The sequence below is a fragment of the Phodopus roborovskii genome, unplaced genomic scaffold (assembly GCF_943737965.1).
Source record: "Phodopus roborovskii unplaced genomic scaffold, PHOROB, whole genome shotgun sequence".
Lineage (NCBI taxonomy): Eukaryota > Metazoa > Chordata > Mammalia > Rodentia > Cricetidae > Phodopus > Phodopus roborovskii.
In genome coordinates, this window is record NW_026126540.1 from 28,140,161 (window position 1) to 28,247,393 (window position 107,233).

At 44.4% G+C, this 107,233-nt stretch overlaps 3 protein-coding genes and 1 non-coding gene across 6 annotated transcripts; 1 reads left to right on the top strand and 3 right to left on the bottom strand.

The window, feature by feature from the left end:
* Window positions 1-16,284: 16,284 nt before the first annotated feature.
* Pdzk1 (PDZ domain containing 1) lies at window positions 16,285-31,826 on the top strand. Of its 2 annotated transcripts, XM_051199504.1 has the most exons (8): window positions 16,285-16,497; window positions 17,566-17,815; window positions 24,746-24,882; window positions 25,838-26,033; window positions 26,464-26,660; window positions 29,699-29,923; window positions 30,305-30,595; window positions 31,479-31,826. In XM_051199504.1, exons 1-8 carry the CDS (start codon window positions 16,288-16,290, stop codon window positions 31,530-31,532), a joined length of 1,560 nt encoding a protein of 519 aa, XP_051055461.1. In that variant the 5' UTR covers window positions 16,285-16,287; the 3' UTR covers window positions 31,533-31,826. The 2 variants fall into 2 exon arrangements, with proteins under 2 accessions (XP_051055461.1, XP_051055460.1); XM_051199503.1 differs by lacking the exon at window positions 31,479-31,826 and having other exon boundaries at window positions 30,305-30,700.
* A 585-nt stretch (window positions 31,827-32,411) lies between these two features.
* LOC127233098 (Golgi pH regulator) lies at window positions 32,412-75,228 on the bottom strand. 2 transcript variants are annotated; one of them, XM_051199506.1, is made up of 15 exons: window positions 75,055-75,196; window positions 68,755-68,838; window positions 64,617-64,676; window positions 63,283-63,386; window positions 58,635-58,741; window positions 57,980-58,081; window positions 55,870-55,990; window positions 54,601-54,681; window positions 48,023-48,132; window positions 46,026-46,114; window positions 45,162-45,254; window positions 38,625-38,720; window positions 36,533-36,622; window positions 33,834-33,899; window positions 32,412-32,935 (listed from the first exon to the last, which is right to left on the bottom strand). In XM_051199506.1, the coding sequence occupies exons 3-15, from the start codon at window positions 64,641-64,643 to the stop codon at window positions 32,729-32,731; spliced, it is 1,293 nt and encodes a 430-aa protein (XP_051055463.1). In that variant the 5' UTR covers window positions 64,644-64,676; window positions 68,755-68,838; window positions 75,055-75,196; the 3' UTR covers window positions 32,412-32,728. The 2 variants fall into 2 exon arrangements, with proteins under 2 accessions (XP_051055463.1, XP_051055462.1); XM_051199505.1 differs by lacking the exon at window positions 68,755-68,838 and having other exon boundaries at window positions 75,055-75,228.
* Window positions 49,700-49,804, bottom strand: LOC127233157 (U6 spliceosomal RNA). Its single transcript, XR_007835458.1, has one exon. It is a non-coding gene; the product is annotated as a U6 spliceosomal RNA (small nuclear RNA).
* A 13,935-nt stretch (window positions 75,229-89,163) lies between the features above and the next one.
* Window positions 89,164-90,575, bottom strand: Gja8 (gap junction protein alpha 8). Its single transcript, XM_051199018.1, has one exon. It carries the CDS (start codon window positions 90,484-90,486, stop codon window positions 89,164-89,166), a length of 1,323 nt encoding a protein of 440 aa, XP_051054975.1. The 5' UTR covers window positions 90,487-90,575.
* Window positions 90,576-107,233: the final 16,658 nt, after the last annotated feature.

Sequence of the window (107,233 nt, forward strand, 5' to 3'; positions counted from 1 at the left end):
GAAGGAGCCAGGAAATGTCTCTTAACCAAGGGGACATTATTTCAGCTTCTCCAACTAAGAAGACAGGGGCGGAGTTCAAGGTGCTTCTATCCCCCTGGTCAGGTGATTCTGGGCAGGGTTATTAATCAGATGAATCTAAGCTTTCTTATCTAGAAGATGACTATCTTGTCACATGATGAGGGTTGGAGAGTAATGAATGCAAGGCCTTGCAGGGATATAAGAGATAAACCTCCTAGATCTATGTAATCAATGAAGGACTTACATGGTTCTTGCATTAATCATGTCAGACTCACTTATAGGTATGATATTAACATTTTATGATTGTTATCGTGTGTGTGTGAGATTCTATGTTCCACCCAAAACACTGGAAGAAAGATAATTCACCCAGATCAAACATCTGGGAATTGGAAAAGTCAGGTGTTCTGATCCTAAATCTACAGCGCCCTAGCCTACCCTAATGCTTTGAAAGTCACATTAAAGGTGAAGAGAATACAGTCTAAAGATGGAAGGCAGTCAGATATGTCTTTCTGTTTAAACCTCTTCGCCACTGGCTTAGGTCACAAGTGGGTTGAGGGCAAAACCAAGACCCAGGGAAGATGAATGGCTAGCTCTTCTTGAGTGGAGGAAAGATGAGGCCACCCAGTCCACACCCTGGAGCTTGCCTCACCTCACCGCTGTGAGCACTCTCCTGCCCTGGATTAGAGGTGTGGGCTGAGAATCCAGGTGAGGATGGTTTGTGTGGGTGCGGTTGATAAGCGATCAGCTGATGTCCTGGCTGAGGCTAGCGGTCTGTTGAGCAGCACCGGCCCACAGGGGAACTTGTGAAAATACCATCCATTGCCCAGCCGCCTTCCTGAGACACTGAAGAGTGTGAAGAGGAAGACGGGTATCAGTAGCTGGAGAACAGAGATCAGCTTTCGGGAGAAAGGAGGGAGCATTAAAAAAGCTGAGCTTTGCTGCTGACCTCAGAAAGCAGGCAAGTGCGAGCTCCCAGGGCATTGGAAGGAGGACGGGCTTTGCCGTCACGGGTTGCTTTTTTTTTTTTTTTTTTTTTTTTTTTGGCCTGTTGGTAGATTTCTGGGTAGGAGTTGCATTAGCCTACTCTCAAGATGACCTGAGTATGGAAGGTGGCTGGTGATGAGCCCCCACTCTGACCCTGGGCTAGGGACAGTGGGTCTTACTGGGATTGGGGATTGGTTGGGTGTGACCCAGTCCTCTGTTCATTGGCTAGAACTGGAAAGGCAGAGGTACCTCCTCCTCAGCTGCCCTTCCCACCTCTCCTCTCCAGCTTTGTTGTCCCTAGGGAACACAGACAAGAAGCCCTCCTACTTCCTACATTGTTAGCCTGGGTGGGGGCAGGGCTTCTTTTGGCTGTGAGGGATCTTGAGGGTTTCCAGCTGGCAGGGAGCAGGACAGAGGTCACTTGAACCCAGACCACACGTCTCTGTTAAATACATCAGCTTTTAAATCAATCTTTGTCCAAAGTCCAGTGAGTTCCAAGACTAGTAGTGTTCACAGCAGAGAGAATCCTAGTGGCCGGGTGGCTCCTTCTCCCTAGGTAAGAATCGGCTTCTGTAACTTCCCACCTGGTCTGGAGATGCTCATTTCTTTTTCTTTTTTTTTTTTTTTTCCTAGCAAGTGGCTGTGGGGAGGGGTTGGGGCCTTTGCTGGAGGCAGGAGGGCAGGTTAAAGGGGAACAGACTGTGCCGGCGAATGTGAGGGTCAGGCTTTACTTCATAAAGACACTGGGGAGCTGCTCACTTCCCTCGGCTTCTATGATTCTATGAGATGGGGGGGGGGTGTTGTATGGAAATTTGATGCATAGCTGAGAGGAAAGAAAAGGAGAGAGAGGGGAGAGGGGGAGACAAGGGAGAGTCAGAGAGAGAGAGAGAGAGAGAGAGAGAGAGAGAGAGAGAGAGAGAGAGAGACCTTATAGGCCACTGAGAAGTTTCTCCTGGGACTTTGCTACCTAAGCATTTTGGGTATACGGGAAGACTTCCAAAGGCAGGCAGCCCACCCTAACCCAGCTTTCTATTTGCTAGTCAAATAGAAAGCTGCCTCTTTACCTCCTAGGCCATTGATTAGCCATGAGGAAAGCCATGGGTTCCTGGGCTGGCTGAGTGGAAATTCAGGTCCCTCTGTCTCCCTCTGGGAGTATCTCTTAATCTCTATGTCTTATGTGAACCTGAAATGTTTGTTACTCTGAAGTTCCCCCAGATGATTCTGTGTGTGTAGACATGTCTGGGAGGAACTCTGTTTCCTCAGGGCCTTTACCTAGGGGCCTGCTAGTTCTGAAGACTGCTGATCTGCATGGTTTAGTTATGAAGACTCTCAGGGTGCGTTTGGGGTAGAAAACTTCATCCTGCATCCATAAGTCACAGGCTCTGACTGCCTCAGGCTGCGGGGGTCTAGACATAGAGTCAAGTATTCTTTCATGTACAAACAACTCGGGGACTTTGAATTTGTGTGTTATGGCAGAGCAAATTGTTCCCATCTTCGACTCTTGCGTGCTTTCTGTCATATGAACTTGTTGATGCTGTTGTATGTTTCTAGACCACTTAGAATACAGCTGCTGCTCACCCAAGGGAGAGAGCACAGGTCTGGGGTTGCTTAAGGTCTTAAACCACTTTTGACAAGTCATTAGAAACATTCCTTACCTCCATTTTGTTATTTGTTGAAGGAAAGTTGGACATCATTTCCCAAGGGTTGTTTTGAAAATAAAATTGTAAACATGAATGTGTTTGAGGGAATTGAAAAAGTTCAAATCCAAGACACCTGCTCTTCAGATGAGTCTATCCAACAGTGCCATGGAAAGGAGCATCCATAAAGTTTACTGGAGACCTTGTCTGAGTCTTTCAGTGCCTTTGAGCCTCTATATTCCCCACCACCACCACCACTAAAAAGAGTTGACACTGATGTTTTCCCGAGGCCCTTTCATATATAAGGGGAAGCTGTGCTCTGAAGGTGACCACCTTGTGATTTAAGGATGAATTTAAATGTTACCTTCCAAGAAGGACTTCCTAAACCAAGCCCTCTCCATCTCATCACTATCTCCCATTACTCCATAACATCAAAAATCACTGTTTACTTAGTCAGACGTTAACCTTCCAGAGAGAGGTACCTCTACCTTTGCTGCATGTTGTGGCCCCAGATCTTAGGACAGTTCTTGCCTCAGAATAGATGCTCACACGTTTGGGTGGATGGGAGTTGGCACAGAGGGAAGGGAGCTGGGCCATGGTTGTTTTCATCAATTACTCCCTGGGAGAGGAGGCCAAGGAACTTGGATACACTGTCAGGCTGACTGAATGTGGAAATGGACTTCTCCACTTACATTTTGGTTAAATGACTCAGTTTTACATAAAGATGGGTAAGAGTAGCAAGATGGAGATACACAGGTTTCCCTCAAGCTCTCAATAATTGCTTCCCTTGGTTCTTCAGGAGAGACCACCCAGCTCTCCTTAATCTTCTTGCCTGGTTGGCATCCTAGACAAGTGGTTAAGAGCATGGCTAGCTGCTGGTGGTGCACACCTTTAATCACAGCATGTGGAAGGCAGAGGCAGGCAGGCCTTTGAGTTCAAGGACAGCCTGGTCTACAGAGTAAGTGCCAGGATAGTCAGGGCTGCACAGAGAAACCCTTCGTGTGTGTGTGTGTGTGTGTGTGTGTGTGTGTGTGTGTGTTGAGCACAGCCACTGGGACTGAAGCCTGTGCTCCAGGTTTGATGTGTACACTGCTCTCCGAGCCTCTTTTTTTTTTTTTTTTTTCTCACATGGGTGTGGTGGGATCCACTTCTTACTGCTGGGAAAGTTAAATGTTCATGCATCTTACATGCCACACCATGATGGTCTTTAGTTCCTTTGTGATGTGTGTGATTCCAGAGAACACAGGGCATCTGGCAGTGATAAGAGGCGGGAAGGATGGCATCTTACCTACTTGATAGCTGCTGTAAGATTTGCTCTAGGTTTGAAACAGCCACCATCTGATCCTGGCCAGAAATAGGTAACTGTATTCAGGAAGCTGGGTGGCACCATGGACAAAAGTTAAAAATGAACACAACAGCCCCCAACCCAAACAGGAATAGCTCATGGGAATCCTACCAGCTTGTACAGAATACTTCTGGAGCATGAAAATACCACAAGGAGCTCTGCCTCCTCCACACTAAGTTTACCTTGATGGGGACACTGATGGAGCAACTGAAATGTCATCTGTAATCTTCAGGCCTGGGCCCAATGTGCTTCACTGTCTAGCCTGACCCATTTCCCATCTTTCATTCTGTGTATATACATTGAGGGGATTCTGAATTATCCACTGTTCCATGAAGGAGATGTCTGGCTCCTCCCACTCTGTCTACATGATCCCACAGCACAGCGTACCCCTTGAGGCTGGGAAGTAGAAGGGACCCAGACCTCGCATTGGAGTCCAGGCTCTGTGCATCCAACTGGGTGAAACCAACTTCGCCATCTAGATAGAGTCTTTTTACCCCCATGTGAAATGACTCATTAGGTTTCAATCAGTACTTGAAAACAGTACGTAGCCTAGAAAGGATTCAATACATGTTTAGTAAACAATAGCCCATATTCACTATCCTAGCAGCTGTATTCATGTTAGTAGGTGTGTTTTGTAACACTCTCCACTGGATTCTGGGCTCTCTGGAGGTGGGACAGTGTCTTGCCTAATCTAGGTTGAGCCTGACACCTGCCTCATTGTATGAGCTACATGTACCTTGATGAACATAAAAGAATGCTTAAAGAGGATCGGTAACCTACAGAGCATGCTAGTCATGCAAGGACTTGAACATTGACTTGGACCTGGGAAGGTCTTGTATTCATTCACATGGAAAAAATGTTTACTTAGCATCTCCTATGAATGAATACTCAGCACTGAGGAAGGTAACCCAGGCAGAGCATGTTGCATGAGCAAAGGGCAGACTGGGTGTGGGTGGGCATGCAGAGCCCAGCTTTGTATTTCTGGAGGAGCAATAGAGGGTAATGTGGTAAATAGAAGTTGGGTCCTCTGAAAGAGCAATGCGTGCTTGGTGCATGAGCCGGAGTCTAGCCTTTTGTTTTTTGGTTGATGTTTTTAGAGGCTTACCGGTGAGCACTGATCAGAAAGTTTATCTAGAGGCGAAAGGACTCTGCTAATAGGCCAGGCATATGGAAATTTTAAGTGGGTAGAAATGCAAGTTCAGGGATTGGGTAGTATGCCAGTATACCAACCCAGCATACACACGCCCCAGGGCCTGGTCCCCAGCCCCACATAAACCAAGTGTGGTGGTATACACCTATGATTGCTACTCAGGTAGAAGCAAGAGAATCTGAAGTGGAAGGTAAATTTTAAGTCGGGGCTGTGTGAGATCCTGCACCAAGAAGACAAAACAAGTGCTGTGCTGCTTTGGGGGGAAACCCTCGTTACAGATGACCTCCAGCAGGCTTCAGCTATTTTGGGTACCAGTTCCATTTTTTTAGTTTTCTCATACAACTTTGACTCCATCTCTCCTAGCTCCTGAAACTCTCAGGAAAGCAATCAAAGTATAGCAGGCATTGAACTCCCAGACTGGAGTCCTGCCATCCATATAGTACAAATAGTATGGAGCCTGGGGTAGGGAAGATGCTAGGTACCAGCACATCAAATATCAAATGACCTTTGATATAAGAAATTTTATTCTTTATCATAAAAGAGAAATGAAATTACTCACTGGGTCTTGTTATCACTTTTCTCTAGGTAATTCTCAGTGGAATGCCTCCATGAATCCCCTGCATTTTAGATCTATCCCCAGCTAAGTCCAGACAGCAGCTGTCACAATGGGGAGGTACAGCTAGCAAATCGGTATTTTAGGGCCTTGCTTTTCCTTCTCTTTTGGTATAAATCATGTAAATATACTTGACTGGTTGAATTTCCACAGGTGTAGCTTTTCAAAGCCGAAGCTCTGGTGGCCTAAGATCTGCCACCTGCATCAAAATTGTAAGATGTGCTGGAGCGAATCATTTTTTTGAAGGATGAAATTGAAGTGCTTTTGGGTCTTGCCTGCCAGACACTGTTGTCAGTATCAGCTGAGCTACAGTATGGTTTCTTTGTTTCTTTTCTTTTCTTTCAAGTTTATTTATGTTGTGTGTATGAGTGTTTTCCCTGAATGCATGTACATGCACTGCATATGTGCCCAGTGCCCAGCGGGCTCAGAAGACCTTAGTTCAATCACAGAAGGTTAGGAGCCATCATGTGGCTGCTGGGACTGAACTCTGGCCCTCTGCAAAGGCAGCAAGTGCTGAGCCATCTCTCCAGCTCCACAACACGATTTCTTTAATGCTGTTTGCAGAAGCGGCTTGTGCTGGGCTCTGACAGAGATGAATGTGGTTGTCTGGGCGGGAAGCCCTTTGCCAGGGTTGCTAAAGAGGGAATTCACGGCCTGTCTGCAATTTTGGACTTAGCCCCACATTCTCCACCAACTATATATTTTTTCTAACAGAAGTCTGGCAACTTCTGTTCTTCGGGGTCACAGAGGTATGTGCGGATGCAGGAGTGACCACCTTCTCAGGTACATGTGGGCTGATACACCTGGCTAAACCTCCTGGGATTTCGCTGAAGTGCTCAGGTTTTATAACAAGCGTGGAGGTCAGCCAAGGTGAATCAGGTCTAGATTGAAAGTTGCCAGATAGACCCTGCTCCCCTACCCCCTTCTGCCTTAGTGAAGCAGGCAGTTTGTTCACTCATGGTTCTGTCCTGGGTTATATAATCGAGGACCCTTCTGCAGGCTCATTGACTAGGTTAAATATTATTCACTAGCTGGCTTGTGAGCTTTTACCTTTCAGAAAAACTGCCTCCCGGAGCAGGTGTTTATATAGGTGCCCGCAGGGAGAGGCTTTGCTATCTCTGTAATTCTGATCACACAATTGATTTCTAATTACTGTTAGATAAGATGAATGTGAGCCTAGGTACTTATGACTAATGGTAGCAGATACCATGCTCATTTAAAAGTCCTGCTACACCCAGACTATTACATAGGTGAAGAAGGCAGCCCTTGGGCTGTCTTTCCTGAAACCACTGAGGACCACAGCCCACATTTTCCCACCTATAGGCAGAGTCCATGCTTATCCTACTTCCTTGATCAAATCTTCCGGAAATTTGATGATGCTCTCAAGTTGAGCAGCCCTGTTCCCTAAGTACTCCTTGGTGACCACAGTCCACATACGGGCCAGATATCAGTGTATAAAGTAGTTCTCTGTTCTCTCCAGCTTCTCCATTCTTATGCTCTTCAGGTCCCAGGTTGCTGGCTTCCATTTAGAGCCCACGCGTTCTGGTAGGGACTATGTTGAGAACTCCAGCTCAGCCTTGAAGCTCAGCTATTCTTTTGATACTCAGACAGACATGATACTCCCTGGTCAGACTGTGTCTCAGCATTATCTGAGTGGTTCACTGGGAACCAAGGCACCCATTGTGCCCATGGGCTAAGGTTAGCTTTGCAGAGACTATCAGGAGTAAGTGGATGGAGGTCCCCTGGCCTTGTCTGATAATAGTGGTGTCTGAGTATTCTCCAGTCCTAGCTTTCCTCCAGCAAAGAAAAAAAAAATCCATAGCAAGGCTCTGGAAGAACGCCATTGTGTTGGGTTTCCCACTGGCGGGCAGGGCTAATGGCTTTTGTGGAGTGGACATCCATGCTCCAGACTCTGTGTTCTGGAGATTTCACATCCATTTGGTATGTCACTTGTCTCCATCAAGGGTACTGCCATCTTCACCTATATCCTCCCATAGCAAGGGGTTCCCTGGGATTTAAAGCTAGGTAGATCTAGGTTTAACGCTGGTCCTTCCTAATGTAATTTATCCAGAGTAGAATGCCATGGGGAAGTGGATAGAAAACCATACATTGTTAGCTCCACACAGCTATGGTTATTATAGGCTCCTGTTATAGGAACCACTCTGTTTTAAGTGACTTTCATAACTTCTTAACCTCTCCTACTCTGGTTTTGGTACCCAAGTTTGGGCATTTCTAGCTTGTTCCTTAGTTTCCCCAACTGGGTACAAATTAAGGTTCCCTGTTGAAGCTGGGTGTTGTGGTACATGTCTTTAAGCCCAGCAGCTGGGAAGCAGGAACATACAGGTGGATCCTGAAGTCCAAGGTCGGCCTATACTACGCAGTGAGGCCCCTCAAAAAAGGTTCCTTGTTGAGTTGAGCATACATTCAATCCTTTCCTCCTACTAATCACTGGCAAAAAGAAAAATCGTTGAATTGCTTTAAATAAGCAACCACAGGTTGATTCCTTGGAATAGACACTGGGATGTAGGGAGCATTCATTTCCTGGCTGCCACACACTTCTTCCCTGGTCCTTGTTTGTTCTCACATGGCACACTCCGGCCATCTGCAGGGCCTGTCTGCTCCTCTACAAGGGCTGGTTTTTATAGCTCCCCTTGAATTTCTTACCCTACCTAGTTTACTCTAATCAGCTCTGATGTTTGCTTCCACCTTCCCTTTCTAGTACCGCTGACGTCCCTTTTAAAAGATGGGGTACGCTCACACTGGAGGAAAAAAAGGTCATTTGAGGACACAATGGAGAAGGAAGCCACCATGGAAGCCAAGGACAGAGGCCTGAGAGGGCCCAACCCTAACAATATCTTTATCTTGTTCTTCTGGCCTCTAGACCTTTAAGAAAATGACACTCTTTAGAATTCTATTACAGCAGCTCTATCACCTTCATGAGGTGGGACTCAAAGGACACCAGTATGACACAGCTTTCCACAGGTGTGGTGACACACACTTGTAATCCCCACACATGGGTGGCTTTTCAGGAAGAGCACAACTCTGCAATCCCTTGAGAACTAGAGTGCATTATATGTTAGTATGGGTGAACATGGAATAAGCATGAGTTGGATGAGGGATAATACGTCCTTTTGATGTTCAGTGGAAAACGGAAGGAGTCATGTTCCTAGTTCTGAACAGACCTCCCCTGCTGAGCATGCTGGCTGATTTCTCAGGCAGACTTGAGTGCAGCTGGGTGAGGGAGGAGGAGATCCATTAGCTCCCCTCCTCTCTAGTTTCTGAGGATGTATCCCTGAGTGGTGTGGGATGCCCTATATAGAACAGAACAGATGGCCTCCAGCTCAGAGTTCTGCCTGCCTCTGCTTCCTGAGTGCTGGGATTAAAGATGTCTGGCTGACTTTTAAGGTTGTTAGGTTTGGGGCCAGCATCAGAGTTCTCTCAGAATTCACAGGTTAAAAGTTGTTTTCATCTGCTCGATTCTGGGTCTGCCTGGCACAGAACTGCTCGGAACTATCAAGTGGGGGGAGATAACAGGCATGGCCCGTAGGTTGCGTATACTCCTGTCCCAGGCGCTGTGATCAGGCACTCACGATAGACAGAACTGGGTCTTGAGGACGGCTCAGGGTGACCAAAGGCCTCCCCCAACCACACTGTAACCAGGGGTTCTTGAGGGAATAAAGGCGAGCTCTGGGTGACTGTTAATAGTTCATCCAGCCATGACATTCTTCTGTGACCCCGAGGGGACAGGAGTCAAGTAATGTGGGGGTGATGTCAAGGGATATTTCTTTTATATATGCCTAAAATCTGTGCCAAAACATGAGAGGTGGGGACTAAGAGTATGTTTTATGACTCTGTGCAGGTGATTCTGAGGGACAGCTGGGATTGAGACCCAGTTTTTGAGTGACCATGAGCATTGCGATGGTCACTGAATCCCTTATTTTAATGCTATGTATATGACTACTTTCCATGCACATATGTATGTGTGTGTATATGTATGTATGTGTGTATGTATATATGTATGTGTGTATGTATGTATGTATGTGTGTGTATGTATGTATGTGTGTGTATGTGTGTATGTGTATGTATGTGTGTGTGTATGTATGTATGTGTGTGTGTATGTATGTATGTGTGTGTGTATGTATGTGTGTGTATGTATGTATGTATGTATGTGTGTGTATGTGTGTATGTGTGTGTATGTATGTGTGTGTATGTATGTGTGTATGTGTGTGTATGTATGTGTGTATGTATATATGTATATGTGTGTATGTATGTATGTATGTGTGTGTATGTATGTATGTGTGTGTGTATGTGTGTATGTGTATGTATGTGTGTATGTATGTATGTATGTATGTATGTGTGTATGTGTATCACATGCATGGCTGATATTCGTGGAGATCAGAAGAGGGCAACAGATCCCCTGGAACTGGAATTACAGATGTTGCGAGCTGCCATGTGGGTGCTGGGAACTGAACCCTGGTCTTCTGGAAGAGCAGCCATGCTCTTCACCGTGGATACAGCTCTCCAGCCCGGCACTGGGGTTTCACTGGCATGATTTATTACTGTTAGTGGCACCTGATGGTCATTGGATTTATATAATTTTGATTGGTCTGTCTCTCACATGGATGAAGACAGCTTGATAACTCTCAGGGACGAGGAACAGATGCTATGATTCCTGACCTTATTTCTCTTGGGTTTGCTATTTATGTTCCTTCCTTGGAAGAAGGATTTTCCTGCAACAAATGCCAGTGGTAGAGCATGGGCCTAGGTTTGAACCTCAGCACCACAAAACAACAAATTCCAAACAAAACCAACATAAGATCACAAGTGGCGGTGCACGCCTTTGATCCTAGCACTCAGGAGCCAGAGGCAGGTGGGTCTGTGAGTTCAAGGCCAAGTGAGTTCCAGGACAGCCAGGACTATGTAGAGAAATCTTGTCTCAAAATTTACATAACACAAAATATATAATATACATATATGTTATAAAATGTATATAACATATTCAGAATAAATATTAATAATACATATTACTAATTACTACTAATTACACACACACACACACATATGACAAAACCCAGGTTGTTTTGGCATTTAAGTGCATGCGTCTGTGCAGGTGCCTATGGATGGGTGTGTGCATGTGGAGATGTGGTCAACCCTCAGTGATTTTTTTTTTTTTTTTTTTTTTTTTTTTTGAGACGGGGCCTTTCTCTGGCCTGGAGCAGGCTGGCTGGCTGAACTCTAAGGATTCTGCCTGTCTCCACCTTCCCAGCTCTGGGGTTACAAGTGTGTACTACCTTACCAATGGTTCTCTGGTGTCTTAGATAGGTGAAGAGACACCGTGACCTCTGCAACTCTTATAAAAGGAAAACATTTAGTGGGGCTGGCTTATAGTCTGTTTTTATCATTACGGAGGGAAGCATGGCGGCACGCAGGCAGACACGGTGCTGGAGAGGGAGCTGAGAGTCCTACGTCTGGATTGGCAGGTAGAGATAGTGTGCCACTGAACCTGGGCTTGAGCTTCTGGCCTCAAAACTCACCCCCTAGTGACATGCTTCCTTCAACAAAGCCACGTCGGCTCCAACAAAGCACTCCCTATGGGCCAAGCATTCAAACTCATGAGTCTATGGAGGCCATTCCTATTCAAACCATACCAGAGATCAAACTCGGATCCAAGGCAAGAGCCAACACCCATCTCTGAGCCCTTATGTGACCTGGCTTCTGCCCTGTAGACCAGGCTGGCCTTGAACTGATCAACCTGCCTTTGCCTCCCAAGTGCTAGGATCAAAAGTGTGTCTACCACATCGGACTCCTGTGTTTTGAGCATAACATGTTTCTGGGAATCCCATGTTCATATCTCTGGAGCACAGTTTTCTTGTCGGGTTCCCACTGAAGCTGAGATTCCCAAATCCTTTCAAGAGATCATGAAGCTGATGTTTAATGGCATTATACCCACCCCCAGCCCCCACCCCCGCCTGTCTGGGTTGGCTTATGAGTGGCATTTCTTAGTAGGACATTTCCACCTACATGGAACATTACCTTCGAACGGAGGCTTCGGATGGAGTTTTGCATGGAGCAGTCTGACAGGACAGGCAGGTCTTCCCACAAGCCCTTCTCATGGAGGAAGCAATAAAAATAGTGTCCTACCTTCCTCCACACAGCTGTGTGTGGAAAGCCCTGCAGCTTCCAACCCCAACACACAACCTGAGGCCAAAGCAAGACTTCCTTTTAGCCTTTGCCAACTAAGCTGGACCGGCTGGCTGTTTGGGTCTCAGTGGCCCTGACCTCTTCAGGCACAGCTTCCAGCTCTGGCTTCCAGCTGGCCTGTATGGAGCAGTCAGTGAAGAGTGTTGGACTGTGGTGAGGATGGTGAGCTGAGAAGCCCTGCCTGCCTGGGTGTAGCAGCCACCTTCTGGTCCTGTTAGTTATTTCTTTTCTGTACAGGGAAAAAAGCCTAGTCACTTGAATCCTCTCTACTCTGATCCCTGGCAGAGGAGCATCCTAATGCTCCTGTGTCCAATTTCTTGCCTTCCTAATTTGCACAATGCTTAGAGCTTCTGGAGCTAGGAAGATTATTCTTTCTTGATAGGAAGACTCCAATTGCTTTGGAAGAAAGTGGAGTCTAAAGGTGAGAGTAACATTATCAAAAAGTGATGACAGATATTCTAAGCCTTTGCTATCTGTCTGTCTGCACAGGGCCTTGGTTCTTTCCTATCTACCCGCACAGGGAATTTATTATTTCCCCCATACCAGTAACGTTGTTGCCAATAATTGGCTTTTGCATATTGGTTCAGACAGGGGTCACAGCTTCCCTTCATCTCCAGTGTTTTGATAATTGGGAGTAGAGGCACTTTGAGATATTCTAGAAATCAGCAAGTCTTCCACTAATTACCTACACACCCACCGTCAAGGCCTGGCCCTCAGATTTCCTCACCAAGAAGTAGACTGGGGGGAGGAGGCTGCCAAAACAGGAAACATCCTGAAGCACGATGTCCTCCTAGTTAGGCCTAAGCTCAGGGTCCAGACATCTCCTCAGGCAGGGGTGGCACAGATGTGCTAAAGTGACCGGCCCTGCCTGATGTAGGAGCCACATAAAACTGGGATGCAGACTAGACAAAATCAGGAGTGGAATGGATCAGGGCCCCTTAGAACCAAAGTGAATTGTCTTCCTATAACACTAAGGGAAAGAGGCTTGTGCCTTTGGTTGGACCAGCATTAGTCCCTCAGTGGTTGGATCACTGTAATGCAGGTGTGGCAGGAACCGAACAGAGCTGGAAGCACTAACATCTCCCCGAGGCATGATGCCATTTCAGAATTGCTGTTGCTGTGGACTGGTGCTAACCCTGATTCAACCACAGCTGTGGGTAGAAATGATGACCTTGTGTACCTGAGTCCCTTCGAGCCTCGGGTACAGGTCTCGCTGTTCTCAGTCTAGTGTTTAGAAACTGAACAGCCATCCCAACAAGACGCAGCTTGAGATTGTGCCAAGAAAGAGTAAACCCACGTCTCTTCAGCATGTCGGGCATTTGGGTCTCCAGTGAGATGGGAAAACATCCCCCAGGACAGTCTCCTCTAGGAGGGAGGGATTTCACTTTCCATCTTTGGCCTGCAGAGGAGGAGAAGGAGGGATCCTGTGGTGGTCACCCCAGGATGGGAGACAGCTGAGTTGGATGCCTTAAAAAGGAACATTCATCTGTCGACTCCAAACACAGCCACCTCTTCTGATGAGCGCACAGAACCCAGCACCCTTTATTCTGGTTGTAAAGGCACATTCTGAATCCGAAGCATTTGGAGGAGGCTGCCCAGTGCTTACGTGAAGGAATGTGGTCCCTTCAAGGTTCTCAGCCCGGTGGTGTTGAGAACTGACCAGGGTCTTGAGAGGAGGCCGCGTGTGCGGGGAAACTGAAATGATGCGTACAGACTGAGCAGAAAGAGCAGAGTTACCAAGTCAAAGTCGAACAGATTGGAAGCAGATGTCTGCAAGTGAGGAGTCCTGGCTGCTGGCGTCTGCACTTAGCCCCTTCCTCCCCAAAGGGCCCTTTTCCGGGTTGTGCCTTTTGATGTGGGAGAGCAGCTATTCTCTCGCAAGGTGTGGGAGATGGCCCCTGGTGCACACGGCTTCGCTTTTCTCTCCTCTTGGTGCCTGATGGGGCCTTTTCTTGGGTTTCTTTGACCACAGACATTTTCGCTCAGCTTTACAGGAGAGAGAGAGAGCGAGCATGAGAGAGAGAGAGAGAGGAGAGCATGAAAGAGCCACAGGTAGTGGAGATTTTCCTGCCAGCTCTGCTGCCTGCCCCTGTGGGAACCAAGGTCAAATGGCATCTCGAATTGCCACAGCAAGCATCTAGGGAGCCTGCAGCCTGATGTTGCCTGCTTTTCTTTCTCCTCCTCCATGTCTTCTATAGTCACCTCTTCCTGTCCCCTGTCCTTCTGGAGCAAAGGGATGAGGGGAACACAGAGCTTGCCCTGAAGACAACTGAAGGAGCTGGCAGCAGCCATCCTGGCCCTTGGCTTCTCGTGAGCCCTTGCTGGGCTGGCCCCACCCGTCTGCCTTGAAAGCACAGGGCTGCGCTGGGAGGCCTGGAGCACTAGCAGTGTCCTCCCCCCCCCCCCCCAGCAACAAGGGCACAACTGCTGTTCACAGTTCCTCTCCTCTGGTTCCCAGCCGTCTTCCTGTAGTGGCTCATCAGGAGGGGCCGGATGGGAGGAGACAGAGGTGGCCTTGGGAGGGGCAGCCCTTAACCTGCCACTGGAGTCTTTTCTTGGGCATCCTTACTTTGACTAGAAACTTCTGGATCACCTACAGCCAGCTCCCTTCTTCCCCACATTGATGACTTCACAGTTTCACATGTATATGCCACATATTTTGATCATATCTCCAGGTTACCCCCCTGTCCTCTTCTCCCGAACCCCTACTTCCCAAGGCCCCTTTTCATGAAATTTTTTTGTGTGCCCACTGCATTTAGTTAGTTTGCACAAGCCAGGGGTGCATCCATCTTTTCTATTGCATTACCAACACATTAGCTAGCTCCGAGGCCTGGCCTTCCTTTCTTCCCTCCGTCCCCCTCTGTCCCCCCTCCCTCCCTCCCTCCCTCCCTCCCTCCCTCCCTCCCTCCCTCCCTCCCCTCCCTCTCCCCCCTCCTTCCTCTTTTTAGTTGTTTGAAGCCTGCCTTGCCCTGTCCTGCTTCACCTGACTCCCACTAGCTCTGCACTCTTGGAAAGTCGTTTCTCCAGGGAGCTAGTCTTATTTCTCCCCAGCCCATCCCTTCTTTCCAAAGACCTTCATTGTGTCACCCTGTATCTCTCAGTTCTTCCACAGCAGGCCATACACCACATTTTGTTTTAAAAGTATAATTATGAAAAAAATATTTTCCCAAGTTTGAAAGGCAGGGTTTAGTTCCTCTTTTTTGGGGGGATGGGGTGTTGAGACAGGGTTTCTCTGTATTGCTTTGGAGCCTGTCCTGGAACGAGCTCTGTAGATAAGGCTGGCCTCCAACTCACAGAGATCCGTCTATCTCTGCCTCCTGAGTGCTGGGATTAAAGGCATGCGCCACCAACTAGTTCCTCTTATTCACAGGTTTATCCTCAACACCCAGAACCTGAAAGACTCACCAGATATTTGAGTGAAAGTGTGCTTTGTGGAGGTGGGCACAGCCAGAACACATGTGTGAGAATGTCCTAATGACATTTCTGGGGGCCGGGAAGACAGATTGCTTCATTACAATGCTTACTGTGCAAGCTGGAGGACGGGAATTTGGATCCCCATAAACCCTGTAAAAGGCTGGACGTGGTGGCCTGTGTCTGCAGTCCTCATGCTGGAGAGGCAAAGATGGAGGACTTCCGATCTGCTGGCCAGCTGCTATAGTCAGATCTGTGAACTTGAGGTCCATTGAGAGAATCTGTCTCAATAAGGTGGAGAGGATTGAGAAAGACACCTGATACTACTTCTGATTTCTACACACATGCACACACACACATATGCACACATATACATACACACATGCACTTACATACACACACATACACATATACATGCACACACACACATACACACACAGGCACACACACACACACATACACACACAGGCACACATACATGCACACATACACACACACATGCACTACCACCACCACCACCACCAAAAACCCAGCACATGCACAAATGAAGCCTATTATTTTGCATGATAATTAAAAGAAGGTAGATTTGGCTTCTTAAACTTTCTGGACCATGCTTTTAGATGTCACCTTTTCGGGCAAGGGACAAGGATGAGTTTGGTTGGAGCTACTGAAGCTAAAGCTTCTGTGTTAAGTACTCAGTGGAACACGTGGGTCTCAAACAAGTAAAAAGGCCATTCTTGGGGAGCAGATTTGGAAATCGTGCATGTGATCTGCACAAAGCTTCCCTGGAGCCCCAGTGTTGTTATGCAGCGCACAGTAGAATGCAGCTGGACAGCAGAGGCATAGGTTATGTATGGAGACTCAGGGTTTCATGATTCAGCAAGATTTCCTTGCCTGTGGATTTATCTATTTGTTTTTCATTACAGAAATGGCCTCCACCTTCAACCCCAGAGAGTGCAAATTGTCCAAACAAGAGGGGCAGAACTATGGCTTCTTCCTGCGCATTGAGAAAGACACTGATGGCCACCTGGTCCGAGTGATTGAGAAGGGGAGCCCAGCAGAGAAGGCAGGGCTCCTGGATGGGGACAGAGTTCTCAGGATCAATGGTATCTTTGTGGACAAGGACGAGCACGCACAGGTGAATAGACACGTGGGTTCTTCTAACACCTCTTCAGCCTCCACATCCCTGCCCACTGTGATTTTGGGAATCAGGGGAGCTTGGTTCTCTTCTGCCTACCACTGGCAAGGATCTATCATATTTTATGGTGGCCAGTCTAATTGCTTATGATTAACTGAGGACTGTAAAAAGTATTATGTGACTCAGTGGGCAAAGGTGCTTGTTACCAAGGCTGATAACCTGAGTTCAATCCCTGGGACCTTCCTTCATGGTGGAAGGAGAGAAACTGATTTCCACAAGTGTCCATGTTCATGGGCCATGGCCGATGCCCTATTCTAAAAACCAATCAGTTAAACAATGTTATACTGTGATAGTGTCAGGTCAGACATTCATTGTCCATTTGCCACGTGCTAGACAATTTTATCTGAATAAGTTGTAGCCCTCAGCACAAGCCTGTGAGGCATAAATGGCTGCAAAGATGAGGCAGCCATGTGTAGGTGACTTAGCTGTTAACATTCATGTAGCGACTGCACGGGAAAGGTAACCCTTTTCCCACACAGCATCATTCCCCTTTCACTACACCACGCCATCCCTCTCAACCTCCCTAAAGCCGCCACTTTATTACAGTCCCTCATGGCTGTGAGGTAAGTGACCCCTACCATAAAATTACTTTTGTTGCTACTTCATAACTATAATTTTGCTACTGCTAAGATTTATGAATATTTGATATGCAGGGTATCTGTGAAAGGGTTGGGTCATTCAATCCACCAAGGGGGTCGTTCCCCACAGGTTGAGAACCACTGTTCTAGAGCATTAATCTCTGGAAAAGGCCAGTTCTGGGAAAGACCAATCCTTGTAAGGGCTTCCTGGATTCCCACAGTGCCAGGGGCCCAGTCTAAACCTCCCCTATACATTGGGAGTATTAGGGTGAAGGTGTCTGGTCCCCCTCCGCTTAGGGTATGAGTGTTGGGTCAGCGGCCAGACCTTTGGGGACACACAACAAACATCTTCCTCCTGCAGTTGACGGGGTGGGGTGGGGTGGAAGATTAACAGGCAAGGTATCCTTTTAACACTCCCCTTTCTTCAAAGGTGGTGGATCTGGTGAGAAAGAGTGGGAACTCAGTGACTCTGCTGGTTCTGGATGGAAAATCCTACGAGAAGGCTGTAAAAAAACAGGTAGACTTGAAAGAACTGGATCAAAGCCAGAAGGAACCGGCTTCAAATGATAAGAAACCCAGCCCTTTGACGAATGGAGCCCTGGAGACATGTGCCCAGCCCCGGCTCTGCTACCTGGTGAAGGAGGGCAACAGCTTCGGCTTCTCTCTGCAAACCACCCAAGGTGAGCTTAGGATGGGCTGAGCGCTAGCCTTCCAGAAGCCCGGTGTTGGTAACAACAGTCTCTGCAACTGCTATTGTCTACAGCAATGTCACGCCCCTCCTTGTCTCCAGCACCAATCCTTTCTCTGCAGTTACACAAAGAGGGATCCGACTTTGGGCAGCCGTGAGGGCTGAGTGGGGGACTCTTTCCCTAGTGTTTATCAGGCTTCCCGTTTGAGGCCAGTGGTTCAAGGACTGACTGATACCTCTTCACTGTTTGGTTTACTTTGTTTTTTCTTTTTTAAAATTTGTTAATTTATTTTTTTTACATTCCAATCCCAGTTTCCCCTCCCTCCTCTCCTTCTGCTCCACCCACTTCCCCCTACCCAACCTCCCATCTGCTCCTCAGAGAAGGGTAAGGCCTCCCCTGGGAAGTCTACTAAGTCTGTCCCATCATCTTGTTGAGGGAAGACCCAGGCACCTGCCCGCCCCCCACTCCTGTGTCTAGGTAATCTCTCCATATAGAATGGGCTCCACTAAGTCAGTTTGTGCATTAGGCCCAACCTCACCATTGCCACCTATATTAAGGGAGTCTAGTTCGGTCTTATGCAGATTCCCCCTTTGTCAGACCTGAGTCAGTGATCTCTCACTTGCTCGGGTCAGCTGATTCTGTGGGTTTCCCCATCATGGTCCTGACTCCTTTGTTCATATTATCATTCCTCCCTCACTTCAATTGTACCCCAGGAGCTTGGCCCATTGGTTAGTTGTGGATTTCTGCATTTGCTTGCATCTGTTTCTAGAAGAGGTTTCTAGCTTCTCTGGGGATTGTGGATTGTAGGCTGGGTATCTTTTGCTTTGTGTCTGGTATCCACTTATGAGTGAGTACATACTATATTTGTCTTTCTGGGTCTGATTTACCTTACTCAGGATGTTTTTGGTTTTTTTTTTTTTTTTTTTTTTTTTTTTTTTTTCTAGTTCTGTCTATTTGTCTGCAACGTTTAGGATGTCACTGTTTCTTACCACTGAGTAGTACTCCATTGTGTAAATGTACCACATTTTCTTTATTCATTCTTTGGTTGAGGGGCATCTAGGTTGCTTCCAAGTTCTGGCTATTATGAATAATATTGCTATGAACATAGTTGAGTAAATGCCCTTGTGGTGTGAATGTGCCTCCTTTGGATATATGCCCAACAGTGGTATTGCAGGGTCTTGAGGTAGGTTGATTCCTATTTTTCTGAGATATCACCATACTGATTTCCACAGAGGCTATACAAGTTTGGACTCCAACTAGCAACGGAGGAATGTTCCCTTTTTCCACATCCTTTCCAGCATAAGCTGTCATTGGTGTTTTTGATTTTAGCCATTCTGATTGGTGTAAGATGAAATCTCAGAGTTGTTTTGATTTGTATTTCCCTGATGACTAAGAATATTGAGCATTTCCTTAAGTGTCTCCCTACCATTTGAGATTGTTCTGTTAAGAATTCTCTGTTTAGATCTGTACCCATTTTTTAAAATTGGATTATTTAGTAGTTTGATGTCTAGTTTATTGAGTTATTTGTATATTTTGGAGATCAACCCTCTGTCAGATATGGGGCTAGTGAAGATCTTTTTCTACTCTGTAGGGAGCCGTTTTGTCTTGTTGATTGTTTTATTTGCTTTACAGAAGCATCTCAGGTTCAGGAGGTCCCATTTATTAATTGTTGCGCTCAGAGTCTGCGCTACTGGTGTTCTATTTAGGAAGTGGTCTCCTGTGCCTATGTGTTCAAGTATATTTCTCACTTTCTCTTCTGTGAGGTTCAGTGTGGATGGATTTCTATTGAGGTCTTTGATCCATTTGGGCTTAAGTTTTGTGCATGGTGATAGATATGGTTCTACCTGCAGTCTTCTACATGTTTACAGCATCATTTTTAAAATATGCTTTCTTGTTTTCATTGTATATTTTTAGCTTTTTTGTCAAAAATTAGGTGTTCATAGGTGTGTGGATTGATATTGGGGTCTTAGATTTGATTCCATTGGTCCACTAAGCTGTTTTCATTACTCTAGCTCTATATTAGAGCTTGAAGTCAGGGATGGTGATTCCTCCAGAAGTTTCTTTATTATACAGGGTTGTTTTAGCTATATTGTGTTTTTTGTTTTTCCAAATGAAGTATTTTCCTTTCCAGGTCTATCTGTAAAGAATTGTGCTGGGATTTTGATGGGGATTGAATTGAATCTGTAGATTGCTTTTTGTAGGATTGCCATTTTTACTATGTTGATCCTACCTATCCAAGAGCATGGGAAATCTTTCCATTTTCTGATATCTTCTTTAATTTCTTTCTTTAAAGGCTTAAAGTTCTTGCCATACAGGTCTTTCACTTGTTTGGTTAGGGTTACCCCAAGATACTTTATGTTATTTATGGCTATTGTAAAGGGTGACATTTCTCTGATTTATCATCTGTGTATATAGGAGGTCTACTGATTTTTTTTTTTTAGTTAATCTTGTATCCTGCTATATTCCTGAAGGTGTTTATTAATTGTAGGAGTTCCCTGGTAGAATTTTTGGAGTCACTCGTGTAAACTATCATCAGCAAATAGCCAGAGTTTGACACCTTCCTTTCCAATTTGTATCCTCTTGATCATCTTTTGTTGCCTTACTGCTATAGTTATAACTTTGAGTACAATATTAAAGGGATATGGACAGAGTGGACAGCCTTGTCTTGTTCCTGATTTCAGTGGAATTGCTTTGAATTTCTTTTCATTTAGTTTGATGTTGGCTGTTGGGTTACTGTATATTGCCTTTATTATGTTTAGGTATGTTCCTTGTATCCCTATCCACTCAAAGACCTTTAACATGAAGGGGTGCTGAATTTTGTGAAAGGCTTTTTCAGCATCTAGTGAGATGACCATGTGATTTTTTTTTCTTTCAGTGTGTTTGTATGGTGGATTACATTTGCAGATTTTCATATGTCGAACCATCTCTTCATCTCTGGGATAAAAGCTACTTGGTCATGGTGTGTGATTTTTCTGATGTGTTCTTGGATTCTGTTTACCAGTATTTTATTGAGTATTTTTGGACCTATGTCTGTAATTCTCTTTCCTAGTTGTGCTTTGTGTGGTTTTGGTACCAGAGTAACTGTAGCCTTGTAAAAAAAAGAGTTTGGCAATGTTCCTTCTATTTCTATTATGTGGAATAATTTGAGGAGTATTGGTATTAGTTCTTCTTTGAACATCTGGTAGAATTCTGCACTGAAACCATCTAGGCCTGGGCTTTTTGGTTGGGAGACTATTGATAACTATTTCTATTTCCTTAGGGGTTACAGATGTATTTAAGTTGTTTATCTGTTCTCGATTTGATTTTGGTATGTGGTACTTATCTAGAAAGTTGTCCAATTTTCTGGAGTACAGGCTTTTGAAGTATGACCTGATGGTTCTCTGGATTTCCTCGGTGTCTGTTGTCATGTCCTCCTTTTTGTTTCTGATTTTGTTAATTTGGATAGTCTCTCTGTCTTTTGGTTAGTTTGGGTAAAGGTTTGTCTATTTTGTTGAATTTCTCAAAGAACCAACTCTTTGTCTCATTGATTCGTTGCGTCATTTTCTTTGTTTCTATTTTATTGATTTCAGGCCTCAATTTGACTATTTCTTGCTGCTGCCTACTCCTGGGTGAGTTTGCTTCTTTTTGTTCTAGCGCTTTCAGTTGTTCTGGTAATTCACTAGTGTGGGATTTTCCAGCATCTTCATGTAGGCTTTAGTGCTGGGAACTTTCCTGTCAGCACTGCTTTCATCGTGTCCCGTGTCCCATAAGTTTGGGTATTTTGTGCAGTCATTTTCATTACATTTTAGAAAGTCTTTAATTTCTTTATTTCTTCCTTGACCCAGTGGTGGTTCAGTTGATCACTGTTCAATTTCCATGTATTTGTGGGATTTCTGAAATTAATGTTGCTGTTGAATTCTAACTTTAAGCTGTGATCCAATAATAGGATACAAGGGGTTATTACTTTTTTTTTTTTTTTTTTTTTTTTTTTTTTTTTTGGTGTCTGTTGAGGTTTGCTTTGTTATCGAGTATGTGTTCTATTTTTTGAGAAGGTTCCACGAGGTGCTGAAAAGAAAGTATATTCTTTTGTGTTTGGGTAGAATGTTCTATAGCTATCTGTTAAGTCCATTTGAGTAATAACATCTGTTAGTTCCCTTATTTCTCTGTTAAGTTTCTGTCTGGCAGACCTTTCCAGTGATGAGAGTGGGGTGTTGAAGTCTCCCACTATTAGTGTGTGGGGCTTGATTTGTGATTTAAGCTTGAGTAATGTTTCTTTTACAAATGCAGGAGCCCTTGTGTTTGGGGCATAGATGTTCAGAATTGAATTTTCCTGTGGTGAGTATGAAATGCCCTTCTTTATCTTCTTTTGATTTATTTTAGTTTGAAGTCTATTTTGTTAGATATTAGGATAGCTACACCAGTTTGTTTCTTAGGTCCATTTGATTGGAAACTTTTTTCCAACCCTTTACTCTGAGGTAGCATCTGTGAGGTTGAGGTGTGTTTCTTGTATGCAGTAGAATGATGGTCACTCCCTATTCCTGGGCCTGAGGCTCTGGCCTCCCTCTGCCATTGCTTCTAGGATGGTGATTTGGGCCTCCACAGACGCTGCTCCAGGTCTGAGGCTTGGGCCTTCTACCTTTTTTTCAAGACAGGGTTTCTCTGTGTAGCCCTGGGTGTCCTGGAACTTACTCTATAGACCAGGCTGGCCTAGAACTCACAGAGATCCACTTGCCTCTGCCTCTCAAGTGCAGGAATTAAAGGTGTGCACTGTTACTGCCTGGCTTCATTGTTCTTTTCTAGCTCCCTAAGGCTGAAGATGCAGGGGAGGCAGCTTCTTCTTGATAGCTACCTTGAGTGAGACTGACATCTCTTTTCATGGCTCAGCGTAGCCTTATTCAACAGATTTTTGAGCATCTGTTGCTGTGTTACAACCGCAGAGTTGCTGTACCTGTCCTCCTATGACATTATAGTAATCAAATGAAGCCTAGTCTCAACTGTCCTAAGACATGTCCTTGACCTATGCTGCAAAGGACATACTTGAGAATTCCCGGCCCTGAGGGAGTCCTAGAGGTCCTGTTTCTGTGGTTTCAGAGGAATGCACCATGCTGTACTGTCCACTGGAGTTCTTTAGCATTTCCCCTGGGAAACTGGGCAGAATTGGGAGCCATGTTACCTGGCTAGCTCCATATTTAACTGTTAAACAGAAAAGAGGTTGGCAGGTTCAGAAAAGATGCTGACACATGACTGTCTTTTCGGAAGTTAGCTTTATGATGAGAAAGGGCCATGAGTGAGTGTTAGTTCATCACCTAACACTAGTGTTGCCTCTGCTTATATTCTCTCTGGTCTGGGAGAGAACTGATGGTGGGTTGTGTTTTGTGGAAGGTAAAGGAGAAGACCATCGGACAATTTAAATTGTTTTCAGAGGTTATGTAACCTCTAGCAAGAGACAGAAATTAAAACCAGGAGAGACAGTCTTCACATCAGTATTATTAAACACAGTGGTGTTGAGGGTCAAAGAACCTTGGCATGTCTTATGTCTTAGAAATCTATTAACAGTAAAATGGTGTTAAACAAAAGCGGGGGGGTGGGGGGCTGAGTTGGCTCAGTGGGTAGAGGTGCCTGATGACCTGGGTTTAATCCCCAGAGCCTCTCTTGGTGGGATGAGAGAACCAACTCTGACTTCTACATATATGGTTTTGTGTGTGTGTGTGTGTGTGTGTGATGTCAACACACACAACCTAAAAAGTCAGAGTTCACAGTCTACACCATTGGCTCTTATGCGGATGCACGCAGTGAGTGGTTTTTATGGAGAGAATGTTTACTTCCTGACAACGTACAAGACAATGGTGACTATAAAAGAAGCCACACAGCAATTGGCTTAGGGAGGACGCTGACACACAATTCCCTTCAGGAGTGAGTTTTATTAGATTGAGAGAGGGCCTGGGGTGGGAGGGGGGACAGTAGGCAACACAATATATGGAGTCAAGCGTGGTGGGGGTTTAAAGGGAAGGGCAGGCATCTCTTTAAAGCCTGGAGAGGAGAGAGAATGAATGAGTGAGTGAGTGAGTGAGTGAGTGAGTGAGTGAGTGAATGAATGAATGAATGAGACAACCACATGAGAAGGATGGCAGTGGGGGCTGGAGGAACCTCTTCAGTGATCAACTTTTGGAGCTACCTGAGCCCAGAGCACAGGAAAGGTCTGGCATTTTATTACTTTTTAGGGATGGTGAGAAGTTTTGCATCATGGAATTATTTCAACGCAGCCACGTGTGACCAGGAGCATGGAGGGCCCAGGTGTCATAAGTCAAGAGCTAGCAAGTCCCATCATAGGTGCCATCTTTGTGTCTACTGCAGTAGGAGAACTGTTAAGTGTTCAAGGAAACTGAGTTGATGGTCCTTCTACTCTTTAAAGTAATGCATATGACCACATAAAGCTTTCCCTAGAACAGATGGAAATGTTCGCATCTAGAAAGGGTACTAGCAAACCACACCACACACACACACACGTTCCCTTTCCTCTTCCTCCAACCTTGCTGTGCTGCTACAGAGGTTTATGGACTCCAGCAGTCTGTGATGGTACCATTTAAAGGGGAGGATGGAGCGGATGACTTCCAATTCTACAGAAGCAAAGGCAGATGCAGCATGGGTATGGATTAGTACTTTCTGGTTAGAGAGGCCAACGCCAGCCATTTATTTTCTGAGCCAACTCACTGGCTTTTCTCCAGTCTTGCCTTTTCTTCAGTCAGACTGAGACTTTCTCTTCAAGCCAACAGACCCATGCTGAGTAACAGCAGTGCCCAGCTTTGTGCTAGAGCTGTAACTGAGTTGAGAGCCCAGGCAGATGGCAACTCTTGAGTTGGCTCCAAAGGCATCCAGAGGGAACTATTTTATTGCCAGATGTGCAGATGCCTGTGCAATACTCTCTCTCTAACTCTTCTTCAGGTAAAAAGGGTGTGTACCTGACTGACATAACGCCCGGGGGAGTGGCCATGAGAGCTGGGGTCCTGGTCGGTGATCACTTGATTGAAGTGAATGGAGAAAATGTCGAGAGTGACAGTCATGAGGCTGTGGTGGAAAAGGTAACCCTTAAAGGCACATTTCAAACCTCCCTTCCCCTCTGCTCTCATCGGAAGCGACAGGGCGGTGGGTGGTAGGGCCTGCTGGATGAGTGTGTGACGGAGAACAGCCACCTAGGTGTTTGCATCAAGGGTGCCGAGACGCTGGTGGTATGGGCAGTGCTGAGGGCTCTGGTCCCCACCCCCAACTTCTTTCAGTCTCCATTTCTACATTTACTTGTAGTCAGCCACATCTGAAAGTGATAGAAACTTCCAGAAATTGGTGGCTCATAAGTTTAAATAACTATTACGACAATACATTGTTAGAAATTATTTGCTAGTCACTGTATCCAGCTTCCAAGTTAAACTGTCGTAGGCATGTGTGCAGAGGCAGAAACGGCACAGGTGAGGCTTATTAGTTATTGTCTGCCATCTGTGGATGGCTGCTTCGTTCAGTGACTGACAGGTCTAGTGCACAGAGATGGGTCTGCTAGATACCTTCTGGATGAAGGTGTGGGTGGCAAGGGATGGACTTCATCATTATTCAAAACAATACAATGTTAAGCTTGTAAGTAATCCCTTGAGTCTCCATTTAGTGTTTCCATGTGTGGATGCCCATGGGTAACAAACTGTACCTGCCAGGTTCTGGAAGGCCCACAGCATGCTGACCCTGGGGCAGGGCTGTCTTGTTGAGGTCAGATGGAACCTTGCAAGCTGACCCTGACTTTCTTTTCTAAAACCCATCCCACCTTCCCACCTGCACATGTTTCTGGGCTTTGAGGACTTGGGCCCTCACTTGAGTTCAGTTAACGTCTGTGTGGTTGGATGTTTTCCTTCCAGTAGACAGATACATCCAGTCAGGCTGGGGGAAGCAGTCACGCTCAGGCCACGTACCCCGAGCTTTCCGCACTGCACGGTGGCTTTGCTCCCGGTGTTGTTTGTGGAGGCCCCTGCTCTTCATCTGGGTGTCTTGCTGCAGGTGAAGAAGGCAGGGAGCCGTATCGTGTTCCTCCTTGTGGACAAGGAAACTGCCAAGCGCCACAGTGAACAGAAGACACAGTTCAAGAGGGAAACAGCCAGTTTGAAGCTGCTGCCCCACCAGCCCCGGGTGGTGGTGATCAAGAAGGGAAGCAATGGCTATGGATTCTATCTGCGGGCAGGCGCTGAGTATGAAGGTGAGTCCTCATCCTCAGGGCTGGCTCACCAAGCTCCAGCCTGCCACCAACTGCAGGGGATGGGGTGGGGGCAGAGTGCTCCGGTTGGAACCCTCCTGCTTCTCCTTCTCTAGTACTGGCCCTTTCCATTCTGAGGCTTACTTGCTGGGTATGACTTGTGGCTTTTGCAGTATGCCCAACGACTTCCTAGGATCCTCTTAGCCCACCACTTTGTCAAAAGTAACCATCAGACACTTAGTGAACACTGGGTTCTCACTCCTTTAAGATTCTCTCCTTGTTTGAGGCTTGGTTTGGAATGGGCTGGAGAGTAGACTTGTAGGCCCCTGGGGCCTTTACACCTATTTCTTCAGACCTTGGGATCCAGCAGAAATCCCAGAGCTTGCTTACTTGGGGGCTTTTCTGGTAACTTTGCTTTGTGTGGGGAGGGTAGGCCAGACCATCAAGGACATAGAATCTGGAAGCCCCGCAGAGGCAGCTGGCTTGAAGAACAATGACTTGGTAGTTGCTGTCAACGGCGAGTCTGTGGAAGACCTTGATCATGACAGTGTGGTGGAAATGATTAGGAAGGGCGGAGACCAGGCTACACTGTTGGTGGTGGACAAAGAGGCAGATCACATCTACAAACTGGTAAGTAATTCCAGTAACACATATATTCAATATAATAACCATGTATTCATGCATTAAGGCTGGGTGCCTTCACACATGCCTTCTGACTTTGAGCTGAGTTACCTTGCTCTTCAGCCTGGAAGGGGCATAACAACCATTAGGGCCAAATTGTGGCTCAAATTGGTAGTGACAGGAGAGCGATGAATGAGTTATAAATTCCTGGACTAAAAACTGTGCATTTGTAAATTAGCTTAAGAATTAGTCTTGCTGAACTGGGATAAGCTATCAAGAATAGGAATCTCAAAATGGACAGAGGTGGTCCGGACTTCTCAGAGCTGGCACAGGCATAAATGGATTTACTTGGTTTTAGACCCATTGTGTGTGTGTGTGTGTGTGTGTGTGTGTGTGTGTGTGTGTTTGTGCATGTGTTCTTATGTACATGAAGGTACAAATGTCAGGTGAGGGTGTCAGATCTCCTGCTGGAGTTACAGGAGGCTGTGAGCCATCTATTGTCAGTATTGGGAATAGAACCTGGGTCCCTCTGCAAGAGGTGAGCGCTCTTTTTTTTTGTTGTTGTTGTTGCCTTTTTTAAATTCTTTTTTTCTTATTTTACGTATCGATCCCAGTTCCCTCTCCCCCCTCTCTCCCGTGACCCCCCACCCCTTCCTGTCCCATTCCCCACCCACTCCACAGAGAGAGTGATGCCTTCCAGGAGGGATCATCAAAATCTGTCAAGTCATTTGGAGCAGGGTCTAGGCCCTCTCTCCTATCTCTAGGCTAAGGGAGTATCCCGCCATGGGGAATGTGCTCCCAAAGTCCTTTCGTGTTCCAGGAATCTGCTCTTAACAACTCTCCAGTCCTGATAAATGGATGTGATATTGTTGGTTAGCAAGACTCTTCAGTCTTGAGTACAGACCTAGAAAGGTTTATTAGTTTGTTGTTGATGATGATGCAAAACCTCAGAAGGAATAAGAATTTATTTTGGAGTTAAATCTGAGTGGCCATGATCTGACAACACAGGTTTAGGTTACCCCAAGCCCTACCACATTCCAACATGGAAGCAGTTTAATGGAGTTTTTATAGTAACAGAACAAAGAAAGGTGTAAATCAAGGCTTGAAAAAATACATCTGTGGACACAGGGGCAGATTACAGTGAGGCGGAGGCCTTAGACACCATGTGACAGCTGTAGCCCTTTGGTTGATAAAGATCAAATTTTACTAATACATTCCAGCTTGTTTATCAGAATGTTAGAGGTGGGTAAGGAATCAATCTTTAGGCTACAGATCACCCTAGTGAAACTGGGCTCTGCACCTGCAGCATTGCAACCTCTCCACAGGGCTGGAAGCTCTCCTCAGTGGAGACCCAGAGGCTGTATAGGGATTCTCATTCACACTGTCCTTAATAAACACAGTGGAAACAGGCTCACCAAGAACAAAACAGGTTGATGAAGATCCTCACTCCCTCTTCTTCTGACAGCTGTTTGCATGTGTTAAGACTTCTACAAATATCTTGTTATTATTTTTAAATTATGTTTATATGTGTAGTTGTGTGCGGTATGCCTACGTGAGAACAGTGCCCACCCACAGAGCCCAGAAGAGGGTAGGGTGTTGGGTCCCCTGGAGGTGGAGTTACAGCAGCCGTAAACTGTCTGACCTGGGTGCTGGGAACCAAACTTGGGTCCTTTGTAAGAGTGGCATGTGCTCTTAGCCCCTGAGTATCTCCACTCCCACTGTTAATGTTTTATAATATGTTATCATGAGAACTAAGGTTCAGACCAGTTCAACAGATGTCTGGGGGCCAAAGTGCCATCTGCCATGCTGAACACTGATCATAGATAATAGTCTTTTGTGTGTTACACAGTACCATGACTTAAAGTACAGGGAGCTATTCTGGCTTAAGAACAACCATAGCCATCAGACAAGGGGACAACTTGACTTCTGCAAGCAACTGTTTTGATGTTGTAAATTGATGCTGGCATCGAGTGTTTTGTTGTAATTCTGAGGTGGGGGGGGATCTATGATAGAATGTCAGTGTAATTTTCCTGGTCTTGGTTAAAGTGAGAGGGGAGTCTGTCTACTCTGGAAGGTGGGCTCATGAGCTGGGGTGGAGGTGGGGTGGATCTCTGAGATACAGCAGTGAATATGTCAACCCTCCTAACAATTCCTGATGACGGCTAGACTCATGAGTGCTCAAAGGGGTGGATAAAAGTTCTTTTTTCATGATGGGTGCTTTGATACCAGCCATCCATCCCCACGGATGCTCTGCTTGCTGGGGAGAGCTCAGGGCTACGCTGGTGAGTCACTCTGATTTCCCATATCATCTAGCCGTGGAAGCAGATAGTTAGCAAACATCTCTGAGGGCTGCCAGGAACCTGGCTCCTAAGAGCAATGTGTGCAGGAAGGCAGATGGACTGCACATCTCATTTTTGCTAAGCTCCTACAGTGTTCCTCCCTCACTGCTTGGTGTCTAACAAATGTCCTGGATACCTGTTGACCTCAATTTAACTGCTGAGCAAGTTCAAAGCACACCCAAATCTAGCCCCTGACTCAGGCAAATTGTCTTTAAGCACATTATATAGAAACTAAAAATATCGGGCAATGGTGCCATACATATTTAATCCCAGGACTTGGGAGGCAGAGGTAGGCGGATCTCTGTGAATTCAAGGCTAGCCTGGTCTACAGAGTGAGTTCCAGGACAGCCAAGGATGCTACACAGAGAAACTCTGTCTCAAAAAACCAAAAAGACAAAACAATTTTATTGAGGACAGTGAGAGCAGACCTACTTGGGCTAGCCCCTTAGAGGTGTTCCCCACAGGAGTGTAGGCAGTGTTGTCAGTGATCTGCCTGCTTTTGTGGAGTTAAGCTAGTCATTTGTCAGATTGCCTGTACTCTTTCTGTGTTACACACACACCTATATGCATCTGTACATGCTTCTTCTACCTCTGGCTGTGGTGGAGAAATTTAGAGCCTACAATCGAGGAACAGACATGTGTACTGAGCTACCATGTTTAATGAAGTGTAACTGCTCATATGTGCATTTCCCCTTTTACTTTCAAAAGGCTCGTTTTTCTCCACTTCTCTACTGCCAAAGTCAAGAACTCCCTAATGGCTCTGTCAAGGAGGCTCCAGCCCCAGCGCCTGCTCCTCTGGAGGCCACAAGTCCAGACACTACAGAGGATGCAGGAGATCATAAACCCAAGCTCTGTAGGCTGATTAAAGTCGACAACAGCTATGGCTTTCACCTGAATGCCATTCGGGGTCAGCCAGGACCCTTTGTCAAAGAGGTATGGAAACTGGTCCCAGCAGCCCAGCAAATGCAGTCAGTTAGGATCGGCATTTTCAGTGCAAGCCATGCGTCATCATGCTAGCTGCAGTGGCAGTCATATTCCCCACCTCCAGGAGCGCTACCTGTCTGCTTTCGTGCATGCGTCATAGTGCCTGCATCCTGTAGGGATGGGCAGTGAGACCAGTGAAGCTCTCAGGTTGGAATCCCATGGGATCCCAATGCCTTCAGCCTAAAGACATTCAGTACAGTGCTTGGCCAGTTTGGAGGAGAGGCGGTATTGCCCTTCAAGGAGAAAGATGTGGTTAAGTTTTCAGGAGGGAAGCTGCCTGACACAGTGTAGCCTGTGTTTGGAACTGATCCCCAGAACTTGTGCTCACAGGTACAGAAGGGTGGCCCTGCTGACAAGGCTGGGCTGGAGGATGAGGACATCATCATTGAAGTGAACGGAGAAAATGTGCAAGACGAAACCTACGAGAACGTAGTGGACAGAGTCAAGAGCAGCGGGGAACATGTCACTCTCCTGGTCTGTGGAAAGAAGGCCTATGATTACTTCCAAGCTAAGAAAATCCCCATCGTTTCCTCCCTGGCTGACCCCCTGGTGGCTTGCCCTGATGGCCAAGGAGAAACATCAGCTGAGTCAGGGAATGACTCCCACCCAGCAAGAGAACGAGTGAGTGATGATCTGCTTCTCTGGGATCCAGTCCCTGTGCCCATTTCCCAAAAACTAACACAGGGTAACCAACCTCTCAGGGTTCTGTGAGGATAAGAGGTAGTACACGAACAACTGTTTTCTTAGAAATGTGGCCTCATTGTGGAGCCCAGGCTGGTCTAGAACTGAGACCTCCTGAGTGCTGGGATGGTGGCTTGTGAAGTTACTTTCTTAGCATGGGGTTGGCGATCAGTCAATGAAGAGTATCAGAGTCATGACACTGAGCACTAAAAGAGCCCGGCTGGGTTCTGTGGAGCCAGCTGTGGTTCTGCTGCACACTGGGGACTTCCTGTGCTTCAGCTTTCCTACTTAACATTCCTATAAAACAGGGGTAAAGCATACAACTGTTTTCAGAGTGGAGCCTGGCTCACAGTGAGGTAAAACAGAGATGGTCCGGGTCACTATTAAGAAGTGGCAGGTATTAAAATTATTTTTGTCAGAAATTTTTCTAGTCAAATTTTTCTTCATAGATGAATTGAGATTCAAAATTAACTGACATCCAAGTTCATAAAGGAAATTTCCTGGTGAAAAGTTTCACTTTTTCTTTCCATTGTATTAATTCTACTGATAGGGAATGTCAGTTATATAGTATTATAGTGGTCTTATAGAAAACTGAGTATATGTGTGTTTGTATGTAGGTATATATACCTAGACAATGAGAACTTTGTTTGCACTGAATACTAATAGTTTGCATTAAATAGGAAACCAAGCATAGACGGCAGCTCATGTCTTCTAGAAATGCACGGCTCTCCTCCCTGACTTAGCATGTAGTTTAGATCAGCCGTGTTCTCCTTCCTGCTGCTCACGCTCTGCCGCTGTAAATCCTTGGTTTTCTTTTACACAGACTCACAGCACAGCCTCAGACTCTTCTTCCAGCTCTGAGGACACAGAGATGTGATGAGAAGGAACGATGGTTTTGGCTGCTGGATTCCTCTCACATGCTCAGGAATCGCCTTTCCAAGGAAGGAGCTCTCTGTTGATCCCATTAGCCCTCTGGAGTTCCATGTGACTGTCTGCTGTTGTAAGGACTGCTCAACTTAGCCAGAGGGAGCTGCCAGGTTCTTTCTATGTGGTATCTTCCAAAGTGCAACCTTCCATTTCTGTTGAGGAAACCTCTTCTGTGTGCTTCTTGAGCACCGGAGATGATTCATTCATGTATGTGTGACTGTGGCTAATTAAAGTATCAAGCAGACATCCTGTTAGAGGTGTGCTTTGTGGCAGTGCTGTGGCTAAGAAGCATTAGGGTGCTTTTTGAGTTGCCTGCAACTTCCCCGTTGGCTAATAAGGTCTGAATTTGGATAGTGCCCTTTTTCTGTGTAAAGATTTCATTTGCTTCTAGCAGCCCCCAACAGCAGCATACACACTATGATCTTAGTAATAAAAGGAGACTTCCAGGTAATATGTTTCAGAATTTTCTTATATTGCATTTGCATAATAAAAAACACCACCACCCTCCTTTTATAGACAAGAGCTTGGTTTCAGGGTAGGAGAGGGCTTGTTGCATTTAACAGCTACTCACTGTCTCTTCCCACGACACCAGAGGCAGAGGGAGACAGCCTGAGACGACACTGCTGGATTAGTGTAGGGCATTCACTCACACCTAAAATTTCTTGGTAAAATCTATTTCAGTTGCCTATCATCCCTTTCCCAGAAAAGAACAGACAACCTTTTTGGTTATTTTTATGGGGTAAAGTTGGGTGAGGAGAAAAGGATGCATTTCACGTTAGACCACAATAACATAGCATACCAAGCTGGGCTTGATAAGTGAATCCAAGGCCATAGTATTAAAACTCTGATTTTACTAAATTTTTCATGGGAAGCCACCTTCTCAGGAGCACCGGGATATCCTCATGCCCTGACTCCCACCCTCGTTTTGCACAGCCTCAGACCCACACATGCTCCCTGCCGAATGCTGTGGGGATTTCTCTCTCTTGTCTTAGTCGAAGCTACTTATGACTCCTGTATCACAGGAGGAAGAAGGCATGTACTGGAGGCAGAATAAGCGGCCCCAGCAGCTCCTCTGTTTAAAGAATTTAAGGCCCTGGTACAGGTACAGCCCAGTCTGATACAGTACAGGTATCGCACAGTCTGAGGTCAGGGTGCCATGTGCTTCTCTGGTGCCTGCTTGTGAGCCAGGTAGAGGAACAGTATGCTGGAGAGGGCACTGACCAGGAAGATGACGTCAAACCAGCGGTGATAGAAGTTGAACTGAAGTTCTCCGAGGACTTCTGTGATGATGGTACGGTATTCTGGGGGCATGCTCATTCGGATCAGCAGCACGGAAGAGACGAAGTACATGCCCTGAGAAGTTAAGCCAATTAATTCAGAAGTTACTCTCAGCATTTCCAGGAGCAGGCTAATGCTATTTTTAATTTTTTTGTTGGGTCTGGGGAGAGACAGTGGTTAAGACTGGCTGCTTTTTAAGAGGACCTTGGTTTAATTCCCAGCACCATCATGGTGGCTCACAATCATCTGTACCTCTAGTCCCAGGGGGTTGAACACCTTCTTCTGGCCTCTGTGGGCATCAGGCACAAGCATGGTGTACATACGTACATGCAGGCAAAACACCCATACACACAGACGAATGAAAAGTCTTAGATGGTTTGTGCACATGGGTTGTGGGTGTGCGTCTTCCTCATGTGCGTGTGATCAGAGGACAACTTGCCAGGGTTGGTTCCCCTTCTATCATATGGTCTGGGTACTGAACTGAGGTCACCAGGCCTGGAGGAAACCATAGGGAGCCACTGAGCGAGCTACCATGCTGGCTCAACTAAACAACTGAAACATTTCTGAGCTGGAGAGAGAGATAGCTCAGTGGTTACATGTGCATTATTACTTTTGCAGATAACCCACGTCTGGTTCCCAGCACACACACTGGGTGGTAAACAACTGCCTATTACTTCAAATCCAGGGGCAACTGGACTCACATGTATACACACAAACACCCGCCCCCCAACAAAACAAACCTAAATATTTTTAGGCCGGGTGTGGTGGTGAATGCCTGAAATCCCAGCACTTGGAAAGCAGAAACAGAATGAAGAATGACCAGGAGTTCAAGGTCACCCTTCACTACACAGAAGATTTGAGGCAGCATGGACTACAACATTAGACCTTGCCTTATACAACAAAAACTCTCCCCAACAAAATCACATTTTTGGCATTTACAGTTGTAGACACAAAGGCAGATCATTAAACTTACCATTATCTGTGCTAACAGCAGGACAATGACATTGGAGGACTTACTGCTGGAGATGGCATAAAAGAACTGTTGAGAAAGAGGAGAGACGGGCTTGGGTGGTACAGATAGATTCCTGCCATGAACAATATGCTAAACAATTAGCCTTTAATAGCATCTCCTTCACGGCACAGAAAGTACAGCCCATGCAGAGGTTGAGGCTACAGAGAGGGATTTAAAATACAAGAAAAACCAGTTTCCTTCTGAGATGGTTGGTGGTTTTATGTGTGAAACTATAATGCCCTTGACATCACAACACAGCACTAAACAGCAATTTTGGGTCACTGCAAGCGCTGGCAGCTGCCAAGGGGCCCCTGAGGTCTCCCTAGTTGTGCTAGATGCCTTTTTCCCAATTTCTCTTCTCTCAGTGTTTGGATCTTCTTCCAGGAGGATCCATTTTTCAACACCATGTGGTCTTATGTGGCTCAGAAAAGAGCTGCATGTTCTGTACCCTATCTTCCTCACGTGTGACCTACAATCATTCTAACACTGAATGTCTGCCTGTCATTTTTTCTAAGTATTTGCTGAACACCACGTGTCAAATTTGGTTATAGAGAAAATCCATCAATGTAATCCTCCATATAAACAAACTGAAAAACAAAACAAAACAAAAACAAAAACCCATGTGATCCTCACATTAGATGCTGAAAAAGCCTTTGACAAAATCCAACACTCCTTCATGATAAAGGTCTTGGAGAGATCAGGAATAAAAAGAACATACTTAAACATAATAAAGGCAATATACAGCAAGCCAACAACAAACTACATGGAGAGAAACTCAATGCGATTCCTCTAAAATCAGGAACAAGACAAGGCTGCCCACTCTCTCCATATCTCTTCAACACTGTACTTGAAGTTCTAGCTAGAGCAATAAGACAACAAAAAGAGATCAAGGGGATACAGACTGGAAAGGAAGAAGTCAAATTTCACTATTTGTAGATATGACAGTTTACATCATAAGTGACCCGAAAAACTCTACCAAGGAACTACTACACCTGATAAACACCTTCAGTAAAGTGGCAGGATACAAGATTAACTAAAAGAAAAGAAAAAAAGTCAGTAGCCCTACTATATATAGATGATAAATGGGTTGAGAAGGAAATGAGAGAAACATCACCCTTTACAATAGCCACAAACAACATAAAATATCTTGGGGTAACCCTAACCAAACAAGTGAAAGACCTGTATGACAAGAACTGCAAGTCTAAAGAAAGAAGATATCAGAAAATGGAAAGATCTCCCACACTCTTGGATAAGTAGGAACAACATAGTAAAAATGGCAATCTTACCAAAAGCAATTTACAGATTCAATTCAATCCCTATCAAAATCCCAGCACAATTCTTCACAAGCCTTGAAAAAATAACTTTATATGAAAAAAAAAATCCTGTACAATAAAGGAGTTTCCAGAGGCATCATCATCCCTGACTTCAAGCTCTACTATAATATTGAAAACAGCTTGGTATTGGCACAAAAACAGAGAAGTGGACCAATGGAATCTAATTGAAGACCCTGATATTAATCCACACTTACAAACACTTGATTTTTGACAAAGAAGCTAAAAGTATACAATGGGAAAAAGGCAGCATCTTCAACAAATGGTGCTGGCATAACTAGATGCTGACATGTAGAAGACTGCAGATAGATCCATATCTATCACCATGCACAAAACTCAAGTCCAGATGGATCAAACACCTCAAAATAAATCCAGCCACACTGAATTTCTTAGAAGAGAAAGTAGGGAGTGCCCTTGAATGCATTGGCACAGGAGACCACTTCCTGAACATAACACCAGTAGCACAGACACTGAGATCAAAAATTAATAAATGGAACCTCCTGAAACTGAGAAGATTCTGTAAGGCAAAGGACACAGTCAGCAAGACAAAATGGCAGCCCACAGAATGGGAAAAGATCTTCACCAATCCCACATCTGACAGAGGGCTGATCTACAAAATGTACAAAGAACTCAAACAACTAGATATCAACTACCAAATAATCTAATTAAAAAATGGGGTACAAATCTAAATAGAGAATTCTCAATAAAGGAATCTCAAATGGCTGAAAAACACTTAAAGAATTGCTCAACATCCTTAGCCATGAGGGTAATACAAATCAAAACAACTCTGAGATACCATCTTACAACTGTTAGAATGACGAAAATCAAAAACATTGATGACAGCTTACACTGGAGAGGATGTGGAGTAAAGGGAACACTCCTCCATTGCTGGTGGGAATGGAAACTTGTACAGCCACTTTGGAAATCAATATGGTGGTTTCTCAGGAAAATGAGAATGATCTACCTCAAGACCCAGCAATTCCACTCTTAAGCATATACCCAGAGAATGCACAATCATACCATAAGGAAATCTGTTCAACTATGTTTATAGCAGCATTATTTATAATAGCCAGAACCTGGAAGCAATCTAGATCCCCCTCAACCAAAGAATGGATGACAGCTCATTGAACAGAATGGATCCCTTATCTCTATTACCTTTGGGATGATATGTGGATAGTAGATGATGTCTTACTTTACCCTCACCTTCAGAGAAAGTTTAACAGCCTTTTTATTTTTCTGGATGACTTCGGAGTTGTTCAAGACTACGTGTAGGATCTAACTCAGAAGTCACGTAATTAATAAGGCCTTAAACACCATGATGCAACATACCTTGGTAAGAGTGATCAGCAGTCCTCTGATGGATGTGACAATGATTATTCCAACCAGAATGAAAGAAATATGTTGAGACCAAAACTTCACCTGCCATCAGAACAGGAAGAAAAACAGGCCATTACATTTCCAGGCCGAGGTGAGAGCTAATGTGAATTCTGATTACTTTTGTGACTATGAGAAGGGATTCCATTAGGTTCCTCTTTTGAAGTAATACCTATAGGTGGTAGATACCTTGAAAAGACTGCATTAGATTCTTTAATTAGCAGACTTATTCAAGTCTCAAGGGTCAAAGAAAGCAAGTACAAGAAATGAGGGAAAAAAGCAATAATCAGGAAACCCATAGCTGATGAGATGGTCCTACTGTGAGGAGTGCAGAAGGAGGGATTAGGAAATAAACTCATTGTTTTCAAGGTGGTGAATGAAGGACCGATGATCACACAGCACTTACGGAGTGAAGACCAACGGCACTACAGTGAGACTGCACAGTATTCCTAGTGAATTTCACTTGAGCCACACAATGGAGCTCTTTTTTCTGCACTGCTTGACTGGGAGAAGCAGTTTTGGGAACCTGTGCTTGCCTCTGCTCTCAGGTGTGTGAGGCTGAGGTCACACCAACATCCAAAGGGCTGGTTGTTCATTCAGAAGCATGAACATGGAGGAAGTAGATGAACCAGGCTGGGACAGATGCAAGTGAGCAGCCTCAGAGTGCTCACATCTAAAAGCGTAGCCCAGTCAAGGAAACACTTGCTGCTGAGACAGGATTTCACTGGGTAGCCCTACCTAGTCTGGAACTTGCTATGTAGACCAGACTGGCCTTGAATTTAGAGATTTACCTGCCCCCATCTCCCGAGTGCTGCCATTCCCAGCAAGCCCAGAAAGCCAAGTGAAATTTAAATGCGAAATTCAGACAGGCCCCAATAATAAAGACTAGAATTCCACGTGACCCGAAGGAAAAGATGGCTCGATCTGTCACATGCAGAAAGAATTTGCTGCTGATCCATCATTAAGAATGTGTACTTTAGTGGCTGGGGAAATGCTCAGTGGGTAAGAGTGCTTGCTGTGAAGGCAATTGGACTTGAGCTGAAATGTCAAGCACTCCTGTAAAAGCTGGGCAAGGCCATGTGTGCCTGAACAACAGCATTGGCAGCTAGGGACAAGCAGATTCTGCATAGCTAAAATGTCAAGCCCCAAGTTCAATGAGAGACCCTTACTGAGAAATAAGGCAAAGGGAGGATTAGCCATAGCATCCTCCTTTGCCTCCACAGTGAGGACTGTGAACTTGAAACCAACCTGTGCTACATAGTGAGACCCTCCTTAAAAAGAACAAAATCATCCTCGGCATTGCTTCTTGAGGACAGCAGCTCATTCTACCTAGCTGCCCTTGATATCGGGGACCTGCTATGCTGAGATGCAGGACCAAGGGCAACATGTATCCTCATCAGGCTCAGATAAGCTTAGTAGTTCACAAAAGACAAAGAAGTATGACACCAGCCTTACTATCAAAGTGTTCATCAGCCTGAATGATGTCAACTAGAAAACACATTATACTATGAATAAAGACACTGAACTTGAGATAAGGTGTGTTTATGCCTGGTTTTATGAAATAGAGAGAAATGATTAAAAAATCCTCAACTTTGTGCACAGGTGACAAATTCAACTTTAGTCCGAGGCCCACCTTCACTGACAAAGACCGTTTCTTACAGTAGAAAATATTTCAGCTCTATTTCAGAACACTAATTAGTTGTTACTTTTCTACCAGGAGATCAAAGGTGAGTTGTGAGTTTGAAGAGCTCACTGAGTATCACAGGCAAGATCTGAACACTTGGCTCAGAGAAACTGGCAAAGCCATAGCTGGCTGTGGACAGGCTGTGGACTGGCGAGGGCAGGCCAGGAGGACCCAGGTCACACCCAGGTCAAAGCTTATGGCCCTACACTAAGACAGCTAAACCTGGCTGCTTACAAACGCGCCATGTGAGCTTCAAGCACACAGAGGACAAAAGGACTCAAAGTTCAGGGGTTAATGACTGAGTGTCAAGCTATGGCTGGCTGGAGCAGAAGGAAACAAGCCAGGATCTAGAATGGCTCTTACATCGAACTGGATCCCCAGGTAATTCACAGTGATCTCAATGCCTCTGGTGACAGGGTCAGTTTTCCCAACTCGATCCAGAACAATATTGATGGTTGCCTGCAGAGACAGAGCTTTATGTTAGAACACCTTTTATCACGGTCTCAGTGACACACAACCCCAATGGCTCAGGGAGCAAAGGCACTTGCTACCAAGCCTTACCATTTAAATGTAATCCTCGGATTCACATGTGAAGTCAAGAACTGACCCCTATTAAGTTGTCCTATGACCACCACACATGCCCCATGTCACATGTGCTGGGACACATGCACACACAAACACATATAATTTAAAATTTTTAATAAAAAATGATTCCACATGAATTAATGAACCTATCTTACAGGTTGATATTTCCTAAAATATATTTTAACTGTACCGCCAATCTAAGTCATGAATAGGAAATCTATTTTGTCTATTCATGCATAGGCAAATGAGTCTATCCCATATTTATTTTCTGTAAAGCGTCAAGGGTTATAAAGCATACATAGTCTATGGTTCAGAGGTCAGAAAGCTAGCATCCTGGTAGATGGGTTAGAGTACGAACCAAGAAACACTGGGTCATTTCCTGGGGTGATTCCGTGACTGCTCTAAGAGCTAACAAACGAGAGCGCATAGAAGGAAAGACACCCAGTTAACCCCAGTGGTTGGCAGCTTAACAAATAGGAGGGCAAGAAGAGGTGTGACAGATGCCAAGCCAATGCCCACACGGGAGCTTTTAACTAGCCATCATTAACAATACCACATGTAAAGAGTGTAAGTCATGGGTCAGCAAACTCAGCCTCTGTAGTGTGACAGCAGCCATGACAATAAAGGACTGGGCTTGGCTCTGTGCCAATAAAACCTTATTTACAAAGGCAAAGTGGAGCTGGGTTCACCTGTGGACCATAGATTGTTAATCTCTGGTTTAAATCCACCAGTGAAATGGCAGACTGTGAAACTGAATTAAAAAAAAAAAAAAAAGTGAAACCTGATTACTGTATATGTCATTCACAAGAAACTCACTCTAAATAGGAAGATACTAATAGGTCAAAGCAAAAGGATGGAAAAGGACATAGAGTAGCACTAATCCAACAGAGGCAGAGTGTTAATATCCCATATGGACTTTGCAGCAGAAACATTGCCAGGGTGGTGTTAGAAGGGTCATTTTATAATCACAAAGGAAATACAATGGTTCTAAACGTTTAGAGCTGATAAAATAGCTTCAGTGTTACAGGGGAACCCATTATTTCACACATTAAGTAAAAAAGTAAGAATACTGAGAAGTAACACACTATACATCTCAGGCAAGTGATGCCCAGCCGGGGGCGCCTGACCCTGAACTGACCACGCTCAGTGCACACAGCCCCACTGCTCGCCTCTAATCCCAGAAGCAGGCCAGTCTCTGAGTTCAGGGCCAGCCTGGTCAGTGGAGTTCCAGTTCAGCCAAGGCTACACCGTGAGACCCTTCTCAAAACAAAATCCAGTAAGTGTGGGTCAAAACATAAACAACAACAACAAAGCCTCAAAATAGGTGAAGCAGGGAGCTGGGGGGGAGCACAGAGGTGAGGAGACCCTGCTGCTCCTGCAGAGAACCTAAGTCTGAACTCCAGCACCTACATCAAGTGCCTTGTAAACACCTGCAACTCCATCTCTACAGGAATCCAATGTCCCTTGGCTCCACAGGCACAGGCACCTGCACACACACACCTCTACACACATACACCTCTACACACACACACACACACACACACACACACACACACACACACACCCCACAGGCTCAGGCACCTACACCTACATACCACACACACACACACACACACACACCTAAAAGTAATAAAAATAGATCTTAAAGATACAATAAGTAAATACTGATAGAAAAAAGGAAAATGCCTAAATTCAAAGGACTTGGGATTTCCCCCCCTTAATAACTTAATAACTGATAAAGTAAGAAGCTAGGAGTTGGAGAGATGGCTTAGCAGTTAAGAGAGCTTACTGTCTTGCAGAGGTCTAAGTCTGTTCCCAGCACCCACATCAGCCAGCTCCAGTGCAGGGGATCCATCCCTCTTCTGGCCTCCATGGACACCAGGCATGCATGTGGTACACAGATACATATGCAAGCCAAATACCCATACACATCAAACAAACAACCCAGGAAATTGGTAGGACTGCAGACACCCTTAATAATATCATGGGTGAACATTTATAAAACATACTAGACAAGAAGAGTAGATACACCTTCTACTCAAGGGCATGCTTAACACTCATATACTGAGCTCAGGGGATGGTGTCTATTCAAATTATAAAACCTATGTTCTTAGAGCATAGAGTCAAATGGAGAATGATATTCAAAAGATCTCCAGATTTTTTTTTTTTTTTTTTTTGAGACAGTGTCTCAAGTAGCTCAGGCTGGTCTAGAGCTCACTATGTAGCTGAGGATGGCCTTTTCGATCCTCTTGCTTCTACCTCCCAATCACTGGATTTGTACGCATGTGCCACCACACCTGGATTACATAATTCTGGGATTCGAACCCAGGGTGTCAAGCATTCTAGGCAATCATTCTACCAAATAAGCTACATTTCTAACCCCTAGATAGTTTATTACACACTTCTAACTACAGTGAGATAGAGGGGAAAAAAAATCAAGAGAAAAATCAAAAAGCATTTGGAACTGAAAGATATACATCAGAGTGAAATGTAGTTAAAATGGCATTTAAGACATTTATAGCAAGGAACACCTTTCTCGGAGAAGCCTCCAATCAAAGTCCTTAGTTTCATTGTAAGAGCTGACTCCAAACAAGCAGAAGGGAATAATGAAGGGTTGCACACACCAATGAAATAGGAAGCAGAAAAGAGTTAATGAACCCCCTACTGGTTCTCTGAAAAGTTAAATAAAAAAATCAGCAAAACTCTATGGCTCCAATAAGGAAAAAACAAACAACCCCCCCCTCCCAAACAGGAAAGCTATAAGTTACCAAAATCGAGAATGACAGGCTGAGCCTTGAAGCTACCAGGAGGGTTACGACAAACACAATGCCAGCGAGATGGCTCGGCTGTGAAAGGCTCGGCTGTGAAACCACTAGGCTGTACAAGCCTGACAGTCTGAGTTCAAACCCTAGAACCCACATAAAAAGCTGGGCACAGTGGTGCACTGTAACCCCAACTCTCCTGCTGGTAAGGTGGGAGGCAGAGCTGCAGGCTGGCCGTCAGCAGAAACAAGAGGCCCTGGCCCAGTACAAGGGAACTTACTCACAAAAGCTGTCCTCTGCATTAGGTAATCACATCAGCGAAAAACTCAGAGTCACCAATATTTGTCAATGTCACATTAAGGAAAGATGCCAAAGCACTTCCCCTTGGAGTAACTTAAGCTAGAGGGAACCTGACTTTGAATTCTCCACTTAGCTCCCCTGTCTTCCATCTCTCTGTAGCTTACAGTTTCCGATCTGCCTGTAATTTGTCTGTTGTGAGTCTGAATTTGCGCCTGCCTGTCTGCTGTCTATGTGTCCCTAACAAAGGGCTCTGCTGTTTTTATTGAAAAGCACAGAAAGTATCACATGAGGGAGGACTTAGGGACACTCTATAGAAACCTTTCACTGAGTTTTATAAGGGATTGCACTCTACTCCAACAACCTCAACTGACACAAATGCTATTGTATGCTACTTCCAACATATATGGCGGATATTCACTTCATAAGGTTGCTCTTCAAACTTTTTGTTGCTTTCAACAAATGACTATCATAGTACACATACAAACACACATGCACTGCTCTCTGGGCCAGGGGTATGGAAGAGCACAGAATTTAAGATCACTGCCATGCATTAGCTCAGTTTGTAAATGCTGGGAAACCCAAGGCAAGTAAGGTTAGTTGTTACATTGTTCTCTTAAATGCTGGTCAAACAAGCATAGGCTAGTAGTCTTAAGTGACCTCAAGGTGTATTATTAACTGCCTGTAGGGTCGAGGAAGTTCTAGAACATAAGGGATATTTTTATAACATTATACCACCACAATCCTTACTTCTTCACATGGCTTTAGTGTGTGCATGTACACACACACACACACAGAGGAGGGGAGAGTAGAAGTGTTAGAGAAGCTAGAATTCTCACTTCCTGTTGGCAGGGCGTAAACTGGTGTTACCACTAAGGGCAACTGTCTGCCAGGTCTGCAGAAGGTTAACCCATGACAAGGTTAACATATGACACAGCAACACTTTTAGTCATGTGAGAGAAATCAAAGTATGTCCACTGAAAAACTTACACACGGACGTCCACAACTGCATTAGTGATAAGGACCAATAAATGGACACATGCCAAATGCTTACCAACCAATAAGTGGATAAAGTAACTGTGGTATTACCCTTACAGAACACTATGTAGCCGTAAGAAGGGAACAGTACCATTTAGTCATTTAGAGGATGTGGGTGGTACAGAATGGACAAACCTTAGCAGCACTCTGCTAAATCAAAGACTTAACTGTGTGATCCCAGCCACAAAATTCCAGCAGAGGAAAATCCAGACACAAGGGCTTGCCTGAGACTGGGGGCACAGGAACTGGAGGACAGATGCATAGCTGCTAGGGAATTTGGGAATTCTTCTGGGTGTACTGAAAATGTTCAGTACTTGACTGAGGCAATGGTTCTGGTTTGGTAAAAATGTTCAGACCTGACTATGGTTACAGTTGCACAACTCTGAAAACACCAACAATTACTGGTTATGCTTACTTCTCAGGCCTGACAGCCCCAGTTCAATCCCCAGACCCACACTGAAGTGGGAGGAAAGAAAGACCTCCAAAGTTGCCCTCTGACCCCCACAGGTGCGCCTGAGCATACAACTCCCTTAATAATGAGGTTTACAGTAAAGCACGTGTTTGTCATATGAGTCAGATGCCCTGCCCTACAGTGTGAGGCCAAAAGAAAAGAGAGCATATGTCTACACACAGACTTGTACATGTGTGTTCATGGCACCACATGTAACATCCCCAAATGGAAAACAACCAGATATCCACTAGAGGTTGGTGAGTGGATTTGCAAACCGTGGCACAGCCACACCATAGAAATCTGTTCAGCAATAATAAGGAACAAATTACTGGTACATACAGCAACATGGGCAGACTCCAATAATCCTGCTGGATGGAAAACAAACAAAAGGCAGAAAAAGTATGCACTGTCTGATTACATTTACATAAACATCTAGAAAATACAAACGAATACACTGTGACAGAAAAAAAGACAAGCTGCCACCTCAGGACTGGAGGCATTCTAAAGGGTGCACGGAAATTTGGCCATGTTGGGTTCTCTCTATCTGAACCGAGTAACAGCTGTGGTACAGACGTACCCGGTGTCAAACTTACCAACTGTGCATTACATGCATCTTAGCACGGGTCAACCATACCTGGACGCAGCTGTTAAACAGGTGACACACTCCCTAGAGGCTGCAGCTCAGGAAGGATCAGATGGAGCACAGCACCTCTGTTCCTTCTCACATGGGACGAATCATATTTGAAAACGTCATGTGAGGACTACTGACATTAGCCCCATTGATTCTAGGCCCCCACTCATCGACACTGATCCAAATTAGCCAACAAGCTGACAAAGCTGTTCCTTGTGCAAACAGATCCAGCAGGAAACTCACCCAACAAGAACATCAAATCAGCCTTTTCCTACAACCACAGGACACTCATGGACACCACAGCAGAGTCAGAAGCCGAAAAATAAATAAACGACAAATAGATCAATCACCGAGGGACAGCCAGAGTGGACAGGGCAGAAGACACGTATGACCCACAGAAGCACATTTGAGAATGTTGGACTTAAGCTTCCGGTGCACCTTATGGAAACTGGCAGGTGGCTTTTATTCTGAGTTGAAAGCTGGGGTTGAGGTGAGATGGCCAGATGCTCACCGGCATTATGGAAAAGTGTAAAACAAGAAACGCACATACCCTCTTTCTAAGTCCCCCAAAGGAAAGGGGGAAAGAAGAGATGCTTGGTGGTGTGACGGCGATGTCCTCTGCTGACTCGAGATGTGTAACTGAGCTCACTGTAATCACTCAAGCCCCTCTAATGTCTGCCACTCCTGGAAAAAATCACCAAATTCTGACCACTAAAAACACGGTTGCTGGGGAGACAGTTCAGGAGGAAAGTGCTTGCCACTTGCAAGTCTGAGGATCCAAAGTCTGAGTCCCAGATCCCCTGCCTGACTGCAAGCTGGGCATGATAGCCTGAATCTGGAACCCTTGCATTCCTCTGCCGAGGCAGGAGGTGGATTCAGAGAGCTGCCTGATGACCACGGGCCTGCTAGCCGGAGTACTCAGCTCCAACAAAAGGAGAGAAATGACTCCCAGAGCTGTCCTCTGGCTTCTACATGTGAGCATGCAATCACACTGACTTTATTATTACTAATAAACACTAACACACAACAATAATGGAAATAATACATAGCAGGTGTCAATATAATCAATAAATAATAATAATAATAATAATAATAATAATAATAATAATAAACAAAAAATCCTATAACATACATACCATAAAAATTTTCCAGACACAGTAAATAGAGAAAAAGTAACCCAGGAAATTGAAATACTTCCCCTTGAATGTTTTGGAGTATTCAATTCTTTCCTAAGGAAAATCAAACAAAAAACATGGCTTTTAGCAAAGGCAAACATTTTCAACAAAAGCATTCCCATGCCTACGACTAACTCACTGTTGAGTCAAAATGATACCCATGGCAGTAATATTCAGTGATGCTACTAAGGCAACCTGCGCTGGGTGCTGACTTCAGAGACAAGACAGTCTATTCCCGTGAATGTCCTAATCTTCACACCCTCAGGAGATGCGTTCTAGAACCTTCTCTTACAGATGAATCTTAGAGGTTAAACAACTTGCTCAGGGTCAGGTGGTAAGCGGGCTCAGGCCTGTCCCCAAAGCACTGGCAACTCTACCCTTCACAGCTACCAAGAAGTTGCCCTCAGAAAAGATCAGGGTCGTTTACAGCCTTAAATTTGTGTATTTCGATCATACTGCATGTCGGGTGTGCCTTGGGAAGTTACCAGAAGACAGGGGGACCTATCATTCTTGTGGCGGGGCTAATCTGTGAGACAGTGAGGAGAACTAGGGGTGAGCATCTTTACCCTGGGCCTGAAGTAGGAAGGGCGGGGCCAGTTCCCCCTCCCCCATCCCCGTGTCTCCTCTATCCCTCCAATTCTTTTGTTGAGAGGGTTCCAGGAATGATTTTGCAGTCTCAGGGAGTCCCTAAACACAAGCCCTCTTTCCTAAGGCCATTCAGCTTACACAGGTCACCGCCTGGTCACACAGGGCTCTGACAAGCCAGGAGGTCTTATCCTCTCTTCAACCATGTGGTAAAACCATAGCTGTCTCCTTGCTCTGTACCTTAGTAGCATACAGATCAGCTGTTTCCAGAAAGAGCTGCCTGCTTAGTTCTTCCAGAGCATCTACTTCCTGTTGGATAAGAGTCAGATCTGGCAGAAAGTGGCCATCAAGGTTTAAATCACAGAGAAATTTCAGAAAACAGCAGGGAGAAAAGAAGGACTTGCTCTAGCTGCCAAAGGGCAGACGCTGGGAATTGCCTGTATCTTGAGTTTCCCACCTCAGCCAATAGTGCATCAGGGCTGTGCTCTGGCCTGACAGAGGTGTGAAGGAGCCACCCCCAAAGTCATCTGGTTTCTCAGGCAGATGCTTTCCTGTGCATGGATTTTGCTTTTTATCTATCAAGTCAAATCCAACTGCTGAGACCTATGATACAGCAGCTCCATGCCATCTGAGAAATACTGTGTTGGCCCCGTGGTCACCGAGTCACCAGGCTGGCCTTTAGTCATCTTCCAGATGCTATCTTCTTTGACTCTCCCACATTCCCACGAGACAGCTGTTCCATTTCTCAGACAGGGAAAGGCTCGAGAGTTAAACAGCCTGCTCCAGCCACACATCTAGGTGTGGGTATACAGTGCCATCTGCTCTTTCTTCTGCCGGATGCTAGCTCCCATACCTCAGTGACCTTGAGATGCTTGTTGGTTTATTTCTTAACCTTTGATGAGTTTTAAAGTAATAAAGATAGTCAGACAGAGAGTCCCAGTAATTCAGATCTTCCTCCCTTTGTGAAATGAACAAGTACCCTCAGTTCTTCCCGTCAACAGTGGCTACCAGCAAGGCCTACGTGCCTTAGCGTCAGAGTGGCATGAACATAGGTCTCTGTCTCCCGTGAGTAGGGACTGAGCTCATCATCCTATCACTCAGCACCCTGCCTGGAAATAGGAGACACAAAGCAAATGCTTCAGGATTACTTGTTTTTCTTTTTTTAAAAGAGTCTGATTTTACTTTTTGTAATGTACGTGTGGGGAGGGGTATGCGTATGTGTGCATGTGCCCTCAGAAGGCAGAGGTGTTGGGTCTCCCCAGAAGTAGAGTTCCAGGTGGCTATGGACCCTCTGAGATGAGTGCTGAGAACTGAACTCTGCGAGAGCAGTGTACTGTCTTAGCCACTGAGCCATCTCTCTAGACCCAATTACTCCTTTTCCCTGTTCTGCCAGTCACCTGCGGTCTCTGTCTGATTCTTATCTGCAGCCACATCAGAACGGTGTGGCATGATCTATCACAACAGCCTGAATCCTTCTCCAACCAACTTATCCAGGTGAGAGGGAAGCAGGACGATGCCAGTTTGACCTGATAGCCTGGGGGTGGGGTGGGGAGGGGACTACACACCGATCTGGTTATCCCCTTATGGGAATTACTGAACCTCTAAGCCAGTGGGCCAGGAACAATCTGTTTTTGTTGTTTGTTTGTTTTGTTTTTTGAGACAGGGTTTCTCTGTAGCTTTGGAGCCTGTCTTTGAACTCACTCTGTAGACCAGGCTGGCCTCAAACTCACATTCACCTGCCTCTGCCTTCTGAGTGCTGGGATTAAAGCGTGCACCATCAACGGCAGGCGTCACCTGGTATTTTAAGAAAGATGTGGCGCTACTTGAAATCTGTGTGGGCACTCTATAACTTGGTTGCCACCACGTGCGTGAACCACCCCCTGCTATAGGGAGCTCTGTGGTCTCGCAGCAATGGGAGGGAGAAAGCAGAGTGGAGGAAGTTATGAAGCTGAGGCCACAGTTCTGCTCCCACATTTGCCACAAACCCCCACGTGACTCCACCTCTCTGGGTTCTTTACCTGTAACATGGAAAGAGTGAGTACAGGTTCCCTCCAGCTCAGAGACAATGCTTCAGTGGTGAGCTGTGAAAGATGATGCGCCCACTGTACTTCCTATGCCCAGCGCTGGCCAGCCTGGACCCTGATGCAGTCAGGTACCCTAGCAGGCACTGACCCAGCACTACTGTTCTTTCTGCCCCTGGTCCAGAGGGGAGAGGAGTCAAAGGGGATAAAGGATACTTTCACTGCCGGGGGCTGACGCAGTCACACTCTTCAGCATGCCCCAGAGTCCCGACGGCTTGTTCTGCACCTCCCCCCTCTGGAACATGGTTCTCCGTGCCACGGCCATCCTGAGATGAAGAAAACAGAAGGCTGAGCATCCAAGTGTGCCTTGTCCTTGTCCCATCTACCTCCTATGTCATAGCTGTGTCTCCACTGGTTCAGGGTTATGAGGGGCACAGGATGTGGAGCAGGCAATAAACTTGAGGACTGGCCCTGCAACCTGAAAGCTGACAGACTTAGTCTCCTTCCTCACTCTGGATGGCTGCTAAGATTAATAGTCACAGTCAGCCTCAACCTTACCACATGGTAATATCATTTAAGGAACAAGGTGGCTAACAAATCTAGATAAGGGACCAGGCACAAAGGAGGAACACAAGGAAAAGCAGACGGCAAAGAGGGAAAAGAAGATGACAAACAGAGCCTCCTAACTCACAGAGACAACCTTTCCCATGACTGTTACCTGAGCTCCTGCTAGATAGAGACAATGGTACCACTCCTACCCCTCCATGTCTGTGGAGAGCTGTGGCAGCTGCTGGCACGTTCCAATCTACCCAGAGGTATTAAGAACAAGGTCCTTGCGAGCTTAGACAACATACAAGTGATTATTTGAAGAGTACAATGGGCCTAAAATCAACCAGGGTGAAGCTAGTACAGACAGAGGAGCCCACTACAGAGGAATTTAAGGTGGACATTTCTGGGTGACAAGAGATAAAAATGGCTATGAGGAAGCAGCGGCATTGGCTTCATGTCTGGGACTTTTATAAATGGCACCAGGGGACCAAGGGCCATGTGGCATTTCTGTGGGCTAAACTTTGAAAGCACCAGTTAGAAGGGCATTCACAACGATGGCTACAGAAATGGCTTCCCCCTCAGTGAGCTCTGCCTGGGTAATGGAGGAATGAAAGTGCCCAAGCTTGAGCTCTCTGCCCCGGCTGGCGCACCCCACAATGTGGCATCAAGCTTGAGCTCCCCACCCCGGCTGGCGCACCCCACAATGTGGCATGTTGGGAAGACAAAGGAACCGAGAGAAGGCTCAGGCCCACAATTACGTCAGTCCTTGATGGGAACACGGGACAAGCATGTGATGAGGTTCTGTGCTATGCAGTTCAGAGCTCTTGGGCTTAACACCTGGGATTATGGCAAGGCATTTGAAAGAGGGAGCACAGAAGCCATTTCTGTTGTCCCTGCCAACATCTAAAGGCTATAGTGTGGCACTGGCTGCCACTCTCAGCAGACAGACAAACGGAATAACCAGAAGTGAAAGTTGGCTGTGCACAGACCAGTAAACCCAGGTTTAGACAATTCACTTTTACTTTTGATTTTAATCACCTAATTCTAACCCAGGTTTGCTCTTGGCAAATAAGTTGTAGACAAAAATAAACATTTACTTAAGAAGAAAAGATGCAGAGGATCAAACTTTCTGAGGTGTATTCAAACACACGCAAGCACTGTAGCCATTTTTACCTTCAGCTGCCCTACTGCCTTTTCTTGTAAGCTTATCTTGTAACATGAAGAAAGCCATTTGCTATTGGCTGTGCCCTTCAAAACTCCCAATACGCAAACCACAAGCAGGTGATTGAGGTCTGGCGGAAGCATGAATGGGAAGAGGCTGAAAAATGTCTACTCTGCTTTTTAAAAACTATGAAACACTTCATGAACTTTCATGTTATCCTTGTGCAGAGGCCATGCTAACTCTGACCCATTCCAATTTTCGCACACACAACTGCTAACATAAGCTCTCTACCCTACTTTTAACGTGTCACCCTATTGTTTTATGGTTCCCATTTCTAGCTATTTGTTTATTTGTGTATGCATGTGCATGTGTGTATGCGTGTGCATGCATGTGTGTATCCTTCAAGCATGTGAGTTTGAGGATGGAACTCATATCACCAGGCTTGGTGGCCAAAATCCTTACTTGCTGAACTATCTCACCAGCCTATCAGAAGGCTGAATTTTAGAGGTGATGTACACTCACATATGTCTTTAAGTATAGAGTTCATGTACTCTACCCAGATTTCCAATCTCCTGCAACAGGATAATGACATTCAAACACTTATGAATACAACATCTCTGCACTCAAAGGACCTTTTGCCCTTGGATAGCCCAGTTCACCTACCACCAACTCCTCAACCTCTGGCAATGGCTAATACATCCTCCACTGCTTCAGTTTTGCCATTTCTGGAGTGTGCATTTGATTATGGTGAAACAGTGTTTATCCTTTGGTGAATGGCCTTCTTTCCATTAAGCAAAAGGTTTTGCAGGTTTGTTCAGGTTGTTGTGTGCACTAGCGGTTTGTTCATTTTTATTTTTAAATAACATTACACAGTAAGGCTGTACCAGTGTTTTTAACTACTCACCCATGAAAACTTATTTCTAGTTTGGGGCTTCTATAAATAAAGCTGCTAGAAACATTGCTGTATTCATTTTTGTATGAATATAAAATTTTATTTCTTTGCATGGATACCCACTACAATTTCTGGACTTGAATACTGGCATAATTATTTTTGTTTTAAAGGAGAGCTAGATTGTATTCTAGTTTCTCCCACATTTGTACCAGCAACTCACATCAGGCCTGTTTTCTGCACCCTTGCCAACTAGCATTTTGTGTCATCACCATTATGTGTGTGTGTGTACGTGAGTGAATCTGTGTGTGTGCACGTGAATAGATCTGTGTGTGTGTGGGCGCATGTGAATATATCTGTGTGTGTTATGTGTCTGTGTGAGTGTGAGTGCGCACATGAGTGATCTGTGGGATCCAGAAGAGGTCTCAGATCCCCTGGAGCTAGAAGTACAGGGGGTTATAAGCTGTCTGAGGTGGTGATGGGACTAAGCATGGGTTCTATGCAATCACAGAATGTGCTCTTAATTGCTGAGCCATCTCTCCAGCCCACTGTCACCAAGTTTTTATTTGAGTCATCCTAACTGTGCATTAACCTTACTGTGGTTTTAACTGCATGTCCCCAGTTACCTACTACTATGTCGAGTGTCTTTCCACAATCCCAATCCCATCCCAATGTTTGTTGCCCACATTATACTGATTATGCTGTTGTTTTTAATGTGAACTTCAGAGGCCTTTCTACTTCTAAAGTCTTTTCTCAAATACTTTCTCCCAGCCTGTAGCGTGTCTTTCCTCCTTCTCTACTTAATCCTCTGCAAAGCAGTTTTTTAATTTTGGTGGAGTCCAGTTTATTCACATTTTGTTGTATGGACTGTGTTTTGGGATTAAGTGTTAGAATTTTTGCCTAGCTCTACATCTCAAAGAATTTTTTTCCCCCGTAAAAGTTTTGTAGTTTTATACTTTACATCTAAGTTCAAGGTCTGTTTTGAAATCATTTTTCTACATATTGTGAAACTTAGATTTGGATTTCTTTCAGGGGAGGAAAAGGTCTATAGATTTACTGCTTCAGATTCATTTGGTAAAATACCTGTCTCTCTGAACTTTCTTTGGATTTGCATTTTTGTAGTAACTCCCATTTCTTTCACTAGTTAATATCATGCCTTCCTTCATCCCTTTGAATGAATCTATGCTAATTCTTCAAGTCTTGCTAAATCCCCATCATCTGGACCCATCCGGAGTTAGTTTCCATTGCTATTTGTATGTGGAAACGCTCAGTCTCATTTCTTCACAGCCGAGTTAGTTTTGGACAGAGACTTGCTTTGCTAGATATGTGTGGGCTGTGGGATCTTTTCCCCAAGTACTGCAGAGTGTACTGGCGGATAGCTAGCTCATCCAGGCACCTGCTAAGAACACCAGAGAGATTTTACAGCCATACTTGAGAACTCTCTTTGGTTCTTTTCCTTACAATCTTCCCAAACTTCTAACCACCAGTCCTGGGCTCTACCTTCTTATACCTCATGCCAGAAAGCTTTCCGTTCCTGTCATCTGAGTGTGTGCCCAGCGTGCACAGACCTCAGGCAGCCATTCAGGCAGAGGAAACTTGCAAATCTAAGAAGCATGTGGGTGGCTACCAGGGATAAGCTTCTTGGGTTCTTTGGAGCTTCCTGTGTTCATGGACTACTGAGTAAGGCAGGATTCTGGGTGGGGCAGACATTTAAATTGTGGGGCTTAGACCTCTAGCATCCCTGGTTCCAACACTTCACTTTTGTTTTCTAGGTATTCTGCTAATCTGAACTCCATGGAGTGCACTTAAAACAATAACGCCAGAAGCTTCTAGCAGTTACTTGATGCTCTTGTCAATTTTTTTCCTGCTTCTGTTCATTTACCAGTGACTTCAAATACTCATCGTTAAGGTTCTCTGCAGAAGCATTTGCTTGACTCACACTGCTAGCCCTGGCAGCTTCCTCTACCACTGATTTAAAACATTGAGGGCTGATGGTTAAGGTTCCCTCAGATGCATGTTGTCCCCATCTGGGTCAGTTTAAGAAAGACAGCCTAACAGCATCTGACTTCAGGCAGAGGTTAAGACATGTCCTCCACACCACCCCATCTTGCCCAAAACAGATACTATCCTTGCGGGCCACTGTGCTGTGCTCCTCCACTGTTAAATCTAAAGTGGCCTCTGGTCACCACTCCTCCCCAGCTCGGGGTCTTTGCCAAGAGGTTACTCTACATTGTGCAAAGTGGGAGAGTCTCAGGGTTGTTAGCTGTTTGATGTCCCTTAGCTCCGGCGGGAGAAGGCTGTGCTGATCAAGTCCAACTGAGCATCTATCTAGTTAAGTGAATCTTACCCCAAACCACTCTTGATCCCGACCAGACAAGGGTTTACAGAAGAACCGGGCAGCGATGAGCCTGAGTCAGAGCCAATTCCTAACCACAGTTAGTATAAGATGGGTGAGAGGGTCCATCTACAACCGCCTTAGGGCTGATTCTACCTTACTATCAGTAGTGTCTTTTCATTAACAGAATATCACAAAAGGGATAATAACCTTGGGGACCAAAATAATTCATATATATTCACTTCTGAATAGTCTTTTTTCTTTACTCCTATAGACTTATGTGTAAAATATAAGTGACAAGTATGTAAGTAAATGTATAGCTACATGCCTAGCTTTCATACTTCAGTAAAGACACATACAGAGACAAACATGACTCAGTAAATTGTCATTCTTATGTCTACTGCTGTCTCTTCCATTAAGGTTTCTCTGACTTGACTATGGACCAAAGTACAGAAATGTGCTGAAGGAAGGAATATGAAATACAAAACTACTTGTCAATTCAAAACTCACTACTGGTCATATGTGGATAAAAGTTTAACAATAATAAGCTCATGAACATGTGGTCTAGTGTCTAGCAGAGACTGTTTCCTAAGGAAAAAAATAAATGAGCTTATGGAAACAATGAACTCAATACCTTTGCTAGGTACGATCCACTCTTCTTAGAGGCTGCATGAGTCTTAATGCATTGCCATGTCCTGTCTGTCTGCTGTGTGTGTGTGTGTGTGTGTGTCCATGCTCACTGATGCACACTTTGTACCCTTCACAGGCTCTGATCTCCTGATCCTCTTGTCTCTGCCTCACAAGTGCTGGAGTTACAGGCGTGTGTCTCATTTCTTCATTTTTTTTTTTTACATGTGAGGAAATAAAGGCACAAAGCACAGCACCTAGTTCAAGGTCACAGTCTAAGGAATGACAAAAGATTCACATGCAGATAGTTGATTTCAGAGAGCTTTGCAGGTCCACTGTGACACAGATCCTTGGGAAACATGCACGGTGGAAGTACTTTTTTGGGTAGTTTTTACATAGCTTTTTGATGATTTATTTTGTTCTCAGTCTGAAACATTCTATTGTAGAAGGAAGGGTCTCAGAGCTGCTATAATTCTGAAGACACAAGACTCCAAGAAGTCCCTCCTCTCCTACGGCCACTGCTGGAGGAAGGAGTGTGCGCATGTGTGTGCACACAGATGGGTGGCCTTCGGGAGAGAAGTGCCTTGAGGCTGCAGGGTTGGGGCTCTACCGTTAGAACTTGATGAGGTGTCACCCACACTGGAGTGAGATGTTGAGTGACGTAACTCCCCGAGTCACCTGCACCCCTTAGTAGAATCTTAGTAGATTCCCAGGCTCACCAAGCTGGACTTAGCTGGAGGCCTCTGCTGTCTTGGCCCTCTCTAGCTAGGATGGACAGGAAAACATAACAAAAAATAAAAACAACAATGGCTAGAAGACTTAAAGGAACCTTAGGTAGTTGGAGAAAAATAAGTAACAAAAAACTCAAGTCAAGCAAGGAAAGGTTTGTAAAAATGTGGGACAACAGCCTTAAAGTACCTGTCCTTGTCCTCTGCACAGTGGCACTAAATAAATGTATGGAAAAGCAATTAAACAAAACAAAACACCCTCCAGATATCAAACATCATTCTAGCAGTTGATCTAAAGGGAAATGTTGAAATCCAGAAAGTAGAACTTGAGACTCTTCTTCACCAGAGGCGAGATCAAGTCTTTGATGGCGCACAACCCTGTACTGAAAAGGAGCGAGGAGACGCCTCCAGCCCTTTACAGTGATCGCAGGGCGCCTCCAGCCCTTTACAGTGATCGCAGGGTGCCTCCAGCCCTTTACAGTGATCGCAGGGTGCCGGCCTCACCTTTTCTTCTTGCTTATGATCATGTCCATGGTCTGCAACAGTCGCCGTTCCAATGCAAGGATATCCGTGTCAGTCACATTCCTGCAATGAGCAAAAACTTAGCCATGTTTTGGGGTCTCGCCCATGTGCATCATACCAACCATCTGTCGAAACATAAAACCCCATTGTTACTCAACAATCCAAGAACCTGCTTTTCTAGAAAATATTAAAATGCCTCCATTAGGCTAAAATGCTTGTACTGCTGCTTCTTATAGTTAATTTCTCTGTTATCCTAGAGCAGCGGAGGGTACCCCGAGCCATCAGTCTTTACTAGCTTTGGCCCAGACGCATTTAAAATGTGCTTAGTGGCTAGAAAGATGGTTTGGGGTTAAGAGTACTGGCTAGGCATTTATGGCACACACCTTTAATTCCAGCACTTGGTAGGTAGAGGCAGGCGGATCTCCGTGAGTTTGAGGCCAGGCTGGTCTACACAGTGACTTCTAGGACAGTCAGAGCTATAAAGAAAAATCTTGTCTTCAAAAACAATAACAACATCAAAAAAACTGAAACAAAACCTGGAAAACAAACCAACCAACCTGGGGATTAAAAAAAAAAAAAGGGTACTAGCCACTACTGCAGAGGACCTGGGTTCCTCTCACCTATATGGTGGCTCAAATGTCTGTAACTCCAGTTCCAAAGCAGCATCTGAGGCTCTTTGTGGGCATCAGGCATACAAACAATCCACACATACACACACTAGGCATATATACAATGCACGTTACATACACACAGGCACATCAAGCAAACATACAATGCACATACATACACACAGGCACCCATACACATAAGCATTTTTAAATTGGCAATGTTTTCTACTATTTGAGGTTAAGGAGGAACCAGTTTACTGAAGTTGGGAGTTCACACTGTTGCCCATCGGAAATGTGCATTTAAATAGCATGGGCACAGGCCCATGAAATTTGCCACTGAAAAAAATAAAGGACCCAGATATGGTGGCACATGCCTGTAGTCCCAGTGTCCAGGGGGTTGAGGTTGGAGAATCTAACATAAGGCCAATGTGGGCTACTTGCTGAGTTGCTGTTTCAAAAGAAATGAGAAAACAAAACAAAAAAACCCCGACTTGTTAGAAAGGCTTCCAACAAACACCCACAGATACAGAGGAAGAGAAGAATAAAAAAGCAGTCCTATATCTAATATGTGAATATTAAAAATGTGGCATAACACACACATCCCAGTAACAGTGAAAAAGAAAAGAAACAAAGTGTGCATTACCTAAGGAAGTAGGACATGTATGTGTACGGGCAGTTGACAGCACCAAATCCGGAGAGCAGGGCCATGAGCGTCACCCCAATCACGCCCACTCGGCTGATGAGTTGTTCTATGGACAAGATCCCTAAAAACATAAACACATCAAGGCCAGGCAATGCACAAAGAGCAGCTCAACCTGAGCCACAAAAGCCAACATTATTTAAAATACCAACCAGTACTGCAGTTTATACAGTCTTGTACAACTTGTGTTTTAGATTTATCATGTGTGTGGGTATTTTGCCTGTGTGTATACCTGGTGCCTGCAGAGGTCAGAAGAGCATTGGATTTGCAGCAACTAGTGTTACAAATGGTTGTGAATCACCACATGGGTGCTGGGAACCAGACCCAGGTCCTCTGCAGGAGTAGTGAGTGCTTCTAACCCTGGAGCCAACTCTCCAGCAGGCAAGCATATTTTTAATTATTAATGACAGGCTGCTGAACTTTGCTTTTGCTTATTATTCGAAATGCTGTAACAGATATTGCTATTTATTTTTAAATATAGTTAAACTATATATGCTTCAATTAAAATTGTTTATGTATTACTTTATTAATTTGCTTACTTGTTTGCATTCACTCATACCACAGCACACATGTGGTTAGAGGACACGTGGGAGTTAGTATTCTCTTTCCACCATGTGGATCCTTAGAGATGGATGGAACGCAGTTCATGAGGCTTGGCAGTAGATTCCTTTGCCTGCTGAGCCATCTCATCAAATGGCTATGTACTTTTAGAAACTACATGTTTTCTCTGACCCAAATAAAGGGAAAATGTTCTTCCCCAACTCCAAGCTATCAGGTACATATGGAAGGACATTAGGTGTACAGACTGTGTGATGTGTTCACATGAAGGACGTTAGGAGGCGTGCAGGCTGTGATGGGTACACACAGACAGGTGTATAGACTGTGATATGGACACATGGAAAGACATTAGGAGGTATGTTGATTGTGATGTGTACACACGGCTGTGTAGGCATGGAAAGACGTCAGGAGGTATGTTGATTGTGATGTGTACACACGGCTGTGTAGGCATGGAAAGACGTTAGGAGGTATGTTGATTGTGATGTGTACACACGGAAAGACTGTGTAGGCATGGAAAGACGTTAGGAGGTGTGTAGGTGTGTAGACTGTAGACACTGGTGCCCTTGGCATTCATTCCTTTTCAAGCTTTTCCTCCTGCACTACAGGATCTGGAAAGCACAAAGCTCTCACATTCCCAGACTTTCTTGAAGCTAAGGCTCAAGTGTTTGTAGGTTTCACCAAACTGGCATGCTCATGTGAGACATGAACAGTGTAGGGTGGAGAGCAGCTGGGCAGAGGCTCTGCTGCTGGTCCACCAGTTAAGAGCACCAGCTGCCAGGCCTAACGACCTGAGTTTGATCTTTGGGATCCACATGGTAGGAGAGAACTGACTCTTCAAAGATGTCCCCTGACCTCCACAGGAGTGTCTTGGCATGTGCAAACCCACCCACAAGTGTCAGGCTCTCCTATCAGGAAGGCCTGCTCTTGAGAAAAGTGACACCCAGACACCCCCTCTTGCTTCCCTGCATTTCTTGGCTGTCGTGAAGGGTGCTGCTTGTGCCACGCGCTCTCACTATAATGCGCTTTCTTGCAACACATCCAAAAGCAGTACAGCAACTGGCCATTGATCGAAACCTCTAATACTGTCAGGTAAATCTCTGGTTTTTACACTGATTAACTTTTGTTACTGTAGCAGAAAGTTGACTGGCATCCATGTGCACCCTCTAATTCCTATGCAGCTGAACTAGCATTTGCTGCCCTTAGAAAGAAGGAAAAAGTTAGCAGGGCAGTGATGGCTCATGCCTTTAGTCCCAGAACTCGGGAGGCAATGCAGGCGGATCTCTGTGAGTTTGAGCACTGCCTGGTCTACAGCACAAGTTCTAGGACAGGCTCCAAAGAAATAGAGAAACCCTGTCTCAAAAAACCAAAAAAGGAAAAAGTTGATTTCAAAGTCAGATACTTTTAGAGAAGTAACTTGCTCTATTTCTCATAATCAAAGTTTAAGTGGTTATTTTTTAAATTAGAAAATGAAACAACCTGCTCTGACTCTACTCACCATGCTTTGGGCTGAGGATGGGAAATGGATCCCCCAGCTTCCAGAAGAAATACATAAAGGTCAGCCACAGGAGACAGGAAAAGAGCAGGCGCTGCTTATGCACTGAGAGAGGACACGGGACTTTTAGGTAGAGCAGCTACTAGACAGCTTATTAAAAATTCGAGTTATGCAGTTAATATGCAAATGATGGAACTACACAATTCTTTGCAAAAGCATTCTTACTGCAAAAAGATTTGCAAAAAGATCCTTAGAAAATCTTTTGTGTGTGTGCAATTAGAACATTTTATATTTTAGTTAAAAATTTCTTCTCTTACTCAGTTTTTAAAAATACTGCTTTCATTTATTCTTTGAAAATTTTCATATTTTTTGATGATACTCTTTTTCTTCCCCTAACTCCCTCCCAGATACTCCCCAATCTTTACAAAAATGTTGCTAAAATTACAATGAGTTCAAGGAGACATTGTAGTAGAAGCAGAAATAAATCTGTGGCAGGAGACACAATCTACTTTCAGACAGAATTCATTTTACGTCTGCTTTAAGATGCTGTATGTCCCCAGACACCAGTATAAAAATATAGAAATTAAGCTGCCTGTAATCTACTCCCATTAACACGTATCCCAATCTATGAGCTGATGTAAGAAGGCAAAATACTCACACAGTTGGATGTTACTCACGATAAAATAACCAATGTAGAAAGGTACCATGAAAACCAGAATGAGCAGAATTACACACAGGTTCATTTTCCAGTGAAAATAACGGGAGCTGAAATCAACATTAAAGACATTTGGAGGGAAGGTGGGCAAGTCTCATTCTGTTAGTACTCCAAGGGCCCCTGCTCTTGGAGACAAACTGAATATGTCCCATCTACCCTGTCAACTAGGCCTTTGTGACTTACGCTTATAATCCCAGCATTTGGGAAGAGGAGCTAGGACTGTGAATTCAAGGCCAGCTTATGTAAAGATGTATTGCATTTGTATCGTTGTTTAACCTGAATGGCAAACAGCTAGGCAGGAGAAAGGACAGGCAGGGTTGTCAGGGAGAACAGGAGGAGGAATTTGGAGAACGAGAGAAGGGGAGGGGGTCGAGGGAACAGGACATCACTCCTGGGGCGAGAACCCCGGCAGCCGGCAGCCAGCAGACAGGAGAGGCAGTGAAAGTAAGAGACACAGAAGGAAAGAACAGTTAAAAGCCTGGAGGCAAAAGGTCGATAAAGAGAAACAGGTTCATTTAAGTTAAAAGAACTAACCAGCTAGGCTGAGCATTCATAAGTAAAAAGAAGTCTCTGTGTCATGGTTTGAGAGCAGGTTGGTGGCTCAAAAGAAAAAGCCTGGTACAAACAGAATTAAAGGAAAGCTTAATCATACACACCTATAGTTTCAGGACTTGGAGGTAGAGGCAAGATAATCACAAGGCCAGCCTTTGTCACATAGTAAGTGTGAGGGCTACCCCAGACTACATGACACTCGGTCTCGAGTCTCAAAACCAAACCAAAACAGGGCTGGTGAGATAGCTCAGTGGGTGAGTTTGATTCCTGGGACCACATGATGGAAGAGTACTGACTCCTGGAAGTTGTCCTCTGATTTCTACATGTATGCAAGGATCTGTGTGTGCCCCCCCATTATTAAAAGCAATACAAATTTAAATAAAAAGAATGAAAGGAAAATAAATGTTAATAGTAATTCTGAGCAACAAAGACTCAGAAATTCTTTTGTAGTGTGATCTAAACATTTAACACGCACACCTTTCATTAATACTTATAAAATATATTTTATAATTTTATTTTATATTTATAAATATATAAGTATAATTATAAAATATCTATTAAAGTTTTTATGCAGGGTATGGTGGCACACATCTTTAATCCCAGCACTCAAGAGGCAGAGGCAGTAGATTTTTATGAGTTTGAGGTCATCTTAGTCTATATTGTAAGTCCCAAGCTAGCCAGGATTATATAGTGAGACCCTCTCTCAAAATAATTAAGTAAAAAGAAAATAAACTTAAAATGTAGTACTTTTATTTTTTTACAACAGCTTTTTGGAGAAATAATTTACCCACTTGAAGTGTATAATCCAATGACCTTTAGTATATTCACAGATCTGTGTAGCCATGACCTTAATTATTTTATTTAACCCTATCATATGTGGTCTATTTTTGTTTAGCTGTTTTCACTTAGTATAGGGTTTTGCAAGGTTCATCCACATTAAGCATCTATAAATAGTTCATCTTTTTAGTGATTGAGTAAAATTTACCCCATTATTTGTCAATTCAGTAGCCAACATATCCTTGGGCGTTTTAACTTTAAATTATTATAGTGATGCTAGGAACATTATGTCAGGTGTAACACGGCCATGCTCTTATTTCTTTTCACACAGAGATGGAATGCAGTGCCAGGCCATGGCGGAGTCTGTATTTACCCCCTGGAGTCACTGACACTGTCCCCGGCAGGACATGAAGGGCCCAGGTTTCTTGGGCTCTAATACCAGTTGCTGCTGCATGTCTTCAACTATCTTGGTGAAAGTACTCCGGCACTGTGGTTTTGACTGTGTTTCTTTGGTGTTTGTTGATACTGACCATCTTTTTGTGTGCTTATTGGCCACCTGTCTGTCATCTTTGGACAAATGCCTATTCAGACCTTCTGTCTGCTTTTTATATTCTGTTCTCCACCTTCCCTTTTGTGGTACTGGAGATTGAACCTAGGGCCTCGTGCATTCTAGGTTACTCTACCATGCAACTATATTTTCTGACCATTGTATACTTTTTAACTGTGCTACTTTTACTACTGAATTATAAGAGCTCTTTATATGTCCCAGAAAGAAATTCCTTATTAGATAGGTGGTTTGAAATAATTTTCTCCTGTTCTTGGGATGGCTATTCATTTTCATAGTGTCTTTTCAAATTACTGAGTTCAAACTCAGGCCTTATTGCACAAAAGTGGATAAATGCTTGGGTGGCTTACTAAGATGTGGAAAATACAGGATAAGTAAATAAACTAGGGAATAAGGAGAAAAGAGTGGATATGGTAAAAGGCAGGTAAACACTGGACTGGTCCCCATGGCTGTATGAAATAAGAGTTCTGCAAACTTGCTATGGGTTGGATACAAATTTAGCTTTACATTGTCTAATAATTTGTGTGAAATAGTTGATTTTATCAGACAGATACATTGTAGTGTAAGAAAATAACCAAACTAGCCATAATTACTACTGATTTATTACCCAGACAATGAGATTTCCCCCAAAGACTTCATAGGATTTAACTTAACAATGTCCTGAACAATATCCTTCCCAAAGAAATTTGTATGGGTTACAGAGGGCTCTCCATACTTTTTCCCTTATTATAGATGGCAGACACCAGGAACAAAGAACCTGTGAGTAACAAGGAGCTTACAGGAGCAAAGTCATTTTGTGTAAAGTGTTTGCACTGACAGACAGTGCTTTGCTCTCTATAACAACCCAGCAGACTCCAGCTTCAGCGGCGCTAATCCCTGCACTCTAAACTAAGGCACGTGGGCAATGGGCACCAAAGTAAGACTGTTTCTAACTGTACAGGATTAATTATGAGTTACAAGTATAGGGGCACAATGCACCACAGACAGCAGGTGTGTTCTTTCCACTACTACTTCTTAGCTCTATGGTCCACAGTCTGTGGAGCAATGTTCACAAAGATGTTCCATTGGGGCAGGGCTGGAGCTGTTTGTTTATGCACTGCCTACGGCTGCTTTGGCTTTACAATGGCAGACTGAGTGTTATGGCAGACACCCTACTGATGGGGGATGCCCTTCTGTATATATGTTTCTCTTATTGGTTAATGAATAAAACACTGTTTGGCCAATAGAGACAGGAAGATAGGTGAGACTACGAGAGGAGAAGAATTCTGGGAAAGGTAGGCAGAGAGGTGCAGGAAAGAGATATCAAGTAGAGCCCGGGAAGATAGGATGCACCAGCTGTTCTCCAGTAAGATAAGGCCACTTAGATCAAAGACATGAGTTAGTAAGAGAGAGCTAGCCAATAAGAAGCCCTAGCCATCAGTCAACAGTTTTATAATTAATGTAGTGTCCATGTATTTATTTGGGGCTGAAGTGGTGGTGGGAACCTGGCAAGACAAGAAACTCAACAACAACGGCTTACAATGTCTGAAATATTTACTGGCTGGTCCTTCATAGAAAAGTTTGCTAAATTCTACTCAGAGAATGGTAAAACATCCATGTTGTGACAGTGCAATTTAGCAAATAGCATAAAAACTACTTGTCCACTCTCCACAGCTCATCCAGACTAGGTCTGGATTATTAAAGATCAAATCTGGAAGTAGGCAAGTCACGGCAGTTCTATACCAAGCTCCAGGAGGCACTTTATTAGTTCAATCCGCCTGACTATATAAAATTAACCAAGATGGTTAAGATGGAAGAATAAGAGATCAGTCTTCCTTCAAGTCCTTAAACAGCTGAGGAATTTTGATCTTTTCAAGTATCGGTCAAGTTGGGGGGCATGGCTAGCATTTAGTCAGAGACTCTGAGAAACAGAAAGCTGTTAGGAGTGAAATCCAAGACAGAGGCTTCTGTAGCCCTCATACTCAGTGGGTTCTGCAGAGCTAATGATCAGGGCAATTTCCCCTAGAGCCTTCTGTGCTGAGCCTGTTACTAGTAGCCATACTTTTGGTGATCTGTGGTGATACTTTGTTTATGATGTAACAAATAAAGCTTGTCTGAAGATCAGAGTGCAAAGCTAGCCACACTAGCTAGCCATAGAGGCCAGGTAGTGGTGCACAGCTTTAATCCCAGAACTTGGGAGACGGAGGCAGACAGATCTGTTAATTCAAGGCCACCCTGAGCTACACGGAACTGATCCAGTCTAAAAAAAGAAACAGAGCTCACACAAAGGTGATCTTAGCATATGGGATCCAATGCCTTTAATCCCAGCATTGGGGAGGTGTGATGGCTGGGCAGAGAGAGGACTATAAGGTGGGAGCAGACGGGAGCGCAGCGCATTCTGAGGTTTGGTGGAGACAGATGCAGTCTAGAGATACAATCTGAGGACGGAATGGCCCCTTTGGTCTGAGGTGAGGTTAGAGCTAGTGGCTGGCTGCTTTGCTTCTCTGATCTTTCAGGTGTGCCCCTCCCCACTAATATCTGGCTCTGGGCTTTTATTATTAAGAACAATGAGAACTCATGCTACAGTGATCACTGCAGCTCCCAAGACTAACCTATAGCTACATGGTAGATATTTTCCACCATGAGATCCAAGTGACCAATCTACTGTAAATAAAGGGCAACACACTTCTGGGGTAAGGAAGCAGGATTGGCACTTACCTGCTGTTCAGAACTCCCAAGATTTCAAAGATGATAAGCTCAAACATGGTGCACGAAAATGCAAAAGTCACGGAGAAGATCACCTGCACGACATACTGACGCACCTGTCAGAGGCCAGACGTAGAAGCCAGTCATTTCCTTGTCTGAAATTTTGAATCGATAATTTTCCAATGACAAGTCCGAAAACCTGTGTAGAATTCTCCAGTCTTTAAAGCAGACACTTGGGTTAAACGATCCAAGTGGGCAGTACTTGGAGTCATGGCTGTTTCCTACTGGAATCTTCTTGTGGTTGGGGAGTTTAAAGCACAAGAGGATGGAATGACTGGGCCACAAGCAGCATTTAGATTCCCGATGTCAATGACAAAAGAAAAAGACTGAATGCATGTTCTTGGATGCTGCAGAGCTCACATCAGCTCTGGAACTTTCCTGAGAGGCCTTATAAGATACAGATTCTTTGGAATCTGGGCTCTTCCAGATAGTTCCCAAAACTCCCGAGGAGGCTTAATATGGAACATCTTAGAAATGGCCCCAAAGTGACCAGATAACTAAGTACTAAAAATTATATTAGAAAATGGCCAGCATAGGCTACCATTCTCTTTTGAATTCAAGGCTTACAATAAGAACCAGAGTGGCTTTGGGACTTGGGTATTAATTTAAACTTGAAGACTGGCAATTGTAGATTAAAAGGGAAATTTCCAGGCATTAGAAATTAAATATCCTCCTGAAAATATGCATCTGCTTTTGGTGTATATGGCTCCAATAACTAAGGAATGGCCTTCCTTGTTCTTGGTTGTTTGTTTATTTTTTCTTTTAAATCACCTAAACCAGTAGGGTGTGGTGGTACAAGCCTGTAATCCCACTACTTGGGATTTTGAAGCAAGAGGATTGCTACGAGTTACTGGTCAGCCTGAGCTATATAGGCAGTCCCAGGGCAGCCTGAGTTACACAGCAATATCCTGTGTCAAAAAAAAAAAAAAAAAAAAAAAAAAAAACAAACAAACAAACAAAAACTGTGATAAGTTAGTACGCAGATAGATAAATCAATCTCTTAGCAAAGCCTAATCATACTACGTAGTTTCATAACTGTACATTCCTGATTGGCACTGATTTCCTATCTGAGGAAGTGAACCCAATCTTTTTGTTTTGTTTTGAAGACAGAGTTTCTCTGTGTTGCCTTGGCTGGCCTCAAACTCAAGAGATGTGCCAGCCTCTGCCTCCCAAGTGCTAGGATTAAAGGAATGCACCACCACACCACCTGGCAATCTTTTTAAAACTGTTAATATTTTTCTTGTTCCATTCTAAACAACCTAAACCATAAAATGGTTTCTTCTTACCTCATAGTCCTTAAACAATTGACGCATGAAGAAAAGCCACCCGAATCCAAAAAACAGTATCTGGGGAGAAGAAAGATAAAATGTCAAGATACATTTTCTTTTGACAAATGCCTTATAGAAATTATTTTATGATAAAATGTCTGCTAACTCAATAGTTATTTTTAGAGATTAAAAATGAGATCCACTTATAACATTGGAAAGAGACACTTAGATGCTCTTAGAATTTTTAAATTATTCATTGTATAGAATGAGTTTTAAGGTAGACAAAAAATGGAATACATGTATTTTTCCATAATGCTATAAAACCTGTTTATAAGCTAGAGAAGTCAGTAAACAAACACGGGCTTTACTCAGTGTCAGGCTAGTGCCATGGGCCATGTGCTAACCAAGCAGAATGTCAACCTTCACAGAAGTAAAGCTGTTTATTCCCCAGGAAAAGAATCCCAGTGCATTATGCTTCTTATAGCTCTCCTAATTGATCATGAAATGTTTCTGTACAGGACCAATTCCAATTCCCAGTTGCCTAATTATCTGTTATCTGCATGTTCAGGAAAACCCAGCCAATTGCAGTTTCCTTTAGATATCAATGATAATTGCGAACAATAGCTCAGTCCAAGCCCTACTGGACCATATCTTGTCTACCCCCTTATATCTGTTCAGCCTCCTGTTTCCACAGAATACACCTATTATCTGCTGGTGCTAGCACCCTGCACCCAAGTTATGGATTTCCATATTCTTTTCTTACACCTTACTCCAACAAGCTTCCAGGGTTACAAATACTATAAAAGCTACAACTATAGAAGTACCCAGAATTCAGGGCAGGTCTTACTTACATAGTTCTGTCATTAAAGCAGGAAACAGGGCCAGCAGTACCTAAACCACAGTTTTTGTTTGTTTGTCCCATTACACACCCCCAACCCCTGCCCCCAGACAGGTTTTCACTATGTATCCCTGGCTGTCCTGAATCTCACTCTGTAGATCTGACTGGCCTTGAACTCACAGAGATCTGCTTGTCTCTGACTCTTAAGTGCGGAATTAAAGATGTGTGCCATCACCGCCTAGCCAATCATTCTTAAAATAACATATAAAAACCAAAAGAGCACAGGCTCAAACCAGACAAAGCCCTAGCAGTGAGAAGGGGAAGTGGACATACAGTCCCACCCCTAACCAAGAAGCTATTTGCAATTGACACCTGCTAGAAAGGAGAAAATAAGTTTTCTCCAATGGAGGTAACGCGTATATCAGCCACACTCCAGGGCATTGCTCAGGAACAGTTTGGCCAACACACAGGAGACACCATGCTTTGTTTTGTTACTTTTTGCCTTACCGATTTTCTTGTTTTGAGAAAACAAGCATACTTTTGGGCCAGCAGGGAGGTGAGGAAGATCTGGGAAGTTGGAATCAAAACATATTGTATGAAAAAAAAATAATTAGCTAGGATAGAAAGAAATGTGCTTCTAGCAGACGTGTCACAATAAAGTGACTTCCCACCAGATGTCGCTGAGAAGTCTCTCTGAGAGTGATGCCAGGGTGCTCTGAGGTCCAAAGCAGGATGGGGAGCTCGCTGTGAAGCCAGTCCATGAGTGAGCCAGGGGACAAGGGAAACCAATACTGACAGCAATAGTGGCTGCTGCAGCCCCAGACACAACAGCAACCAGCCTGAGGCCTGGTCTCTGGGAAACCCTGATCCTGGGGCCCTGGCCTCGTGAAAGCAACCGACTGTGCTGGTAGTGTCACCAGGCAGCAGCTTAGAGAAGAAAACATGGAAACAAACAAACAAACTAGGCATGCTCAAGAGGTAGAAGGCAAAGAGCGCAAGGAAGTGGCTCCCAGGTTGGTTTGGATGTCCAAGGGCACAGAGCTTCCTCTTAGAAAGATGGGGTTTGCAAAAGACACAAGATGATAATAAGCATTCAACCCCCCCCAGGCAATCTTACAGAAGGGACCCAGATTCTGAGTCTTTGTACCTTGAAGACGAAGATGGGTTTTAAGAGTTAAATGAGAACGGAATACTAAAGATGGGAATATTCAACAGAAACTTTTCTTCAAGTAATAGGATGATTTAACTGAAAACTTACCCACAATACAGTCTGGACTCTAATTCCCATTACCACCTCAGTTCCTAAACATGCAAAAGTCATTTGCTTTATTTCAGAGATGCAGGGATGGCTCAACATACACAAGTCAATATGTGTAATAAATTGCACAAGTGAACTTGAGGACAAAAATCACATGATCACTTTGATAGATGCAGAAAAAGCCTTTAGCAAAAATCCAATATATCCCCATGGTAAAAATCATAGACTGAGGGACTGGAGAGAATATAACTCAACATAATGAAGGCTATATATGACAACCCACATTAACCTCACTTTAAATGGAGAAAAACCTGGGCAATGCCATTTAAATCAGGAATGAGATAGGACTGCCCACCATCCCTACTCTTTTTCAATATAGCTCTCAAACCATTAGTTGGAGCAATAAAGCAGGGAAGGAAATTAAAGGGATACAGAGAGAAAAAAGTTTAATTATTTCTATCTGCAGATAAAATATCATACTTAAGAGATTCCACAAAGTCTACCAGAGAACTCTAGAGATTATTAACAATTTCAGCTAAGTGGCAGGATACAGAATAAATGTATACAAATCAATACATTTTCTATATGAACAGTAAACATTGAGAAAAAATCATGCACACTCCCATTCAAAATAGCTTTAAAGGAAATAAGGTGCCCAGGAATAAGCCTAACTAAGGAAGTGAAAGACCTCTATAACAAAAGCTTTAATTCTCTCAAGACACTAGAAAATGGAAAGACAGCCCACGGTCATGGATTGGTAGAATTAAAATTGTGAAAATGACCATTATGCCAAAAGTGACTTACAGATTCAATGTAATCCCAATTAAAAAAAATCCCCATTTCATTCTTCACAGAAATACTAAAACACTTTCCTAAAATTTATTTGAAACCACAAAATACCGAGGATAGTCAAAGCAATCCTGAGCAAAAAGAACAATGCAGAGGGATTACCATCCCAGACTTCAAGATGTATTACAGAGTATAGTACTAAAAACAGTATACTGGCACGTCGAAACAGACATGCAGGCCAATGGAACAAAGTAAAAGACCCAAACATATAAATAGAGCCATATGATATATGACAAACATACCAAAAACATACACTGGAGAAACAATAGCATCTTTAACAAATGGTGCTGGGAAAACCACATGTGGGATGCCCACAGATAGAAGAATAAAATTAGACCATATCTATCACCTTGCACAAAAACTAAGCACACATGGATAAAAGACCTCGATGTAAAACCTGGAACATGGAAACTGCTAGATGAAAATATAGGTTGTATCAAGGACTTTCTGAACAGGGCTCCTTTTGCCCAGAGATTGAGGAAGGCAACTGAACAATGGGACTTCATCAAAGTAAAAGGTTTCTGCACAACTAAGGAAACAACCAGGCAGAGGAAGCCACAAGGGGGAGAGAATCTTTGTCAGCTACATATCTGGCAGAGGATTAATATCCAGAATATATACAGAACTAAAAAATTAGAACCTCCCCAAAGAAAACTGTTCTGCTGTTCTAAAACAAACAAAACCAGCTAACAAATATCTCAAAAATGTTCATCATTCTTAGCAATTATGGAAATTCAAATCAAGACAACTTTGAGATTTCATCTTTCCTTAGAATGGTTAACATCACAAACAGCAACAAATGTTGAAAGATGATACAGGGAAAGGGGAACTCTCTTTCACTGCTGGTGAGATGGCAAATTGGTGCAGACATTATGGAAATCAATACGGAAAATTCTCGAAAAACTAAAAGTAAATCTACCATATGATCCAGCTATACCACTCCTTGACATAGGTCTAAAGACTCAACATCCCACTCCACAGACGCCTTCTCATCCATGTACACTGCTGCTCTATTCACAATAGCTAGGCAATAGAAACAACATAAATGTCCTTTAACTGATGAGTGGGAAATGAAAATACAGTGACAATGGAATACCATTCAGGTGTAAAAAAAAAATGAACTCATGAAATTTGCAGGCAAATGGATGGAACCAGATAATACTATATTGAGTGAGGTAAACCAGACCAAGAAAAACAAAACGTGTTCTCTCTCATCTTTAGGCTCTTAGCTCCAAATCTTCAGATGTGAGTACATAACCCAGAGGAACCACAAAAACCAGGAAAGCAAGAAGGCACTATAGAGAAGGACAGCAGGATAGGAATAATATATAAGGGAAAATAGAAAAAAAAACTTTAATTGGGAAGAGGTCAATATAGGAGGAGAAAGAGGACAGATAAATAATACCAAGGATATTTGAGAAAGCCTTAAAGAAACATTATTTTATACTCACCTAATATTACATATAACACATGTGTCTCCATATCCATCCATCCATCCATCCATCCATCCATCCATCCATTTATCTAAAATGAAGTTATGGGGCTGGAGAGATGGCTCAGCAGTTAAGAGCACTGACTGTTCTCACAGAAGACTTGGGTTCAATTCCCAGAACCCACAGGACAGCACACAATTGTATGTAACTCCAGTTCCAGATCTGACACCCTCACATAGGCATGCATGCAGGCAAAACACCAATGTAGATAAAATAAAATAAAATGAAGTTATGCTACTTGGAATGACAATGTTCCCTACAAGAGCCATAGACCATCTAACAGAAACCTAGCACTAGGAGTAGGAAACCTCTTTTCTAACTGTTGGTCAGGAAAGTCTAAAAGATTCCCAAAATAATTCAGGCTATTGTTGTTGCCCTTGGTGACTCCACTAGGAGGTTGGAGATAAATCCCCACTGCTGAAGAACCATACTTTGGACACAGGACTCAAGATGATTTGAGCTGGATCTTATCTGAAAGCTTCATCTCTGAGGTAAGTATCTACACACACACACACACACACACACACAGAGAGAGAGAGAGAGAGAGAGAGAGAGAGAGAGAGAGAGAGAGAGGAGAACAAAAACTGTTTCCTTCTTATATTGGCTGGGAATTTTATGAATAAAATTCTTTTATGCCCTCCCAAGTATTGATTGTAGCAGGAGTCTAAATTCATGAGGTCAGTACAAACTATTCCAGTCAATTGTGCCCTTCCTGCCAACCAAACATCTACTTAGATACAACTTCTCCCAGTTCTGTAGACACATGTTCTTCCATGGTCCCTGAAAGGAGCTCTCTCCAGCCTCTCTGCTCGTAATCCCACAGGTCTTAGTGAAAGCATTGCTCCCTATGGTAGACTTTCTCTAGCCTCCCAACCAAAGATAAAGCATTCTTTTTGTGCAGTCCTATTCATTTTCCCTTGCCAAGGTACTGATCACACAGTTTTGTAATGCTTGATAGTGTAAGTTGAGTTTTCTGGCCTGGCAGGCCCTGCCATCACTTCAGCCCCAGATGAACATGCAGATGCTATATTGATTATTAAACTACTGGCCAGTGACTAGCATTTCTTATTGGCTAGCCCTGTCTTATATATTAACTCATTTCTATCAATTTAAGTATTTCCACATGGTCTTTCTTACTGGAGAAAGGTCCAGGAACCTCTTACTCCTCTAGCGTCCTACATCTCAACTCACTCAGTGTCTCCACAGAGAAGAACGTGATTTCCTTTTGGTCCCTGCTCATATTCTGATTCTGCCCAGCTACTTCATTTCCTGTCTGTACAGACCTGAAGACCTCTATTGTTAGCTAGTGGCAGTTTCTGTCCAGCTACATCACTTCCCGGGATTACATGATGACTCCTCTCTGCCTACACTTCCCAGAATCCTATTCATAGCTTAGTCCCACCTATCCTGCTGCCCTATTGGCCAACAGTGTTTTATTCATTAAACAATAAGACAAATACACAGAAGACCATTCCCCATCATGACAGAATGTTTTGAATTAAAAGCTGTCATAATAAGGGCTCTATTTGGTTGGTTGCACTTTGTCAATACTCTGTAAAAATGTCTGTAGTACTTCCATGTGTGATGCCAGTCACTAGAAATTCAAAGATGAGGATGACAGTCATCGTGCCCAAAGAGCTTACAGTACAGTGGTGAAGACACCGAATAATGCAGTGTGGATGAGCAGTGGAGGGACACAGGTCTGGTACTGTAAAACATACAACAGAGGGGCCAAAGCAACCTCTATAAGGTAGTTAGGCTTTCTGGAGGTGAAGACGGCAATTTGCAGTGAATTCCTAATATCATGTGCAAATTGGGGAATATTGCCTTTCTCTACAGAGTGGTGCCACACACTTTTAATCCCAGCATTCAGAGGCAGAGGCAGGCAGATCTCTGAGAGTTCCAGGTCAGACTGTCTACAGTGTGAGTGCCAGGACAGCCATGGCTATTATACAGAGAAACCCTGTCTTGAAAAACCACCAACCAACCAACCAAAAAAGAACCAGGCAAGTAAAAGGCAGAGGTGGCAAGGACAGGAGGATGGGGCTTTCTAGATAGCGAAGATCATGAACAAAGATGGTACATGGTGTTGGCCCACACTGGCAACGAACAAAATGGCTGGGCGGTGCCAGAAGATAATGTCTATGAAGGAGAAAGTTTAAAAGCAGGGACAGGGGGAGAACCAGTAGACCAGTCACAGAGAGCCCAGCACGCCACCTGAGGAGCTGGGGGTCACCAAGGCAGGAAGTGGTGTGGTGAGTTCTGTTTCATGTGACAACTATGGTAGATTGAAAGGATCTGTTTGAAGGAAACACCTCTAGGAAGAAAAATGTTTCCGGAGGCTTTTGGAGGAACTCAAATGAGAATGACAAAGCTGGTTACAGAAGAGGCAGTCACAGAAGAGGTGAAGTCAGCAGGACGCTTCAAGGATGACAAGAGCCAACAGACACGGGACCTTGGGCAAGAGAAACAAACAAAAATTATGTTTATAAGATGAGATAGGGAATGCTGAGGGAGGGAGAGGAGAGGGGGAGGGGAGGGAGAGGGAAAGGAGCACTTCAATGTGCTATCACGTGCTCCACGACAAAGCCTGAAAGGACTTGCAAATTACAAGCATATGAATGAGCAATTGCAGTATGAGCTGCTCAGGAAGCAAAGGATCCCTTGAGTCCAGAAGTTTGAGGTCAGGTTTGGGCAACATAGTGAGACCCCGTCTAGAAAGAAAGAAAGAAAGAAAGAAAGAAAGAAAGAAGGAAGGAAGGAAGGAAGGAAGGAAGGAAGGAAGGAAGGAAGAAAGGAAGAAAGGAAAGAATTAGAGAATTTACTATATCCAGGATATTTATGAATTCTGGCAAGGTTATAGAGAGAAAAAGTAGCTTTAATTTTTTTTTTCAAATAAACTGGAATCTGCATGGCTTATTTAAAAAAAAAAAAACATAAAAAAACTAAATGAACAGTCTTAGGGTTGTGCAAAGTAGACCCTTGACCTTGTTTTCAATGTACTGCTGGGACTTAATGAGAGTCCTCTAAACTGAAGTCTGAACAGCTGAACTCATGGCTCAGCAGAAGTTAGTTGACAGTCGCTTTTTCAAAATGAATGACTTCAAGTTTGGAAAGTAGGACAGATTAAATAAGACAATGACTGGCAGAACAGTTATCAAGAATTACCTGGAAAAGACACCTTCCTTGCATATTTGTTCATGCTTCTATTCATTAGCTAGTATTATTAGCAGTTAATATGTGCCAGGTGCCAGAGATTGACTAGTGACTGGGAAAGCAAAAATGCTGCTCTTAAAGGGTTTATAACCTATGCAGGAGATAACAAGTAATCACAAGACAGGGTGGCAGCCCAAAGGGAAGGGAGCGAAAGGTATTATGGCAACAGGAAAAGAAACCTGCTCTGGGAGACGTCCTTGTATATCCAAGCTGAGCTCTCAAGGCTGAACAGCAGTTGGCCAGGAGAAAGAGTTCAAGGGATGAGGGAGAGGATCCCAGAAAGAGAAAAAGAGACTCTGGAAATCTCAAGCACGATGGCACAACCAGGTTAAGAAACTGCAAGAAGCTTAGGAAGTCCATAAAGTATAAGTTGAAATGAGGACATGGCGACTGAGAGTCAAGGCTAAAGATAAGAGGCTGTGTAAGTCATACTGTGGACTTCATGCTTTATTCTGTGGCATGGTGAGCAAAAATGTCTAAGTAATGAGTTTTATAGACTTTAACTGTACTTGTTACATGTGTATGCAGGTGCACTAGCATGCTAGTGCACGCGCAGTGTATAATTAGAAGCCAGAGGACAACTCTGGGACTTGGCTTTCTCCTTCCATTGTGATCACCAAGAATCTAACTCAGGTTGTCGGGCTTGTGCCAGAGTGCCTTCACCTGCTTAGCCATCTCACTGGCCTGAGGCAATAGGCTTTGATATGAAGCCTCTGATTTCATTTCAATAAATGTTTCAGTTCATACAAAATGGGGGGAAAATGGTGTGTCTGTAGCTTTCCAGTTAATCACATTTCTCTAGGGAGGCCCTTTCTATTAAAACAAGACTTATTAAGTCTCTGCTCTCTGCCAGCAACTGGGTCAGAAGGCCAGAAATACATGGCAGAGTCAGAAAGATACTATCTTGGATTTCATGAAGAAGGAAATAAAACAAAAATGAGAAAGAAAGTGGCTGGAATAAAAGACCACTTTGGTTATTGCTAAGGGGCAAGTAAAGCCTCCCTGAGGTGACTTTTGTTTTTTGAGACAGGGTTTCTCTGTAGCTCTGTTGCTCTGTAGACCAGGCTGGCCTCAAACTCAGAGATCCAGTTGCCTCTGCCTCCTGAGTGCTGGGATTAAAGGCATTCGCCACCACCACCCAGCCTGAGGTGACAGCTTTATTTTCATTACTACCTCAATGATCATAAAGTAGCCACACACACACACACACACACACACACACACACACACACACACACACACACACGGGCAAGGAGTGCTCAATACAAAGGATTGCTTGAGTTTAGGATCTCAGCAGCTTGGTCAGTTAAATTTAATATTTCATGTGGGTATATTTGTAAACATTAAGGCCATTACTATAAGGCATAAAAGATTAGAAAGCCATGATCTTGGGCTAACTTGAATTATATTCATGTTACTCTCACAGGTAAAAGTGAATGGCAATTTTCTACTTACACTTTTATTTTTGTACTCTTAAGGTGCTGGGAAAGGGCAAAGGATTTTGCACATTTTAGTCAAGTGCTACACCACTGAGCTACAAGCTCAGTCCTTTGACATATATATTTTTCCATTAAAAAAAAATGCCACTTAAAACTTAACTATTGCTATTTTTCTTGGTACTAACGCTGAAAGCCACCCTGTGTTGTTATCAAGGACAACAGGGAGATTCAGGGAGGTTTTAAACAGAATGTGTGTCCAGAATTTGTGTACTTACATATTTGAAAACTATGCTGACAACAGAAACAATCAAATGCACATGAAAGGTATTAATTTTGAAAAAGGAAAAATAGTTATTGTATTAGGGTGGTGAAAAAGAGTGGGCTTTTTCTTGTTCCATATTTTCATTGTTGTTACTGAAGTTTTCAAGAGGCAAGGACAATGTTCTGCAGATAGAGCCTTAGCATGCTGCAGCACAAACCCTAAATGTTTGTGGGGTTTAAACCCAAGCATGCACCTCACTTGTGTTCCTGAAGGGATCTCTTTTCTTTCTCTTGCCGTTTGGATGCAACGAAGAGAAAATCTTTTACTGGAAAGACAAAGGGGTAAGAGCAGTAATCGGAAGAAGCTTCTGCAGCTGCTGCTACTCAACCATTATTTAATGAATGCTTGCACTTGGAGGTGAGTACACATAAATACGTACATGTTGACAAAACCGTGATAAACAGCGGTGTGTTTTTTTTTTGGGGGGGGGGCTTGGGAAGCACGAACCATAGAGAAAGCAAGAGGCTCACTAGCTGAAGGTACTGGAGAGCAGGACTCTCAGTGGTTTACACTCTTAGTTTTGTATGATAGTGGATGTCGACTGTACAAAAGAACGGAGGTGGCCAACTGAGAAGCAACGAGGCTCTGATTGTGATCAGCAAAGACTGAAGAGCAAGCAGGGGACAATGAGTTGCCACTGCACAAAGGAAACGTCAGGCTTGGGAGTCGCGGAAGCAAACACGTTGGCATCCGGATTCGGCCAAGCCCACACAGGTCACAGCACTCAGCTCCAGTTGTCAGTGGGCCGTGGGCTTCCCTCCGGGAGCCACACTCCTCGCGCTTCTTCGGGCTCCGCGGTCCGCGGCGCAGCCCGGGAGCCTGGGGGGGGGGGGGTCGTAGGAACTGCCCTCACCCGTGGCACCGCACCGCGCCCCACGCTGGGGCCAGCTGAGCCCTCCCCAGAGCCGGCCCGCATATCTGGGGGACGCACACTAACTAGGTGAGTGACAGGATCACAAGTCAGCCCTAACCACTCGGGCTAAGGCACCGCTGAGCAAAATCCGGGTTCTCCCCAGAGCACGAGGGCGGGCGGCGGCTCACCTGGGAGGTGATCATGATGCTGGAGTCGATCAGGAAGCTCATGGCGAAGCCTCGGGAGGCCCATGCCCAGCTGTCTGCACCTCAGGGAAGGAAGCTGCCAGTTAAGACTGTTCGCCTGCAGTAAGAGGCGGCCTTCGCCCCCAGCCATCCGGGCTGGCCCGTCGCGTGCTTACGCCATCAAGCTGCGCCCCAGCCAGCCAATCAGCGGTCGCATCCCCTGTTTGCAAGGGCGGGCGAGGCTAGAGGCAGGGCGGCTGAAAGCGGCGGGTTGGGCTTTAAATCCCAAAGCAAGTGCGATTCTATTTAGTGGGCAGAAGGAGCTAAGGACTGCTAGTAAGTATACTGATCATAGCTAAAAACACGAAGTTAGCAATTACTGGACCGAGAGATGCATGAGGCACTGAGTTACACCCCCAGCACTGAAAAAAATAAAAATAAGTTATTGTAATGAGTTAGGCTTTAAATCAATCCATGTGTTATAAATGTTACAGCTTTTGGTTGGTCTAAAAAACAATGTCACAGCTACAGGTGAAGGGACCGTGAAAAGGCAGGTAAGGCTTTTCTCAAACATAACCAAGTCTGATAAGACAACAACAAAAGCAGCGGGGAGGGGGGGCAGATTATTTGGTACATGATCAAAGATGATGCTGTGAAAGGACAGGAAGAGGGAATTGAAGGTTCAGGAATATGAGAAAGAATGGGTAACACTGATATAGCCCCAATGGATATTTATAGGGGAAAAGACTGGAAATTTCATGAAGGCAGATTTAATAAAAAAATAAAGAAGGTGGGTTATTGTGAGAAAGTATTTTCCCCCTTCACAACAGACTGTGGCTCAAATACAACGTGAATCACATTGTCGCTGCTCCTTACCCACCCCTATCCTCATTTCATGAAGAATCCTCATTCCCTGTACTGCAGTGGAGCTTATTCTTTTCCCACTAGAACCTTAGCCAGTCTTTATAATCACTGTGGTCTCTTAGTCCAGGAAACTGGCTCCAGCTCCAAATAATGCTGGGTTACAATTGATGTGATGGAACACAATGACCAAAAGCAATGGTCAGAGCTGGTGCGGCCATGGAGGGTTACTGCTTACCGGCTTTCTCATAGCCCAAGATTACTAACCCAGCTGGGTGGTGGTAATGCACACTTTTAATCCCAGAACTCCGGAGGCAGAGGCAGGAGGGTCTCTGTGAGTTCGAGGCCAGCCTGGTCTATAGAGCAAGTTCTAGAACAGCCAAGGCTGTTAAATGGAGAAACTCTGTCTTGAAAAACAAAAGCAAAGCAAAGCAAAACAAAAAACCAAAAGTACCAGCCCAGGTGTGGCACCTCCCACCATGGTCTGGGCTCTCTACCATCTATCAGTAATTAAAATGTTCTACAGGCTTGCCTACAGCACAATCTTATGGAAGTATTTTCTCTGTTGAGGCTCCCTTCTCTCAGATGACTTCAGCTTGTGTCAAGTTGACATAAAACTAAGCAGCACACAGTCCCATCCCTGTCCCAGTGTGCCAGGGAGCTGTGGAGGCTGCCCTACCATGAGAGTGTCTTAAACCAAAGAACTTCGTGTTCCTGGCCCCATGTATCAGGAAGCAGGTAGCAGTGTGGCACTTAATTGTCATTCAAAGCTATGGGATAGTGCAGAAAATGGGGAAATTGACTTATACAATTAGCATTCCTAGTTAATTTGACTTATAATTTGTGAACAAAAAGAAGCACACACAGATGAAATTTAAAATTGAATACGTAAGTTGAAATTGATAAATAAAAGAAACAATAGGGGCTGTTCTGAGCATCTGGTCACCTGTCCTCTGTGCCTGGGTGGGACAGAAAGTTCCCCCTTTTGCTAATACTTCCTGCTCTAAGACTAATGACCTTCCAGATGGATGTCAGCAAGGCATTCACTCATTTTAGGTAAGTACCTACCTTTATCATGGCTTGTGACTTAGCACTGTGACTTTGGTAAGGCGATCAGAAAGGAGCGTAATGCTGGTGTTATCGCAAAGTCTGAGATAGCTCTTATCCTATTCACTTTTTCATTTCCCACAAAAAGGCCCACAGTGAGTGCAGCGGACCAAATGTTTTCTCCCTTAAATTCTCACACCGAAGCCCTAATGTGATGGTATTTGGAAGCAGACCTTTGGGGTAATTAAGTTTGGTTCTGTCGTGAGGGGGTGACACTTTGATGATCTCATGATTAGTGCCACAACAATGAGGTACACAGACTGGAACGTGCATGTTCCCTCTCCCCTTTCCACCCTGTCATGTGAAGATACAGCAAATAGGCAGCTGACTGTAAAGCAGGAGGACTGTCACCAGGAAGTGACAATGTTAGGACCTCCATCATGGACTGGCAGCCTTCCAGAGCTGTGGCCAATTAGTGTGTGATGTTTAAGCCACCCAATCTGTGGTCTTTTGTCATATTAGCTTGAAAAAAAAGCAGTTAAAATAATTTGTCATACAGTTTTCAATTAGAAACATATCATGAACATCTCATGCTAAAGCCTTTTCATTTTCATTAACTCAATCGCATTCCAATATATGGTCATGATGTGATTTAATTGCTCTACATCTGTGGGTAGGAGAAAATGTTCGTGTACATGTGTGTGTGCACATGTGTGTGTGTAGAGACCAGAGGTTAATGTTGAGTGCCTTCCTGTCCTCTCCTCCATTGTTCTCTGGCATATGCTTTTGACAAAGCCTTAGTCTGGAGTTTGCCAGTTTGTTTAGACTCAATGCTCAGCAAGTCAAAGAGATTGTCCTGTCTCTTCTTCTGTAGTATTGGGATTGCAGTTGTGTACCACCCTGCTTGGCTTTTTTACTAGGATACAGGGGATCTGAACTCTGGCTTGCATGCTCTCATGGCAAGTAGTTTACTACCCAGTCCCTCAGTCTATGTTTTTGATGCTTTTTGTATTGTTTGCTATAATACGATTATGTGATAAAATAATTATCTTTTTTATTTTTAATGCATTGGGTGCATATATGCACGTGTGCGTGTGTGTGTGTGTGTGTGTGTGTGTGTGTGTATGTGTGTAAAGCCCAAGACATAGCCTTGAATGTTATTCTCAGAAACTCCACCCATCTCTTTTGAGAAAATGTCTCTCATTGGCCTGGAGCTTACCAATGAGGCTAGACTGACAGACTCTTGAGTCCCAGGGATCCTCCTGCCTCCCCCTCCCTCTCCTCAGCATTGGGGTTACAGGTGTGCCTCAGCAAGGCATGCACTTTACTGATTGAACCTCCTGTCCATCTTCTACATGGCAAAGACTATGAACTGCAAGTAATAATTTATCTAAACTTTCACCTTTCTCTAGGCAAGGGACTTCCACTGTCTGTGTCCCCAAATCCCTGGACACATACTGAGCTCCTTTTAGCTACCTCCTGTGGAAGCTGGAGTTGAGACTGTGGACTTCTGCAACAGAGTAGTGGGTGGCTGATGAGCTGTGGTTGGGAGGCCTGATCCCTACCCTAGAAATTGCTTTTAGAGTTTTGTCTTCTACCAATTGCCTAAGACTGGGCGGGGAGGGGGTTGTGGGCGAGTCTCTCAGAGCTACTGTATTCCTGTTCATATTTCTGATGGCTTCCTAATTTGATGCCTTAATTTTTTCTGCATAAATGATTCATACTATGTCTTTGTGGCTATTATATTTTACATAAAGGAAAATTAACATTTGTTTTGACGATTCTGGTCTCTTTGTTTTGTGTCATTATTTGTTGTACAGACTATTTCTTGATTTTTTTTTTTAACCTCTAGAACTTTGGAAAGCAGAGATTGCTTTAGAGTAACACATGTAAACCCATGTTTTCTGTACACTACCAGAATCAAGAAATCAGGTAGTTCCACTTCCTCACGTTTGTCCTTTCCCCTTAATCCCTCCATTCACAGCTCCTCAGTGGAGTTTCATGTAACTTGTGACTTCAAACCTTTAAAAAGTATATTAAGAATTATTAATATATAAGTTGCAGTTTGTAGCTATACTCACAATTACATTTAATTCACCATACACTTAAAAGTATTTAGTAATTATCTTTTGCTTCTTATACACGTTGCCTCTGTGACTGTTTTAACATTTCCTTTATCTTTGGCCTGAGTTAATAGCCAAAACATTTTTCTTTGAAGATGTTTTGCAGTTATGTTTTTGTACGATTTAGAGTGCCTTTTGTTTACTTATTTTTTTAAATAAATGTGTTCATTCATTTTGTATGTGCACATGCATGTGATAATGCCCACAGTGTGCCCATGGAGGTCAGAGGACAATCTGCAGGAGTCAGTTGTCTCCTTCCACCATGTGGGGCTGGGGATTGAACTTAGATTATCAAACTTGGTGGCAAAGGCCTTTACCCACCAAACCATCTCACTGGCCAGAGAGTACCTTTCAGTTACACTGACTCCTGTGTGAAATTTTTATCTATTTGGAGTTCCTGGGTTGTGTTTTCATTTTCAGTGTCCTATAGACATCCCATTATTTCTTAAAATTTAATATGATTGTAAAAAAAAAGTATAATGTCATCAGATATTTCTTCTTTTCCTGATAACTTAATCTTGTCATTGCTAATGTATTCTCCCCCTGGTATTTGGAGCCATCTGAGGGAAATGACCAATAAAATATGGTGGAGGAGGTCACCAAAGTTAGGTCACCAAGGTTAGGTCACCAAAGACATTGAAGATCTCCTTGATCTTGTGGTTTAGTTGCTCGAGGGTAATCAGCCACTAGGCCATTAGGACACTCAAGCAGCTTCTCCGAGAGGCCTGAGGAGGGGGCACCAATTTGGTAGCATCATCTGGCTTCTCAGGTGGCCACGTGAGTGAGTGGATTCCACCAAAGCAGTCAAGTCTTTGAAAACAGTACACCCGACCAATACTGAACTGTAGTCTCATGAGACATCTCCAGGCTGCTCCAGGTCTGACCCACAGGGAGGCTGAGAGATAATATGTTCTTGTTTTGGAGTGATTATTACACAGCAATATGTAACTAATGTATAAGTCATCAAAATAACATTTTTACTGCATATTTGTGTGGAATTTTATCTGAGGGTCTACTATGTAGTCTTGATTTTTGTTTCTTTATTACTCACTAAAGAAAACATTATGGATTTTGAATTTTTGTTTCAGACCTACTTAACCTTAATGTATCAGTTTCTGGAAACAGATCATGATAGCTACTGTAATGTCAATCTTGACATCTCAGTAGATTTATACAAGAAAGGTTTAGTTATTTATTCAGGCAATGTCCAGAAGTTCAGATAATGAGGACTGGTAGGCATGGAGAGTACTCTGATCTCCAGTTGTTCAAAGATGACATCTTCCTAAAATGACATCCAGAGTTAGCTCCATTTAGAGTTCCTAAGTTTACATTCATATAATCCAGGACTTTAAACCTTTAAAAATACATTAAGAATTATTAATATATAATATTATGTACTATACAATATGTAGTCTAAAGAATCAGTAATACACATAAGAATATTAATATAATATTATGTAACATATAATATTAAGAAAATAATATATAAGAATTATTAACATAATATACAAGTTACAAGTTGTAGCTTGTAACTATATTCACAATAATCCATTTAATTCACCATATGCTTAAGTGTATCTAGCTATTTAGTAATTATCAAAAATTCAGCAAACAATTTGCTCAGCAGCTCCAGGAGACTCCTAGGTGAAATGAAGGAGAATATGATTCAGCTAGAGCAGAAAGATTCTCCCAGTCTGCTGAGATTTGCTCAGTGTATTTCCTCTCCTACTCCAGCAGACCTCGGGGAAAAACAAAAGTCACACCTGGTTAGGCTTCTCAGGAGAGAAGCAAAAGGTTAACACATGTGAAAGCATCTTTAGCATGATGGTTTTCATCTTCAACACTCAGTAATTTATATGCAAACCTTTTCCTTCACTTATAACAAAGGAAACCTGTTTGCTTTCAAGCCTGGACCCCTGGGCCTGCTAGAGAACCACTTTCTCAGACATAGCCTTAGTTAGTGCCAACCTGCTTTGTTGCTGTGTAGGGCTTGGCTAGTTATCTCATTCCTGCCCTGGGTGGTCTCAGTAATTCATTTATTTATTCATCAAATGTGACTGTGGCCCAGGTACTCAATATGCAGTGATAAGTAGGATAAAATCTCTGTGCTAGTAAATTAAAACACTAAAAAAATTTGCATGTATTTATTTAGTGTCCTGTGTGTGTGTGTGTGTGTGTGTGTGTGTGTGTGTGTGTGTATGCGCGCACGCTAGGTACACACACACACACACACACACACACACCATGGTATGTTTGTAGAAGTCAGAGGACAACTCGTCCTTCCAACATGTAGGACCTGGAGATCAAAATCAGATCCTTATGCTTGGTGGCAAGTGCCTTTATCCATTGAGCCATCTCTCCAGCCCCAATGAAACAATTTGGTAAGTAACAACAACAGAAGGATTTATGGGTATCAAGGGTCTGCAAAGGAAGTAGCAACCAACCTTTGCTTAGAATTTGTGAAATTTCATAAACTAAGACACAGCTCTGACACAATACAGCATTTATTGGTTTCTGTGTGCCAGAACTATCTGTACTGGATACTAGACTAAGGCAGATGCATGCAGAGAGAGGTGGAGGATGAAGCTTCAAGGTGGTATGTCCATGTAGGATTGCTGCAGGCAAGCAATGTAAGTGATTTGGGCTGTGTGTGTGTGTGGGGGGAGAGAGAGACAGAGAGAAAGAAGAGGAAGAAGGAGGAAGAGGAACTTGGGTAGCTTAGCAAATTGAAGGAAGGCTAAAATCTATAGTCTGAGAAAATAAGTACCAGGTATTTCCTGGAAGTCTGGATGTTCAAGGGCTTGTGTCATCATAAATGAATTCCAACCAATTTTCAGTTTCTAGTTTCTGTTATTCCACACATGAGTGACATTCTAGGGGCTGTGACTGATTAACCCAGTGGATCCCCAAAGCTGACTTCCACCCAGAAAATCAACTGAAAACTCCATCAAGAGGGGCTGGAGAGATGGCTCTACACTTAACAGCACTGGCTGCTCTTCCAGAGGACCTGGGCTCCATTCTCAGCACACAAACAGTGGCTCACAATCCCAGGGGATCTGGTGCCCTCTTCTGCCCTCCTCAGGCATTGTATACACTTGGTACCTGCACGCAAACACCACACACATACAATAAGGCGGGGGTGGGGAGGGATCTGCCAAGTCTATTTCCAACTGTAGAAGGGTGTTTCCTGCGGATGAATTGGGCTGTTATAACAGAGAATATCGATGGGTGAAAAGAGCTGTTCTCTGAGTGAGTGGGCACCAGCAGCAAACAACTTTGTCAATCATGGTAGGGGAGGAAGAATTACTGAAGAGTTTTGACAAGAGAGGAGACAGGATAAATCCCAGGCAGACTCTTTTGACTAATTTAACTTGGTTATCAGTTTATTTTCATACTCAATGAATCATTTCATTTCTTCTTTAAATCCTCAGGGGCAAGAAAGAGAGCAGACATTATCTTTTTGCTTCTCTCCATGGACTAACCAGGTCTGCTGGAGTAGGAGAGGAAATACCCTGAGCAAATCTCAGCTGACAGGGAGACTCTTTCTGCTCTGGCTAGATCGTATTCGCCTTCATTTCACCTAAACATCTCCTTGAGCTGCTGAGCAAGTCATCTGCTGAATTTTTAGGAATTCTGTAAGCCAGCTTTTCAGCTGATTCACTATTAACAACTAGACTGTATAAACCTAAAATGCATGAAGGTAACATATACTCAAAGCTTCCTATCTATTTTGCTATTAGTTTTTAGTCCATGAGTTGGCTGTACATCACTTCAACAAAACACGGGACACAGGCCATGAGTAAAGGAAAATAGCGCTATTTAGCTCGCAGTTTGGAGGGTCAGTGGCACTTGCATCAGCTCAAATCCGGTGAGGGCTCTGTGGCGGATGGCAAAAGCTGCAAACAGAGATTTCTGGGAGGGGTCAGGGTTGCTCCTTTTGTAATCACTCTCTTCTGAAGAACTGTCAGGCGGTCACCTTAGAACCATGAAGGGCTCAGATGAGAACTACCATGGGGTCATGTGAGAATGACTTCATGCCACAGATGACCTAAGGTCTTACCTCTTAAATGCTTGGGGACCATCAGCTTGGGGCCAAGCCTCCTATCACATGGACTGCTGAGGACATTCAAGCCACAGCACTGAAGTTATTTATATCTACGGAACATTGCATATACAGTGTATGGTAGGGAAACTTCACAGTGTGCTACTGGACATCTCATTACTCTGCCAGTGTTATCATGCTAGTAGCTCAAAATTGATAATAGTGAGTGAATTTACACAAGTCAAGTAAGAAAAACACACAAGCTAGGGCTTCTTTACTCAGAGAAAGCTATTAAACATTTGCTAGTATACCACGCTCCCTTCCTTTCCTGGTACCCCAACTCCAAAAGAATATTAATTAGAAACTGAGGCAGTTTTTTACTTAATTGATAGGTCAAAAGAAAAAAACAAAGGTGGTTAAAAGTCAAGTTAGTTTTATTTGTTTTGTTAACAATCTACCATGTAGTTATTAGTTCTGGCGCAAGAATGGAGAGGGTTGCAAAGCACAGGACCCCCGTCCTAGTGTGGCCTCTCAGGAGCCATTTCCCAGTGGAGTTAACTTTGAATGCATCTCTTGGCTCACTTTTTACTCATGTTTCCCAGATGGACAAGAAAACGGGCAGAAAAGGCAATGGAGGTATTTCCTTTTCTCTCCAGGCAATTGTCTGGATTCTTATAGAATTTGTTTTCTGCCCTGGCAATCTCCTGAAGGCAGCGGGACTTTGGTCGGTCCCATTTTTACCTGGCACCCTCTCCCAGGCTCTGGGAGCGCCAGTGTCAGACGTAATGGAAACAGAGTTGTCTTTCAGATAGTGTCTCTCCTTACTTAATTGCTGGATCTGGCACCACCTTTCCTATATCCCCTCGCTTCCCCCAAAGACAATTTAGTCTTACTACAGTAATTTCAAGAAAGGGAAATCTCCCTGTGACTTCCATCATAATTTCTAGGCACACACTACAGCTTATAGAACATATTTACACTCAGAGGAGTTTTCCATCCAACCTGTCCCTACACTTTTTATCTAGCCTGTAGTAACTTTGGCTGGGCAATCATTTCACATGATATGCATAGAGGGCCAGTTTGCAGTCAGAGGGAGATAGGAGGAGGATGGAATGGGAGGTGCTGCTGAGGCCCTGGGCTGTGCTTAGCCCACATGTGTCCCTCACCCCTCCAGGAGCTGAAGAGGGGCATCACTTGTCTTGCCCTTTGTCTTCTGTGTGGTTTCAGCTGAGCTGTTCCTGTATGCGCATCTTTCTTCTGCTGTGAGCCAGCCTCAGGGGTTGACGCATCCTTCCTCCCTTCTCTGCACATGAACTCTGGTAAGATGAACCGCTTAGCATCACTTGCAGTAACAGATTCTCACGGGATTAAAGATGCTTCTTGTTTGCAATGTGATTCTTAGGACTTCAGGGCCATCCCCTCATTTTACTCCTTGTCCCACTTTTTGACAGTCTCTTGGTTTAATGAGCTGTGCATTATTAGGGAGGGAAACATATCGTTGCTTCAGGATGTGCTTTACAATATGATCGTACAGTTTCGACAATGCCTCTTTTTATTTTCACATTAGTAGGTTTTTGAGAAGAAGAATTAGGCCTTGTGAAGGAGGGGGCTTATACTTCCTATTAACCTAGAGAACACTGTCATAGAGAGCAGAGGAATGACAACTTGGTATTCCCAGAGTTAAAAAGAGGCAGCCACCACACCTCACAAAATGTCAATGATTTTTATGGGTCTCCAAGCCATATTAACCTTCAGGAATATTTGTTCAATGCTTTGTTGGATGCATCACTTGAACATCAATGGCTAAGGTCATGAAAACCAGATAGGTTTTTTTTTTTCTCTCCTCTCCTCTCCTCTCCTCTCCCCTTCCTTCCTTCCTTCCTTCCTTCCTTCCTTCCTTCCTTCCTTCCTTCCTTCCTTCCTTCCTTCCTTCCTTCCTAACAAAGCCCAGATGCTAGGGATTATCCAGACAAGCCTGCAGCTCTCTAACTGAACTCTGAGTGGCTTTCCTGGTGCTGATCTCCCCTGATGATGCTGTTAAGACTGCTATCAAGTCATTAGCCCTTTTTTCCCCTGGGAGCCACACTTCTGTTATCTTGCTAGTCGATGGTCTTTTATTGGAAGACCACGTGCTCTAGGGGTTTATTTAATGAGTGATTGAGATAGGAAGTGAGATAGGAAGCTGGACCTAATAGAACCCAGAAGCATCATGATCCTGGGTCAGTCATGATTATTTGACCCCAAACAGAGCAGGGATACCCCACAGAGAGCACAGACACACAGGTGCCTCTGAACGGGACCTGATAGAAGCTATGTGGCAGCCAGAGAGGAACCTCATTTCAACCATTTAAAGTAATTGCCCATCTGTCCGGCCCGGGTCATTATATGGAATCAAAATTGAGTCTTTTCTGAGGAAACTGGCTTCGAGGATGTCTATCTTGAAAAACTCTCCCCACGTAACTGAGGGGGCAGACGAAAGCCTCCCATCTGTCCCCACCCTGTCTCACTGCTGTTGGGGGACCCTCTCAGGAAGTGGCACCATAAAGCAGGTACCAGGCCTGGCAGCCAACTCATCGGTCCTTCTGATACCCCTGGAGGTAGGCAGGCGGTGAGCGCCATTGCTTGCTCGTAGACAGAAAACCGAGGTGTAGAGAGGATAAGAGACAATGGCAACACAGCAACTAACTGGCAGAAATAGGAAGAAAATCCCTGTTGTTGGGTGCCTGTGTCTGTTTCTTGCATCATAGACTTCCTTTTGTTGGGAAGGCCAAAAAGGGAATCATCAAATCATGTGGGGCCCCAAGCAAGCGTGGGTAGTGAAGCAAGGCACCACTTCATCTGAGGGGTTACTCCACTTACACTGACATGCAGCCAAGACGAGGAGGATGACAACCCTCCCCACAGCCCTGAAACTGGTCCCCAGAATCCCTGGCAATGTCGCCTTAAAATAGGATTTAGGTTTTTTCTTTCTTCCTTTTAAAATTTGGTCTTAGTTGGGGTGTGGAGGATTGAACTCAGGGCCTTACACTTTTCAGGCAAGCACTTTACCACTGAGCCACCCCCCTCATGAATCAGGTTCTAGTTGAGATACACCTCTGTGCCCTCACCCTGTATTGATCAAGAAAGAAGGTTCTTTTTGAATTGTAAGCACATCTGCAAGGGTGATCGGGTAGCCTATGAGGGCCGAGGACACTCTGGATTCTCAGGCTTGGGAGTTTTGCTACTGTTATCACTGTGCATGACAAGGTCTGAACAGGGCTGTTATTATCTGGCGGGGGTGATGGGGGGGTTCAGTAGGAACCAGAGTCACATGTTGAGGAGGCAGCTGCTTCCTTCTGCTCAGCTGTTTACTCCCCATACATTCCTTCTTTGAAAGTCTGCTACTTTGGGGTTCTAGATAAATAGTTACCTTCCTCTTTTAAACATGGGTTCCCTAGGCATAATTACATAAAAAAAGAAAAGAAAAGAAACCTTTTGTGAATTTATTTTTGAACCTGCTTTGGCTTAGAATGTGGCACCAGGCGATGAGAACATTAACTTTCATAGGGAGGGATAGTTTTCCGAGACTTAATCCAGAATAAATATGTTAAAATGAGGGTGGAATCCAGAGGGTCGCAAAAGGACTTTCCCACTTTGAGATGGTGCTGGCAGGAAGTAGGGACAATTGAAGGGCAGTTTTTCTGGGTACCTTGGTGCCCTGCCCAAGTCTCTGTACTGTTAACTTAGTTTCTCCACTTCCTACCCATCCTTAGTACATGAGGCACAGCATTCAGGCATGTTCTGCCTCTTGACATTGTGATTCCGTCATCTATTCACACTAGAGAATCATGTGCTCGAAGCACAAAAAAATTACAAAAATTGTATGTTTTAAGTAAGTGTGCTGGATAGTTTTATGTCAACTTGACACAAGCTATCATTTGTGTCATTTGAGAGGAAGGAACCTTAATTAAGAAAATGCTGTCAAAAGATTGGTCTATAGACAAGCCTGTAGAGCATTTGCTTGATTAGTGATTAATGGGGAAGGGCCCAGCCCATGGTAGGTAGTGCCCCCCTGGGCTGGTGGTCCTGGGTTCTATAAGAAAGCAGGTTGAGCAAGCCATGAGAAGCAAGCCACTAAGCAGCTTCCTCCGTGACTTCTGCATCAGTTCCTGCCTCCAGGTTCCTGCCCTGTTTGAGATCCTGTCCTGACTTCTCCAATGATGGATGACAATGCAGAAGTGTAAGCCAAATAAACCCTTTCCTTCCTAACTTGATTTTTGGTCATGGTGTTTCATCACAACAATAGTAGCCCAAACTAAGACAGTAATTTTATTATTTTGTGTTGGGCTATTTTCATGGCTGTCCTGGGCAGCCCATTACCATGAATTTCTGCCTTCTCTTTAAAAGAATCAGATAGGTAGGTGTTAAGGTTACCATTACTTATCTGTATTATCTATCTATCTATCTATCTATCTATCTATCTCTATCATCTACCCATCCATCCATCTCTATATATCCGTCTGTCTATCATCTATCCATCCATCTATCTATCTATCTATCTATCTATCTATCTATCATCTTTCATGTGTTCTGGAAATCAATTGAGTAAAGTTGTTCCCTGTGTGAAATATGCATGCATACCTTATATTTTTCCCTGATTGGACTCAGTATTTGAGGTGGGTTGGTTGAAGGCTTATAGGGCATGATTTCCCTTTAGTCTCTGTGTCCCTACAGATGCAATGTGGACTGGATACTGACTGAGCATCCAGTTTGTAGATAATAGATTAAGATGCTTTCTTCCCCTGTCAGTTTGCTTCAGATAGCTTTTGGTACTCATTCTGCCTGAACAAGGCTTGAGAGCTGCCTCCCTCAGGAAAGGCCTGTGGGCAGACATCCTCCAGCTTGGAAATGCTTCTGTTCCCAGCCCTGGTAAAAAGGAGATGCAGATTTTAGGCTGAATATGGACGTAAGAAGAGGTGAATTTTTAAAAAGAATTTTTGTTGCTTCAGGGAAGAAAACTGCAACCAGGCTTGAAAGCCTAAAGCCTTTTCATTTCACAGGGAGAGGTTTGATAGCTCACTTGCTCCCTTACTGTGCTCAGGGCAGAATTCTTGCTGATACAAAGACTCAACAGCTTCAAACCTGGGGGCACAGTGACCCAACAAAACGGTCAGCAAGAACTCTGGTTATCTCCTGGGCTGATGACTTAAAACATTTCACATTGGTAAAATGAGGTTGGGAAGCCACAAAAATAAGACAAGACCATAAAAAAAAAGTCAGGCATATTCCTTAGCTAATCTGGGCTCATTAATTTAAACTGATATTGCAAATTGATACCCCACAGGTTAAATTTGGATTCATTGTATTTGGTCCACATATTGTATTTAACATTAAGTCGATAAAATTTCAATTATATTTTGAATGTCTGGTTTCTCTTTAAACCATACTAAACTAAAACAACAAATAAGAAAACAAAACAGATGTCCAGGTATCAAGGAAACTATTGCCTGGAAGCGCCAGCTGTTGCCTCTGTTGCCCAGCTTTCATATATCATATGATATCATATATCACATCATATCAGAGCAGGGTCACTTCAGCTATTTAAATCACCTGCCTGGATGCTGTAAGCGTTTGTGTTTGAGATCACTCATGTAGGATCAGTATCTTCTGCTAGGCAAATGCTGGGTTCAGAGTCTGTCTGTGTCAGAGAGCTTGAGACAAGACTAGTAAATGGGTGTGAGGTAACCACAATTCTGACCTGATGGTTTGCCATGGAGAAATGAGAGGGAGAGCAAAGCCCCCCCCATAGCAGTTGGGATAGAAGACCGGGGCAGGCACATGAAACTGGGAACTTCTCTAGGACAGCGGGTTTACCTTGGTAGCCCATACAAATGGGAAAGGCAGTCTCCTGGTTGTACAGCATACCTTGTGCTAGAATAGCATCTATCCAGCTAGGGGTGGGGGTGACCCAGGGGACACAGGAGGCTCCAAGCGTGTTGGTAGCCGCTGGTTGTACCGGTCTGTATTAGCTGGAGGTGGGTGCCTTTCTTCTGCACCGCTTCATATGGTGAGGTCATCTGACCTGGCTCTGCTACTGGCTTTGCTCAGCCTGCTCAGGGGCCTGTTGTCATCTGTTGTCAGCTCTGGACAGAGTGAGGGCGCCTTCTCGGCTGACAGCCCTTGCTTGGTTACCTTTTCAGCTGGCAGCTCCTCTTTCTCACCATCCTTCCCCACTCCAGGGGTCTCTACTTTCTCCCCATCTGGGACTACACCGGTCTCCTGCCCTTCTGGGGTCACCTTCTCTGCTTCAATCATCTTCTCCCCCACGTCTGGCTCCACAGCCCCCTCTACAGGCTGCTCTTCCCCCTCCACTTCCTGGGCCCCCACCTGAGCATAAGAAGGCAGGGTTTCTTGATAACCCCGTGACATATCTGCCAGGGGTCCTGTGCCGATCTTCTCCTCAAACTGACTGAAAGGCTTGGCTGAAAGTGGGCTGGTCTCCACCATCCCAACCTCAGTCAAAGGGAAGTAGTGGGACACGATCTTCTCCTCTTCCAGGAGCTGGTAGCCCTTGGCTTTTTGGATGGAGGAAACGGCAATGGAATGGAGGGACTTCTCAGGGATCTCCCCCAATGGTTGCTCTACAGGCCTCTTGAAGGCAGACCGGATTCCCTTCATGCCCAGGTGGCTCATCTCCATGATGTTGAGGAAGAGGGACACAAAAGCGACAGAGAGCATGAATAGGATGAAGATGGTTTTCTCAGTAGGCCGGGACACAAAGCAATCCACCACATTGGGGCAGGGCCACCGGCTGCAGCGATAGAGGGGCAGGATACGGAAACCATACAGGAAGTAGTGGCCCACGATGAAGCCTACCTCAAAGAGGGTCTTGAAGATGATGTGGCAGACATAGGTCCTTAGCAGCGTGCCTTCCAGCCGGAACTTTTTGGTGCCTTTGCTACTGCTGCTGCTCTTCCTGATACTAGCCTGGTCTGGGGCTATTGGTACCCTTTCACCCCCATTGCTGCGCGACTGCTGACACAGCTCCTCAGCTTCACGGTCCTTTCGCTTCTCCTCCATGCGGACGTGATGTACCGCGTGCCCCACGTACATCAGCGATGGAGTGGAGACAAAGATGATCTGCAGGACCCAGAGGCGGATGTGAGAGATAGGAAAGGCCTCATCGTAGCAGACATTCTCGCAACCTGGCTGCTGGGTGTTGCATACGAAATCAGACTGCTCATCACCCCACACAAACTCGGCTGCAGTGCCAAGGATGAGGATGCGGAAGATGAAAAGGACGGTCAGCCAAACTCTGCCAATGACGGTGGAGTGCTCATTCACCTCCTCCAAGATGTTTCCCAGGAAACTCCAGTCGCCCATTGCTCACCACCTAGGAAGCAGAAGGCAAAACCTAAGTGGTCACAGTCCAACCTCGAGGTGACCTCTTTCCCAGCTCTTGGAGTGTGCTCCTTTCCGAGCTGATGGAACACTCATGGGGTAAACAGTCTCTATGGAGTGCCTTGTCTGTGTGGACTAGTGCTAAGGGACGAAAGGCTCCTTGAAGTGGGTTTAATGCTAATCTATAAAATTATTAGTGTTACTAATAATATGTTCTCATTCACCTCACAAACTATCTGAAAGGATCCATGCATCAGCATCTGTATAACTCCTTGAATTTATTGTGATTTACTATGGGCCAGAAGTAGAACACTTTGATTACATGGATTTAAATCAAGACTACACGTTGATGGAAGATTAATGAATTGTAATACTGAAAGCAATCCCCTATACTATCCTGGACTTCCAACAATATTCTTATGTGGATGAAATTTTAAGTAGCTACCCTGCTTGGGGCTCTTTTGGAATATGTAATAATCACATATATGAACATAAATGGAAGAGAATGAACATTTATTGAACATTTCTTATGGACAGACCTTTGATGTTGCATTATTTCCTTTATCTTAATCCTGTTAGACTTTAAGCTCTTGCTCAGATGATAGGCGTGTGCCTCTTTTATTTACTACTGCATAGCCAATGCCTGTACACACAGTCCAGCACACAGGACTTGGTATGATTTTTTAAAAACCAACTTGCTTTCAAGATATGAGAAAATGGAGGTTTTAGAGTCTAAACAGATGGTCTTAGATCAGACAGCAAAACACTTGTAGTTTTGTACCCGATCCCTAAGGTTTGATTCTCCATTAATACTGCCTGCAATATGGGCTACACGTTTCTCCGATTTCTACAGTCCTAATTTGTGCTTTCTTTTCTTGAGTTTGAAACTGTAAACCCCTCTTAATAGTTTTACAAATTGAGGGCAGTATATTTTTATTACTACCCTTTTAGATCCCAGGAGCAGAGAGCGCTTTTGGGGAGGGGGGGCTGCTTTACAGAAGTCTGCTAGGATGTGTTGTTCAATGTTTCACAAATGAATAGGATGCAGGGTTAGTTACAGGTAGTTTTTTAAATATGGACGTTGGACCTGTAGGGAAACACAATGATATATGATGTCTCTAGCACAGCAGGGGCTGACAGGGTGAGGACTGAAATGATGGGGAGGATGTGTACAAATGGGGCCACTCATTCAGGACTGTGATAAAAACAAAACAAACAAAACCTGCCACATTACTTTAGGGCAGTTGTCCCTCCAAGCTGAACATCTCTGGAGCTGAGGAACTCATTCATGCCTGCCCTTAGATCAAGGCAAGAGCTCCTGTTGGAGGACCCTTCTCTGGGTTTCTGCTGGCCATCCAGAAATAAATGAGAAACACCACAGCTGGGTAATCCATCTAGCAATTATGCCCATACATGAGACAGAACCCAGGGAGGTGGGTTTCTTATCAAATAATCCTATATTCTCCTGTAAGACAAAACTTTAGCTTTAATGTATTCTAATCTGATTGCTTATTATTATTGTGTACTTAATTTTACTATTTTAGGGCAGAACATTCTCGAATCATTTTTGGCTTTATCTTCTGTGATCCATCACAGCATAGAACAAGGCACTTCAAAGTGAAGGACCTCCATGAATGCCAGAGGATGGGGCTGAAGGTGATGGTTTTAAGATCCTAAACTCTCAGCTCCCGTAAAGACAATTATCACTAAAATTCAGGGACCTCCAGTCTTCTTCTATGTAGTGGTAATGAGGGTAAGAACTCACAACAAGTAATAATCAAGTTTATAAAATTTAGAATAAAAAAGAGAACTTCCAAGGAAGTACAAATACCAGGAAAAAAGAAAAAAGTAAGATGATTCAAACTATCTATTTTGAACCAAAAACAAAAGGCAAAATAAGCCTTATCATCAACCGGGGTGGAGGGTGCTTGCTTTATGTTATAAATGGGTATACCAGTGACTCTTAACACGCAGTGTCATGATACACAGTCATAGCCCAAGACCTTCCTAACAATTATGTCAATAATTTTTAAATGAAAGCCAGGTCCTTTATAAGCTATCCTGCTATATTAGGATTGTTTTGAATTTTGAATTTTTTTCTTTATGTCTACTCAAGAGTTTTGTGCCAAGTTACAGGCAATTGTAACTTAGAACAAAATCTTTCTATTAGCACAGCAGTGAAGCAGGTTACTTTTGCTGTCCAGGAGAGGATTTAAGATGCTGGAGGAAGTGTTTGGGCTATTATAATATGTTTTAAATTTAGTGTGTGTGTGTGTGTATGGTGTGTGTGTATGTGTGTGTATGTGGTGTGTGTATGTGTGGTGTGTGTGTATGTGTGTGTATGGGTGTGTATGTGGTGTGTGTGTATGTGTGGTGTGTGTGTATGTGTGTGTATGGGTGTGTATGTGGTGTGTGTGTATGTGTGGTGTGTGTGTGTATGTGTGTATATGTGGAGTGTGTGTATGGGTGTGTATGTGGTGTGTGTATGTGTATGTGTGTGTATATGGTATGTGTGTATAGTGTGTATGTGTGTGTATGTGTGGTATGTGTGTGTGTATGTGAGTATGTGTGGTATGTGTGTGTATATGTGTATGTGTAGTGTGTGTGTATGTGTGTGTATGTGTGTATGTGTGGAGTGTGTGTATGGGTGTGTATGTGGTGTGTGTATGTGTATGTGTGTGTATATGGTATGTGTGTATAGTGTGTATGTGTGTGTATGTGTATGTGTGTGTATATGGTATGTGTGTATAGTGTGTATGTGTGTGTATGTGTGGTATGTGTGGTATGTGTGTGTATGTGTGTGTACGTGTGGTGTGTGTGTGTATGTGAGTATGTGTGGTATGTGTGTATGTGTGTGTATGTGTGGTGTGTGTGCTCTTACCACAGGTGCTCTTAACCACAGAGCCCTCTCTCTATTCCCCCCACCCCTCCTTAAGTTTGTGAGTTTACATTGGTGTCTTTTTCCCTCTGTAGATAAAGATTGGGCTAAGCATGCCAGGCAAGTACTGTGTGACTGAGTTACCCCCAGTCCTGGTCTTAACTTGCATGTACAGTGATGTTTAAAGAAGTAAAGTCACAGCAGCCAGCTGGAGTACGGAGAAAGTGCTCCATTCACCTCTGTTGTCCTCCCTGCTGAATTTGCTTGTGAAGATGAAGTGAGCCAATCTAGTACAGATGGAAATGAAAATGATGGGTTCTTTCAAATCTCAACCCCAGGACCTCCATATATTCCACTCAAGAACTGTGGGTTAGGGTGAAAATTGAAACAGCAGCTTATGTGGGATTCTTACCTTTTCCTAACAGTGATGTAATTGATGCATCTCTTGTCAGTCTTCATGACAAGCTATGAGCTCAGCAAATGGCTTTTATATTGAGATTTCAGATTGTTACACACAATAAGCACAATAAAATAGCACACAGCTGCCAACTCCTTATTTTTAAAATAAGAAACATTTCAGGTCACTGAGTAATTTCTGCAGTCTGATTTCACCCTCTCTTGATTAAGGGTGGGACAGCTTTAAGACCACAAAACTTAAAGAGAACACAGTTTTAGAATAAATGTCACATTGTTAAATTGAACACTTTTAACTTGGTGTGAAATTCACCTCATAATTTCCTTCATTACAGTCGCTTTTTTTTTTTTTTTTTTTTTTGGTCACAGGCTGTCAACATTTAGCCTTGAGCTAAAATGGACAGATCTACGATTTGGGACTCAGAAAATAAAGAATTGTTGACACCGTGACCAGGGAGTGACAAGATGAGAGGTTAAATGAGTCTCCTAGAGTGGCCCAGCTAGGGAGGGCAGAGCTAAGATGTGAGCCAGCCCCAGTCTTCCCCAGTCTAAACCCCAAGGGAATTTCTAGGGCCGTGGATCATGGGTTTGAAGATGCACAAAGCCACATAGACATCTATGCTAACACGTTTCCCAAAGCATCAGTGAGGCACACACCACTCTGGCTGCCAGTGAGGAGTAAGTGTACCTCCATCTTAGTACCCACGGCCACTAGGCATCAGCTCTCACCGACAGACACCTGAACCCGCCCCAGGAAGAGTTTTAGAACTTCTAGTGTGACTCATTCCAGTGGTCCATGAACTGCTTTAACCTCGCGAACTCTGAGCAGGTGGGCTCCCCTCCACACACAGCACTCACCCATTGTGACTGGCCCTTTCATCTCAGTTGTGAGTGAAAAGAAAAAAAAAAAAAAAAAGCATTGGTAACTGGACCACTTGTTTATATCCCTCTGGATTCCTGGAGGCGCGTTCATTCTTTTTGAAAATGAAAAGACCTTAAGAAGTCAAGAGTTGGAGTTTGAACATCTCTATCCACACCCACCACATCCAGGCACTCTCTCCCTAATCTGCGCAAACCCTTGAACTCCTAGAAGGGTTTCAAGGTTGAGCTTTAAGCGCAGCCGTCTCAGCTCAGTAACAGTACTTGGCGGCAACTTTCTTCTTTTGGAAGAAAACTATGGATGGATGGATGGCCCTGGCTAGGAAAGAAGCGAAGGGAAGGTTACATTGTATCGCCACCCAAGGAAAACTTGCCAGTATGAGTAGGGTCCTAGGGTCCCACGGAGAAACAGGTGCGGCCTTCCTCTCTTGATGCTCAGCAGTAAAATGGCAACTTTGGTGTCTTTCCTTTACCACCTAAAAGCCCACCTCCCACGTCTCTACCCCGCCCCTAATGTGCTGCACGACTGAGCAGATATGACTGGATCAGTCCTGATGGGTAGGTTTTACTGTCCAGCAATATTTTAAGCTCCCAGCCAGACAGCTTTTATGAAGGGAGGGATGTTTGGGGAACAATGGGAGTGAGAGAATGGGAGCGCTGTGCTGGGCACCCCGGGGGGAGGGTGGGGGAAAGCTGACATGGGAAGCTTTGCTGGGGCTTCTGCAGGCTCCAAATGTTTCTCTTAGCTGCAGACATGTCCTCTACAACACCAAATCTTCGGTTTCTTGCAGAGGACAGGTGTGGGGGTGTATGTTCCCAGCCCTCGAAGCCATCATCTTGGAGACTCTTAGTGATATAGGGAGAGTAAGAAGGGACCCATGCACTACCTTCTGCTTCAAGTCAGACTAAATGAGAGCGGCTCGTTCTTTGCAAAGAAAGGATGGAATTTCATCCTCCTTCAGGGTTTGGTCTTGTGACTCAGCCTCCCTGATGACTCTGTTTCTAGAAACTGTGGGGTGCTGAATATAGTTCTCAGTCCCAAGTGTGCGGCACACGCCCTGGAGGGTCAAGGAAAGCACCACAAATTCCCAAAGCAACACAGGCTCCTGCCATTCCTCATGCTGCCCACCAGAACTAGAGGCTAAATCACACTATGGAAGACATCACACATGTTGGTTGTAGGGGAGAGAGAAAACAGGGAGGCGCTACACTAGAATTCCCTCCATGTTCGCTAGCAATCAAATCACAGTGGGGGCTAAGCAGGATGCTGTAGAAGAAAGGGCAGCGCTGATCTTGCCCAGCTCTGAAACAGGAATTTAACTTGCTGGGCAAAATAGGCCTGCTTCACCTGTACAAAGGTGGCTTGATGGTGTTGTGGGTAGCCAAACGTCTTCTAATTGGAGTGTTGTGTGGAGGGGAATAATCCATTCCTGGTACTTTATATTTTGGTTGTGAGCCTCGCCTTTAACAGCTGAGCTGAGCTGTCTCTCCAGCACCTCTCCTGGTAATTTAAGCCCAGATAACAACTGAGGTCTAGGGAGACTACCAGCTCCAGTGGGGAACTTACTACTGATAACTAACTAAATTGACAAAGCAAACTGCCTTCTAAATATTTATGCTCCTACGTATAGACAAAGCTGATCCCAGAGAAGCCTCTTCCTGCAAAGAGTATCAGTGAATGCAGAGACCCAGGGATTCCCAAGATGCTGAGAATAAGCAACAGTTGTGGACACAGACTAAACAAGATAGATACATAACTCCCTTTTGGGTTCAGAGGACATTGGAAAAGAGAGGACCAGAAGTATGTAGAACCAGAAAATAGGGCTAAGGGCTATACATTGCCGTTCTTTAGGCTCTATGCAACTGTTGTCATTATAGCTACCTACACTGGGTCCACATAAGACTGTCCCTATCAGCTGTCAATCAAGGAAGTGGGTGGGGCTCATGAGGCCCCACCCTTTACCTCTGACCTATTGGCTGTTGATAGATTCTGAGAGAGGAGAGGAGGAACTATTCTCTCTGTTATGTACCCTCTGCTGAGCCTACCCAGCTCCAACAGATAGCCCCAAACCCATGGCCATACAGGCAGACCTGGTACATCTCAGTGGGTCACAAAACAAAAGGAATAGCCATGAACATGAGGGAGAGATTTGTAGGAAGGAGAGGCATGGGCGGAGTTGGTGGGGAGGTAGGGTTAGAGCAGTCAGTGTGTGTTGTGTACATGTGTACATGTACAGGCATTATGCAGGCTTATATGCTTTCTGTAAATGATGGTGTGATGTTTTGCTCATCAAAAGGGTCTTGGATGGAGTATCACTGTAGCCCCAAAAAGAATGACACTTAGAAGGCATGGGCATGTGCTGTCTGAGATACACACCCCTTTCATTGTCTGGGACTGGCTATTACACAGCTGTAAAAGTGGCTGTTTTGAAACTATTTTATTTTTAAATATATATATATACACACACATATATATGTATGTATATATACACACATATTGTGTGTGTGTGTATGTATGAGAGAGAGAGAGAGAGAGAGAGAGAGAGAGAGAGAGAGAGAGAGAGAGAGAGAGAGAGAGAAGGTGCCCATGGAGATCAGAAGAGGATGCAGGGGCCTCTGGAGCTGGAGCTGTAGTTACAGATGGTTGTGAGCTGCCTGCCGTGGGTGCTGGGAATACGTTTTGAGGCCTTGGCAACAGCGTATGTGCTCTTAAACACTGAGCTGGGATTTGGGATATTTTATTCTACCAATTTACTCATGGAAATAGAGGGGCAAAATAGTTGGTATTTGGATTCTTTCAGAGAATAACAATGCATGATCCCTCGATTAAACACAAATTAAGGGTAAAACAGACTCCCTGAAAGCTGAGTGCTTCTCCATCACCTCCCATCCACTCTCTTTACTCCTTCTGTTTTCTGTGGCCATGGACACATCTCAGTTCAATGGTGCAGTGTGAAGGAGAGTGATATCATGTTCCACTGTATTGAAATGTTCACTAACCCACAGCCTTATCTGGTTTACATTGCTGATTTCCTTTGAACTCCCAAGTGCTGAGGGCCCACATGCACTTGGACAATGCCCTCCAGGGAACCTTTCCATTGACTATTCAGTTCCCTCAGTATCAATGAGATGAGGAGCCAGAAGCGGGCGGGGAACAGCATCATCCTTTTGAGACGGATGGCTCATGTGTTCATTCCTGCAGTTTTTCTTTAAGAAATTTCAGAACCTAAAGAGCTTGTTCTCAAAATGATGCCCCCTCCATCTAGGGCTAATGTGATGGGTGGTATCAAGGGCCATTTTGTGAGGACATTTGTAGAGGATGTGTTTGAGCACAGATGGGAAGAATGACACATACTTCTCTGACCATGGTCTCATGGGTTTGGGACATATCTCCCTTCTCCTTTCTTTTCTCTCTTCCCTCCTCCCTTTTCTCCAAACTTCCTCACCTTCCATTCATTGTTTTTTTTAAATAAGGTTCTCTTCTGTAGCCCAGGTTGCCTGGAACCCACTATGTATCCCATGCTGGCCTCCAACTAATGGCAGTCCTCCTGCCTCCTATTCCTGAGTGCTAGGATTAAAGTCATCATGCCTGCTTAGCTTTCTAATCAAGCACTTTCTTTGCTCATTTCCTTGGTTGACACAGAAGAACACTCTACAAACAAGGCCCAATTAATTGAATTTTTTTTCTGTTCTATTTGTTTTTGAGAAGAGGTCTTGCTTGCCACATAGCCCAGGCTGCGCTGGAGCTTCAGGTCCCTTTGCCTCAGCATCCCCACGAACTTCGATGATAGTCGTGTAACCACCTGGTAATTGATTTTTGTTGTCAGTTCTGTTTGCAGCTAACAAGCCCTTGAAAATATTAGCATCCAATCTCATACCTTCCAGACAAAAGTTAGGAGAGAGATGAGGAGTGAGGGTCACCTTAGTCCATCCCCCCGTCCCCCGCGCGCTCCCCCACCCCCCCCCCCCCCGTGCTGGAATTAAACCACACATGGCATCATATTATGATGCATTATTTAATTTCTAAATCTCAAAAATCATGAGACATATCTAAATGTAAAGGCAAATTTCAACTTTAAATTCTGAAACCACCTAGATTATTAGACCACAGCATTTCAGGTAAACCACTGGCCTTCTGCTTTTGGAAGCACCAAGGCAGTTACGTGTGGAAAGGCCATGGGGTTTGAAGCTGGGAACTTGGCTGTCTAGCAGTTGATAGCGTGGTTCAGCTCTTCCCATCATCTGTTTTCTCACCATCTCTGTGGCTTTGAATACGGGGGAATCCGCTTGTCCCCTGTAGGTCATGTTTGCTGTCCTGTGTCAGATCTATGGCTTGATTTGCTTCCAAGTCCACCTTGACTGAGCTCATGCCTGGTCCACTCCCAGGGGAAGAAGTCAAGAGAGAGCTGGGCAAGCCTGGATGACATTACCTACCTCAGTCCCCTCATTTTTCAGATAAGGGAACCAAGGTTCGGACTGGGCAGAATACTGGGGGTACAGGCTGAGCCTGTTCTCTCTGTGGTTCTGGTGTTCCTACATGTAGGCCAGAGTCACTTAAGTTGCAAAGCTCTTTTGGCAGAAGCAGGTAGCACAAAGATTTGGGGCCTGAGGAAACCACCCTCAGTGGGTTCCGCTGGAGACTGGGAACGCAAGATGAACAAGTTTGCAGATTCGGCTGTGTGCAAGGGGGCGGGAAGCCGAGAAATACCACAGATGGCCGTGTGCAAATTGGATCACTTCCGTGAATATTTTTTAGTGACTTAGTGAGCAGGGCCTGGACACTCAGACAAGTGTCTGTCGAGGACCTACCCTTGAGGTCGAGTGGGATTGGGAGGGCTGGTGGGGGAGGGTGGTGCTCAGATCGATGTCTTGGCAATCCATGGTGAAGGCTCCAATACACAAAGAGCTTGGAGTGGCTGACACAGAGTGTCAAGGGCAAAAATGTTGAGAAGTGTAATTTTTAAATTCCCTGATTTTCTTTTTAATCCATGTATAGTTTCTTACTGGTGTATGTTCCAAAGCCTGTCACTATCAAGAAATGAGATACTCTACCACATCCAACATGTGACAGACCCATTCCTTTCTACTATGGATTTTGTTAAGCAGCCACTTTGCCAGGGATGCCGAGATGGATGAGGCATGCTTCCTGATGTGATGCCTACATAGTACATGGAGTGTGCACAGAGGGCTCACACATATCTGCTCTGCAATGAGCACAGCAGCAGGAAAGGTAGAAACACCCTGTGGGTGCTGCCCCATAGACCTGCTTGTCATTTTGCAGAAAACTGAACAGTAAACTGGTGGATGTGTGTAGGGCTCTGCATGGATCCCTGAGACACCTTGAGCAAGCCTGAAGCTGTTGACTGGAACATCTTGCACCAGAGTAGTTCTTGGTACTCTTCTTGATTTGCTAACACACATCTGCTGGGGAGGAACTGAGCCCAAGAACTCCCACGCTTGACCCTTGATTGTTTTCCACTGTGCTGTGAGTCAGTATATAAGCCCACTCCATCCCCTCAATAAACGGCATTCAGCGCTCGGCATTCCGACATTGCCATTGAAGGAATGACCCGCTATCTTGTCTCTTATTTCAATCCCTAGGCCTTCGCTCTATTCGTGGAACAGATCGTGGTGTGGGCGCTGCAGATGTGAAGATGTGGAGTGGTCTCATCTGGGCACCAGGCATCTGCCTGATCTTGAAGAGACTTTTCCTTTTCAACCCCAAGGGAACAGGACACTGCAATTACAGCTGCAGTGATTAAATAAAACAATGTGGTAAAACTGAGCCCAGTACCCGCCAGGTATCACTTGATAAATGATAAGTGCTATCCTTGCTGTTGCCAGGAAGGTCAGAGTACCCCTGGAGAGAGACCAAAAGTTCTTTGCTTCACCAGCATGGGGCCCAACGCTTGCTTTTTCTAGGTTGTGCTGCCTGGAGAGGACCAGGCTTCGAGCTTTGCCCTCTGTGCCCTTCCTCCCTGGCTTATTGTTCCTAAGCCAGATTCTTCATTATCAGACCATTTGGCTGAAATTCAAGGGCTCCCGTGCCCTGGGGGACACAGGGAGGGCTGGAGGGGGAGTAGGGGGGCACTTTCACTCTAGAGAGGATTTCCAGCCCAGACAGTTGTCAGGGCAAGGCGGGGCCCTCTATTGAACAGAGCAGTTCATGCATGAGAGCAGACCATGACAATTCTATAGAACACGACCCCTCAGCGCAGCCTTCTGCTAACAAAGTTATCTTTCCCAATCTGCTTAGGCAGAAGGGGGACACACTTCCTGTCCTTGTGCTGAGCATGGAACCCAGGCAGGACCCAGGCCAGAGCTGGGTCTGGCTTGCAGAATTATCTTGGGTTCTCTCAGCTGCCCTATCCCCCCCCCCTGGGACAGAGTTGGCTCAGGCAACAGTAGCTGGCCTCTGGTCAGTGTCCTTAGTGCCTGGGGGTGTGGAGAGAGAATACCAGATCAAAGATTCAGGCGTTCAGGTCAGCGGGTCTTAAAGTGTGGTTGCTATACCTGCAGTTTCACCTGTGATAAACCCTGAGATCTACCCTAACCTAGGGAATTAGAAACCCAGGATGGAAACCTTCATTACAAGCCCTTCCCAAGACTCTAAAGCATGTAAAAATGCTGGATCCCCTGCTGGCCATAGCCCACTTCTGGGTTCATCCTGGAGCCTGTGTCTTGTCTAGCCTTCTCCTGCATGTCTAGACTTCCCTGAAGTTTCCCAGGTGCTGCATTAGGCAATCCTACACTTAACATGTACTTACCATATACAGTTACCACTTACTCGGGGAGGATCAGAAACATGACATGCGCATCAAGACCGAGGGGGCACACCCTTCTCTCAGCCGAGACTCAGCAGGGTCTAAGTCCTGGGCACAGGAAGAAAGGGCAGTCCCAGGGCTGACTAGCTCAGAGTCAGCTCAGGCTTGACTCCAAAGCCTGTTTGCTCTACGTTGCTCATGTTGTCTCCTTTAATTAGATGATTTGGCTCTGACCTTTCCTAGTATCTGGGGTCTCCCATCTCTGTGATTGTCAGTTAACATTTGAAGGGCTCAAATTTTGTTGTTGTTGTTGTTCTGCAAAAACCAGCATTACTGTGGACATTTTCTAAGCACTGCAGACTATTTCACTTTGAAGACCTATATTTTCAAATGGACAAGCATAAGGTACACATATTATACACTGGGGGGGGGCAGAGTCAAACATACAGGTGAAGCCATTCAACAGTGAGGGACTCTTCATCCACAGCTGCCTCCCAAAGCGGTTTGCTGCGTGCTCCGGCCCGATTTCTGTGGGCATTCGTATAGATGTAAATATAAATGATACCAGTGTGTTGCACGTGATCATGTCACTTGGCCTTTTCACTTACATCCTGTTGATCTTTGCAGTACACACAAATCAACCTCATTTGCCCAGTGCCCCAAATAATAGTCTAGGGTAAGGTCCACCTCAGGAACTTATTCAGCATGTTCTGAAAGCCGTTTAGACTTGTCTTCCTTTCTCCTGGCTACCTCTTTTTTTCCCCCTCCTCTTTTTTTTCTTTCTAAAAAATAGCATCACTGTGAACACTTTGCCAAGTGTTGTAATCTATTTCACTTTGCACACCTGTATTTTTTTTTTTCTGGTACTTTAAAAATACTGTGCGTGCGTGCGTGCGTGCGTGTGTGTGTGTGTGTGTGTGTGTGTGTATGTATCTATTTTGAGCAGATGGAGGAAAACTTCTCTAGGCAGAATTAACTTTTCAGAAGAGAAGGAATTGAAAAGTTGCTGAGAACAGCAATTGGTCTTCAAACAGACTCCCAGACGACATGGCAGCTTACAGGAGGGGACATCAGCCTGTGTTCCGACTGTCACTGCTGTTGTCCTCAGTTTCCCATTAGATGGGCAGGGGAGAGCCTGTTAATTTGCATTTTTCCTGATTACTCGAGAGATGAATTTACTTCTGGAATGTTTGTTAGCTATTTCTATTTCTTTTCCTTGGAATTGTTTACTCCTGGCTCTGTGTGTGTGTGTGTGTGTGTGTGTGTGTGTGTGTGTGTGTTGTCCTTGTTGATTTATAAACTTTTTTATGGACCATGGCTACTTTTCCTCTTTATTTGTGCTGTAAAACTTCCAACTGATTACTCATCTTGTAACTTTGCTTTTAGTGTGTTTTGCTGTGCAGAGAATTTATATTTTTATCAAATCAAACCCATCTTTTAAAAATTTATGGTTTCTTGACTTTGTGCCTGGCATAGAAAGGCCTTCGTATATCATTAAAATTCAGGAAGTTTAGTTAGGAGACTTGTTGTTCAGCCTAGTTCTTAAAATGAAACAGAACAGCCGAATGCTTTAGAGCCATTATGAGTGCCTCTCCCTGTCAATCAGCTTTCTTTTTCAACAGGGATGCATATTTTATTTATCCTCTCACCTCATTTGGCAACAAATCCCATCATCATCACCTCTTGCACCAGCTCCTTCCTACTTGCAAATCAGAACATTGCACTTGGGGGCTTTTGTGCCTGACGCTTGTGGTAGGTTGTCTCTGTCCCTCTAGATGTTTGAGTTACACTTGCTTCACAGAGGCAGGGGCAGGGGGATGTTTTCTTCTTTGAAGGCATATTTTCTACCCTTTCTACAAAGAGGGAGATTTGCAAGATTGTTGTTTTTTCCTCCTTCTTTTCCCATTAAAATTGTCTTGTTCTCTCTAAAGTTGTCACTGAGCCTGTAGCTCTCACAGAGGAGCAACACTATGCTTTCCACTGCTCAGTTAAGTATCTAGGTTAACCATCTTTTTCTTTATAGATGGGGGTCTCCATGTATTCCTGACTGGTCTGAAGCTGGCTATGTAGGCCAGGCGGGCCTCACAGATCCAACTGCCTCTACTGCCCCAGTGCTGGAGTTAAAGGCAGGCAGCATTTCCTGCCCCAGTGCTGGAGTTAAAGGCAGGCAGCATTCTTTGACCTCTTTTGTTGTTGTTGTTGTTTGTTTTTGTTGTTGTTGTTTTGAGACAGAGTCTCTTGTAATTGGCTTTGAACTCACTATGTAGCCAAGGATGACTTTGAATGCCCAGGCTCCCTCATCTCTACCTCCCAAGTGCTGGGTTACAGGCACACTGCCTTATGTGACTTGGTTGGACCCTCTTTGTATGTACTCGGTCTCTTATGTCTCAGTGTATGTGGATGGCAGAAAAATGGACCCCAAAGATGTGGCCACCCTGAACCCTGGACCCTGTGAGTATGCCGGTAACTAGCTGACCTTGGCAGGAGGATAGTATTCTTTTGTGCATTTATGTGTACGTACATGTGTGCACTTCTACATGAGCATGGAGGGAATGAATGTACACATATGTGTCAGAGGCCAACTGTCACTCCTCAGCAGCCATTACCATGTTTATTGAGCCAGGGTCTGTCACTTGACCTGGGGCTTTCTGATGAGTCCAGGTCGACAAGTCTTGTGATCTTCCTGTATTTGCCTTCCTGATGCTGGGATTACAAGCACACACCCCCTTGTGCTTGGGGAGCAAACTCAGGCTCTCATGCTTGCAAAGCAAACACGTGTGCACATCCATCTGTATGCCTGAACTCAGCACTGATCATATTATTCCTTCCCTCCCATCCCTGTGTGTGTGACTCTGTATATACACATGTGCGCATACAGATGGACGTGCACAGGTGTGGGCATGCATAAGGTTAGAAGTCGACGTTAGGTATATTCTCTTAGCCCTCTCCACCTTTCATCTTTTGAGACGATCTCACTGAACTTGATGCTCACCAACTGATTAGACTGGCTGGCCAGCAAGCTTCAGGGTCACGACATGAGTCATCACACCCAGTTTTATATGGGTGTGGGGGATCTGAACTCTGGTACACTGAGACAGGCATAGTATCCACTGAGCCTTCTCCCAAGTCCCAGGCTATTATTTTTACAGGATGGCTAAAACTGGTAGATTACAGAAGTCCTTAGAAAAACAGACACAAAGAGAGAACGAGAGACTCGGGAGACCACAGAGAGAAATACGCAAGTGGCCATTGCTGACTTGGATGGTAGGCTGAAGTCAGTGGATGTGAGCAACTCCCAGAAGCTGGGAACCGCAGGAAAAAATGGTGCCCTCCAGCCTCCAGGCAGAAGCAAAGGGCGAGGAGGCTTTGATTTTCACCTCAGTGACAGTTTTACTTCAGACTTGTAACCTAAACATTTGTGAGGTAACAATATTCAGTGTTTTGAGCCACTGGATTTGTGACCACTCACTATTAGCAGCAATCAGGACCTGTCACAATAAACATTGAACTTGACAACTAATCCTGCCGCACATGTGACCACTATGGACACACACTTGTACACCCCCCCCCCGCCCCCCCCCCCCCCCCCCCCCGCTAAAGTCCCAATCTTTCTCTGATCCTTGGAAACATTAGTTCTGCACAAAGCAGCCACACGGTCTACAGAAACGAAACCTGTTTAACCGCTGTTTGGCATCAGACTCATGCAATCTCAAATATTCTGGTTGCAATTATTCCCTTTATAATTATACTCAAGTCTAGCTACAGAAGTGCTTTGACTGACATTCATTACAACAAAAATAACTGCAGCCTGGGCTCGGCTAGTTGCCCTGGAAGGAAGGAAGGAAGGAAGGAAGGAAGGAGAAAAGAGAAGGAAAGAAGAAGCTTGTCTTTTTCCTTTACTGCTTCATTTTATTTTGACTCAAATAAATGTCTTGAATGTGGCAACATTTTTCTGGGGAAAAAAGGAAATGGGTGCAGGAATTAGATAGTCTGCCAATCATCAGGGTTTCCGTTTCTTCACCTTTGAAGAGGGAATAATGGGACTCACTGAGCCCCAGGAGACTCCAAGCAAACTGTATTATTCCTCAGGATTCTAGCCTTTAATATGGAAATGATACTGAGATATTCTGTCACTCAGTTGTTTTGGGGGCTTAAATAAGTTAATAAAAGCTTTTAGATAATCCTTTGGAAGCAAGCTTGAGGTCAAACCACAGTTCTACCACTAGATGGCACCATCAACACAGCCAGAGAATAAATGACATCGGATGAGGGAAGTCTAATAGTTCCTGCAGATGTTCCAAAGAAGTTTTCTTTTTCCTACTTTTTTTTTTTTTTGTGTGTGTGGGGTATTGTCGATAAACCCAGGGTCTCACACATCCAGGCAAGTGCTGATATGTCCTGTTTTTAATTTGTTTTTTTTAAAACAATTTTTATCGATTCTTTGGAAATTTTACATCATGCACCACAATCCCACTCATTTCCTAATCCCTCAATATCTGCCCTTCACCCTTGTAACATCTCCTCAAAGGAAAAGTTAAAAATAAATAATAATAAGCTGGGTGTTGGTGGCATACGCATTTAATCTCAGCACTTGGGAGGCAAAGGCAGGCAAATCTCTGTGAGTTCAAGACCAGCCTGGTTACAAGAGCTAGTTCTTGTATTAATTAAGAAAACACAAAAACAAACAAAAAAGCAAACCAAAAACCACTTCGCTCCTCCGCCATCCCCACAACCGCCACTTCATTCACCCCAGTGGCACTGGGATACTGTGTGTCATGCAGTACACAGCTTTACTTGCAAATGCCCATTGTGTATGTGTGGTTGGTCAGGTTCAAGGCCTCCGATTCGGCACACCATCAGTACTGCACCCCACTGACATTCGTCAGATCCTGCTGCTGCCCTGGGTCATGGAGAGCCCGAGGCTATGGTTCCACAGCATCAGTCCCTTCGCACACTCCAGCAGGTCACAGATGGGGCAGGTCTGGAGTGTGCCGACCCCGAGTCCTGAATGTGTGCCTGGTGGCAGCTGAGCTGGCCAGTCCAGAAATGCTGTGACCACCCCACTCAGATGAGGGGAGGAGCCAGTTCTCCCAAGCCCATGGTCAGGGGTGGGGGAGCTCTCTCTGAGTGCAGGCAACCCACCTAGAGCCTCTTTATTTCTATTTTTTATGTAAACTGTATTACTGTCAGGATTTGTCCCAAGATAAGTAGATTGGTCTGGAAGTAGGCTCTGGCAATCAGAACAGTCTTTTGAAACACAAATCTGGCCATGTCCTTCCTATATTCAAACCTCTGTGGCTTGCTATCAGTAAGTCTCTGTTGGGAGGCCCCGGGTAATGTAGGAGGCAGAGGCTTGGGCATGGTGCACAGGGCCCTCCCTGTCTTGTTACTCCTGCCCATCACTAGCCACTGACAGCTTTGTACTCAACTTTTAGCATCTATGGTCTTACTGAGGCCTATTTCCATCACCCTTTTCGCCTCCAGGCCTCTGCCCTCGTGGTTCCCCAATGTTGACAAGTTCCCGACTTGTCTGTTGGGGCCTGGTTTGAACTTCAGTTTCTCCAGAAAGAAGTCTCCTTTGACTCCTTTTGTTTTCAATAGCTCCTTTATGTGACTGCCCCTCCCCCTCCGCTGCACCCTATTAGTCCATGAGATTGCTGAACACGGGAGATGCAACTCAATCCTGAAGGCCTAGGCAGGAGAGAACCTGATGGTGTGTATGGTAGGCAAAGGAGTGATGAGCAGAGAGAAGGTCGTCTGGGAGATGGGACATAGACGAAGCTGGAAAAGTGAG

Coding starts and splice junctions, on each gene's coding strand:
- Pdzk1 (XM_051199503.1), top strand. CDS start 16,288: ATGGCCTCCACCTTCAACCCCAGAGAGTGCAAATTGTCCAAACAAGAG. Junction 16,498..17,565: donor ACAAGGACGAGCACGCACAG/GTGAATAGACAC, acceptor CTTTCTTCAAAG/GTGGTGGATCTGGTGAGAAA. Junction 26,661..29,698: donor CAGATCACATCTACAAACTG/GTAAGTAATTCC, acceptor TACTTTCAAAAG/GCTCGTTTTTCTCCACTTCT.
- LOC127233098 (XM_051199505.1), bottom strand. CDS start 75,096: ATGAGCTTCCTGATCGACTCCAGCATCATGATCACCTCCCAG. Junction 55,991..57,979: donor CATCCTCAGCCCAAAGCATG/GTGAGTAGAGTC, acceptor TTATGTTTTTAG/GGATCTTGTCCATAGAACAA. Junction 33,900..36,532: donor TGCTGATCACTCTTACCAAG/GTATGTTGCATC, acceptor CTTTCTCAACAG/TTCTTTTATGCCATCTCCAG.
- Gja8 (XM_051199018.1), bottom strand. CDS start 90,486: ATGGGCGACTGGAGTTTCCTGGGAAACATCTTGGAGGAGGTGAATGAG.